The 142,501-nt window shown below is 42.1% G+C and overlaps 6 protein-coding genes, 1 long non-coding RNA gene and 1 other non-coding gene across 16 annotated transcripts in view; 3 read left to right on the forward strand and 5 right to left on the reverse strand.

Annotated features, from left to right (window-relative positions):
• The first annotated feature begins 419 nt into the window (after positions 1 to 419).
• On the forward strand, positions 420 to 5,096 carry TOMM40L (translocase of outer mitochondrial membrane 40 like). Of its 4 annotated transcripts, XM_057728740.1 has the most exons (10): positions 420 to 557; positions 777 to 1,027; positions 1,319 to 1,386; positions 1,674 to 1,766; positions 2,020 to 2,121; positions 2,265 to 2,370; positions 2,561 to 2,683; positions 2,797 to 2,873; positions 3,064 to 3,166; positions 3,305 to 5,096. In XM_057728740.1, exons 2-10 carry the CDS (start codon positions 913 to 915, stop codon positions 3,442 to 3,444), a joined length of 927 nt encoding a protein of 308 aa, XP_057584723.1. In that variant the 5' UTR covers positions 420 to 557; positions 777 to 912; the 3' UTR covers positions 3,445 to 5,096. The 4 variants fall into 4 exon arrangements, with proteins under 4 accessions (XP_057584723.1, XP_057584725.1, XP_057584724.1 ...); XM_057728742.1 differs by lacking the exon at positions 3,064 to 3,166; XM_057728741.1 differs by lacking the exon at positions 2,020 to 2,121.
• On the reverse strand, positions 4,033 to 8,998 carry NR1I3 (nuclear receptor subfamily 1 group I member 3). Of its 3 annotated transcripts, none has more exons than XM_057728738.1 (9): positions 8,957 to 8,998; positions 8,520 to 8,659; positions 7,784 to 7,914; positions 6,426 to 6,595; positions 6,049 to 6,188; positions 5,672 to 5,817; positions 5,460 to 5,576; positions 5,161 to 5,266; positions 4,033 to 4,294 (listed from the first exon to the last, which is right to left on the reverse strand). In XM_057728738.1, exons 2-9 carry the CDS (start codon positions 8,624 to 8,626, stop codon positions 4,165 to 4,167), a joined length of 1,047 nt encoding a protein of 348 aa, XP_057584721.1. In that variant the 5' UTR covers positions 8,627 to 8,659; positions 8,957 to 8,998; the 3' UTR covers positions 4,033 to 4,164. The 3 variants fall into 3 exon arrangements, with proteins under 3 accessions (XP_057584721.1, XP_057584720.1, XP_057584722.1); XM_057728737.1 differs by having other exon boundaries at positions 8,815 to 8,998; XM_057728739.1 differs by lacking the exon at positions 5,460 to 5,576 and having other exon boundaries at positions 8,815 to 8,998.
• Positions 8,999 to 22,132: 13,134 nt separating this feature from the next.
• On the forward strand, positions 22,133 to 44,154 carry PCP4L1 (Purkinje cell protein 4 like 1). Its single transcript, XM_057725474.1, has 4 exons — positions 22,133 to 22,350; positions 34,129 to 34,241; positions 42,417 to 42,471; positions 43,086 to 44,154. Exons 2-4 carry the CDS (start codon positions 34,212 to 34,214, stop codon positions 43,226 to 43,228), a joined length of 228 nt encoding a protein of 75 aa, XP_057581457.1. The 5' UTR covers positions 22,133 to 22,350; positions 34,129 to 34,211; the 3' UTR covers positions 43,229 to 44,154.
• A 20,100-nt stretch (positions 44,155 to 64,254) lies between these two features.
• On the reverse strand, positions 64,255 to 68,892 carry MPZ (myelin protein zero). The gene is given in 6 exon segments (XM_057728504.1): positions 64,255 to 65,123; positions 65,225 to 65,285; positions 65,446 to 65,581; positions 65,823 to 66,036; positions 66,279 to 66,445; positions 68,816 to 68,892. Coding segments are annotated over 6 exon segments (939 nt in total). The 5' UTR covers positions 68,883 to 68,892; the 3' UTR covers positions 64,255 to 64,829.
• A 3,162-nt stretch (positions 68,893 to 72,054) lies between these two features.
• SDHC (succinate dehydrogenase complex subunit C) lies at positions 72,055 to 101,797 on the forward strand. The gene is made up of 6 exons (XM_057726570.1): positions 72,055 to 72,119; positions 78,066 to 78,122; positions 80,431 to 80,532; positions 88,931 to 88,992; positions 96,710 to 96,873; positions 100,933 to 101,797. Exons 1-6 carry the CDS (start codon positions 72,100 to 72,102, stop codon positions 101,035 to 101,037), a joined length of 510 nt encoding a protein of 169 aa, XP_057582553.1. The 5' UTR covers positions 72,055 to 72,099; the 3' UTR covers positions 101,038 to 101,797.
• Positions 101,798 to 103,333: 1,536 nt separating this feature from the next.
• Positions 103,334 to 120,021, reverse strand: CFAP126 (cilia and flagella associated protein 126). Of its 4 annotated transcripts, none has more exons than XM_057726566.1 (7): positions 119,899 to 120,021; positions 119,218 to 119,364; positions 117,717 to 117,890; positions 105,048 to 105,110; positions 104,765 to 104,929; positions 104,097 to 104,273; positions 103,334 to 103,707 (listed from the first exon to the last, which is right to left on the reverse strand). In XM_057726566.1, the coding sequence occupies exons 3-7, from the start codon at positions 117,825 to 117,827 to the stop codon at positions 103,438 to 103,440; spliced, it is 786 nt and encodes a 261-aa protein (XP_057582549.1). In that variant the 5' UTR covers positions 117,828 to 117,890; positions 119,218 to 119,364; positions 119,899 to 120,021; the 3' UTR covers positions 103,334 to 103,437. The 4 variants fall into 4 exon arrangements, with proteins under 4 accessions (XP_057582549.1, XP_057582550.1, XP_057582552.1 ...); XM_057726567.1 differs by having other exon boundaries at positions 104,765 to 104,845; positions 119,899 to 120,018; XM_057726569.1 differs by lacking the exons at positions 117,717 to 117,890; positions 119,218 to 119,364; positions 119,899 to 120,021 and adding an exon at positions 106,365 to 106,535 and having other exon boundaries at positions 104,765 to 104,845.
• A 95-nt stretch (positions 120,022 to 120,116) lies between these two features.
• The window catches only part of LOC130848286 (uncharacterized), a 38,197-nt gene continuing 15,812 nt past the window's right edge, over positions 120,117 to 142,501 (reverse strand). Inside the window, exons 3-4 of the long non-coding RNA XR_009052594.1 lie at positions 133,866 to 133,943; positions 120,117 to 120,400 (exon numbers count right to left, since the gene is read on the reverse strand). This is a non-coding gene — a long non-coding RNA (uncharacterized LOC130848286). The remainder of the gene's footprint in view (positions 120,401 to 133,865; positions 133,944 to 142,501) is intronic.
• TRNAV-CAC (transfer RNA valine (anticodon CAC)) lies at positions 129,285 to 129,357 on the reverse strand. The gene has a single exon. It is a non-coding gene; the product is annotated as a tRNA-Val (tRNA).

Genomic DNA, 142,501 nt, shown 5'->3' on the forward strand with positions numbered 1-142,501 from the left:
GGCGCCTAAGAGCGACACGAAGCAGTGTTCGAAAGAAGTCTTCACAGTCATTCCCTCGGCCACCCTTCACAAAACGCATCTGCAGGCTATACGGTGGAGGGAACTTCAGAGGCTCAAGCTCCAAGACGCTCCCTCTAGTGTTTTGCACGCTCAGAGGTTTTCCCGACCTTGGAGAGGCAGGGCGATCTAAGGCCATCTACTTGAGTAAGTCTGAGGAGCTACCAATCAAGTCCCGCCTGTCTCTGCAGTGCCAGGGTCGCAGCCTTCTGGATGTGAGGTCTGCCACTCCTTTGCGTCCTGCTCTCGCGTTGGCCCAAGCTCTGCAGCCAAGCAGCTTTTTGTGTTTTTTTTTTTTTATTTTAACCGATTGGGCGGAGCCCAATCAAGGGAGGGTTGGGTCTCTGAAATCTTTTTATCGCCCGGTTTCAAGATGGCGTTCATGACCACGCTGGGAATGCAGCGTGAAGCCGCAGTTCTGCCATCACTCAAGATGGCTGCCCCCATCAAGATGACCGGGGTGTGCCGGGGGGAAAGGGGCAGCATGATGGTATGAGACGGTAAGGGTTATTGATCCATTGCGAGCCTTGCCTTGGGGCCTAGGAATGAAGAGTAGAAAGGCTGGGAAGCTGGGTGAGGTCTGTGGTGGAGGCTAGGATTAGACAGTGGGGGAGGGTACGCGGTGACAGGTGGGGGTGAGGGATTAAAGATGGGATGGGAGTGTGCCTGGGGTTCAAGCTCCCCACCGTTGCCCTCTCCCCCGACTTCTTCTGTTCCAGGTCTAGCGTCGGACCATGTGGAAGTTTCTGGGACTGGGGAGCCGGATAACGGGGGGTGGGGCCCGTGGGGGGTAGAGGGAGCAGGAGCGTCCTTTCCCCGGCGAACCCCGGCCCCTCCTCTGACCTCTGGACTGAAATGGGGAACACGTTGGGCCTGGCACCGATGGGGGCTTTGCCCCGCCGGAGCCCCCGTCGAGAAGAACCTCTCCCCAACCCTGGGAGCTTCGATGAGCTGCACAGGCTATGCAAAGGTTAGAACTTGATATTTGCGTGTCTCAGGTTGAAGGGGCAGAGAAGGGGCGGGTCTTGAATGCTTGGTGTCCAGTGATGGGAACAGAAAAGGGGAGATCACAGCTGGGGCAGGCAGCCTCAGGGAGGGTCAGGTGCCTAGTGGAGTGGAGCCCTTCCTGTTGCAGGACTTGAAGGGAGGTCAACTCCTCCAGAGCACCTTCCATGGGACTGAAATGGTAGACTACTTCATGGGGTAGGGGTTCCTTGTCTGTGCTTATTCCTTCCCTTCCCCTCCCCTCCACCCCCTTCAGATGTATTCCCAGCACAGATGGAGGGAGTGAAGCTCGTTGTCAACAAGGTTCTGAGCAGCCATTTCCAGGTGCTCCCACTTCTCTGGCCCCTCCTTACTGTTCCTCCCTGCCTGTTCCTGGATCCTCTTCTCCTTTCCTTTGTACTCCAGCCTTAGCCAGGCTATATGGGACAAAAGAGGGAGGATCTGGGGGCTGTTTTTACTTCCTTTGCCTGTGGAACTTGTTGCTTTTAATCTGTTGACCCTCTCTATACGTTGGAATGTGGACCTGCTGGATGGGGAGAAAATGGAGGGTGGGTTGGGGGACTGAAACAGAGCCGGAATGCTGCCTCTTGCGTTGGCTTCTCTCTCCTCAGGTGGCTCACACTGTGCACATGAGTGCTCTGGGCTTGCCCGGCTATCACCTCCATGCGGCCTATGCAGGGGACTGGCAACTGAGCCCCACTGAGGTGAGGGCTCCACACACCTGGGTCATCTCCCTAAAAGCCCAGCTGGGACCCAGGTGTAGAGGGGGAGGAAATACGTCTGTTATGGGGAAGAATGGGCAGGGCATCTCCGCTGTGTTCCTCCTGAATTGGAGAGGGTGGGGAGACATTTCTTTGTGGCTCCACGAGGGGGCGCAGAGTGCGTTAAAGAAGCCCTGCCTTTGGATGTAGGCTGAGGGGCGTCCCCGCTCAGTCTTACTCAGACACCCTTCAACAGGTGTTCCCCACTGTGGTAGGGGATATGGACAGCAGCGGCAGCCTCAACGCCCAGGTCCTGCTCCTCTTGGCCGAGCGGCTCCGAGCCAAGGCTGTCTTCCAGGTGACCCATGGTTCCTGCCTTCATCTACTGGAGCATCTCCTCTCTCTCCTCCATGTGTCCTGCTCTGGGGGTGCAGGGGGAGGAGCAGAGACCACAGTGATCATAGAGAGGGGGAGACTTTACTTCTTGCTCTCCCCACCCAGACGCAGCAGGCCAGGTTCCTGACGTGGCAGTTTGATGGCGAGTATCGGGGAGATGACTACACAGCCACCCTGACCCTGGGAAATCCTGACCTGATCGGGGAGTCAGGTGAGGAATTGGTACGGCGTGCTTTTTGCCTTGGCTGCCCATGTGCTGGTGTTGGCTACGCCTCTTCATTGTCTGTACAGTTAAGGGACTAGAAAAGAAACTTCTTGGGCAGGCTGGGGTGGGGGGCTGCTGGGGGTGAGGGAGCAGGCCTGTCTCTGTGAGTGACACCATGTCTCCCACTCCCCCACAGTGATCATGGTCGCTCACTTCCTGCAGAGCCTCACTCATCGGCTGGTGCTGGGAGGAGAGCTGGTTTATCACCGGCGGCCAGGAGAAGAGGGGGCCATCTTGACACTGGCTGGGAAGTACTCGGGTACGGGGTGAGGAGGAATAGTGATGGGGAGGGAAATTCTGGACTTGGCTGGGGTCCTGGCCTGTGCTCTATTATAGTAATGCTCCTTTTCTCTTGTACTCTGTTTTCGACAGCTGTACACTGGGTAGCTACATTGAATGTGGGATCAGGTGGGGCCCATGCAAGTTATTACCACAAGGCAAATGAACAGGTGAGTCTACCGATCCCATCCCCCACCGCAGCAAGTCCCTCTGGACCTCCGCAGGCCCCGCTGACCCCATAGTATTCCTGTCCGTGCTGCATATACATTTCGTGTGTGCCTTCATCCTGCTGATCCCCTGTCAGGACTCCTAGTCTTCACTGAGACAGATCCCTCTCCCACCCTTGCCCGTGGTTCTCAGGTTCAGGTTGGAGTGGAGTTTGAGGCAAACACAAGGCTACAGGACACAACCTTCTCCTTTGGTTACCACCTGACTCTGCCCCAGGCCAACATGGTGTTTAGAGGTGAGGGTTATTCAGATCACATTGCAGGTGCTGAGGGATTGTGTGGGGGGGACAGTGGGAGGGAAGCTCCGCCTTACTCTGCTGTCGCTTTCTCCAAGCTTTGTTAAATAACCTAGTGTATATACTCTTCCCCAACAGGCGTGGTGGATAGTAACTGGTGTGTGGGTGCTGTGCTGGAGAAGAAGATGCCCCCCCTGCCCGTCACCCTCGCCCTTGGCGCCTTCCTTAATCACTGGCGCAACAGATTCCACTGTGGCTTCAGCATCACTGTAGGCTGAGGTTGTCCCAGAGCCAGCCCCACGACAGCTGGGACCTGAGTCAGGTGCCCTGGAGCCAGAGATGAGGCCCCTCTCCAGAGCCCAGCTTGCTGGGTGACCTCTCGGTCCCAGGAGCAGAGTGGGGACAGGACCATGCCCTCCTCAGAACCAGAGCTGCCACAGAGGCGGCTGCTGAGGCAGTGGTTTGAGGCTCCCACCTCTGCCATCAGCCCCAGTATCATCTTCCCATGCTCTTGTGGCTCTGGACTAAGGAAGAAGGATTAAGGGATGTGTCTGGCTGAATTTTCTCCCCTCACTCCCACCTCCGTTTCCCTGTGGATTAAAGCTCCTAGCCTCTTCCTCTTCCGAGCAGAAAAATCTGCATGGGATTAACTCCCCACCCTGTTTTCCATCCCAGAGTTTCCCAAGGCTGGGAAAGAAGGGCTGAAGGGCTAAACCTTTGACCTCAGAAAGTGGGGCCCACCTATTCCCAGAAGGAGCTTCTTTACCTCTTAGCCCTGAGGCTTCCTCCTTCCCCATCTTCTTTGCTTCCAGAGAACAACTTTGTCCCCACGGCCACCCCTCATTCTCCCCATTACCGCATGAAGAGGCAGTTATTACTTTAATCTTTCATTGCAACCAGTGGGCTCCCTTTTTACTGGCTCCAACCTCTGGTCCCAGAATTCTCCCCTTTCCAGTCCAGCGTGTCCAGGTGGGCTGGGGAAGGAGGTGAACCAGGCCTCAGCTACAGATCTCCTGGAGCAGCGGCATCATGGTGGACAGTCCCCGGATGTTCTGGATTTGGTACCAAAATGCATTGGTGATGCTTCGGAGGTCAGCCAACAGGCCCAGCAGCTTCGCATAGAGAAACCTTTGGAAGAAGCAGTTGGGTCACCAGGGAAAGAGGAGGGAAATGAGGCAGCTGAGAGCCTTGTCCTGACCCCCTGAACTGCCTCTCAGTGAAGCTAGGTCTGAACACGAGGGAAAATGTGCTCTGGTGTGACAAATATATCAAAAGTTCCAAAGGTCCCCAAAGGGGCCTCTAGCTGACACTGACTTCTCTCACCATGCCGTTTTTCTTGAACCCAGAGCTCAGAGAGCCAAGTGTGAAGAAAGCTCCAGACCTGGCCAGATCTTCAATTGTGTGGAATCTGAGGATCTGGCCTTCTAGAGCAGGCTCTAGAAGGTGGGCGTGTTCTGCGGTCTAAGGTACCCCTCTTCTGGCCAAACTGGCACATTGAGGAATATGCAAAACAGAAGTGGAGTAAACCACAGAGCCTGGATAGATCATGGACTGTTGAACCAGAGACTGTCTTTGGCCATGAAACTGAATGACCATAACTTCAAGGGGAATGAAAATGAAAGGAATTGGACCAATGGAGAGGAGGGGAAGGGTCAAGGAAAGAGAGTGAACAAGACTCTTGAAAGGCTGCTTTAGTCTGGAGAAGTTGGATTGGTGAGGCGATGGATGTCATCAATCTCAGGAATGCTATCATACGAGCCTGTGAGCTACTACTTTGCATCCCTACTGAATAAAAAGATCTGGAAAAAGTGAGATGAAACAGCAGTAGGAGCAATTTGGATGCTGAAACTCTATGAGATGGGAGGGAAGGACTAGACCCCCAGGGGCCCTGGTTTCCCAGGGAAAAGGATAGTGAAAGCACTCATTCTGAGTTCAGTGTCTCCCTAACCCCTTCTTGCTGTGGCACAGCCTCCATGAGCCCAGTCCCACTGTACCGGTCCCGGGGACTTGGCTGCTGGTCTTTGATGTAGCTCTGCAGAGTCAGTGCCATCTCTTCTTGCAACTGATCAACCTCCTCCCTCTGGGTTATCCCAGGCCGGTCTGTAAGATAGGGAGTGGGGAAGGACAAGGTGGGAGGTTGTGGGTGGTCTGCACGGTGCCCTGGGGGGGGCCAAGACTGGGATAGACCCATTCCACAGGTTTGAAGACTGAAAGGCCTGGACGGATGGATTCAGGGAGCTGGGAGTTTGGGCAGAGGTGGAACAAAAGCTTCTGGGCTCTGGGGAATGCTCACCGGGAGAGAAGAGGGCCAGGGCAGCCATGAGCACGTACTCAGGCTCCTGGAGCTGCAGTCGGCGCAGCGTCCTATGGAAGCCAAAGAGCAACTCCAAAAACTCTTCCTGGAACCCCACTGTGGGAGATACTAGGCTTAGGAGCCTTCAGGTCACCTCGCCACATACTATACCAAAGGGGTGCATGCCCTCTACTGTTTTAGCACCATCTCACCATTCACTCCATCTTCTATTGTATAGCGAAGAGGCCCACAAAGGAAGTTTTGTGTTTGGAGACAGAAAGTAGTATTGAGTGCAATATGACAGATTTCTACAGCTGCTCCCTTTAGGAGGGAGATCTGGTCCTCCATGGGCAGGGACCTGTGGGCAGCAAGAAAACACTTTAGACTCTAACCTGAACTTCAGAGAGGGAGAGGAACTCCCAGTTCTGATTGAGATACTTAAAAACAAAGCTGGAAATTCAGGACGGTACTTGAAAGGGCTGAGAAATGGGTTAGTTTGGTCAGTGACTTTTTTTTTTTTTTTTTGGTGGGGTGGGATTATAATTTACCAGAATGTTTTGCTCCTGAAATACAAAAGGAGGTCACATACCGGAAGAGGGGCAGGTCCTTGGTGAACTTGATGATTTGCTGTACCATGAAAGTGTTGATGTCTGCGAAATGCATGAGCAGAGGCAGTGCAGGGACCAGAGTGGGCAAGCACTGGTGATGGGTGAACAGATGAGCTGGAGGCTGCAGAGATCAGAGCCTGAGTGAGAGGCCCCAGTCCTAGGGACCTCCTTCAGGTCTCTTTAGCTTTGTCTTGGAAGCGTTCCGGGCTGAGGAGTCTGCCTCAGCTGGGGTTCTGGAGAAGTCCTGTCCTCTATATTGGTGCATGGCACACAGCTCCCCGTCCCGCACCCCGCCCCAGGCCAGCCTCCTTGGGCACCCTTTTGATCACATTCCAGCTGGAATCCTGTAAGTGCTCACCCTGAACTGCACGAACTGGTCAAACATGGTGCCCATGTGGCGAGTGTGGGCCCCCAGGAGTGTCTGGACTAGCTCTTTCTGCTCCTTACTCAGCTGCATCGATGCTTGCTGTGCCCGTCGCTGGGCCTGTCTTGCTCGCCGCAATGCCAGGGCTTCTGCTGGTAGGATCACTGTGCCCGGGGAAGGGATGTGACAAAGCTATTGAGACCAGCAGAGAACATCTCCCTCTGTCAGTCCCTGGTCTGGGACCCTTGGACACTGCATAATGAAGGACTCGGGGAGGGAGGAGAGTTCCTGAGGCCTCCTTGGGGTTGGCTGAAGTCCCCGGAGGCTCCAGGTGTTAGGGGATTCCTATACACTTTCCCTGACCTGTGAGGCACTGCAGCAGAAAACAGTGTACTGGGCGGGGGGGAAGGATGGACAATAAAGTGGGAATAGCAAGAGATTAGTAGGAGATGGTTGGCTTCTGGGGGAACAGAAGGCTCACATGAGGGCTCATGATACCTAAAACATCACCTTATATTTGCATAGCTTTATAATTTCAAAGGTTCTGAGGTTGTCTCACTGAATGAAAGAATCCTATGGGTAGAGCGGGAAGGCGTCATTATCCATATTTTTCAGAAACATAAACAGGCTGATATTTCAGTGACAAGTCCAAGGTCACAAAATACCCATGTGATGTAGATTGAATTCAAAATTTTTTTTGACTTTTACAGTTTCATTTCCACTGCTCCATATTAAAAAGCAGTGTGATGTCATGGAGAACGCAAGGGTCTGGTGAATACTGACTACAACTTTTCAGCTGAGTGGACTTGGGCAAGTTAATTTCTGTTACTTTAAGGTGATTACAAGTTACATTATCTTTTGGGGGGCAGAGCCTAATTATCTGGCACAGAGAAAAAAACATTAAATAATTCAACAATTATCAAGTACCTACTAAGTGACAGTCACTATACTTGAGAGAGAGAAGTGAAAAAACAAGCCGTATGGATATCTAGGGGGAGAGCATTCTGGGTGGAGGCAATGGCAAGTGCAAGTATAAGTTACAACAGTCCTGAGGAGAGTGTGCTTGCTGTGTTTGAGAATGGCATTGATGTCAGTGGGGCTGGGGTGGGTTGAACAGGGGAAGAGTAGGAATTAAAATCTGAGAGGTGGTGTAGAGGAGCTGGACCATGAGATCATGGATCATAAGAGAGATGAGGAGCCCTTGGAGGTTTTGAGCAGAAGAGTGACCTCATCTCACTTGTTTCAAGAAGCTTGCTCTGCCTGCTGTGTATAGAAGATGCTGTGGGAACGAGGGCAAAGCATAGTCAGTGAAGGGATATAGTGGATTCTTGGGTTGGTAGGGGCCAACTCACTGTCCTTCTTCATGCCAGCATCTAGGCACTTCTGCAACCTGCAGGCTGGGCAGTGGCGTCTCTGGGTCTTGTTGACCTTACAGCTTCCAGCAAAGGGGCACGTGAGACCAGTGCTTTTGCTGACTGTTCGCCTGTGAGGACAGAGCCGTGGTGAGGGTCAGGGATGGCAGCGAGCAGGTGGGTATGTGAGGGGCTGAAATGAAATGGTTGAAAAGAGTCTATGGTGGGAATTCCCTGGTTGTCCAGTGGTTAGGATTCCTTGCTTTCACTGTCAAGGGCCTGGGTTCAATCCCTGGTTTGAGAACTAAGATCCCGCAAGCTGTGTGGCACGGCCAAAATTAAAAAAAAAAAAAAAAAAAAGAATCTATGGTGACATAGGATAATCTGAGCTGTGCCTAGAGGTCCCTAGGGGTAGAGAAGATACAACACATCTCCAGCATTTTCATGGGGGCACAGACTCAGTCAGGAAAGCTGCACTAGTTTGCTTTGCAGATAGTGAGTACCCTTGACTAAGGGGTTGTGTCCATAGGACAAGCACTCTGCCTTCTCTCTGATATGTTGCCACATGTTTATACAGTGTTGAGGCTGGCAATTTGTCATGTGCTATAGCCATGGGGTAGTTAGGCTCCAGGATGCAGGAGTGATGTAGCTGGACAAGCTCGGGCATATGCCGGGGCTTAAAGGCTGCCTGGCAGGCAGTTTGGGAGGTTGTTTCTGTGAGGGAGGAGGTTGTCACCTAAAGAAACCCTTGCAGCCCTCACAGGTCAGGGCGTGGAAGTGATAGCCTGTGGCTCGGTCCCCGCACACCACACAGTTCCTCGGCTGGTCTTCCCCACTGGCCATGGTTTCAGGTTCCGGGGTGGCTGTCACAGGCCCCTGCATGTCAGAGGGGTTAGCAGTCAGCTCTGGACCACCCTTGACCTTCTTATCCCCCTTCTGCAGAGCCTCTTCCCAAACCTGCCTTGGGCCTGACCCCCTGCATTATCTGCACTTTATTGCTTCTAGGCTCTGGCCCCCAAAAGTTTTCCTACCTGTTCCTCTTAGGCAGCACGTAACCTGCAGCCCACAGGATCCGGTGCTGGATTCTTCTCCCCAGACTTCAGTTCTACCCTGCTTTCCCCTTGATCTCAAGAGCTGCTAGTGTTTAGAGTTAGGGATTATGGCTCTCCGTACCTGGAAAACAAGGAACTTCTGTTGTGTGTGGCCTCCAGTTGTTCTCAGTGACTACCTAATGGGGCACAGACTCTGGACCCAGGGCAAAGGCTTGGGTGGCAGGTGTTCCCAGCATGCCTATGGTGCTGGGTGCTGGCACATGGGGAGGGACCCTGGTAGGTGGGGACCTCATGGCTCAGAAACTGCTCCTTATCAGATCCATGGAGATTTTCCCTACTGCTAAGCTTCAGGCCAGATCTGCAGTCTCCTCTCTACATGGATTCTGGACAAGCTGAGAGACGGAGAGAGAGCAAGTTTTTTCACATGCAGTATTTCAACAGTAAAAGAATAGGCATAACAATTGTACAAAGCTACCAAAAGGAAAGTTCTTCAAAAGAGACTGGGGTCTAATTAAGAGCTTATGTAAAGAACTAAAAGAGGTCCCACTTCCCAACTAGGGAGGGTTGAAAATTAAATCCGAGTGGCCTCTAAAACATTAGAGGTATTTGGGATTGATCTGGGGGCTCTTACACCAGAGCTGGTTTCACGGAAGTGTGCCCTGTGCAATCACACAGGCTCCATGCTCAGAGGGATCTTGGGCTTGGTTTAATGCTCTGATGTTGCTGCTGTCTTAAAATTCTTAATGATGTTTGAACAAGGGGCTCTGCGTTTTCATTTTTCAGTGGGCCCTGCAAATTATGTACCTGGTCCCAAATGGAGCCAAGGTGAGGGACTTCTAATTAATAAGTTTAAGAATCAGAAGTAGGGGACTTCCCTGGTGGCACAGTGGTTAAGAATCTGCCCGCCAATGCAGGGGACATGAGTTCGATCCCTGGTCCGGGAAGATTCCACATGCAATGGAGCAACTAAGCCTGTGCACCACAACTACTGAGCCTGCTCTCTAGAGCCCGTGAGCCACAACTAATGAGCCCACATGCCAAAACATGAGAAGCCTGCACACTGCGACGAAGAGTAGCCCCTGCTTCCCACAACTAGAGAAAGCCTGCACGCAGTAACCAAGACCCAACACAGCCAATAAATAAATAAATTTATTTTTTAAAAATGTCTACAAACAATAAATGCTGGAGAGGGTGTGGAGAAAAGGGAACCCTCCTACACTGTTGGTGGGAATGTAAATTTGTGCAGCCACTGTGGAGAACAGTATGGAGGTTCCTTAAAAAAACTGAAAATAGAGCTACCATATGATCCAGCAATGCTACTCCTGGACATCTATCCAGAAAAAAACATGGTTTGAAAGGATACATGCACCTCAATGTTCATTGCAGCACTGTTTACAATAGCCAAGACATGTAAGCAACCTAAATGTCCATCGACAGATGAGTGGGTAAAGGAGATGTGGTATATATATACAATGGAATATTACTCAGCCATTAAAAGGAATAAAATAATACTATTTGCAGCAACTTGGGTGGACCTGGAGATTATCGTCCAAAGTGAAGTAAGCCAGACAGAGAAAGACAAACATCATATGATATCGCTTATATACAGAATCCAAAAAAAAAAAAAGATACAAATGAACTTATTTACAGAACAGAAGCAGACTCACAGACATAGAAAATAAACATATGGCTACCAAATGGGAAAGGTGAGGGGAGTTTGGGATTGACATGTACCCACTACTATATTTAAAATAAATAACCAACAAGGACCTACTGTACAGCACAGGGAACTCTGCTCACTATTCTGTAATAACCTAAATGGGAAAAGAATTTGAAGAAGAATTGATATATGTATATGTATAACTGAATCACTTTGCTGTACACCTGAAACTAACACAACATTGTAAATCAACTGTAGTCCAACGTAAAGTAAAAATAGAAAAAAATAAAAAAGGTGGGAATTTTGAAAAGAAAAAGTGTGTATATGTGTATACACATGCACACACACTCTCCCAACATTTATGAACAGAAAAAGTAATTTCAAAAGCTGTTTGAATGTTTTGGGGATGGGTAACATGTTGGATACATCTATGTTGGATATATCTGATCCCACAAACACTGGAATAAGGTCCAAATCTCAGTCTTTCACTTTGAAAGATCTTTCTCACTGCACATCTCCCTGGGTGTTTGCTGTCTCTGCACTTATATCATCTTCTCCCACTAGGATACAGCATTTTTTCTTTTCTTTTTTCTCCTGTCATATCGTCTGCTTCTTCAGTTAAGGGTTAAATTATAATTAACATTGCTCTAATGATGTGTTAAAAACCCAACTGCAGGCTAGAACCATAAAAATACAGTTAGAGAGAGAGATACAGAGAGAAGAGACTGGGTTAAAAAGAGCCTTGTTTAGGTCGCCTTCATCTCAAGTAGGTGCAACATCCAACTATGTATCTTACTGCATTTTGAAGTAAGCTGAGTTCCAGAGAGCACAGGTGCTTGGATCTGGTCCTTGGGAGTTGGTGGGTAATTTATGTGTATGCATCTGTTGGTATCTTTGCTTGAGTGGGACTCTGTGAGAATTCATACTAATTCATTCAATCAACAAATACTGACTGAGAACCTACTATGTATTAGACACTAGGGATAAAAAATGATGAAAAAGATGCTCTCCTGCACTCATGGAGTTTAAAGGTGCTAGTGGGGAGACAGATGTTTAAATAGACACAAAGAAATGTGATCAGGGACTTCCCTGGTGGTCCAGTGGTTAAGACTCTGTGCTTTCGGACTTCCTAGGTGGCGCAGTGGTTAAGAATCTGCCTGCCAAGGCAGGGGACATGGGTTCAAGCCCTACTCTGGGAAGATTCCACATGCCACAGAGCAACTAAGCCCGTGTGCCACAACTATTGAGCCTGTGCTCTAGAGCCCGTGAGCCACAACTATTGAGCCCATGTGCCACAACTATTGAAGCCCACGCGCCTAGAGCCTGTGCTCCGAAACAAGAGAAGCCACTACAATGAGGAGCCGCTACAATGAGGAGCCTGTGCACGACGAAGAAGAGTAGCCCTTGCTTGCCGCAACTAGAGAAAGTCCATGTCCAGCAACGGAGACCCAACGCAGCCAATAAATAAATTAATTAATTAAAAAAAGAAAAAAAGACTCTGTGCTTCCACTGCGGGGGGTGCGGGTTCGATCCCTGGTTGGGGAACTAAGATTCTGCATGCTGGGTGGCGGGGACAAAAGGGGAAAAAAAGAAATATAATCAAAAGGCACAGAGCATTATGGGACCACAGAAAAGGGCATCTAATCCTGCTTTGGCAAAGAAGTGTTGAGGAGGAGGCAGGAAAGGCTTCCCGGAGGAGTGACAACTGAGTTGAGTTTTGAAGGATAATGAGAAATTAGCCAGATTAAAAATAAAAGGTAGTTCAGGTAGAGGGTACAGCCTGAGAAGTTCAAGAAGCCAGATACAAAAAAGTACATATGGTAGTACCACAAACAGGCCTTTCTTGCTGGAGCATAACATTTCAGGCTGGAGTGGAAAGACAGAAGTCTAAAGGGATGCGGTGTGAAGCTGTGATGCAGGCAGGGCCAGTTCAAGGGAGAACTCGTGTGCCAGAGAAAGCAGCTTAAGTCCATCAGGAAGCTTTTAAAGGGTAAGATGGGAAATGACATGGTCAGATCTATTCTAGATATCTAACTACTGGTTGTTTGGAAGATGGATTTAAGGGGGCAGGACTGGAGGCAAAGAAACAGGTTAGAAACTCTTGCCATAGAGTAGGTAAAGGATTAAGCCTGAGCTAGGATAGTGGTAGTATATAGTGGAGGAGAGGGTTTTGAAAAATACATGGGAGGTAAAATAATTGGAACTTGGTAATTATTAGAATGTCAGTGTTGAGAAAGAGGAAGAGGAGTTAAAGACGATTCCAGCTTCCCAGCACGGGTGATTGAGTGGATGGTGGTACCATCAACTGAGAGGGAGACTACAGGAGGAGAATAGGGCCCTCTGTACTTGGGCCCTATCCACTTTCACAGTTGCCAATTTACTCTAGAATAAGTTATTAAGTACCCACTCTGTAGTGAGGCACTATGGGGAGGGATGAAAAATAGGGTTCCTATTATCAAGGAATTTACCACTAACTATGGAGACTGCGTAAGTAAATGGAACCCCTAGACCTTACAAGAAAATATGTAACCAAACTCTAAATTGTGTGGTAAAGATCATGTATCATATTATAGGCATTAATTGCTTCATTACTTGTACTGTGTAAGAATCCTTACCAGTGTTAACCCTAAAAGATGGGTAATATCCCCACTTTACAGATGAGAAAACTGAGGCCAGAGTGTTTAAATAACTTGTACAAGTTATTTGAAGTTACATATAAAGTTATTATTATACCCAATAGTTTATTAGAGGACTTCACCTGGATGTCACATAGTTATCTCAGATTCAGTATGTCTAAAATGGAGCTTTATGATACCTAAAGCACAAGCAATATAATAGAAAAAATAAGTGATACTACATCAAACTAAAAAGCTTCTGCACAGCAAAAAAAAAAAAAAAGATAAAATGAAAAGGCCACTTACAGAGTGGGAGAAAATATTTGCAAATCACACATCTGCTAAGGGGTTAATATCCAAAATAAATAAGGAACTCATACAACCCAATAGCAAAAAAAAAAAAAAAAAAAAAAACCCCAAATAATCCAATTTTAAAATGGGCAAAGGACCTGAATAGACATTTTTGCAAAGGAGATATTCAAATGGCCAACAGGTACATGAAAATGTGCTCAACATCACTAATTTTTATGGAAATGCAAATCAAAACCACAATGAGATATCACCTCACACCTGTTAGAATGACTATCATCAAAAAGACAAGATATACAAAAATTGTGAATCATTATGTTATACACTTGAAACTTTCATAATATTATTCATCAGCTATACCTCAGTAAAACAAACAAAAAAGACCAGAAATGACAATTGTTGGTGAGAATGTAGAGAAAAGGGAAACCTTGTGCACTGTTGGTAGGAATGTAAAATGGTATAGCTACTGTGGCAAAGAGTGTAGTGGTTCCTCAAAAAATTAAAAATAGAACTACCATATGATCCAGCAATTCCACTTCTGGGTGTATATCTGAAGGAAACAAAATCACTGTCCCAAAGAGAGAGCTATCTGCATCTCCATGGTCATTGCACCATTATTTATAATAGCCAAGATATGGAAACAACCCAAGTGGCCATCAATAGATAAATAAAGAAGATGTTATATACATATATACATATATATATATATATATGTATATATATATATGAGGGTGAGTCAAAAATTATCTGCACTCTGGCTGTAGAATTTACTTTAATTAACTTTTAGAAAAGACAAACACATCTTTTTTTTTTTTTACATAATCTCCTTGCTTTTCAATACACTTCATCCATCTGTCAACAAGCTGTCATATTCCCTCATTAAAAAATGTTTTAGGCTGAGCTGTGAGCCATGAATGCACCGCTGTCTTTACTTCATCCGAAGTGAATCTTTGTCCTCATAGGGCTGCTTTCAGGGGACCAAACAGGTGAAAGTCCAATGGAGCAAGATCAGAACTATAGGGAGGATACTTAAATACCTCAAAATGAAGCTTGTGCAGTGTTGACGGTGTGGGCAGAAGTGTGCGGACGTGTGTTGTCATGCAAGATCACAATGCCCTTAGATAGCAGTCCTCTGCGTTCAATCTGAAGTTTAGGCTTCAGCTCTTCAATAAGCATCTCTATCCATTCATACATACTTTTTTGCGACAAAACACTTTCTCCATACTGCACACACGTCTTCGATAAATAATGGCACCAGGTACACCCTCAGACCACAAAAAACGAATCACTGTATGCTGCTCTTCTTTTGTGCAAATCACAAGTGGGGCATCCATTTTTGCTTGCAGCACAGTTACAAATGAACTGATGTAACACATTCACACCTGCACAGCTGTGACTGGGGAGACAGTAGCCTTCAAAAGAAAGCGCTGATAAGACAGTGCGACCAAAGGAAGCAACGGACAAAGGATTCATCTCCAAAATATACAAGCAGCTCATGCAGCTTAATACCAAAAAAGCAAATAACCCAATCTACAAATGGGCGGAAGACCTAAATAGATATTTCTCCACAGAAGACATACAGATGGCCAAAAAACACATGAAAAGATGCTCAACATCACTAATCATCAGAGAAATGCAAGTCAAAGCCACAATGAAGTATCACCTCACATCAGTCAGAATGGCCATCATCAAAAAATCTAGAAACAATAAATGTTGGAGAGGGTGTGGAGAAAAGGGAACTCTCCTGCACTGTTGCTGGGAATGTAAGCTGGTACAGCCACTATGGAAAAGTTTGGAGATTCCTTAAAAAATTGAAAATGGAAACACCATATGACCCAGTAATCCCACTACTGGGCATATACCTAGAGAAAACCGGAATCCAAAAAGAAACATGTACCATAATGTTCATTGCAGCACTGTTTACAATAACCAGGACATGGAAGCAACCTAAATGCCCATCAACAGGTGAATGGATAAAGAAGATGTGGCATATATATACAATGGAATATTAGCCATAAAAAGGAGTGAAATGGAGCTATATGTAATGAGGTGGATAGACCTAGAGTCTGTCATACAGAGTGAAGTAAGCCAGAAAGAGAAAAACAACTACTGTATGCTAACTCATATATACGGAATCTAAAAAAAAAAAAAAATGGTACCGATGAATCCAGTGACAGGGCAAGAATAAGGATGCAGATGCAGAGAATGGACTGGTGGGCACAGGGCTGTGGGGGTGGCAGGAGAAGGGTAAGCTGGAACGAAGTGAAAGAGTGGCATAGACATATGTACTACCAACTGTAAAATAGATAGCTAGTGGGAAGTTGCTGTATAACAAAGGGAGATCAACTCGATGATGGGTGATGCCTTAGAGGGCCAGGACAGGGAGAGCGGGAGGGAGTCACAGGAGGGAGGGGATATGGGGATATATGTATAAATACAGCTGATTGACTTTGGTGTACCTCAAAAGCTGGTACAAGAGTGTAAAGCAATTATATTCCAATAAAGAGCTTAAAAATAAATAAATAAATAAACAAACAATAAACAAACAAACAAACAAACAAATAAATACAGTGCGGCCAACAGAAATTTTAATATAACCGAAGTGAGTGGGGATAATTTTTGATTCACCCTCGTGTGTGTATGTGTATGTGTGTATGCGTGTCTATAATATATAATATCTATTTAAGGTATAATATCTAATTCAACCATAAAAAAGAAGGAAATTCTATCATTTGTGACAACATGGATGGACCTTGAGGGAATTATGCTAAGGAAATAAGAGAAAGACAAATACTATATGATCTCACTTATATGTAGAATCTAAGAAAACCCAAACTCATAGAAATAGAGATTTATGGTTGGCAGAGGTGGGGGGAGGGAGGCTTTGGTTGAAGCTGATCAAAAGGTACAAACTCCTAGTTATAACTTAAATGAATTCTGAGTTGTAATACACAACATGATAACTATAGTTAACAACACTGTTGTATATTTGAAGGTTGCTAAGAGAGCAGATCTTAAAAGTTCTCATTACAAGGAAAAAAAATTGTAACTGTGAGGCGAATCATTTCACAATATATACATATCAAGTCATTATGTTGTACACCTTAAACTTATACAAGTTATATGTCAATCGTAACTCAATAAAACTGATAAAAATAAAAATAAAATGGAAGTCATTGTCAACCCTCTGCAAACTAACTTCTCCTATATTACCTAACTTGATGACTATCCCAACATGAGAAAGTAGAAAGAACATGGTGTTTGGAGTCATACAGACTTAGGTTCAAATTTTGACTTGGCTCTTTCTAGCTGAATTAGGTTCTTTTTGTTCGTTTTGGGGTTTTTTGTTTTTGTTTTGCTCTTTTTCTAAGTATTTGACATCACTGAGACCCAGCTCCATGGAAGTCAGATATCATCAGGCTGAGCCATTCCCAGACTGGGGAAGGGAGGCTGACTTCTTTCTGGATCAGTACTGAATGTTTAGGGAGGAATTCAGGCTAGAGGAGAGATGCTCTGGCCCAGGACTGCCCCTTCACCTGAGGCCCAGAGATTGCCCTGAGAATTCTTGTTCTTTGAGACGTCCACCTTTCAGTTTTTTGAGATGGGGTTGCCTTAGGAACACACCTCTCTTGCTCTTCTACATACAGAAATGCTCCCACAGTTTCAGGGTCTCTCCCACTGAGACTGGGGATGTGCTGCAGGATGTCCCTGGCATCCATGGTGAACAGGTTTTCAGGGTTTACTGATGTCCTTACCCTCTTCCAACATGCCTGTTCCAAGCCAGGGTCTGAAAAGCATCTGTGATGGTTGTATCCTTGTAGGTTAAACTCTCTGAACTTTGGTTTCCTTATCTGGAAAAGGGGGTTAATGATACCCACTAGCTGGGTTTGTTGTGAAGATTAAATAAAGTAATGTATATAAACTTCCTTACACAGTGCTTGGAACATGGAAGGAAGTCACTACATATTCATTCTCTCACCCTCTTCCTTTCCTTCCTCCTCATTGCCACCCTCTTCCTGATGTCAAGCCAGAAGCCGGGGAGTCACCTAGCCCCTTTTCTCTCCCTCCGTAAAAATGATCAGATGCCCTGCCCTGTCATTCCTGTCTCCTGGCCTCTACACGCTCACTATCTTTTGGCTGAGTTCAGGCCTTCATCATTATCCACTTATCACTGCAACAGTGAAATTAAATTATTAAATTATTCCCCCTAAGACCAGCTTCATCTCTTCCCAACCTATCCTCCTCGCTGTTGCTGTTTTCTAAAATGCAAATTTGATCATGTCTGTCCCCTGCTTAAAATTCTTCATTTGCTGCTCATCACCTTCCGGATAAAATCCAATCTCCTTAGCATGTCACAAAAAGTCCTCTGTGATCTGGCCCCTATTTATCACTCTGCCCTCATCTATCCCAACCCACTTCCCTCCCCGGACCTAACATATCATACTTTGGCTCTAGATGTGCTTAAGCATTTAGAGTTCCCTGAACAAGCTATGCTCACACACCTCTGAACATCTGCCTTTGTTATTCTGTCTGGTTGGAATTACCACACGCACCCCCCACTTCCAAACCGCCACACATCCCTCCACCCAGTCCTTCTGACTCTTTTAGCCCTTTGGGCCTGAGCACAGGGGATCACCTCTGGGAGCCTGTGGGTTAGAGCTACACATCTGCACACACATTTGTCACAGCACTTATCACATTGCAGAGCAACAGTCTCTTTCTGGCTCTGTCAATCAACCGTGGGTTGTTGAAGTCAAGAGTTACATCTAGCATTTTTGGATCCTTAGGATCTCGTACACTCCAAGCACATATAATAAATGTTTATGGAGTGAATAAACGGGCTAGGATATGAATGAAGGTCTGATTCCAAACTTGTGTTCATTCTACATGGCATCATGTTATTATTTGTGAATGCATGCAGTTGTTAAACAAATACTTAATGGGTATCTATTTTTCCAGGCATTTTATAGTAATGTACATTCCATGTCATCTGGGTACATTCCTGTTTCCCTCTTACCTGCTGTCTTTCACGGCTGATTATCCTTTGCTGTTCTGACAGGATACTCATTAGTCTTTTAGTCTGATTCCTGACTCCTTTCTGACTTCTGAACCATTGCTGCCTGCTGTTCTTACCTGCCATGTCTGCAGTTGACACGTGGTCAACCTCGCTCAGGTGTCCACTGAGCCAGGTTTCCAGTCTGGGCCTGCTTTCTCCTGTTTGGCCTCCCAGGTTTTGGCACAAACACTTCTTTGAACAGGAAGGGTTCAGGCTACCTCTTTTCCTTTGTACCTTGTGATCCGGTCTTGATCTTCTTTCTCTAAATTCACCAAATATCTCCTGTGACCTGTTGAATTCAATGGGATTTCCCTTATGTTTCTCCCAGTCAACCTCCCCATTGCTTTTGACTCCCTGACAACCACATTATCTTCTTTGAAATACCTTTTCTCCCTAACCTCTATGATGTTATGCATTCCTGATTCTCAGCCTGCACTTCTAATAGCTCTTTTTTCTTTCTCCTCTATTGGATTCTCATTTCTCCTAAGGCTATGGGTTACAGAAAACTATCGGTTCTTCTCTAAGGCTCAGTTTCAACCTCCCCATCCTTCTTCTTCTATGTTCTTCCCTAGTAATTCATCTAGTCACAAGGCTCTGGTAAAATGTAAAAATAGCTCACATTTTAACATCACAGTTGACAGAGCACCTTTGCATGCCTGATTTCATTTAGCCTCACTCTAGTATGTGAATGTCTTCACAAATCAACTCCAGTTCTATGTGTGGGAACTTGCTATTCTTAGTAGTTCCTTCTAATGCCTATTCAGATTATTATTCTCTTTCTATTCCTTTTTCTGGACTCTCACTGTGCTTGCCCAGACTTCTACACCCAGAGTAACATTGCACCTTCGTGTTCACATGACCATCTCTCCCCTTCTAGACTGTAGGTTCTATGTCACATAGGTCTTCTTTTCCCAACAGCTAGCATAGGTCCTGGCCATAATGTGTGTTTAATAGTCAGTGAATAACTGAATAACTCCCAATTTTCTGGTCCTGAATTCCAAGAGTCACTTTGAATCCTCTCCTAAATCTTGTTATTGATTCCTTATGACTTATGTTTCTTTATGTTGTCCTTTTCTTCTGTTACTGTCACTAAAGTCACCCAGACTCTTTTTTTTTTTAACCCAGACTCTTGTACTTTGTACAACTATGACATCCCCATATTTGTCTGCCTGCTCTTGGTCTTTCTCTTGTCAAATCAGTCCTGTTTCCCTTGCAAGAATAATCTAAAAACGCCATTTGTACAGGGTCAGGTTTAAATTCCTTATTCTGACATTCAAGGCCCTCACATGTCTCCCCATCGTAAACCTCAGCAACTTCCCCATAGTAAACCTCAGTCTTCTTTCATCATTTTTTCTTGTTATCACCCAGATGTCAGATTGACACGTTTTCCTCCTTCCCCTACTTTCTTCCACCATTTGTCTAAATTTTACCCTGCCTTTCTCCAACCGAAATCCAATTTTCTCCAGGAAGCTTTTGACTCTTCAGTCCTAGACAAGTGTTTCTTCTTAGGTCTGTTACTACATACTGTTACATGACTTACTGCTGTAGCATGCTGGGCATTTCATCATCTATGGCAGGGATCAGCAACTTATGGCCTATAAGCCGAATCTGCCCTGCTGCCTGTTTTTGCACAGTCTGTGAGCTAAGAATGGTTTTTACATTAAAAATACAAAAGAAGAAAAAGAATATTTCATATCACACAAAAATTATATGTAATTCCCACATCAGGGACCACAAATAAAGTTTTATTAGAATATAGCCATACCTATTTTGTTTACATATTGTCTATGACTGCTTTCAAGGTATAACGGGAGACTTGGGTAGTTTGACTCTAGGGCTTGCAAAGCCTAAAGTATTTACTCTCTGGCTGTTGCAGAGAATGCTTGCTAACCTCGGATCTAGGATCTTGAATTCTCTGCATAACCCTTGCATTGCTGTTCAAGAACTTTGGAGAGGTCTGCTTCACTAAAGACAATCTTTTCAAGGCTAATCAGCTTTTTATTAGAAAAAGTGGGGGAAGCCAGAGAGTAGGCTGCATAGTGTGAGTAGGAGCTAGCCTACTTAGAATTCAGTAACTTAGGCAACCAGATTCCCATTGGAAAGTGAAAGTCAGAAGATCTCAGGTAGAGGAAAAGATGTGATCTTTTTTTCCATCTTCTTTGTTTCCAAAGTGGCAGAGAAAATGTAAATGCACAGTGTCCAGCTAGAGAAAGTGTATTTGAGGTCTTATCTGAATCTGCTTGTTGAGAAGGGCTCAGTGGTTGCTGGCTGACAGAAGCTCAGCTATTAATGACTCAGTTATTACAGGCCATGAAAGAAACTATCAAAAGGGTGTAACAGCTAAAGCTGAAAATGTTTGGCTTTGGCTGGCTGAAGCTTTAAGTAAGCTAAGAGGTTTACAATGCCTAGAAGTATCACAGGCAAGAGAATTTAAAGGATTTCTTTAAAGTGGAAATGAAAGCTAGATATTTAAGAATAGCAGTTGGAGTTATCAGAAAGTTTGTGACTTTTACCTAGGTGTTCTATTTCTTTTCATCTTGCTCTAATCATATTTTTTCTTGACTTTACAACACAGTGACTATTTAGTAAAGTTCCATCTTATTGAAAAATACTCTATTGAACTGTGAGCTTCATCTTTCACGTCTGCTCCCTACAACTGGGTAGAGTCCACTTGCTAGTTTTGGTACTGAAACCTGTGTCACCAAATGAGTTGCTACCTGAATTGCAGGAAGAAAAAAGCTACACTCTGGGAGGTAGGACTTGCATATTGAAATATATTTTAATGACAGCAATAGGTGCAGAGTCATAATAAGTCTCTGCCTCTCTCTCTCTCTCTCTCTCTCAATAGCTTCACAACCACAGTGGGGCACAGGGGAGGGCACATTGTCAGATTGAGATTGAATGACTAAACAGTTGTAAATTAACTTTTGGGGGGAGATCATTACCTATTCAAGTGGACACGAGCAGACCATCATTTTGTTGGAGAAGGGTTTTTTGCATTACGTGGGAGGTAGAATTGATGAATCCTCAAATGTCTTTCAACTCCTAACATCTCTGATCTTCCAGATCAAACAGGCACTTCAAAATATCCCTGTTCTTTGCCACAGAATTCCGTCCCCTTGCATCTCTCTGTCCCTTTTTCTCTCTCTGTCCCTCTCTGTCTCTGTCTCTCCCTCTCCCTCTTCTTCCCTTCCTCCTTTCCGCCCTTCTCTTATTCAGACTGCCATCCTATTACTAACCCGTAATCTGCAACATCTCTTGGCTTTTACCAATGAAGGATTCACTGCTTCCTGCTTCCCCTGTACTCTGTCGATTTCCTTCCAGCTCTTCTTTCTTCACTTTCTCAAACTCACAACACTCCTTCCTTCCCGCTCTCTCTCCTTCCTTCCTTAGTGTACTACACCTTCCTCTCCTTCCTTCTTTGCTCGTCCTGCTTCGTTTTCCATCTTCTCATCCCCCGACGGTCTCCCCCTCCTTACCGCTCTCTGTCTTACCCTAGTTTGGAAATGCAGCAGACCTCTGAGCCTGCCACCATTGGATGCAAGGGGCTGTCACTCTGCGGCAGGAAGAGCTCCTATTGGTCGGGCTAGAGGCGGGTGCGAAGCTGGCTATAAAAGGTGGGGCCGGCGGAGGCTCGCGAAGCGGCTCTGACAGGACAGGGTCGGAAGGGGACTCTTGGCTCGGAGCTGAGCGCCTGGAGCCGGGGTGCGGGCACTGGAGCAGCGGCTCTCCGCACTAACTCTCCCGCCTCGTCAGCTGGGCCCCGGCCTCAGAGCCCGGCAACTCGCGGCCGTCGCCGTGCAGCCCGAGGGCCCCGCGTCTCCGCTGCACGTGCCGCGCCCCGCGCGCCCCGTCTGGCCGCCGCGATGAGCGAGGTGAGCGGCGCTGCCGGGCCCCGCCGCGGCGGGCTGGGGCTGCGGAGTGGGGAGGCCGCTCCTGGGGGTCCCAGGGCGGCGTGGGAGGGTGCTGCAGCCCAGAACCGCGGAGAATCCTCCCGGGACACCCCCCTGCCTCTCTGCGAAAGCTCCCACCTCCGGGCGCTGGGGAGCGATTGGAAGCGGGAGCCTTTAAGTTCCCTGACTGTGGGTGGCGATTTTGGGGGACTGGAATCGAGTGTAGAATGGGGGTGGGGTGGGCGTGGAGCTGAGGTCTCAGATCATAAGTCTTATCCTCAGGATTCTGCCCTCTGCATCTGTCTTACTGCTCCGAGGTGTTACTCGGGCTTCCCTTCACTCCCCTGACTTCTGAGAAAAACATTCGCTTCTGTCCTCCCTCTCCTAGGGCTGTGTTGCTTTTACACTCCTTATGTAGCATTCAACGGAGAACTCCAGCCCTCGCCCCCTGGAATGGCCACTTTGCCCCTTTTAGGAAGGTGGTATCCTATCCTCCACTCATTCAATTAAGAACCAACCGTTGGAGGGACCATTCTGATATTCAGAAGCCCTGTATTGGGGGCCTGTCCGGCTCCTGGGGAAATGCCCCCCTTCAAGAGTAGACCTCCCTCCACAGTGAGTCGCCACAGGCTCCGTGGTCTTTCGAGCCAGACCCAGTCCATTAACTGTGATTTCCTCTATTCAGAAAACACTGGCCATCCGTGAGGATCAAAGCAGAGACTGGGAAAGACCTTTCCCATTGTTTGCATTTGTAGGCATCCAGAGACAAGGATCTTCCTTTCTGAGTGAAGTCAGTATGTGCAGTGACATCACAGGCTTGCTCTCTGCAACCCCTTTGCTAGTACCCTGGATCTTGTGTTAAATCCAACTTCTCAGCTATATGCCAGATCCCAGGTCTACTACTTACTAGCTGTGTGGCCTTAGGCAAGTTTACTAAACCTTTCTCTGCTTCAGTGTTTTATCTGCAAAAATGGGGGTAATACTGGTTGTGCTAATGATTAAATGAGATAATATATGACAAGTACTTAGAACAGTACCTGGCAGAGAATAGACACTCAATCTATGTTAGCTATTGTCATTATCTCCCTGTTTCTCTCTCTCTGTTTTTTAATTTTAGAGTATTTCAGAAAACTAGCATGAGAATTCTCAAGGATACAAGGTTAGTGAAGGGGTAGGACCCTGGAGCCCAGGTCTCAGTTTAGATCTTCATCTTTAGTAGGAGCTCTGCTGGCTCCTACCAAAAGCTGTCACCCAGGGAGCCAATTAGTGCCAACTACTATGTTTTGGTTGCCATGTCCACTAAGTTTATTCTGGAAAATTGAGCTAGTCTGGGGGCTGCAGATGAGCTAAAGTGGTTTCCTGTCCCTCAGATAGTTGTAACTGTGACCACAGCAGCCTTTCAGAAAGAAAAGGGAAAAAAAAGAAATTCAATCTTCTTTCCTTTTGCTTTCTTTCAGTCCTAATATGAGAAGAGAGGTTTTCTTTGCCCTCTTTTCACTGAGGTCTAGAGTTCAAAGCACCCTCTAGTGTTTCTAAATCTGAAAGTTGCGATGCAAGCCATCCCCTGGGGGTTTGTGATCTGAAGGCTATGCCAACATGAAGACGTGTGGTTAACCTGTGCTTTGTAGGACAGTACAGGGGCTGGGATTTAGGGTGGTGTTTGGTGCAGTGGCAAAGCTGTCTCAAAGCAGGGTCAAGGAGAATAATATGAGGGGAAAGTCAAGTCTTGACTAAGCAGCTGTACTTGGCTAGCCTCAATCAGGAACTCAGTAGAATGATGAGAGTGGGATCCTTGGATGGGACGTAACCATCAGTGTCTGCAGGGCTGCCCAGCCTCCCAGGCTGTCAGAGTGAACTGGTTCTAACTAGCAATTTAGCCGTGGAAGCTGCCTCCCAATACGGAGCTGAGCCTTGGCTTCGGGGATGAGTATTTATAAAATGCAGAAGCAGCTATCTGGGCTTACACAGAGTTCAGCTCTCTCTGAACCAGATCCCCAAAGGGTCTCTGCTTCCCTAGAGGCCATGACCCAGCCTGTTTTCTTCCTCTTGTAAAAGCTATGATGAAAAGCGGAAGTGTTGCCCAGAGCTCTGACGCTCTAGGGAGACCAAACGGCTTTATTTCTCTCAGCCCAGCCCCAGGGATCTCCTCTTTCAGGCTGGAGTCCTAGCCCAGGAAAGCCCTGTGCACTCTGAATCTTATGTAAGCTTCACTACCACTCCCCCCCAACCCCACCTGCTGATTTTCTTGCTTCAGAGAAACTGCATGAAATGAGAGGATTTGGGATCTCTTTAAGAGATTCTCATTTCAAATGAAGAACAAAAAGTGGGGAAGGGTCTCCAGATCTAGAGGAAAGTGTAGGGTCGTGGTGGTGCTGCTGGGGAGAGTCTCTGATCATACTTTACCTTCCTGGCTCTTTGCTGTCACTCAGTACTGCAGCAGAGCATTTCCCTGTAATTGTGTGTGTTCGTGCGCAGAGGAGCTGCAGGGGCTCATCTCCAGCTTGTCTGCATTCACAGCTGCAGGCAGAACTTGACTGCTGTGAATCACAGTCTGTCTCTTACAGTTTAATAACTTTTTGCTCGTTTCTGTGAAGAATGGGAATGGGAGATACATTCAGTCCCTGAGGGCTCTTTCCTATAATCCCTTGTCATATGGTGTAGCTGGCTGGTTAAAGCAAACTTGCAAGTTCGTCTGTGATCCTGTTGCACTTCTCAACTGTAAAAAGCCCAGCTGGAGGAATCCCTTGGTCCAGCAGCCATTCTATTGAAATGGGGGTTATAGATGACTGGTAACTAGTCCCATGGTATCTGCCCCATAGTGTCTGTCCCCAAGCTGGTGGGGGATGGAGCAAGGGACACATCACTTAGAAACCTCACTAGAACCAGTACTTCCTCCTTTATTATTCTGCTTTCTGTCCTCTTAGGTAATAGGGATGGGATGTGGACCACAGTCTCCTTCCTGTGCATATCTGTCTGAATCTACAGCCTTCTTCACAATGGAAGTTTGGTCAGGGTGACGTCATTTCTGTTATGTCCACGGTGAACCAGTTGTTAGGGAACCTGGTAGGGGGAAACTGAGGTTTCTCTTGATCTCTCTCTCATTGGTATTTTATTATAATGATGATTGTATTGGACATATAAAACAGAAAAGCTTGATATTGGAAAGCCTTCCACCTCTAGAAATATCTGTCTTCTGAAGTAAGAGAAACCAGAACTTGCTCATCCCTTTCTTAGTCACCCATCCAGGTTGTTGGCTTTAGCTGCTTGAGCAGGAGACTCTGGCTGGTCAAAGTGGGTGACTTTGTCATCCTGTGACCTGCGAATGTAGATGAGTCTTTTTCCTAAGCTGCAGCTGTGATCAGTTACATCTTAGAATGTCCAGTCTCTATAGGGTCAAGCACCTGTAAGTATTGTGGCTGGAGTTCAAATATTCAAACCTGATGCATTTTTCATGTCTGTCCGTGGAGAGTCTTAACTGATGAAAGTGATGGAGATAGGGTTGCAGAGGCAGGGGAGGAAGTAGGATCAGGTCAATAATTATCTTTTCAAGGTAGTGGTTCTGTGAATGCCTCCCCCTGTTTTCTTTCTATGTTTCTATAATTCCAAATTGTCTTTCATGAGTCAATATTATGATGGAAAAAAATAAGCTTAGTTTTGCAAAAATCCTTCCATTTAGAAGAAACACAGATATATTTTTTACCAAGAAAATCTCAAATAATATATCAAAACACTTTGGTGATATAATTTCAGATTTGTCAAGGAACCCTAAAAATCCTCTGGTCCAATCTTCTCATTTTACAGAGGAGGAAACTGAAGCCCAAACCTTATCTAAGTTTACACAGTGTTAGAACCAACACTGGGGCACAGAACTGATGCCTTCTTATCCCCAAAGAACTTTCCCTAAGACTCATTTAACATATGACTCCAGTGGTAGAATGATTTAATTTACATGCAACTTTGAAGGGATATATTACAAATACTTTCTATAGGAGATCTAAGCCATGTGATTTAATAAATCCTGAGCAAGAGGAGAGAGAGAGAGGAGAGACCAATATAGGATGATATGAATCCACAGGGTAAATTCTGGTAGAATACTAGATAGAGTAAGCACTGTTCTTCCTTACGCAGGATGCCTAGTCACCTTAAAAGTGGATGCAATGAATATGCTGAAGTGGAGTAGGTAAGTTAACAGGAGTGAAGGAAGGGGGAAGCACAGAGGCCCTCTTTTCGTGGATTATTAGTTTCTGGTGTCCATCACTGATTTCCATAACTGTTGAGCATCTAGGACCAGAAGGAGAGCTTTTCTTTCAGAACGGAAAGAAATGAGCAATTCTCTTAACTCTAAAGTTTTTGACTTGGAGGACCTAGTGCAGAAAAGCAGGTATCTAAGTAACATTGCTGTACCTGATGATCAAACAGGTGCTGAACATTTACTCTGCCTTCATTTGGCCACTTGACTTCCAAAGAGAGTACAAAGGCTTTGGAAGGAAAAATCTAGAAGAGAGAAAGAAGAACACATTAGGCTGGCAAAGTAAGTGGTGAATACTAAGTGCATGATTTTCTAAATCCATACTCCAGAACTGCTGCTCAAAATGGCTTGACTTGCCCCAGAATTATTTTACCTGCAAGAGTAAGCCAAGTCAGAAGCAGATCCAAAACCACTTTTTCTAAGAAATCTGCATCCCTGCAGGTGCCTAGACCTTATCACATTCTTCTCCCGGAAGTCGGATTATTGCTTAATTCCAGGCTGCCGCCCGAAGTCAGGCCCACCTAGGTTTCCCTACCCCCGTCCAGGGAAAAGAGGTGCGATTTACCGTTCTGTTGTTCTTGGTGCTGCCTCCCTCCCACACAAAGCCCTCCAGCTGAGTGTTTGCTTTGTAGGCTGTGGTGGGATTAATACGTTTATTTTGGGACATTAATGCTATGGGTGGGATGCACATTGAAGATTATAGTAATAAAGGATGCTTTGGCACTACTCTCTCTCCCCCACCCCCTACCCTCAGTATGGGGTGAAGGCACCGTTCCAAGCTGTGTGCAGGGCACCACAAATAACTACTCATTAAGCTGTGGCAGCCCATGCTGGGAGGAAATGGGCTGGGGCTGTTGACTCACTGCATACCATGAGCTGGCATGGCCAAGGAATTCTGCCTGACTCCAGTGGGGGGTACTGCTATTCCAGGAAACAGGGGCGGGGTGGCTGAGGGGGGAAGGACAGACCAGGGGGCTTGGGAGCTCAGACTGCTTAGGTTATATTCTCATCTTAGGAGGCACCTGAGCTATAAAGTATTTGGGTTATATTCCATACATTAGGAAAAGAATGCGTGTATGTAGAACCTGGAGTAAGGATTTCTGGTTCTTTTTCTGTTATTATCTTGAGGGTGACCTTGAGCAAGTCTTTCTGAAGCTGTTTGAGGACTGCAGCTGGTTGCTGCACTGAAAGAATTGAAACAGTTCCAACAGTGCTCCAACAACAGCAGTCTAGGGTCTTTCAGGGGCACCAGGAGATCCCAAAGCCCTCTTTAAGGATCTTTAGCAGTGAACTTAAATTTAACATTGGGGGAGAACATGTCAGCAGGGATAGGAGGGTCCCTGGGGGGCTGAAGCCTCTTTGTCAGTGCTTGAAAGCAGATGCACCAACTCCTGTCTCCCTTCAGTTTTTGTGTCTCTAAAGCAAGCAGGGAGCTTACAAAGCCTAAGATTTATGTCAATACCAAGGCAAGAAAGGGGTCTTTGGGGCGTACATTTCGGATTTTTAGGATTCACGCCTTTTTTAGATTTCCCTGTCCTGGACTGTAGGACAAGATTCTGAGTTTTTGTGCCTGTTCATCTGAACTAAAGGATTCTAACAGTTCTATAGTGTGCGTATAATTTGTTTTCCTTTGCCCAACACCCAAGCTATATCATTCAGAAGCAGGGTGTATGTGATCTAGATATGATGAGGTGCTCCTCTGTTGCTGCTGATAACAACCTGTGATACCTCTATAAAGACCCAGTGGGATGAGGAGTATGGGGAAATCGGGGTAGTTTACCTTTCCCATGGTTAGTCCTAACTTGCTGCTTGGAGCAGAGGGGGTGACACTATCTTGCCTCTTCTCCCGGCAATGGTTGCTGTGGCAACACCATTAAAGATGAAAGAGGCAAAGAAAGAAAGGAAGAAATGCAGCCCGAGAAGGGGGCAGGGCAAGTACGGCCCAGAGTTATAGGGTACGTATTCCCCAATAGTGGCAGCAGGGAAAAAGCGCCTAAGTTGCTACCACTTTGACAGTTTTTAGGTGCTTTGCCAAGACAATACTAACAAACTATCCTTCTGAGGCAAAGAATGGATTTATACAATTATCTTTATGATACAAAGGTAGATGAAAGAACTTGATAGAGGAGATATGGTTTATTTGCTCCTAAGCGCTAATCATCTTCTCCCTGTAGTCTACAATTCCCACCCCCCTCCCCCCCAAAAAAGGGTGTGTTTGTGTCTAAGCGTTCTTTGAAATGAAACATGAACATTGATGGAGGTGCTGTATTGGAAATTCCCTCTTGTACACCCCTGACCTGGGAGCAGTTCCAGGAGACTCCAGGGCTTTAGACATGGGCAGCTGCTGTACAGAATAAAATTTCTATCCAAGCAGACTATTGTCGGGCCCTTTACCAAAGGTTTAGAGCTATTGGCAGCATTTTGGGGGACAGACATTGGGAAGACAGGGAGATTGTGATTTCCAGGGTTGGTTTAGAGTAAAAAGAGATCAGTTATGAAACCCCTTTGGTAGCAGAATAAGCCTCAAGGGCCCTTAGAGACACCCCAGGTATTCCCGTCCTCCTTCAGTCCCACTTAGTGAAGATGTACTCTGTGGCAGCTCTACCCTTTGATTCCAGGCCTTGAACCATGCAACACCCCAATAACTTGACCTATTCTTATAGTCAACCCAGAGTTACATTACTTCAAAATAATAACTATTTATTTTGATATATACTAGGTATTTTGCATACATTTTTTCTAGTTCTTTTCACCTTTTAGGATAGATATGATTTCTCTTCTGCAGATGAGAAGTCTGAGCACAGCAAGGCTAACTGATTCACCCAACATCACACAGCTAGGAATAGCTGAGCTGGGATAGTCAGTGCAGATCCAGGATATGAACCCAGATCTGCCTAACTCTACCTAATATGACATGTTGCTCCCACCAGGAATTTGAAGCTTGAGAAAATTATAATTCATGTAAACAAATATTTATTGAGTACCTACTATATGCAAGACATAGGTTCAGTTACTACAAGTGATACAGAAATAAATGGACCTTGCTTTCAAGGAAATGGACTCTAGTGGGGCGGGAAAGGGGAGGTAAGACAAATACACAGTAACTATAATACAGGTAAACTATGAAATACACTTCTAGAGAGGTTCTTCCCCTTCATCCTCAGCTCTTTTTCAGGCACATCTGCTGAAGTAAGGAGAAGCAATGACCTGGCTTCACAGTCTCTGAACCAGCTACAGAATGAGGCCCTCAGCTATCTGAAGACAAATTAGATTTCAGAAATCTTGGTGAGCTGGCAAATAAAGCAGAGTGGGAGCTCCCTTCATTCATTCAACCAGTACTGAGGGTATACTGTGCTAGACCCTGGGACTACAGGAGTGAATAAGATAGACACTGCCTCTACCCTATAGGAACTCGCACAGAAATGGAGGAGACAGATGTTCAATATCTAATCACTAAATTATTATGTAATTACATTAGTAACAAGTAGTACTAAGGAGAAGTACATGGTGCTATGAAAACTTATAATGAGGACCCTAGCCTAGCCTGGGGAACTAAGAAGGGCTTCCTGGAAGAAGCAACCCTTGAAGAGAGCTCTGAAGGATAAATAGGAATTAACTAGGTAAAAGGGGAGCGAGGTCCTGAGGTGAGAAGGAACAGAGATGAGGTTACCAAGGTAATCAGAGGCTGCATAATGCAGGGCCTTTTAGACTGTGTTAAGAATTTTCTTCTTTATCCTAAGAGCCTCAGTCATCACTTGGGCTATTACGGTGGTCTACATAAGAAACAACTGTGTTAGGGTGGTAGCAGTGGGAGAAGTGAATGGATTAAGAGATATTTGGGAGCTAAAGTTAACAGGACTTAATATTGAATTGCATATGCAATGTGAAGGAAAGAAAGGTGTCAGGAACAATTTCTAGTTTTCTGGCTTGTACAACTGGATGAAATGGGGAACACTTGCAGAGGACTAGGTTGGGTAGGTAGGATTATAAATTTAGTTTGACACACAAAGAGTTTGAAGTTTCCATAAAATGTCGAGTGGAGATGTTTGAAAGCTCAGAGGAGAGGTCTAGAATAGAGACATGCAGTCTGTCCTCCGCATCCATGGGTTCAGCCAACAGCAGATCGAATTTCTGAATCTGAGAATGCGGAATCCATGGCTATTGGAGGGCAGACTGTACTGTGCCATTTTATATGAGGGACTTGAGCATCTGCGGATTTTGGTATTCTTGAGCATCCTGACACCAGTCCTTCTTGGATACCAAGGGGAGGCTGTATATTTGAGGCCTCAATGGCATTCTGTGCTATTCAGTATGGTAGCCACTAATCACATGTAGCTATTTCGTTTATTAATTGTTAATAAATTATTAACATATTAAATAAATTTTATTCCTCAGTTGCACTAGCCACATTTCAAAATACTCAATAACCCCATGTGCCTAGGGGATGCCATGTATTGGTCAGCATAGATATGAAACATTTCCATCACTGCAAAAAGTTCTATTGCAGAGGTCTGCAAACATGTTCTGTAATGGGCCAGGTAGCAAATATTTTTGGCTTTGTGGGCCATGTGGTCTCTGTTGCAATCACTCAGCTCTGCTCTTGTGGTGCCAAAGCAGCCACAGACAATGTGCAAACAATGGGCCTGGCTGTGGTCCAGTAAAACTTTATTTAGGAAAACAGGCTGCATACCAGATTTGGCAGTGAGCAGTAGTTTGCTGACCCCTGTTCTATTGGATGGCACTGGTATAAATGATAACCGAAGTCATAGGTACAGATAAGATCATCTAGGAAAAGAGAACACAAGAGAGCCTAGCCCTAAACCTTGAGAGCCCCCAATACTTAAGTGTTGGCAGAAGTGTCCAGAAAGATAGGAGGAAAACCAGGAAAAACTGTGATGTCCTAGGAGCCAAGGAAAAATATGTGTCAAGAAAGGTGAAATGATTAAGAGTATTGAATGCTTCAAGAGGTCAAGCCAAATGGAGCTGAAACTTTTGCATTTGATTTAGTATCATACAGAGCATCGGTTTTCTAAAGAGTCATTTCTGTGAAGTAGGAGTAAAAGCTAGGTTGAAATGGGTTGGAGAGTGTGTTGGAGGTGAGGAAATGGAGACAGTAAGTGTTCTGAGAAGTCCAGCTATGAAAAGAAGAGAGACATGAGAGACCCTGGCCTGCACCCCAACCTCAGTCATCTTTCTAGTCTACCTTTCTAAGTGCTCCTTCTCAGTCTTTGCTAGCTTCTTGACCTCTCCTTAACATTTTTCCCCCTTTAAAAAATTAAGGTATGACTTACATGCAGTAAAATGTGTTTTTATCAGGGCATAGTTCTGTGAATTTTGACAAACATATACAATCATGTAACCACCATCACAACCAAGATTACAGCAGTTCCATCATCCCCAAATTCCCCGATTTCCCTCTATAGTCACCCGTCCCCATGACCTCAGCCTCAGCAGCCACTGATCAGCCTGCTCTCCCTATAGTTTTGCCTTTACAAGAAATGTCATGTAATTGGAATCCTATAGTATATATATATCCTTTTGGGTCTGGCTTCTTTCACTTAGCATAATGCCTTTGAAGTTCATCCCTGTTGTATCTATTAGTAGTTCATGCCTTCTTTAATTACTGAGTAGTATTACACTGTATGGATGTATTACAATTTGTTTATCCATTCCTCACTCTGACATTTGGTTGTTTCCAGTTTTGAATGATTACAGGTAATGCTGTTATAAACATTCACTTACAAGTTTTGTAAGTTTTAACTTCACTTGAGAAGATACCTAGGAGTAGGATTGTTGGGTTGCATGATAAACGTATACTTAAGAAACTGCCATAGTAGCTATACCATATGGCATTCCCACCAGCAATGTTTGAGAGTTCCAGGTACTCTGTATCTTTGCCAATACATGGTATTGTCATAAACAAAACACAAAATAACAACAACAACAAAATCCTAATGGGTGTATAATGTTATCGAACTGTGGTTTTCATTTGACTTTCCCAAATAACTAATGATGTTATTCAAATTTTCATGTACTTATTTGCCATCCATATATCTTCTTTGGTGCAATGACCACATATCTTGCCCTTTTTACAATAATATTCATATTATTGAGATTTGAATGTTTTTTTAAAAATAAAATTTATTTATTTATTTATTGGCCTTTTGGCTGTGTTGGGCGTTTGTTGCTGTGCCAGGGCTTTCTCTAGTTGCGGAGAGCAGAGGCTACTCTTCCTTGCAGTGCACGGGCTTCTCAGTGCGGTGGCTTCTCTTGATGCGGAGCACAGGCTGTAGGCGCGGGCTCAGTAGTTGCGGCGCACAGACTTAGTTGCTCTGCAGCATGTGGGATCTTCCCGGACCAGGGATTAAACCCGTGTCCCCTGCATTTGCAGGCGGATTCTTAACCACTGTGCCACCAGGGAAGTCCTGAGATTTGAATGTTCTTTATATACACTGGATATAATTCCTTTATCTGATTTGTGATTTGCAAATATTTTCTTCTGGTCTGTAGTTCATCGCTTCATTCTCTTAGGAGTGTCTTTCAAAGAGCAGTTTTTAATTTTTTTTTTTTTTTTTTTGGTTGTGCCCTGTGTCATGCGGGATCCTAGTTCCCCAACTAGGGATCATCAAACTTGTGCTGCCTGTAGTGGAAACATGGAGTCTTAACCACTGGATCACTGGGGAAGTCTCAAATAAACACTTTTTTTTTTTGGCTGCGAAGCGCAGCTTGTGGAATCTTAGTTCCCTGAGCAGGGATCGAACCCGTACCCTTGGCAGTGAAAGTGCAGAGTCCTAACCACTGAACCGCCAGGGAATTCCTGGAAGCACAGAGTCTTAATCATTGGACTGCCAGGGAAGTTCCAGAGCAATTTTTAATCTTGAAGAAGTCCAACTTACAATTTTTTTCTTTCATGGATTGTGCTTTTGGTGTATCTAAGAAACCTTCACCTACCCCAAGGTTGCAAAGATTTTTTTTCCCTGTATTTTCTTTTAGACGTTTTACAGTTCTAGGTTTTATATCAATTTCAAGTTAATTTTTGTATAGGGTGCAAGATATAGACTGAGATTTTTTGTTTGTTTTTTTGCACATGGCTATCCAATCATTCTGGCACTATTTTGAAAGGACCACCCTGACCTTTTAATATTGGGGTTCCTCAAGATTTGGTCCTAGACCTGCTTCTTTTCACTCTAGTGGTGGCTGGAGAAGGAATTCAGATTAAGGAAGGCTTTTTTTGTTTGTTTGTTTTGGTCTTAAAGAAAGGAAAGGTTTAATTTATAAGCGAGTGAAGGGAATTGATTGTAAAGATTCCGGAGAAGGAGGAAAGGGGAATGGGATCTAAAGCTCAAATGGAAGGACAAGACATCATCTGAATGCTGATAAATGCCCTGGAAGGAGGCATGGGGTGGGGAAAGGGAGGGTGTTGCTGTGTCATATCCCTCTCTGCAGTCTCAAAGCCTGAAGACAAAAGACCCTTAAGCCAGCAGGCTGTTCCTTTTCCTCCTTCCCCACAGGAAGGGAGAGTCCACAACTTTGAACTGCAGAGGAAACAAAAATACCCTCAGGGGGAATTGGCAGCTACTGCCGAGATGATGGAATGGAACATTGGAGTGCGTCAGGCCCAGAGGTGAGAAGAAAGGAATACAGGAAGGTAGGCAGGGAAAGAAACTAGGGTCCTCCAGGGAAAGGCAAGAGTTGTTGGGCCTCATAGTTGCTAATTAGTGTTTGGTGTGTATCGAGAGTGAGAAACAGTTAGTCCTATGTGGGCAGTGAGGCTGAACTGAACCAAGCTTCAACTCACTAGAAACTTGGAAAAACAGGCTTGAATGTAAGCAAGGGAGTCATTTGAAATGGAAACTGGTAGGATGATCCTGCACATGGAATTCTCAGAATCTGAAAGGCTAGCATCTGGCCCTAGGAGTGAAGAACACACACAGGCCACGGCTAACCCCCAGGGGTCAGCCTGGTGTGTGCCAGGAGGCCCACTGAGCAAATGTCAAGGTGAAAGCCGGAATCAGCGTGGTTAGCTCAACTAGCAGAGCAGGAATCTGAGTTAGCAGGCATGGTCTAGAATCAGGTTCGCAAATTACAAGTAAGCTCTCCCCATATGGGGAAGACAGGACCCTGTAGCGTATATATCAAGAAAGTGTTGGGGACTGTGGATTGAGAGACTGGTCCTTGAACACAGCTGCCTCACTGTGGGAACGGAAGGAAATCATGACCTCTAGGACTTTCCCTCTTACCTAGAGATTGCTCTGCTCTGCGGGAGAACTTGTCTAGTTAAGTCGGTTTCACATGGGACATCCTTCTCATGTGGTATGTCTGTGCCACATGTATACACATGCTTATGCCTTTGCCTGGAGACTGGGATGCAACATAGCATAATGTTCAAGAGGGTAGACTCTGGAGTCAGACTGCCTTGGTTCAAATCCTGGCTTTGTCTTAGCTATATGACTTTAGGCAAGTTAATTAGCCTCTTCTGGACCTTAGTTTTCTTATCTGTAAAGTGAGACTAGTAACAATACTTATAGGGCTGCTGTAAGAATGCAGTGTGCTAAAGTACTTAGAAAAGGGACTGGCACAAAGGAAGTATTATATATATGATTGTTAATAAGGTGAGGTTAGGGTTAGAGTTAGGTGGGGTAGCATTCTAAAGTCCTTGATTTCTTGCAGTTCCCCTAGATGGGTCCTATAAGGAAAAGGAAGAATTTGCTAAACCATTTCATTGTTGTTATTTCTGTTCAGAAGAGCTCAGTATTGAAAGAAGTAGAAAAGCACCTGAGAGTTTGTAATCCATACCTGGCTAGAATGAGAGGCTGAGAGAGAGCAGTTGAGAAACGCTCACCTGTCACAGCTCTTGTGGGTGAGCATCAATCCTCTGGAGATGTGAGTTTTTGTTAAGAGACACTCTTATAGAGCATGCGGCTTCTAGTTCACCCGGAGTGGACTTCTGTGCCTCCTTGGTTTACCCAAAATATGGTTAATCTCATGGCTGTCAGCTGGATGTACCAGAGGACCTTGATTCACCTAAAACTGCTGAGTTTCTGTAAGACACACAGGAGGGTTGGGGCAGAGACCAGGGACGAATAAAGGGCTGAGTGCGATGTAGAGGGTGGGAGCTAGCAACTTGTGATCTAGGGGCCCCACCCCTACCCCAGCAAATCACTAACCACTAAATTCAGAAATCCCGAGTGTTCAGAGTGGTTATTTTGAGAACTGGCTGGTGAGGGTGCAGAGAGGAGGGGCAGGGTGACGCCCCAGCATATTACTTTTTAGCAGAAGGTGTGAGAGAGATTTCAAGGGGCATTGTGAGTAATAGGGGTTTTCTTCTCGTTTACAGAATGCTTTTCTGGTTTCCCTAGTGACCTCTCATAAATTTAAGCCAAATGGAGCTGTGAACCCCTGGGTGGCCAGATAGCAGCTGAGCCACGGCTGCATTCCAGGGTCAGTAATCTCAGGAGAGACTCGGGAAGGCGGCAGCTGGCAGGGTGGAGGGAAAGGGGTGGCCTGTGTGTTTCAGTCCTGACACACATTCCTGCTTAGAGGATTCTCAAGGTTAGCTGACATGGGAAGGAAAGTAGAGGAAGAGACAGCTACTTGAAGGGAGATATTTAGAACTGAGGTCCAGATTTTCCTCCAAAGGGGAGGGATGAGAGAAAAGAATTGGTGGATTAAGGGGACAGGCGTGGAGAGAGAGGCATTTGCTGGCAATAGAGAAAGTAGGATTTGAAGTCGGAGAGCATGGGACTATAGAACTTGCCTCTTGACCCATGACCCTCTTGTCTGGTCTGTTGACTGTTATCCAACTACTAAACATCCCATCTGTGTCATGCTTTTGCAGTGTGGACAGACCCCTTGTGATGACAGTGTGCCAGCATGGAAACTGTCACCTAGCTAACTACTGGGTCATTATATTAATCATGTGCATAAAAAAAAAAATTGGACTACAGGAAGACAGGAAGATCATGGGAAAAGGAAGAGTAATGAGTGACCAGTCTCCACAGAGTCTCAGGAACAACTCTTCCTTTCATGGAAAAAAAATTTTTTTTTTCTGATCAAAGGGGTACTAGGAGGAATTCCATAGGGTTTGGGGGACACTTTTGTGCATGTTCTTTCAGATTTTTAAGTAAAAATGTACACATACATTGACAAGCAATCTATATCTTTTATAAAAATTGGACCATACCAACTTATAATCTACTCTCCAAAACATTAGAGTAAAAATTAACACAACGCTGTAAATCAACTATACTTGAATAAAATAAAAAAATAATTAAAAACTAGGTAGTTATTTTATAACTGTCTGCTATCTCCACTACTTTTCAAGATGCTAGGAATACACAACTAAATCACAAAGTTGTGAAAGCAGTATAAATGTGACCAATATAACCTTCGAAAATCACATGTGATCAATAAAGCCATCTTAGTTTGGCCCCAAATTTTAATATCCAAAAGGATGAGATTGTCCATCTACCTAACAATTTTTAAATTTGTAATTTACCTTTTTTCAAAATGGAGTATAATTGCTCTACAATGTTGTGTTAGTTTCTGCTGTACAGTGAAGTGAATCAGCTATATGTATACCTATATCCCCTCCCTCTTGGACATCCCTCCCACCTCCACCGCCATCCCACCCATCTAGGTTATCACAGAGCACAGAGCAGAGCTTCCTGTGGCTTTAGAGCAGGTTCCTGCTAGCTAACTATTGCAGATGTAATTTACTTTTAAAGACACTTTCGCTATCAAATATAGTTCCGCATCAGCTTTTTTTATCATAATAATTTTTGTTTTACTTTAAATTATTATTTTCTTCTTATTTACCCCAGCTTTTTATTAGAAAAATTTATCAGAGTTGAAAGAATTGTTCAATGCACATCCATATCCTTTCCACCTAGATTCAGTAATTGTTCATATATTAGCATATTTGTGTCAGCATGTGGCAGTATTCGATCTTGTGGACATACTGCAATGGTTAAGAGTGTGGAGTCAGTCTGCCTGGGTCCCAGAGTCAGTTCCACTGTTTTCTAGTGTGGCTTGACCTTAGGCAAGATCTTTAACATCTCTAAGCCTGTTTCCTCAATTATAAAATAGGATGACATCTCAGAGATCTCAGAGAATTGAATGCGATAGGGTTTGGCACATAATAAATGCTCAGGAAGTATTATTTAGGTACTTGTCTTATCTCCTCACTCAGCCTGGAAGATAGGGACAGTATCTCGACTGGTTTTACTTTAAATCTATGTCCGTTAACTTCAAGTGGGCCCTTAGGGCTGCCTGGTAATCCTGCCACATCTCACCGGTCACTCACTCTCTTACTTTCTTAGATGACTATTTCACTCAGTCACCTCTCTCCTCAGATCTTTAATACTTTTTGCCCCTTCACTCCTAGCTGACAACTGTTCTTCTTGTTTCACTGAGAAAATAGAAATGATCAGAAGAGAACTTTCATACATTCCCGTTATTCTTGCCACCTTACCTGCATCTACACCTGTATTCTGTGCCTTCATTCCTATATTCTGGATGAACTATCCATAGTTCTAAGGCCAACCTCTCTACTTGTGCACTAGATTCATTTCCTTTTGCCTATTCAAGATCGCTGTAGGGATTTACCTGGCAGTCCAGTGGTTAAGACTCTGCATTTCCACTGCAGGGGGTGCAGGTTTGATCCCTGGTCCCTGGTCAGGGAACAAAGATCCCGCATGCTGCGTGATGTGGCCAAAATTAAAAAAAAAAAAAAATCACTCTAGTAATTCTGCCCTATATCTTCTGCATCATCAATTTTTCCTCCTCTGCTAAATCATTTCTGTGACCCCACATCCTTTCCCAGATACTGTCCAATTTCTCTGGGGCTCTTTAAAGCAAAGTTCTTCGAAAGAACTATCTTTATTCACACATCCATCAAAAAACCCAACTTATTCTACCTTGAAAATTATCTCAAGTCCTATCACCTCCATCACTACCACCCTAATCCAAACCCCACGATCTGGCTTGAACCACTATAAGACCCTCGTAATTGTTTCCCCCCTTTCTTTCTTGCCTCTCTCTAGTCTATTCTCCACCCGGCAGTCAGTGATCCTTTAAAAACATGTTGGACTGTGTTTTCTTCTGCCTCAAACCTCGCAATGTCTTCCCATCAACTCAGAAAAAAAAATCCAGTCTTTGCCCTGATCCAAAGACATTCATATTCTGGCACCTACCCAACTTCATTTCTTATACTTTCTCCCTTACTCACTCAGCTCCAGCCATGCTGGTTTTCTTACTCTTCCCTGAACACACCAGGCACAAAATCTGCCTCAGTGACTTTCCACTTGATGTTTCATCTGCCTTGAAGGCTCTTGCAGACATTTACTATGTCATTCCAACCTCTACTCAAATGTTACTCATCAGAGAGGCCTTCCTAGACTACTCTGTTTTATTTTCCTTCTTGGCACTTGTCACTAACTGGCATAATTGTTTAATGAGTTCAGGGACTTAATTTTGTTCACTGCTGTATCCCTAATGTTTACAACAATACTTGGCATATACTGGGCACTGATATATTTGTTGAATGAATGAATCTTGTGTTTTTTCTACACTCCTTTAATGCATAGGACAGCGCTAAACACAAGTAAGTGCTGGATAAGTATTTATCAAAATAAGGTGAAAACAGCATAATCTACATAATATAAACTGTATTCTATCAGCTTCTTAAAGCAGAACCCTTATATCTGGCAGTCATTCAACAAAGGTTTGTCTCTGTAAAATGAGGGATAATATTTTATACTCCATTGAGCTGTTCCAAGGGTGATATGAGAAAAACCTGTGAAAGCACCAATTCCTGTATTTTGGTAAATATCAAGTACTCAAAATTGTGAAATAAATAAACAGACTCTAAGGGGATCCAGAAGCTACAGGAGTGACACTCTCAAGATGAATTGTACCTTGAGACTGAGGAATGACCAGATGAAGTAGCTCTGTTGTTAAGATTCTGAGGAAGGGGAATTACTATTATGTTAAATCTAACTCTTCATCTGAACAGAGAGGCTGGAAAAAAAGCACACATATCAATTGATTAATCTCACTTCAAATTCATGGGCTTGGCCTTGTGAATGCTTCCCAGCAATCCTATTACTGTTTCTTAGTCCAGTCACTCTCCTGCTCTCCTAGATGAGTATCTCATCCCTTCTTTCCCACTCCCCTTCTTTCAATACCTCTTCTCGCCTCTTGGTTGATAACTTTGTTACCTATTTTACTTAAAAAACAGAAGTAATTAGAAGAGACCTTGCAAATGTTCCCACCTGCCTGTATCTGGGCCCATGTGCTCTGCTTTCCCTCCAGTTACTGTGGATGGTCTGTTCTTAGCTCCTATTCAAGGCCACCCCTTTGCTTATGCACTAAATCTCTTCCCCTTTCGCCTACTCCGGCAATGAACCTCTTTCTCTCCTACGGTTTTTCCTTCTCTACTGAATTATTTCCATAAAGCACAAATATTCTGTAATTTCTGCCATCTTAAATAAAATCTTCTTATGACCCCACATCCCCCTCAAGCCACCCCATTCTCATTTCTTTGGAGCTCCTTCTATATTTGCTGCTTCAATGCCCTGCCTCCTTTTCTCTTTGGAACCTACTACAATCAGATTTTTTTTCCCCTCCCTTCTTCCACCTCTCTTGTCAATGTCACCAGTGATCTCCCCTGTAGCAAAACCCGAAGGTCAGTTCTCAATCCTTATCTTACTAGGCCTACCTGCAGAATTTGACACAATGAATGACTGTCTCCTTGAAATAGTTTCTTCATATGGCTTCTAGAGTACTATAATCTCTTGGCTTTTCTCCTGGCTTCTCCTCAGTGTTTCTTATTGATCTTTCCTCATTTGTACACCCTCTAATCAATGGAATGCCCCAGGATTTGATCCTTTTCTCTTCTTTATCTGAACTTCCTCCCTTGGTGATCTTACCCAGTCTTATGGTTTAGATGCCAACCACATCTTAATAACTGCCTAATTTACATCTGTAGGCAAAAGCCTTCTCTTTAATAACTCATCTTGAATATCCAACAGCTTATAAAAACATCTGCTCCTGGATAATTAGGTAGGCACCTCAAACTTGTCCAAAAACAAGCTCCTGATCCTTTGCCTATTACCTGCTTCTCCTGCTGTCTTCTTCATTTTGGGAAATGACAATTTCATTTTTTTTCTTTTCATTTCCTCAGCCCCAGAACTTTGGAGTTATCCTTGAGTCCTGTCTCACAATGCCACTTAAGCAATAGCTGTTGCTTGAAAATACAGTTGTTCCTACATGTCTAAGGGTTCTGCATCCGTGGATTCAACCAACTGAGGATTGAAAATATTATTTTTTAAATTCCAGAAATTTTCAAAAAGCAAAACTTGAATTTGCTGCAAGCCAGCAGCTATTTACATAGCATTTACATTGTGTTTACAAGTATTTACATAGTTTTTACCGTTGTATTAGGTATTATAAGTAATCTAAAGATGATTTAAAGTATGTGGGAGGATGTGCGTAGGTTATATGCAAATACTTGCCAATATACAAATAAATGCCATTTTATGTAAGGTACTTGATTGTCTGTGGATTTCAGTATCCTCGGAGGTTCTGGAACAAATCCCCTGCAGATAATGAGGGACAACTGTATACCCAGAATCGAACCACTTCTCACCACCCCCACTGCCACCTTGTTGATCCAAGCAACCATTATCTCCTGTCTAGTTTTCTGCAATAATCGCCTAACAGATTTTTCTGCTTCCTCCCTAATGCCCCCTATGTGCACATTGGAGGAATCTAATGGCTTCTCATCTCCCTTATGGTAAAAGTCAAACTCCTTAAAAAGACTCTCAAAGTCCGACACAGTCTGTCCTCACTCCCAGTTATCTCTGATCTCATCTCCATCCGTCTTTCCTCCCTCCTCCTCCTCTCCCTTCCAGCTACACTGGTCTCTTGCTATTCCGCAAACAGGCTAGTCACACTTCCACCCCAGGGCCCTTGAAAGCTCTTGCCCACCATTCACAGGCCTTACTCCCTTACCTCCTTCAGCTCTTGGCTCAAATGCCACCTGTCACCTTTTCCTGACCACTTTGTGTAAAACCATGTTTTTCCACTCTCACCCGGCCCTACCTCCCTTCCCTGTCTTTTCTCTACAGCACTTATCACCACTTAACATAATAATAATTTTGTTTTTTCATTTGTCTATCTGTATCCTAGAATGTAAATTCCACGAGGGCATGTTTCTTCTGTTTTGTCCTCTACAGTTTCCCCAGCAATAAATACTTGTTGAATAAATTTTGGTGGCTTTTCTCCCTCTTTCTGATCTCAAGACCCACTTCTTCAAAAGACTAAGGGATGCACCTTGGGGCTTCCTAGGTGGCACAGTGGTTAAGAATCCGCCTGCCAATGCAGGGGACACGGGTTCGATCCCTGCTCCAGAAAGATCCCACATGCCGCGGAGCAACTAAGCCTGTGTGCCACAACTATTGAGCCTGCGCTTTAGAGCCTGTGAGCCACAACTATTGAGCCCATGTGCTGCAACTACTGAAGCCCACGCGCCTAGAGCCTGTGCTCCGTAACAAGAGAAGCCACGGCAATGAGGAGCCCACACACCACAACGAAGAGTAGCCCCCACTCATCGCAACTGAAGAAAGCCCGTGCACAGCAAAAAAAAGACCCAACACAACCAATAAATAGATAAAAAAAAAAAAAGACTAAGGGATGTACCTGGTAATAGGAGGAACTGAAAATGATGATGGTGAGTCTAAGGGCTGGCACCTTAATACTTCCATGAATATCTAATATTCTGATTTTTTTCTTCCAGCTTAACACTAAAACATCCCCAGCAACCAACCAGGCACCTGGCCCAGAGGAAAAGGGTGAGTGGGGTGGGCCAGGCAGTTTATAGAGCAGGTAAATTTAGGGACATGAAGACAAGTAGGGCTGCAGGTCTGGAAGCTCCTAAAGTCAGACGTAACAGGAATAAGAAAGCGATAAGCAAAACAAAGTACTAGGTTAGGACTACTGTATCTATAGGCTTCCTTCCACTTTTTCCTAAGAAGTAAACCTACTGACATTTACTCTTTAATTTTAGATGGCTCTGGAATGCTTGGAAATAGATACAGTGATAGGAAGAAACTCATCAGATAATCCCAGCCTCTGTCTAAATCAGAACTTGAGGGAAAGCTGGGGAAAGTGAGTGTGCTCTGGGACGCTGAATTGTAGGATTTAGGAATAAGTGGTGATAGAAGACATTTGTCATCTTGGTTCAAGAGTTGCAAAGCTCCTGAGTACCCACTATAGCCAATTCTCAGCCTAGGTACTCTGACTCAAGCTTCAGGGAGAATTATCAGGCATTCTTGGTCCTAGCAAAGATTGGGGGACCTCACAGAGTCCAGTAGAAAGTGGACTTTAACCACTGTATTTGGGGCCTGGAGAAAGGGGCTGGGGCAATTCAGGTTTACTCATGAATGAATCTCTCAACTATCCGCAGGGAAAGCTGGCAATGCCAAGAAGGCTGAGGAGGAGGAGGAGATCGACATCGATCTGACGGCACCAGAAACAGAGAAGGCTGCCCTTGCTATTCAGGGCAAGTTCCGGCGATTCCAGAAAAGGAAAAAGGATCCCAGTTCCTGAACAACCAGCCTTACCCTTCACCTTGCTCCCTTCTCTCCCCTTTTCCACAGCTCTGACTCCTGCGTGTCTTTGTCTCTGTGTCCCTCTAGCTTCTCACTGAAGCAAGTTCAACCCTTATACATTATTTTCTCTGGCTCCCTCAAGCCATTGCAGCTGTAGAGGCACAAGGAACACGAGGAAGATGAAGAATTCAATAGGCAGCCACTTGCCTAAGGGTGGAACATTTTCTTCTTGGGATATGGCTCCTTGATCAGTACCTATGCCTGTGCTATGAGGTTGAAGAACAAGAGGCTTTGAGGTTGAGAGAGGGACCCCGACAATGTGGGAGGGAGGGGAAACCCTTCAGAATAGGGTGCCCGAGGGTGGGGCATATACACTGTTCCTCTGGTTACAACATTCACATTTCAGGTAGCATTTTTACCCTTCACATCCTACAAGGTAAGCCAGGGGACTGGAGCCTCCCTTTCCCCTAGGCAGACCTAAATCAAGCTGCTCCCATGTTAGTGCATGCTGAGTAGATTAGTCCCAAGGAAGGGAGACTAGCACTGGTAGAGACAAGGAAGAGTTTCCTTCATCATCTAATCTAGACCCATAAGGGGCAGAAGTGGAAGAGGTTCAGGGGGCCACAGGCAGAGAAATGGGAAGATTTGGGAAGGAAAGCAAAATGAAGGCGGAGAAGATCTCTAAAGACACAAGTTACTGCTGGTGAAAGTGTACTATGTGAAGGATTCTTGGGGCTTTGCTAACCTGCCTACCTCTAACCCTCATGTCTAGCTACCCCCAGAGGCCACACAAACCCAGTGACCCCTGTAGCCCCCCTGCCCCACTCTGGAGTCAGAGCAGAATTGGAACAGCCAATCTATGTGATTTTAGCATGTTTAGTAATTATGAAAACAATAAAAAACCCTCAAGTTGGGGCCATTCGACCTCTGCTTCTGTTTTTTCTTGGAAGGAATATGAATATAAGCCTGAGCTGGCCTCAGGGAGGGTGGTAGAGCAACAGCACAGATTCCATGGTGGCTCAGGAAACTGGCACCAGCTGAGAATTTGCAGACTGAAGCCCCCTCCTACCTTCCTTCCCTGACCTTGTCCTCACCTTCATTCATCGCCCACATTGTCTTTATCTGCTGCTGTTGCCACCCCCGGTGCGCACCTGCAAGGGTGCCCGTCTCCTTCCCTTTCCCTTTCCAGCTCAGTGCACGCGTGGTGAATCTGCCTCTGGAAACAAACCTGATCTTCCCTGCTCCCTATCCCCGAGGGACCTTTGCTAATTGTCCCTCCTGCTTTATCTTCCTCCCACATCCCTCCTCCCCTCCCACTGTTTTATCAAATTTAGGAGAAGAAGTAGATGACTCTGGGTCATTAGAGAGCATGACTGTCACACTGAAGATTTTAAACCATGAATAAAATAATGGCTTACATTGCTGAGAGATGATCTCTATACATTGAAACAAGAAGCCTAATACTTGGAGATGGAACAAAGAATGCTTTATCTCCCCCACTCTCCTCACTTCTTAGTATTGATTTAAGAATACAGAAGTTGACTAAATGTTCATCAACAGATGAATGGATAAAGAAATGCGGCACATATATACAATGGAGTATTACTCAGCAATAAAAAGGAACAAAATTGAGTTATTTGTGGTGAGGTGGATGGACTTAGCATCTGTCATACAGAGAGAAGTAAATCAGAAAGAGAAAAACAAATAGTGGGCTTCCCTGGTGGCGCAGTGGTTAAGAATTCACCTGCCAATGCAGCAGACACGGATTTGAGCCCTGGGCCAGGAAGATCCCACAAGCTGCAGAGCAGCTAAGCCCGTGAGCCACAACTACGGAGCCTGAGCTCTAGAGCCTGTGAGCCACAACTACTGAGCCCATGTGCCACAACTACTAAAGCCTGCACGCCTAGTCCCAGTGCTCCGCAACAAGAGAAGCCACTGCATGAGGAGCCCATGCACTGCAACGAAGAGTAGCCCCCGCTCACCACAATTAGAGAAAGCCTGCCTGCAGCAACGAAGACCCAATGAAGCCATAAATAAATAAATAAATAATAAAATAAATCTTAAAAAAATAAACAAATAGTGTATGCTAACACATATATATGGAATCTAAAAAAAAAAGGTACTGTTGAACCTATTGGCAGGGCAGGCATAAAGACGCAGACGTAGAGAATGGACTTGACAGGGGAAGGGGAGGCTGGGATGTAGCGAGAGAGTAGCATTGACATATGAATACCACCCAATGGATGTGGTATATCTAAATAGATGGCTAGTGGGAAGCTGCTGCATCGCACAAGGAGATCAAATTGATGATTTGTGATGACCTAGAGGGGTGGGATGGGGAGGGTGGGAGGGAGGCTCAAGAGGGAGGGGATAGGGGGGTATAGGTATAAATACAGCTGATTCACTTTGTTGTACAATAGAAACTAACACAACATTGTAAAGCAATTATACTCCAGTAAAGATCTGAAAAAAAAAAAAAAAATACAGAAGTTGAAACCATGCAGCAGCTCTGAATAGGAAGCAAGGAACAATATCCCTGGAAAGCCACCTATATACCAAAGCTTATCCACGCCTAACAAGCCACAGCTATAGAATATCAGGAGGATTAAACAGTACTTCATGGGAAGACCCTTTTCTCCAAATCTGTTCTGAGTGCAGTATAGTAATGATGGTGGCTTTTAGTCCTGGACTCAGGGCAAATAAAAGGATAACCACATTGCCATACCTGGTGTGTGTCCAGGATGACCTGGTAAAACAGGAGGATTCCCTGTTCTCTTGTTCCAGGGACACAAGATGGGGGTCGACAGTACCGCACCTTGGTCTGCCCCTATGAGCACTGAAGTAACAGTGCTCCTGTTCCTGGTGATATGAGCTTCTGAGAACTGGCTGGTGCTAGGGCAATAGTGGCATTCTCTGCCACCAGCCCTCTCCTGCAGGCTCTGCTGCTTGGAGGATATCTGCTGATTTGCTTTTTGCCACACTGATCTGGAGCATGGTGCTGAAATGATTTTTTTCCCTTCACCACTACTTGCTCCAGAGTATACACTTGTTCTCATGCATATTTTAAAGAAAGGGCGTGATAGCAAAAACATAGTCTGTTGCTTTGGGAAAGATAGTTCAAACGGGAAAGAAAGGTTTAAGCATCTTTTGCGGAAACAGTGGTAGTTCTCACTAAAGTTCTGAGAGCTGGTTTCTCTCTACTCAAGCTAGTTACTTCTATCATGGGGCACTCAAATTGAGCTTCTTCTCTCTGGCGTATCTGTAACTCCTCCTTGGGGTCCTCGAATTCTGTCTCTCTGCCCATTGTCTCTAATTCCTACTGCTGGAGATCCGATCCTTGAGTGCTGATTACTGAGAAATTATTCCTTAGTGCTTTGTTTTGTGGAGCAAAACCTGCAAGTCTTTGAGGGATTGGTGAATGCTCTTATAATAAGTGGTTTAGCAGAAGACACATACCTTAGAAACAGTCAAGGAAGAAAGCAAATGAAGTTGTCACATCCATATCACTGATAACTCTTTTGGTGCTTTTTCATCCGTGTAGGGGTGGCAGAGTCCTGACAGAAATGGAAGAGGTATGGAGATCTGAGTAGGGGATACTTTGAAATATGTTCCCAAAGCCCAAATTTGGAGGTGAAAGTCTTGGGATAAATTCAGGCAGTTAAAGGGACAAGAATCCTGCTTCCCTGGACGACCTACTTTCAGGGACTTGGTGTCATTCCTGGGTAGGACTCTTGACCTCTGCTTGAACTTTCCCCAATATAGAGCCAGCTTTTTCCACTTTAATCTCCTCCATCTCTTACTCTTGTACTTAACCCCTGTCCTAATGTCCTTTTGGGGAGCTTCCCTTCTTGTCCACCTCTGCCTCTCTCTACCTACCTTTGCTGTGTTTCCTTTATTTCTGGGGTTGTTTTCAGTGGGAGTGGCTCCTGACAGCTTCCTTGTCCCTGCTGTACTCATCCCTGAGAACCAGTCCTCGCTGGAATCACTCTCCAGCGAGCTGCTGTCTTCCAGCTTTAATCCTCTGTTGTCTGTGCCTCTGAAAACTGAGTGTCTGGGGGTCAGATGGTTTGTTAAGATGGACACCACTGGGCTTCCTAGGTGGCACAGTGGTTAAGAATCCGCCTGCCAATGCAGGGGACACAGGTTCGATCCCTGCTCCAGGAAGATCCCACATGCCACGGAGCAACTACGCCCGTGTGCCAAAAAAACAAACAAAAAAAAAGATGGACTGTGGGAAGACATTCTGGAACCTTTTTGAAACATTGAAAATGTTGAAGTATGTGGGCCGAGCGATGGGATTCAGAATGTCCTGCTTGAGCAGTGGAGGAGCTGAGGGTGCGGGGCGTGGAGACTAATATCACCCTGTTTGGCCCTGGAGGATGACTGGTTAGCCAGAGACGGGTAAGATTCCTCAAGGGAGGAACAACCTAAGACAGGCACAGTCGCAGAGGGGCCAACACGGGTGGGGCACAGACCCTTAATCCTTTTGAGAGAGGTCTCCTGCCCCCAGGGCTGTTTTGCTCTCCACGCCCAGCTCAAATCAGGACCCAGGAGGCAAACCAAGATCATTGCCTCCAGTCATGTGAGGCCTTTGATTGTTTATGGGATTAACCTGGGAGTGTTAGCCCACGAACTCAATAAAAGCAACCTGGGATGAGTCAGCAGGGCTCTTGATCCGAGAGGTCTTGAGTCCCCCGGTCCCATCTTTCTCTTCAGTCTGTGTCTGTGTGTTCTTCAAGCTTGCGGCACCTGTCACTCACCTCGAGTCGCCGAGTTGATCCCGGCAAGTGGCGCCCAACGTGGGGCACGAAAGGCGTGAGTGACGAAGGTTCACGGAAAGTGAAATTGATGAAAGTAAAGAATTGGGAAGTGCCGTGAAGCCCCCAAGAGGAGAGTAAAAGGCCTCTGAAAAAATCCTGCCAGTAAGTAAATCTCTTGGGTAGTTTGTGTTCGGGGTAAAATATGGGAAATAAAAGTTTAGATTAATATCGACCAGATGTATGCCTGTTACGGCAGCTCCTAAGGGCTGGTGGAGTAAAAAGCAAGTGAAGGTCTTGTAAAAAGCAAATGAAGGTCGATTGTTAAAAATTCTGTAAATAGTTGAGAATATTGTATATAGTTTCCTTCTTTAGGCTAACACTGGGTTTATGTACTTAGGGATAAGGTTGGGAACGAACTTAAAAAACTGCATTCTAAAGGGACTCCCGTACCAGGTTGTTTGGTCAAATGTGGTCTCTGATTAAGTCAGTATTAAAGCCTCTATTAGCGCCTCTATGGGCTCCTGAAGGCTCAAAAGATAGCTTTGATGAAAAAGCCGGTCCGTCAGAGGACCGATGGGCACGTGCGGTGCCAAACAAAACTGAAAAACAAAAGGGAATACAAATGGCTGAGGGATTAAGACCCTCGGCTCCCTCACTTGTGGAGGAGGGCAAACTTCCTATACTGCCCCCTCCTCCACCCTCTTTAATGCCGCCTGGGGGAGCTTATGCCTTTCCTGTGTCTATAGGACACTCAGTTTTATCACCCTTACAGAAGGGCATTTTACAGGCTAGACAAGAGGGAGATCTGGAGGCTATGCAAATGGCATTTCCAGTGACTATTCCTGAAAGGGTGGCACCTGGAGTGGATCCTAATAATCCCAATGGAATTTATGAGGCAGTACATGAGACGATACCCTTCAAAATATTGAAAGAATTGAAACAATCAGTACAAAATTATGGAGTAAATTCTCCATTCACCATAGGTATCATACAGGGAGTAGCTGAAGGCTCTCGTTTGATTCCAGCTGATTGGGCGACATTGGCTCGTGCAGTACTAGCCCCGGGAGAATTTTTACAATTCAAAACCTGGTGGTGTGATCATGCTGAAACTATGGCAAACCACAGTCGAGCAAGGCAGATTCCTATCTCCTTGGATCAATTGATAGGTAGTGGAAATTGGGGCAGAGTTCAAGACCAGATTCTGATGGAAGATCAGGCCATAGAACAGGTGAGACGTTGTTGCTTAAGAGCCTGGGAGAAAATAGAAGCTAAAGGGCAAGCTCCTGTCTCTTTTCAAAAGATCATGCAGGGGGCAAAAGAGCCCTATACTGAATTTATTGCCAGATTACAGGAGACTATCAAGCGGCAGATCACTAATCCTGAGGCTGCTGATACTATTTTGCAATTATTGGCCTTTGAAAATGCGAATACAGATGGTAAGAAGGCCATTGGACCTATGAAAGGAAAAGGAACATTAAATGATTATATTAGAGTGTGTCAGGGAGTGGGAACTGAGAGCTTTAAAGCAACAATGATGGCACAAGCTATGGCTGGACTGAAAATAAATAACAAATTTCCAGGGAAATGCTTTAACTGTGGTAAACAAGGACATACAAAGAAACAATGTAGGAAGAGAGTGGATAGAAGGGCTGTTAATTTTCAAGATAATGTAATCAAAGGGCAAAAACAGCCTGGACTTTGTCCAAGATGTGGAAAAGGATTTCACTGGTCAAGCCAGTGTAAATCTAACTTCCATAAGGATGGAACCCCCTTGTCGGGAAACTATCAACGGGGCTCGCTCCTAGCCCCGCAACCAAAGGGAGCCTATCAGATCTAGAAACAGACAGAAATGGCCCAATACTCCGCAGTGCCATGGAATTATCACCAGCCACAGCAGGCAGCGCAGCCTTAGACCTTCCTTGTGCAGAATCTATTATTATACTGCCTGGAGAAACTCCAACATTGGTCAGGACAGGAATTACTGGACCTTTGCCAAAAGAAACCGTTGGCTTAATACTAGGAAGGTCTGGTTTAACATCAAAAGGAATTAGAATTCATACTGGAGTGATTGATAATGACTATACTGGAGAAATTAAAGTGATGATATCAACTTCGGTTCCATGGAAAGCCCATCCAGGTGATAGAATAGCACAGTTGCTTATTCTGCCATATTATAAGATTGGCAATAGTACAAAAGTAAGGAGAACGAAAGGCTTTGGAAGCACAGGAGAGGCTGGAGTTTTCCTCTCTGAAAAAATTTTAGAAACACGCCCGACGTGCTCAGTAACTATAAGTGGGAAAGCTTTTAGAGGATTAATAGACACAGGTGCTGATGTTTCAATTATAAGCAGTAATCATTGGCCTTCTCGCTGGCCTACTTGTCCTGCAGACATTACAGTGGTAGGTTTAGGTAGAGCTCATGGCTTGCAGCAAAGTGCTAAAATATTGCCTTGTATTGGCCCAGATGGGCAGCCAGCCCACTTACAACCCTATATAGCAGACCTTCCAATTAATTTATGGGGAAGGGATTTATTGCAACAATGGAAGGCTGAAATCCACATTCCAACGATAGATACTTATAGTATGCAAAGTCAAGAAATGCTAATAAATCAAGGATATCAGCCAGGGTTAGGTCTTGGTAAATATCATCAAGGGAAACTATTTCCCATTCCAGCTGAAGGTAATGCAACTAGAGAAGGTCTTGGATATCAGTCTTTTCACTAGTGGCCACTGTTCGTAAAAGCTTACTGCTTTCCCCAGCACCAATCCCATTGACCTGGAAAACTGATACACCTGTATGGGTTGAGCAGTGGCCTTTAACCATAGAAAAGTTAGAAGCTCTAACAGAATTAGTGACTGAACAGTTAGAAAAAGGACATATTGAAGAATCTTTTAGCCCATGGAACTCTCCAGTATTTCCAATAAAGAAAAAAACTGGTAAATGGCGTTTATTAACAGATCTCAGAGCAGTCAATGCAGTTATACAACCAATGGGGGCCTTACAACCAGGCCTCCCATCACCTAATATGATCCCTGCTAATTGGCCTTTAATAGATATTGATCTGAAAGACTGCTTTTTCACCATTCCATTACATCCCAAAGATAAAGAAAAATTTGCTTTTTCTGTGCCTGCACTAAATAATAAAGAACCTCGAAAAAGGTTTCAATGGAAGGTGTTACCTCAAGGCATGTTGAATAGCCCTACTATTTGTCAGAATTTTGTTGCTAAAGCCCTTGAACCATATACGACTAGAATTTCCTAATTGTTATCTTATCCATTACATGGATGATATCTTGTGTGCTGCTCCTAATCAAGATTTACTTACTTCTGTGTATATTAGCATGCAGCTTTGCCTTGATAGAGCAGGACTTAAAATAGCTCCAGAAAAGGTACAAATGCATAGCCCATATCAATATTTGGGCACAATAGTTGATAGAACAACTATTAGACCACAAAAGGTGGAACTGAGGTCAGATCAAATCCAAACTCTTAATGATTTGCAAAAACTCCTAGGAGATATTAATTGGCTTCGCCCATGCATAGGGATCCCCACCTATGCATTGTCTAACCTATTTGCTTTGTTAAAAGGGGATTCAAAATTAAATAGTCCAAGAACTTTAACATCAGCTGCTTTAGAGGAACTAAAACTTGTAGAAAATAAAATTCATTCTTCTCAATTACAGAGAGTAACTGTTAATCAGCCATTGCAATTAATTATATTACCTTCTCATTCACCTACGGGGATATTAATGCAAAATGAAGGAATTGTGGAATGGTTGTTTTTAGCAAATACTATGGTAAAATCCTTGTCACCTTATTTAGAATTATTAACTCAGTTGGTTCTGAAGGGAAGAACTCGAAGTAAGCATTTAATTGGAACTGACCCTTCACATATAATTATTAATTTAACTACTAAAGAAATTCAGGCTTGTTTCCAAAATTGTGTAAGTTGGCAAATTGCCTTTGCTGATTATATTGGAAAAATTGATAATCACTATCCGAAAAATCCCATTTTGCAGTTTCTTAAGAGAACTCAATGGATTCTACCTCGAATAACAAAATCTGATCCTATACCAGATGCTTCTATAATTTTTACTGATGGCTCTAGTAAGGGCCGAGCGGGATATACGGGATTTAAAACACGACAAATCCCTGTCCCTCACTTTTCAGCTCAGCAAGCAGAATTATATGCAGTTATCTGTGCTTTGCAAGACATACCTCAGGCCGTTAATATTTTATCTGATTCTGCCTATGTGGTTCAAGCCACTAATATGATAGAAACTGCTACTATCAAGCAGTCTATTCCACAGCCTCTTTATGATCTTTTTCTATTACTTCAACGAGTTGTCCATTCTAGAAACGCTCCTTTTTATATTACCCATATTCGGGCCCATACTACTTTGCCTGGTCCTCTGGCAACAGGTAACAGAGCTGCTGATAGACTTGTTGCACCCGTATTGGATGAAGCTCAACATTTCCACGAATTAACTCATGTAAATGCTAAAGGCTTAAAAATGAAGTTTGATATTACATGGAATCAAGCCAAAGATATATCAAGAACGAGTCCATCATGCCAAATTATTAATAATCCTCAGCAATCTGAACCTGGTGTAAACCCACGGGGCTTGCGCCCTAATTCTTTATGGCAAATGGATGTTACTCACATCTCATCCTTTGGTAAGCTCTCCTATGTGCATGTAACCATTGATACATTTTCTCAATTTATATGGGCTACTGCCCAGTCTGGTGAAACTGCAAAGCATGTGCAAAAGCATTTATATGCATGCTTCGCAGTCATGGGGTTGCCACAAGCCATTAAAACAGATAATGGCCCTGCTTATATTAGTAAAGCATTTCAACAATTTCTTGATATGTGGTCTATATCACATTCTACAGGACTTCCTTACAACCCCCAGGGACAAGCAATAGTTGAAAGAGCAAACCAACTACTTAAAAACATGCTCCAAAAACAAAAAGGGGGAATCACCCAAGGGCAACAAACAATTTTAAATAAAGCCTTATTTACTATTAATTTTTTGAATGTATCTGCACAGGCTACAGATACAGCAGCTGAGAGGCATTTTCAAGCCTTGTCTAAGAATGTGACTCATTTTAATGATGCACAGCCGCTGATATGGTGGCAGGACCCATTGACTAATATCTGGTCATCAGGAAGGTTAATCACATGGGGAAGAGGGTTTGCTTGTGTGTCACCAGGACAAGGCCTGGAACCTGTGTGGATTCCATCTCGGAGAATTAAGCCATATCATGAGCGTTCCAAAGAAACGCCATCTTGAATGGGATATAGAATCTCCGGAGATAAACTTTGTACATTTGTTTTCAGGTTTGAGCTCTGGAGACTAAGTTTACTAATTATGCCATCCCTGATAGACCTTTGTGTAAAATAAAACGGATATGGGCTGACAGACAAGATCAGATTCTTTGGGATGTTTGCCGTGAGACGGAGGGTGTGATACTACTTAATGGTTCCTATGGAACAGTATGAAACTGGTCCCCTAAGGGGTATGCAGTCTCTGGTTTACACCAAAACAGCTCCTCCTGCAATCCCTATAAAAGGTTGTGATGGCATATACCAATATTGCCATGCACTCGCCCTATCCCATCTTATGGTTTAGGATTGGATTAATACCTCCTTGGCCTCAATTAGAGAATGGCAGAGCTCAAACAGAAATATGGAAACTTCCCTTGAGTATAAGAACATTACAAATCTGGAATGGCCATGATGCCAGTGACACATCAGCTGGGATATGGAGCGGATGGTGTCACACTGGACATACAACAATTACAAACTAAAATAACTGGCATGCAATATGATTTTTGCAGTCTCTACACCAAATTTGCTACTTTACAAAGTATAGCTGATGGATTAAAAGCATTGCATCCATTGGATTGGATAAAAGGCATGAATAGCAGTCTCCTAAGCATTTTGATACTTTTTGTTGTCTTTTAATTATCCTATGTTTAGTTCTCAGGTGCACAGGAGGAACGCTCCAAGGTTTGACGGAGAAAGAAATAACTCGAATAGGCTTATCTTCTCCTACAGGCTTATCTTCTCCTACGAAAACAAAAAGGGGGAGATGTGGGAAGACATTCTGGAACCTTTTTGAAACATTGAAAATGTTGAAGTATGTGGGCCGAGCGATGGGATTCAGAATGTCCTGCTTGAGCAGTGGAGGAGCTGAGGGTGCGGGGCGTGGAGACTAATATCACCCTGTTTGGTCCTGAGGGATGGCTGGTTAGCCAAAGACGGGTAAGATTCCTCAGAGGCGGAACAACCTAAGACAGGCACAGTCGCAGAGGGGCCAACACGGGTGGGGCACAGACCCTTAATCCTTTTGAGAGAGGTCTCCTGCCCCCAGGGCTGTTTTGCTCTCCACGCCCAGCTCAAATCAGGACCCAGGAGGCAAACAAAGATCATTGCCCCCAGTCATGTGAGGCCTTTGATTGTTTATGGGATTAACCTGGGAGTGTTAGACCCTTAGGCTATGCCGAGAACTCAATAAAAGCAACGTGGGATCAATCAGCGAGGCTCTTGATCCGAGAGGTCTTGAGTCCCCCGGTCCCATCTTTCTCTTCAGTCTGTGTCTGTGTGTTCTTCAAGCTTGCGGCACCTGTCACTCACCTCGAGTTGCTGAGTTGATCCCGGCAATGGACACCACTGGTGCCTTCTGTTCTGGTTGTTTGGGTGGCAGCCCTGACTCCAGATCTGCAAAGGCAGAAACTCACAATCCACAGATGGTCATAAAGTCAGCCTGTTCACAAGGCTGCAGGAAATGCTTCTTCATTCCCTCCTTGACTACTTCCCTCCTCCAGCCATTGGGTTAGGGTGGCACTGACAGCCCTCCCCTTAGTGTAATACTACTGTTACTAATAATAGGCCTTTCTTATTACTTAATCACCTAGATCTTCAAGAATGAAGCAAGAAGGCCACGTCCCCTAGATCACCTGAGTATTCCTACCTGAACATAATGTTCTGTTGACATAGGTTTCATCATATTTAGGGTCTTCAGGGATGTTCATCTCCCAAGTTGGGGTAACTCCCTAGCCTTATGCTACCTGCAGGGCATGAATGGTGATGACAATAATAATATCTAGATTTGTAAAGTACTGCGTGCCAGACCTTGTTTCAAGCCCTTTTATGTATGTAAACTCATTTAATTCTTAGAACCCTATGACATATTTCTCTTTTACAAATGAAGAAACCGAGGCACAGAGAGATTAAATAACCTTCCCAAAACAAGTGAATAGGTGAGTTAGGGTCTGAACTCATTTAGTCTGCCGCCAGAAGCTGTGCTCTTTGTACCACCTTGATAAGGGACTGGATGAGTGACAAGCGGAGAGCCTGGTTGTCAAGGATGTTGTTCAGCCTAGTTTAGAGGGCAGATAGGGCAGAGCTTCCCTTAGCTGAGCCCAGGCATATCTACTTGGTCCCTCATAGTCCACACAGGTAAGATCTAGACCCTCTCAGGTCCCCACACTTCTAGGGGACTACCAGCTCTGGCTTTACCTGATTGTCCTGCCAGACTCCTCCCAGAACTCTATCATTGCCTTGATCTCATCCAGCTGCCTCCCCTGGTGCTACAAGGAACATAGGGCAGGCCCTTTGGAATTAAATGTGGTTTGAAGTGAAATGGCTAGAGCAATGGGGCTCAGAACTTGGGAGGTAGGGCTGATATGTATGCCCAGAAAAGGAGAAGGGTCAGCAGACTCACATTAGGGTATAAAAGTGAATAGATGTGGGCATCATGGAAAGAAAACAAACTCTTTTTTTTAAAAAAGATTTATTATTGATTGATTGATTTTTGGCCACATTGGGTCTTTGCTGCTGCACGCGGGCTTTCTCTAGTTGCAGAGAGTGGGGGCTACTCTTCATTGTGGTGGTTGGGCTTCTCATTGCTGTGGCTCCTCTTGTGGCAGAGCATAGGCTCTAGGCTCTCGGGCTTCAGTAATTGCAGCACACGGGTTCAGTAGCTGTGGCACACAGGCTTAGTTGCTTGGAGGCATGTGGGATCTTCCCGGCCCAGGGATCGAACCTGTATTCCCTGCATTGACAGGCAGATTCTTAACCACTGCACCACCAGGGAAGCCCCAAATTCCTCTCTGACTTCTTGGGAGGCCTCCAGGTCTCACTTATTCCCCAAGCCAGTTCTCAACAGGAGGATGTACTGCCCTCTGGGGGATGTTCTGGAAATCCATGGGGGTATTTTTTGGTAGTCATGATAATTAGAGGTGTGGGGTGGGGATGGGGGAGGGTTTCCTGGTACTGAGTGTTCAGGGGCGAAAGATGCTAGACACACTGCAATGATCAGGATAGTGCTGCACAAAATAAAATCATCCCACATCCCACATGTCTTTTAAAAATACCATTGGCTAGTAATGTGAAAAACCTGTTATAATCTGAGGGCACCTAGAACCCAACTTCATTTTACATATAAACACAAAGTATTTTTTTGCCCTATTTTAAACACCGCATTTCCCAGAAGTGCAACTAACGTGTAGATTGAAGGAACTTATAATTTGTTTTGTTCAGAACTTCACCATGAGCTGCTTACCATTTCAGAAATCCATGTTGTCAGTGACAATGCTGCTTATGGTATTTGAGTCACTGATACCTACTCCCCTATCAGTTTGCATTTGTTGCTGTTGTATTCACAGTGATTCTACATGTGGGTTCAAGTTATGTATACTATACATACACCAAGTTATATGCGTCCAGTGTAGTTATGCCTGAACATTACATATTAAAATAGTTATAATTTTATTATGAATTAATCTTTTATTTCACATTTATAATATGGTTAAAGTGTTATATTTACTTTTTGAAATTATGTTTATAGTTTATATTACATATGAATATCATTTCTGGGTAGTAAAAGGGACACTGGGTCTGAGGGGCTTGGGAACTACTGCCCTAAGCTTTTGGAAAGCCATACCCAGCACTAGCCTGAAGATTCAGGAATTCATCTTTCCCCTGCCTCCACTCCTTTTTTCTCTAAAAGAGGCCCCCAAACCTTACTGCCAAATTGTAAGTCTTTACCATGGACTGGACACTCAGAGAGGGACCACAGAATAAATAGTGCTGGCTCAGCTGGAAGCCACACTTAATGCCTAGAAAGGAAAGCCTTTGCAGGACAAAAGGATCATGTCTGTGTCGTGAAGATGTCTGAATTGTGAAGTAGACAGTAGTAGACAGTGTGAGCAAGTTAGGCTCTCCTGTCTGACTGCATGTTGGGGGAGAAGTTCCCCACTTGCTTCAACTGAAGAGAGGGGGAAAAGGGAGGAAGAGGATGCCTAGGAACTAACATGGAGGGGGCTTCTACTCTATGCCCAGTACTAAGCGACATGGTTTACATATATTCTCGATTTCTTCTCTTAAATGCACCATAGGGTAGATATCAACTTAAAAAAACTCAAGGTTCTGCAGTCAGGTGACTTGTCCCAAGCTACAGAGAGCTACAGCAGGAATTAAAGCAGGACTGGTGTGATCCTTGTTTTAGGTCTTGCCAAAAACAGGGGTGAGTTCCTTCTTTAACCATTCCTAATTTTTGGTTCTTTTAGAATAAGCAAAGACATTTAAGTGAATCAGAGATTCTGTTGAATCTCTAAACCAATAATAACACTCACACACACTAGAATCACCCTCTGTTTATGAGATTTCTCTCTCTCTCTCACTCTGTGTGTGTACACATCTGCTCAGTCCTAGACTCCCTGCTTAGCTGGGGAGGCCCACACATGTGGCTTCACACACACTGGGTGACTGCTTCCTAAAGAAGGTGTTCTGATCCCTTTTACTTCCTGTGTGTCACTAACCAGGAGGGAGGAGATCAGTGAAAACTCTGCTATCTCAGTGGTACCTGGCTCAATGGACAAGATACTCTCTGCACTTTAGCTGTCATTTCTCACAAGAACTTTGCAAACAGTGCATGTTCCATTTATTTCAATACATAAAACTGTCTTCTGGGAAGGAATATATAACACAGATTTTGGTATAACCCCCCATCCCCCAGCTTTATTGAGACATAATTGACACATAACATTGTGTAAGCCCCACCATTTCTTTTTTATGGTGAGAACATCTAAGATCTCTCTTAGCAGCATTCAAGTATATGACACAGTATTATTAGCTATTATCACCACGTTGTACATTAGATCCCTAAACTTGTTAATCTTACATTGTTATAACTTGATAGTCATGAACGTTAATTCCATTTTTCTAAGAGAAAAGTACACTAAATTACATGGTGAAGGGACTTCCCTGGTGGTGCATTGGTTAAGAATCTGCCCGCCAGTGCAGGGGATACGGGTTCAATCCCTGGTCCGGGGAGATCCCACATGCCTTGGAACAACTAAGCCCATGTGCCACAACTACCGAGCCTCTGCTCTAGAGAAGCCACAATGAAGAGTAGCCCCAGCTCGCCACAACTAGAGAAAAGCCCGGGCACAGAAATGAAGACCCAGCACAGCTAAGAAATAAATAAATAAATAAACAAACAAATACAAATAAATAAAATAAATTACATGGTGACTATTAGGAGGGCTTCAGGACTAGAAAGATAAATATAACTTAAAATCTTCTAGATGACTTCAAAGCTGAGTGTCTAATATGTCAACAGCAGAGACCAACACTGAGTCCCTGATACATACTATTCCCTGGGGGACCAGCCACATACTTAATGTCAACTTAATTACACTGATTTCTTGCATCATGGAGGGGGCACCGTTTTGTCTTCAGTGGAATAGACACATTTTGCACCTGAATTTGCCTTCTTTCCTCATAATGCTGCTGCCAGCACCAGCAATGGGGGATTCTCAGAATGCCTTATTCACAGTTATGGCATTCCCCATAGCATTATGTCTAATCCAGGAAATTATTTCTTAGCAAGGGAAGTGGAGTAATGGGCTTATGCTCACAGAATTAAGTGGTCTTACCATGTACCCCATCATCAGAAAGCAGATGCTTATTTGAAACGTGGAATGGTTTACTAAAGATTCACAGTAACAATTGGGAGACAATACCCTGAAAGAATGAAGTTCTGTCTTACGAGATGCAATATATGCTTTGAATTAGAGACCATTACATAGTGATGTCTCTGCCACGGCCAGAATATAAGGGTTCTGGAGTCAGGGGATGAAAGTGGGGGTGGCTCTTTCACTATTACACCTAACAACCCACTCACAGAATTTTTGTTTCTCCTGGCAAATTTAAGTTCTGCTGGTTTGGAGGACTTAGCCTCCAAAAGGAGAATGCTTCTATCATTACACAATGGTTCCATTGAATTAGAAGAGGGGACTGCCGCCTGGTCATTTGGGGCTCTTTATCACTGAACCAAGAGGCAAAAAAAAAAAAAAAGATTCCTTGGCCGACTGGTGTGTTTGATCATGATTACCTAGGGGAAGATGGGATGCTGCTACACAGTGAGAGGAGAGCTACTTCTGGAACCCAGGAGATTCTCTGGGGCACCACTTAGTACTTCCTTGCCTAATAGTAAAGGTTAACATAGCAACCAAGAAAAAAAAAAAAACGCAGGACAGACCTTGAGTCAGAAAATTTGGATCACTCTACCAGTTGAAGAACATTGACTATCTGACGTTCTGGCTGAAAACATGGGAAATATGGAATGAGTAGTAGAAGCAGTTCATTCTGAAACGAGGACTGTAGTAGCTTGGCATATTTTCTGTTTGCTTGTTTTAGATATGTGACTATTAACCATTTTATTCATCTCTCCCTTTCTTCCCATTTTTATGTTATTATACGAGTTGTTGGAAGTGAGCTTCATAATTTAGTCTTTAGATAACAAAAAATTCAGTGGGACTCTGACTGAGTTTGAGGAGTAGCTAATATAGCCAGAGATGGACACGATGACTGGTGGCCTGTTTCAGAAACTGAAAAGCTCTGTGTTGTAGTCTGACTATATCTCCCTTCTCCATCTTCACTCCCACACATAAATATTTGTCCAGTTTCTTAGGTGTTTAAAGGCAGAGAAGCAAATTCATGTTAAGAGTGGTCAGGCAGGTAAGGAAATGAGAATAGTGAGAATTCAGCCCTACTTAAAGGGAAAAAACAATATTCAGTTCAAGATGATTGTTGTTCTGTGATGATCAAATGTAGCTTTAATTTAAAGAAACAAACACTTATCATGTGTGACAAACAAAAGATGTCTTCCGGGTTGTTTCAATCTCTAATTTAAACTTAAGTCATGCATTTCTCAAATAGGTAGGAGAAAAACCATGATAGTGTGTTTCAAGGAAGCCAAGAGATAAATTGTTATCAGAAAGAGGAAGTGGCCAATAATGTTAAATGCTGCTGAAAGGATGAGGAGGACTGAAAAGTGACCGTTGAATTTGGCGAAATGGACATCATTAATACCATTGGACAGGAGCAGTTTCAGTAGAGTGATGGGCACAGTGGGGTGAAGGGAGAATGGGAGGTAGGAGATAGTGCCCTAGACGTGTTCAGGCAGTTTTGTTATAGAAGGAAGCAGAGAAATGGGACAGTAGCTGAAGATGGGAATAAGGGAGATATTAGATTGTTATGTGTAGGAAGATATTTCACTTGTGTTGTATTTTTCTCCACAATTACCAAGTGTCTTTTAGTTTCATTTATAATATATTCTGCTATTAAAGAGGTTCAAAATTTTACGTACTTCTTTTAAGATTTCTGGACTTATTGTCTTGTTTGAAGGCCTTTCCCATTTGAAGATTAAATGAATATGCTTATGTCCTTTAGATACTTGTGTTTTATTTCTTAACATTTAGATCTTATTTTTATATATTGTGCGAGATAAAGATCTTACTTTGTTTTCTTCTAGACATACGAGTCAATTGTATCAGTATCTTTTATTAAATAATCCATTCATTTGCCACTGAACTGGAATGTTATTTTTATAACATAATATGTACCCACATTTATTTGCATTTCTGGACTCCTTATTCTTAAATCTTTATCTTAAAGATAAAGACTCTTTAGTTTAGATATTCCCTACTTTATTGAGTTGAGACTAAGCTTCCTCTTCCACCCTGAACAAGCTATATAGACTCTACTAACTTTTATTTTCCAATATAGAAAATTGTGGTAAAATCTTCTTAACATAAAATTTACCTCGTAACCATTTTTAAGTATATAGTTAAGTGATATTAAGTATATTCGTAACGTTTTGCAACCATCACCATTATCCATCTCCATAATTCTTCATTTTGTAAAACTGTGACTCTATCCCAAATAAACAATAACTGCCCGTTCTCCCATTCCCCCAGCCCCTGGCAACCACTATTCTACTTTCTGTCTCTATATTGTGACTGCTCTAAGTACTTATATAGTGGACTTGTTACCATGTAGAGCTAAATCGGACTCCACGTTAGATCTGTTTCTTTGATTTTAACCTTTGCTCTTCATTGCTTTAATCATACACAATGGCCTGCCTCAGGGAACCCTACCCACCTGTGAAATTAACACATCCCTTCCCCAAGGCTAGTCATTCTAGGAGATGTTTTACAAGACTGATAACCCTTTTTACTTTACTTCCCAGCCCCTGCCTCTCTGATTCTATAAAACAAACTGGCATCCAGAGCCCAATAAGATGGTTTTTTAGGAGACATTAGTCTGCCATCTTCTCAGTTTGCTGGCTTTCTGAATAAAGTCATATTCCTTGCCTCAACACCTCATCTCCGATTCATTGAGCTGTCATGAGGTGAGCAGAAGGAACTTGGACTTGGTAACAGAATCACAGTATTTGTCTTTCTGTGGCTGGTTTATTTCACTTAGCATAATGTCTTCATGTTCATACATGTTGTAGCATATGTGAGAATTTTCTTTTTACAGCTGAATAATATCCCATTGTATGTGTAGCTAGATCACATTTTCCTTATTCAGTCATCAGCCATCCATGGACCTTTGGGCTGCTTCCACATTTCAGCTATTGTGAATAATGCTGCTATAAACATGGGTGTACTAATATAGCTTCAAGACCCTGCTTTTAATTTTTTTGGACATATACCCAGACATGAAACTGCTGAATAATATAGTAATTTTATGTTTAATTTTTTTTGAGGCATTTCCATACTTTCCACAGGGGCTGTACCATTTTACATCCCCACCAACAATGCACAAGAGGTCTAACTTCTCCACACCTTTGTCAACACTTTGCTTTGTTTTGTTTTTGATAGTAGCTATCTTAATGGGTATGAGGTAGTATCTTATTGCAGTTTTGATTTATATTTACCTAATGAAATTGTCAACTACAATTGGCATTTGCCATTGGCATTCACCATCTTCCTCTACAAAGATTAAATCATGTGTTGCTGCAGCTGCTAGCTGTCAACACCCCCCAGAAAGGTTTTCAGTGTGGAGAGCTGAAATGAGGCACTCTGTGCTCTGTGCAAACCTGGCAGAACAGGTCTTTAGATAGATGTTTTCAGGAGCCAACTTTATGGGCCCAATTCTTGTATCTCCTCATATTTAGAAAAACACTAAAATCCTTCACGGTGACGACTGCTCCTTGTGACTAGCAGTAACTTTCTGTAAACAATATGTGCTTGATTGCAAGCTTTTTCCTTTCACCAAACCACATATATACTGAGCTTCCCCCACTGCCTCTTTGAAACAGTTTCTCAGAGCTATCTGGGATGCTGTCTCCCAGGGTTCCAGTCCTCATTTTGCCCCAAATAAAACTAAACTTGCAACTCTCACATTGTGCAATCTTTTTTTAAGTCGTCAGAATCTATTAGCTTTTATATGAAAATGAATTTGGGTTAATTTTTCTTTCTTCCTATTTTTTTTTTTTTTTTGATGTGGACAATTTCTAAAGTTTTTATTGAATTTGTTACAATATTGCTTCTGTTTTCTGTTTTGTTTTGTTTTTTGGACTTGAGGTATGTGGGATCTCAGCTCCCTGACCAGGGATTGAACCCACACCCCCTGCATTGGAAGGTGAAGTCTTAACCACTGGACTGCCAGGGAAGTCCCTCATATTTCTTTTAAGAGAAGTGGAAGACAGCCCTTGAAATAAATGGAAGCACTCTGGGTTTTGGCAAAGCTGCTGTTAAAAAATCTTATCTTTAACCTGTTAACAAGGTGAGGAAATGACTTGTGAGAATCTTGGGTTTTTTGCCATCAGTAACCCCCAATGGAAAAAGATACATATATATTTTCCCATAATTATTCATAAGGATTCCAGGATATTAATTATGTACCTAAATTAGCATACCAAACAAACTAGCTAATGAGCTATTAAGAGTATACCTAAAATGCACCAACAAAACAAAGTTGTGTGTGCATGAGTTTGTAGGAGTGAATGAGATTAGTGCTAGTTTGTAAAGTGTAATCATTTAGTCAAGACTGAGAAATATCTTTAAAGGACTGATCCTTCAAATATTAGTTGCATGTCAATTTATAGTTTACAAAGGTTTCCATACACAGGATGGAATCATGTGATTCTTACAAAAATCCTGGGAATGCAGCAGGGCAGTTATCATTATCTCAGTTGTTTACAAATGCAGAAACAGGCTCACCTAAGTCAAGTAAGCCTGGGTCACACAGCTTGTGAGCGGCTGAGATATTTTAAGAATACAGATCTTAGTGAAGAGGGGATCTGTTATAACCCATGTAAACGCAGAGCCGGACGCACAGTTTAGCACATAGTACAAGCTCACCAGATATTCATGGAATGTGTGAATGTCTCTTAGGAGCCTATTTCAGAGTTCTTTCCACTATACTACGTAACCCCATGCCATGAAATCAAATTCTTCACAACTGAAACCAGTTGGGGAGGTGAGGGATTGGGGAAGCTGGGAGGTTGGGATGGGATAAGGGACAGGGATTATTTCCAGGAGAATGAGGAAATTGGGAATGGAGGCAGCAGCTTCTGGAAATGTCAGTGTTTATTAAACATTTAAGGACATTTGGGGGTTTGAGAAGAAATATACAGAATGTAGAAAAATCCTAAGAATCCCCTGTGGCTGGGAGTGCAGCCTCTTCCCTTTCCCCCCTGTTTCCCATCTGTTTTTCCTGCTTTTTCTTTGGTTATTTAAAAGCTATTTCTTAAGGCACATTTGCCCCCTCCTCAACCCCCTCACCTATGAGAATCCTTTGTCTCTCTCCTTTCCCGTGACCTTGAATCCCAGAACAGTGCTCCAAAGTGGTCAGGGGGCACTATTCCTGTAGCTGAGGTTTGATGATCAGGGGCCCCTCTGCTTGGGCTGGCTCTCTGTTAAGTATTTAACGCGGGGGGGGGGGGGCGGGGGGGAATTGCCACAGCCACATGACGTCATTGGTACTCAGTCATGGGGGGACGGTAGAGCATAGGCACAGATAAACAAACAAACAAACAAGAATGGATTAAAAAATAAAAAATAACTAACAATCTAAATAAACCCTGAAGGAGAGTCTGATCTGGGTGACCTGGGTGTTAGCTGGGAGGGCAGAGTCTGGAGCTGGGCCACCTGATGGAGGGGAGGAAGGGTAAGAGAGAAAAGAGCCAGAGGGACAGGCTAGGTGGTGCAGGGAATGGGAATATCAGGTGGCCTGGAGTTGAGGCAGGGGCTAGCAAGGTCCCTTTCTTCTCGGTGCCAGAGGAACAGGCACCAAACACACAGTCCTTGGGGCAGGTGAAGGGTAGGATGGGGCCCTGGGCTTCCAGAAAGCCAGGGGGTGAAGGTGGGGGGAATATGAAGTGCCTGGGGAATGAACTTTGGAATGAAACTTACATCTCAAATGGAGGTGAGGGCAGGGCAGGGCTGGGGAGCTAAGGAGGAAAGCACCTAGACGGGGGATAGAGGAGCCTAGGTCCCCCTGCTCTGGCAGGGCCTTGGGGGGGGGGTGATCACTTTTCTGAGTCCAGGCCCATCATGTTCTTGAGGGCATTCTTGAGGCTGGTTCTGCTGGGGGACTTGACAGCAGGCCGGAGCTCCGAGCTCTGCTCGTCCTTTCGTAGCTCCATCTCGATGACCACCACCTGAGAGCCTTTGGGAGGCTCCGCCCCTGGCCCCCTACCCCCCGCCCGGCCCGCTAACCGCTATTTCTTATCCTTGCGAGACTCCCCCAACCCTTTAGCCTTCTTCTCACTGGCAGCTTTGGTGCTTCTGCTGTGGTCCAGCATGGCGTACAGCACTGGCGTCTGCGGGGAGGGAGAGACACATCAGTCACCGGCCTGGGAGGGCTTGACTGATCCCACCCCGCCCCGGACTGTCTTCCGGAGGCTCCCCAAGGCCCGCTAACCTGCCGGGCGCGCTTCGACGAGTCCTTCGCAGCCTTGTGCAATTTCCCCTTCTCCATGGCACTGCAGGGAAAAGGGGGGTGCTTTGGATCTGGCCCGGCGGGAGCCCCTCGCAGAGGGGTCAAAGCTGCCTCTTCCCTTTGGCCCTCCCACCCATTGGGGTAGTGTCCACCCAGATGCGGAGCAGCGAGTTGGGGAAGGGGAGTCAGGCTCCGCCCTTTACCTCAGTCTCCTCTGCAGGGCCGCCTGCCTTCGTAGCCAGCAGTACCGAATCAGGTAGAAAAGCAGCAGCACCAATAGCACCACCCCCAAGACACCCCCGATCACGGCTCCCAGCACTACCCCGTACCTAGTAGGCACTAAAAGGGAAGGAAAAGAAGTGGGGGAATGAGCAGGGACAGATATCTTTGGTTCCTAGCCCCACACCTCTTCCCTACGGTCGGCGATGTAAGACATCCCAACCAAGGCTGCCTTCTGCCCACTCTCCCAGAGCCTAAGGGGCATCAGCCCTGGCATTTTGCCCCTTCCCCCAGCCTCTCAAGGAGGCCTGGTCTCCTCTTTGAACTCCCTCCCATACCCACATCCCACCTCCGCTCACACCTTTTTCAAAGACATAGAGCGTGACCTGAGAGGTCTTGCCCACTATGTCTGGTGGGTTTTTGACGTCACAGGTGAAAGTGCCGTTGTCACTATAGTCCAGGTTGTGTATGACAATGGAGCCATCCTTCCAGAGAGGGTCCCCTACCCACTGGATGCGCTCTTTGAAGGTCCCCACCTCATCGATGTAGGGTTGTCCCTTGGCATAGTGGAAGATCTATGAGGAATGATGGGAAGCATGTAGCTCTAGCCTCAGGGTGAGGACTTCCGGGCTGGAGAGGATAGTGCTGGGGAGGGGGTTCAGCCCCAGTCAGGGTTACAAAGATTGCCACTTACCTTGACAAAGTTGGGGTTATGGCGCATAAAGGATTTCCCCTTCCTTAGCCCAAGTGCTCTTTCCTGTGGTTCTCTGAAGCACCCTTTCTGTTATGCAACCTCAGGATTCCCCCAGGCACTCACCGAGATGGCGTCACGGCCGCCTTCAGGCTGGTAGCGCCAGGTGAAGGAGATGTCATCTGAGACCCACTCACTGGACCAGAAAGAGCAGTGCAGGGTCACCCGGGAGCCCACAGCACCGTGGACCTCCTTGTCCGTGTAAACCACAATGGCCTGGGCTGGGGAGAGCACTGCAAACATAGAGAGGGAATCAGATGCACACGTGGGCCCAAAAAGGGAAACAGAGGGAGTGAGAGCAATAGGAAGTCAAGCGTGGGTCAGGGGCCATAGCAAAGACTGGGGCAGAAATGACGAATTCTGAGGTCCAGGTATCTCTGGATTAATTGAATAGATGAGTGGAAATACAGTGTTGGTTCAAGAGCTTCAGCATGTTTGATAGAGGAAATGAAATCAGCAGTACCAGAATTCCCCTGTGGACTTCCAGAGGTTGGACTCTGTCTCCAAGTCTTACTTTCCCTTTGGATCAATATCTAATTCTTAAGCTATTACTTAGATGCAGGCTTTACAATTTTTAAAACTTGTTATAAATTATACAGGTAACACATAGTGCATTCTTCTTACAACTATTCAAGCAATAGAGATAAAGAAAGCTAAAATCTCTCTTGCCATTCCCTCAGCCAATTCCTTTCCTGTAGTCCCCTCCCAGATATAGCCAATGTTATCAGTTTAGTGTGTAACCATTTCCTATGTGTCAAACTGAATATGAGCTCAAGATACACACGTACTTATAAGAAATAGTTTCGTTCCATGGAGCTTTCTTTTCTTCTCTTCTTTTTTTTTTTTAACATACATTGTGTTTTAGTCTACCTTTTTTTTTTTTTTTTGCTTGAGAATATATGTATAAAAAAGAATATAAGTATCTGTTGGGTGTGTTCCACGTTGATGCATACAGATCAATATTATTTTTAACAGCCGCATAGTTTTTCACAAACTCAAATTTCTTGCAGAAAAAATGAAGTTAACTAGAGAATGTAAGTCTTCTTCTCCAGCCCAACTGCCCTCATTGCTGAATCCCTGGCTGCCATACAGTTGCTCTTGACTGGGGTGTCAGGGAGGGAAGGACCTCATACCCCTCTCAGGGTAAGCTGCATTCGGAGCAGGAGCCTGGAGCCCAAAGCTCAAATGACTTTGCATGTGAACCCCCTGTGGTTCTGGTTTGACCCTCCTCACCCTCCTCCTGGCCATTCTGGCCCAGCGCCACTCCCAAGACTCACCCACACAAGAAGGCCATTCCAGGGAGACAATGTGTGTGGGCTGGCCCTGGCTGGGGGCAACTGTAGACCCTTTTGTTCTATGGGAGGGGGAGGAAGGAACCAAAGAAATAGGGACCCATTGTCTGACCACTGACCAATGTGGGGGGCTCATGCCTCCCCTCCCCTCCCCCTCCCGGGCTCCATAGTTCCAAATCTCCCACCTCAGCATGCAATACCCGTGACTCAACTCCTGAGACTCAGCCTTAGCGCCTTCTTGGGAATCCCAAATGTAACAAGGAAGGTTATTCAGTGGATCTAACTTCTATTCCTCCTGTTCAAATATCAGCCACTGTCCTTCAGCTCTGTTCAATGGTATTATGCGTGGGACAGGTGCTGGGACAGAACTCTCTCTCACTCTTTTACTCCAAGATTCCCTCACCCCATCTCCCCCACCACGCCCTTCTCCAACTCCCTATCCTTATCATTTTCTCAGGGTACCTCTGAATAGTCCAGTACAGCCCAGAAGAGTGTAGGTTCTGGGTTTAGGACTCAGGGAGCCGGTAGCAGAGACTCTCCCAGGCATTCTAACCAGCCCTATCCACCCCCCCACCCCGCCGCCCTTTGCCCTACTTCTCACGCATTGTGCTAGCCTTCAGGGCAGTATGGAGAAGGGAAGGATCCATTCAGATAACCTTGCTTTGAACTCCTCTTCCTCACCCAGCATCTGCCATGGGGCAAGGAAGGGGCTGGCCAGCTTAGGTGGAAGATAGCTTTAGATGGGACAAGACCCTAGAATCTTGTAGAACCTCCCTTCTATTCCGTTCACCCACATAATGGACAACAGATCCACAGTGAGAAACTGAGGTACCAAGAGACAAAGGGTCTGAGGAGTTGGGACCACAAACCTTGAGCTCCTTTCTTAGATCACATTCCCTGACTTTTCTCTTCAGGGAAACTAAGGTTACGGTACCTCCTGCACTACTAGGGAATGAGTAGGGACCAGAACGCAGATGTCTGAACCTGGTCCTCACCAAGCTCTAATATTGCTTCCTTCCAGGCCCTCACCATGGATTTGGGGGCATGTTACTGGTTTCGAACCCAGGTCTAGTCAGGTCCACCTCAGGGAAGCTCTCTAAACTCTCCTTTACCTTTTCCCTTCACAGAAAACCTTTACCTTTACAGTTGCCTTCCAAACTATACATATAGTTTTCTCTGCTGAGACTATCACCTTCTTGCTCTTGCTCACTCTTCCTTTGCCTGCAGCGGGGAGCACAGCTAAGGCAGTGGGAAGGTTGCTGAGAGACAGCCTGAGCCCCAGGGCCCCCAGACTGGGGTGGCTCAACTTACCCAAAGAGGAGAAGAGTAGCGCAGCCAGGATAGGACTGGGGCTGGAAGAGGGAGCCCCAGGAGCCATAGCTGGGCAGGGCTAGGGCCTGGAGCGTCTGCGGGGTTGCGAGAGTGGGGGCCAAGGAACTGAGCGGGGGATTCCTGGAACCTGCTTAAAATCCCCCGGGGCCCCCGTATAAGGGGGCTGTCCTAAGCCAGTAACCAATTGCAGCCTGGCATGTGCAGTTGAGAGGTGGTGGGGAGGGGCACAGAGTGCAGGGAGCAGAAGGGGCATTGTGTCCCCTGGGTGGAGGGGTTGGGGGACACATACCACCCCATACACTGAGGGCTTTGTGTCTGCTGGCCTCCCCCTGCCCCAGGCTGGAATGTCGGGAGGGGGTGAGGGAGAGGAACAGAAAAAGGGACACAACACATTTCTCTGAGGGACAGATGGGCAGGGGAACCTGAATCCTAAGGGTATTAAAAGGGCTTCCTCCCTAGCCTCCTCGCCTGCTAGAGGCAGGTTTCCCCCAGAGAACTTTGAAAACAGGATATCCCTATTATCTTGACTACTATGGGCTGCACTGCAGGCTTCTTGAGATGACCAAGCCCTTTGGGCGTCTTTTTTTTTTTTTTTTCTCCATCTCTCTGCGTCTTGGGTGATTCTTTCCAGATAAAAACTTTTTTCCATGGCAAAATATCCAGGGAAGAATCCCCTGATCTTTCCCTTTTACAGGAAGTCCTTCACTGCCTCATGCTGCAGTTTAAGTCCATTTCAGTTAAGAGCAAGGCAACAAAATTACATTGAGTGCCTGCTACATATACAACTATGTGAGTATGTGGGTATGTGAGTAATAGAAAGAGGAATAAAAATCAAGATCCTCCTTCAAGGAGTTCAAAATTTAGTTTGGGGAGGCAGAGAGTCAGAGGACAAACCTGTTAACAACCAAGTATAATAAACCATGATGCTTAGTATAGTAGAGTGATGAACAAAGTGCTGAGAGTATAAAGGAGGGCACATAGAGCTACATTAGGAAGATGAAGCTATGTAACAGAGATTAAATACAAAACTATCAAGAACTTTCACTTAATAAATAAAGTTCAGAGGTAGAGGGAGTCATGTCTAGAAGGCAATACTAGGTGTGAACCAAGCTTTAAGGATGCGTGACATTTTGAAAAGGAGAAATTGGCGTGAGGGTATCACGCAGATAGAACAGCAAAAGCAAAGACAAAGAGATAAGAAAGTGTGTGTGTGTGTGTGTTTGTGTGTGTGTGTGTGATTGGTAGGTTTGTGAAGTTTTGGGAATGTTCAGGGCAGATCTGTTGTCCTCCAATTTGACTCAGTTTGGGGCATCTTGAACAGGCATCATAGGAGAGGAGTCTGTATAGGAAGCCAGTTTGTGGAGGGCCTTAAATGACAGACTAAAGGGGGTGGATTTAATTTGGTACATCATAAGCATTTGCTGATGGTTTGGGGATGGTATTTAGGGTTAGGAATGGGAGTGTCTACATGGTCAGAGCTGAGTTTTAAGACAAATATGTTAAGTGAAACTATTTAAAGAGGTAAGTGAAAGAGGCATTCATTGGATTTGTTAATGTGAAGCTTCCAAGGGCCAAAGTAGGGTCAATGACTGGAAGATCAAGAGCAGAAAACTGCATTTTAACATAACAACTTCCTGATGACTAAATTGTTCACTAAATGAAACTTGTTTTTTGAGGTACCCATTATCTAATGTGTTAGAGCACAGTCCTGAAGATCAGCTGTCAGCAGTGTTACAGAGGAGATTCCTGCACTGGATAGAAAATCTAGTTGGAGAGCTTCTAAGGTCCCTTCCAATCCAGAAGTCTATTCAAGTGCTTTCTTTGCCAGCAGTATAGAAATGTAAAATAGTATTTTCATTTGATGCAGAAATAAGTGAATCTGTGCTTTTAAATCCTGAAAGGAGAAGTACGAGTGCTAAATATAAATAAGATCTGAATATTAATGTAATGGATATGTTTTTAATGTAGAATAGGAGATGCTCTGGGCTGTCTCCTTCACTTCTCCTCACCCTCCCTCCTCAAAAGAAGCTCGAAAACTTTTGCACTCTTCCATTCCTTTCCACTTGCTTGTATTTTCCCTTATGTCATAAGTGCTCTGGAAGTGATTCCTGTGCTTGGGTTCCTCAAAACTGTTTTTATGTATATAAATCAAAGTGAGTTCTCCCCCACCTCCATTCTGGGTTCTTCTGGCAGTGGGTGTCACCCACACAGCCCTGAAACAAGGAACAAGGGAGCATTGTCTTTGGTTACTGGGCATCTAGCTTATGCATCAGTTCAAGCCCAGGAATTGTGAGACATAAAGCTAATCGAGGTGGTTAGAGGATGCTCCTCATCCTGAGAGTGGTTCTCTGCGAGGTTCTCTCCCCTACGGATCTCAACTTGTGCACTATCTCTGTACTGGTGAAGAAGGTTTGCATAAGAATGGGAAGGATCCCAAAGTATCTTTAAAAACATTTTTTAAATTGAAGTATAGTTGATTTACAAAGTTGTGCTAATTTCTGGTGTACAGCAAAGCAATTCAGTCATACACATATATATTCTTTTTCATATTCGTTTCCACCATGGTTTGTTACAGGATATTGAATATAGTTCCCTGTGCTATACAGTAGGACCTTGTTGGCTATTTTCTATACAGTAGTTTTTATCTCCTAATCCCAAATGTGTAATTTATCCCTCCTCCTTTGGTAACTATGCTTGTTTTTCTATGTCTGTTTCTATTCTGTAAATAAACTCAGTTGTACCATATTTTAGAGTCCACATATAACTGATATCATGATATCTGACTCTTCCTGACTTCACTTAGTATGATAATCTTTTGGTTCATCCATGTTGCTGCAAGCCCAAAGTATCTTTTTCCCTGGGTGTCTCAGTCACCCTATAAGACGTTTTTGGTCCCACCTAGGAGGGGAAAAGCCTGAAACTAGACTGAGAAGTCCTTGGTGAAGAATCTGGGCAAGTCCTCTGTTTTGTGATGCTAAACAAAGTGTGTAGGCAGGTAAAACGTAGACAGCAGAATTTCAGCCAGCGGCAATTCTGCGGAAAACTTCTCACTTTCTAGTAGAAGTCAGCTGAGAGAGGCGGGGTTGGAGACCAACAGCGCATTTAAAAAAAAAAAAAAAATCTGTAAATAGTCTGAACTACGCTGAGTCCAGAGGTTCCCAATCCTCAGAAAGAGCCGGTGTCGTCACGTGACAGAAGCCCCACCCCCTCGCCCAGAGTTGGCGGGGCCTTTGGCGTCACTTCCGTCCAGGCCGGAATCCAAGATGGCTGCGCTCTTGTTGAGGTGACTTTAGTGTGGGTCTGGGAGTCGGTGCCGGCGGCCCTGGGGAGAGCTGTACTGGCCCCTCACGTCTTGCTGACAGCTGTTTACCGCGTGCCTGGGCAGGGAAAGGACCCGTGGGTGGAGAGCGTGCGCTTGGGAGTCCTGGTGACCCTTGCCCTCCCCTAGCGGCTCCTCTGCACCCTTGTAGGCTTAGGGGTCGCCGGCCGATTATCTTTTCCTTACTCCTTGCGGATGCTTCGCGGGGCTCTCGCCCCTTCTGCATTTCCACTTTTAATAGTTCTTGCGCAGGTTGCGCTCCGGGCCGCAGCCAGAGCCGAGCTCTAAGAAAATGAATAGCTCTAACTTGTCTTATTTAGGACTTGGGCCTCGAGGAGGGGGATCTTGGTGTACCTTACCTTTACATTTCACTCCTGCAGACACCAGCTGCTGGCAGCGAGTGGGCACTGCCCGCTTTCCTACGGGCCCCTGCCAGAGCGTGCAGGAGTTCTGGGCCCCTGCTGGTGTGACGGTCAGCAGTAGCGCCTGTGGTGGTCGCTCGGCTGCCCCACAGCAGCCAGGAAATTCAATTTTAGTTTGTTTTTTCACGTGGTGGGTGAGGGGAGTAGACGTCCCAGTTTTTCTCTGTAGTATCAACTCATTGTCCAGAGAAATACCGTAGGTTGTCTTCCATTCTGAACTGTCCACTGTCTTCAAGGCGTCATTCTCTGCTCAGAGCCTTTCTAGCCATAGCGACTTTAGTGACTTTAGACGCTCTTGGTACAAATCCCAGCATAGTTTCATGCCAGCACTATTTTTGGAAACTATTTGTTATGGAAAGTTAGCTTTAATGCTGTTGAGATTTAATTCCTGACTTCCCCAAATGTCTTCTTATTTCTCTTTCCACTTCAGTCACCCAGTATAAAAATAGACGGACTTTATTTAGTTTTTCTCTGTGACAAAATGATTCCCTTTGGAGCTGAGATCAGGAATGGTTTATCTTAATCCTTCGTTTTTTTACCTGCCTCTTATCTCCAGTTGTCTTTTTTCTAAAGTGTGCCAGGGCTAGTCTTGCCAGATTGCCTGCTTTATTACAGGTAGTTTGACCATAATTGAATACTTTTGAATTCTTTGATATAGCACATTTAGAGATGTCACAGGCTTTTTAGTGGAATTAACATTTAGCTTATAATGATTATATTGGGTGTAAACAGTTCATTTTAGGAGTTTCATGATTAGTGCTCAGAAACCAAGGATCACTGTACTCATTGAGTATGTCCAGACTATCATTTTGAGCTGTGTAGGACTGTCATCACTAAGATTCATTAGTGGTAGTGCAAAACTCTTATGGAAAGGGCACCTTAAATTCTACAAGCTGGTTTCTAGTTCTAGTAGTGTCACTAATTCCATTTATTTTGGACAAGTCAAGGTCATTGATTGCATGATTGTGGTTTCTTCATTTGTGAATGAAAATAGTAATAACTTGAGCTCACTTACGAGAAATATTGGCTAAACATTTTTAATGCTTGGTTAACTAAAAATTATTAGTTATCACAGTATTGTATGTCATGGCTTTTGAATAGTGCTCTATATTTTGTATATTCTCTAAACAGTTCGTGGACTAGCTAGGGATGAATAACCAGCTAAGTAGCACAAACTCCATTGGCACTCAGTCAAGGAATGACTTGCCAAAGCCAAGACTGAGACAGAGAACTAAGCTAAGAACAGCTAGGCTTCTATCTAGTAATGTTCATGCAGCTTAAGCACAAAGCCACCAAGAGTCATTAACCCTCTGGACATTGCTCATCGTATTAAATGCTACATGTGAAGCACCTCTAAAAACAAGGTTTACTTTATTTAAAGTCTAAATTCTTAAGACTGCTTTTTAAAATAAGCATGCTAATTCACAAACCATTTTTTGAGCCTCTTCTGTGTGTCATATTATCATAGGTGCTATAGATGCAAAGTATTCCAGTTCTATTCTTGAGGAGCTCAGAGTTTAGTAAAGGAGATGAGTAAATTAATAAATAAGCAACATAATGTTGATTTAGAGATACGAACAAGTGATGTGGGAGAATGGCAGGTGCAGCAAGTAAGGCTAGAGGAGTGGTGAAGTTGCCATTTGGGAGTTGGGTCTTGAGCCAACCATGCGTTTATCAGGCTGTGAAGGAGGTCCACTCAGAATAGTCTGAGCAAAGGCATGTGGTCAAAAGAAACTCTGCTGTGTCTGGGGGGTAATATAACATTCAGTGTGGTAGAAGTATAGAGGGCTGAAGGGAACTTGTAGAAGAATAGCTCTGGAGAATTGAATTGGGTCGTGTTGAGAACAGCCTTATTTGACTGCAGTATGAACCTTATAAGCAGTGGGGAACTGTTAAAGACTTTTAGGCAGATGATTGAGGAAATCAGCTTTATTTTTTCAGTACTTAACTCTGGTAGTGTCGAATGATAGGGAAGAGATTGGTGCTAGGAGATAAGTTCAGGAGCGTCTGTTACAGTCCTCCTAGTGAGAAATGAAGAGAATACAGACTAAAACAATGGACTGAAGTTTCCTAGATAGTATTGGTAGGATTAGGTGATGCCTTGCATATATATGGGGGTGGGGGTGTGTAAGAGAAAAGAATCAAGAATGACTTACATTGTGTCTTTGCAGTTAGTTGAGTCCTCATACAATTAAGCAGAACTTTTGTATATAAATGATTGTTCTTCATTGTGTCCTTCAAGGTTATATACATATTTTAATGTTGCTGTTACCTCAGTTGCTGTTACTGAAAAATAAAGCTGATTTCCTCAATCATCTGCAGTTCCCTACAGCTTCCACAAGTTCCCTTCAGCCCTCTATACTTCTACCACACTGAATGTTATGTTAGGAAACTAAATTTTGACATGCCATCAGATCACGTTTAGAGGGCATACAAGAGAAACTCATTATATTATAGTCACATCTTGTTTTGGGCCAAAAAAGGGGTTTTATTCAATTTGAGCATATAGACTTGGCTTTGAATAACTTCTGTTTTTTAACAAAAGTCAAATCTGTTTTCAGCAAATGAATATTTTTACACTGCAATGAGTTTAAAAAAGAATGTGATGTGAATTCTAAAGACCTTTGGGAGACCAATGAAATATTAACAAATTACGTATACATGGTATATTGCAGTTTGGAGAGTGCTTTCCTATACATTTTCTCATGTAATCCTCCCAGCAACCAATAATGTAGGTATTAGCAATTCTGTTTTATAAATGAAAAAGCTGAAGCTCAGTGACTCACTAAGTTACACAACTTATGTGGATCTAGACCTCCAGTCTGGCTTTTTTACTTTGTCCAGTGTTATTTTTACATTAGTATTGTTGCCTCAATGCAGAGAAGTGTTTCAAAAACAACTTGAGCCATGATTACATTTTGGAGGAGACATATAATACATTTAGAAAGGGATAGCACTCACTAGAAATTACAAGTTCTGGCTTGTTAATTAAAAATAAAACAAAGAAAGTACCATTACTTTCTAACTATAATATATAAAGCACTATTCCTGAGTGAAAAAAAATCTTTTCAGGGTTCCTGGTTTCACATGAAAGGCAAGGATAGATTAGATATCCACTCTTGTCATATTTCAAGTAAGGTTATGCAGCTGTGCAACTAGTTTCTGTTAGGGCCTTGTGGAAAGTTTACATTGGTATTTGTCTGGGAAACAATAGCACTAGACAGAGAGTGCTGTAGATTCCAACCCACATCTGCAAACTCTTGCTGGGTAGCGAGTGACTGGACCTAGCCTGGTGTGAGGAATGCATGCCCTGCAACTTCAGAGTCACAATTACTTCAATTGATTTAAAGAGATTTGTTCCCACTTGTTTCTTTCTGGGAGCCTTGGGTACACAATGTCTGTATTCACCTCTTGCCTCCAAAGCTGGAAAAGGGAAAAGCTGAAGGAAGTGTTTGGTTGGATTATTTTTCCTTCAAATGGTGGGTCTTCCAAGTGTTCTAGTGTAAAGCATAAGGTTCTTGAAATGTTTATGCATCTAATAACAATGGTATGAGGGACATCATTAGCTTTTTTAGATCATTGGATTTTTTAAATATAAATTTATTTATTTATTTATTTATTTATTGGCTGTGTTTGGTCTTTGTTGCTGCTCTTGGGCTTTCTCTAGTTGTGGTGAGCCGGGGTTACTCTTCATTGTGGTGCGTGGACTTCTCAGTTCAGTGGCTTCTCTTGTTGCGGAGCACGGGCTCTAGGCATGCGGGCTTCAGCAGTTGTGGCTCGTGGGCTTTAGAGCACAGGCTCAGTAGTTGTGGCACACGGGCTTAGTTGCTCTGCAGTACTTGGGGTCTCCCTGGACCCAGGGCTTGAACCTGCGTCCCTGCATTGGCAGGTGGATTCTTAACCACTGCGCCAACAGGGAAGTCCTCAATGTCTTTTTTTTTTTTTTTTTTTTTTTTGGCGCACGGGCTTAGTTGCTCCGTGGCATGTGGGATCTTCCTGGAGCAGGGATTGAGCTCATGTCCTCTGCATTGGCAGGCAGATTCCCAACCACTGCGCCACCTAGGAAGCCCCCTCAATGTCTTTTTAATTTTGGTCCCAGAGCTTCACTCTAATAAACTTAAATACCTTTGGAAGGATTCAATATAGCATGAGTTAAAGGGGTGTAATGATCATGTGTTTTTCAAAATACCATGTAAACACTGGATCAGTTAAATTCTCTTTAGATAGAATGTCTGGGCACATTTTAGTCTTAGACTTGAAAAGCAGGTTTCAGTATTCATATATACATATCAAAAATAGCAACTTTTTAGTAGAAAACTTGTGTATCTTCAAGTACCTTTTCATGTGGATAGTAAAGAAATCTGTATTCTCATATATTTTTCACTATTATATGACAGCCTTTTTCACTTAAAGTTCATTCAGGTTGTCTGGAACTTGTTAGTAGTTACTAAAATGACAGCTTAATACTTAGGACCCTCTTTCCTAAAATCCCTTGTTCTTTTTTTTTTTAAATTCATTAATTAATTTGTTTTATTTATTGGCTGCGTTGGGTCTTCGTTGCTGCACACGGGCCTTCTCCAGTTGCTGAGAGTGGGGGCTACTCTTCATTGTGGTGCGCTGGCTCCTCATTATAGTGGCTTCTCCTGTTGCAGAGCATGGGCTCTAGGCACGTGGACTTCAGTAGTTGCAGCACATGGGCTCAATAGTTGTGGCTCACGGGCTCTAGAGCCCAGGCTCAATAGTTGTGGCGCACGGGCTTAGTTGCTCTTGTGGCATGTGGAATCTTCCCAGAGCAGGGCTCAAACCCATGTCCCCTGTATTGGCAGGCAGATTCTTAATCACTGTGCCACCTAGGAAGTCCTCCCTTGCTCTTTAAACCTTTAAAATTCGTCCATTTGCATCAGGTGTCTGCTTTGGCTAAGCTGTATAGTACTAGGTGTTGCCAGTGGCTTATTCTGTTCCCCCCCTCCCCTTTTTTAATTTTTAATTTTAATTTTATTTTTGGCCATGCCTTCCTGTGTGTGGGATCTTAGTTCTCCTACCAGGGATTGAACCCTTGCCTCCTGCAGTGGAAGCACTATGGAGTCCTAACCATTGGACAGCTAGGGAAGTCCCTCCCCCTCCCTTTTTTTGAAACCCCTGCCTTTTAACCATCACCTCCTTTAAGATCTAGCTTGAAAAAATTTGTTTTGTATATTTCTTTGTTGTATGTTACCAACTCTGATTATTCTTTTACCTTGTATTATTTTTGTTCAGCTAAAATCTTATTTTACATTTGTAAGTAATATTTGTGAGTATTCTCAAGTTATATAAGTTGTAGCTTTCCAACTAGAAAAAAATCTCAAAGATCCTGATACTGTCATTGTTTTCATCTTATTCCTAATTTCCCCCTCCACCCCTAAGTCTAATACAGTACAAAAATAGAGAAGTTGATATGCTGAAGTAGGTCTCTAAATGTGTATTGACTGTTGATTCTCTTATCTTTCAGAAATGTTGGCCGTCATTGCCTCCGTGCCCACCTTAGTCCTCAGCTCTGTATCAGAAAGTAAGTTTCTAAATATATGGAGATTATTATTATTTAACCTTTTTTTTAATCAGGGAAAAGCAGTAGGTTGTTGACTAAGATTTTGGGGATAGTACGAAAGCAGGCAATTGTAGATGGGTGGCTGAAAATTTAGTGATTGTGGTCCCTGTTTTTCTCATCTGGTAGTAGAAGAAGAGAGGATAAGAATATATCTTTGACCTTTTCTTAATTTTCCTCACTTTCAGCTTTTCTGCTATATTTAACTTTATTGATTTGCTCCATTTCTTGATTCCTTCCTTGATATCTAATTTTCTACTTTCTGTCTAGTCTTTCTTCCTTTGATGCTTTCTTTTTCTTGTAACCTTTAATTTTGGGCAGCTCCCAGGATTTAGTTTTTAAATCTGTTTCTTCCTGTTAAATTCATTCCTATTCTACTGACTCAACAACTGCCTCTGTGTGGGGTTTTTTTTTTAAACTTTTAATTTTAGAAATATTTTGTACTTTCAGGGAGTTCCCTAGTGGTCTACTGGTTAGGATTTAGCACTTTCACTGCTACGGCCTGAGCTCAATCACTGGTTGGGAAACAGATCTCACAAGCCGTGTGGCGCTGCCAAAAAAAAAAAAAAAAAAAAAAAAGAAAGAAAGAGAAAAAGAAAGGGATAGAAGAAATATTTTGATAATTCGTACTTTCAGAAGAGTTGTACGAGGAAGTTCTGTATACCTTTCACCCACATTCATCAGTTGTTAACATTTGGCTGTGTTTACCTATCACTCTATAAATCTTAGGTTGTGCCATATGAAATTGTTATTTTTGTAGGTCAAAACTGGCCTAGTATTGACAATTTAGTGTGGTTCAGCACAATTTAATTGTGATTATTTTCTCTGAATTCTTTGAGATTAAGTTGCAGACATCATGACCTTTCACTTCTAAACACTTCTTGTAAGGAAATTCCCTTCAGTCCAGTTTTTAGGACTCCAAGCTTCCACTGCAGGAGGCACGGGTTCTATTCCTGGTCAGAAAACTAAGATCCCACATGCTGCACAGTGAGGCCGCCCCCCCCAAAAAAAATACTTCCAAGAACAAGAACATTATAAGACACAGTATGATTACACGAATGCAGTTATCAAATTTGGGGAATTTAACATTGATGTACTCTTAACTGATATACAGTTGATTTTCAGATTTTCCATTTCTCCCAAATAATGTATTTTATAGAAATACAGTCTGCCTGCCCCCCATCCAGGATCTAATTAGGCTCATATATTATATTTAGTTGTCATATTTCTGTAGTATCCTTTAATCTGGAACTATTTCTTAGCCTTCATTTCCATTGACATTTTTGAAGAATACAGTTCAGTTATTCTGTAGAGTATCTCTCAAGTTAGGTTTGTCTGATTGTTTTCTAATGATTAGATTCAGATTATCCATTTTTGGCAGGAGTAATACATAAATGATGTTATATCCTCAATACATCACATCAGGGGTATATGATGTCATTTGTCCCATTATCAGTGATTTTAACTTTGATCATTTGAATACAGAAATGTCTGCTAAGTTTTTTCCCAGTATGGAGTTACTGTTTTTAACTTTTGTAATTAATAGGTAATCTATGGGGAAATGTTTTCTTGAGGGGGATGGATCACCTTTAATATAGACACATAGTAAGTTAAATTGTTGAACATAGCTGTTTAACAATTGGCTTCAGGGTTATCCGTGGCGGTCCAATGGTTAAGACTCTGCACTTCCACTGCAGAGGGTACAGGTTCGATCCCTGGTAGGGGAACTAAGATCCTACATGCCACCCAGTGCAGCCAAAAAAAAAAAAAAGGAAAAAGAAAATAACAATTGGCTTCAGTCTAGCCTAGTGACTAGGAAAACCAAGAAGCTATTCAGAGTTACTGAGCTGAATCCAGTTCTTGATTTTTGAGAGCCTAGAAAGGAGTCCTGAAGAACCAGATGAGAGCAGCTGGTAACGTATGAGACATCACCTGTGGCCTGGGAAAAGGATAATCCATTTACGTAAATAATTTTAAAATATTGTATTTGCCCTGCTGCCCAACAAGAAGGAAGTTTAGCTTCCATTACTGGGCCTGTATGTTGGGGGATTGGAAAGAAGAGTTATCCTCTCATGTGACCTCATTGGGTGATTGAGGTTATTAATAACTGAGTCAAACTTGGCAGAAGGATAAAGTGGGTGGACAAACATGTTTTCCTAATACATGGGTTTATCTAGCCCAGCTTACCTTTTTTTATTTTAACTTTTTGTTATGCAAAAATTTAAACCAAGTTTACTTTTAATCATTTTAAAACCTTTTGGTTTTATTTTAGTGCCGTCCCTTTGGGAACCACAACCAAAGAAGAGATGGAGAGGTTCTGGAATAAGAACACTAGTTCAAACCGTCCTTTGTCTCCCCATATCACTATCTACAGGTAAGGGCTCTGGAAGCACGGAATTTAGTAGTAGTGGATAAAAGCTCTGAAGGTTGGCCTGTAGCCTCTCTGATTATTTGCCTTAGGCCTTTTTTATTGTGAGATGACTAAATTCTCTCTTCTGGCCTTAGAAGGGTAATCTAGCCTACAAAACTACTATTTGGAAAATTCTGGTAAGTCAAAATTTAATTCCTATTAATTAAAAAAAATTTATTTTGAAACAATTTCAAATTTACATAAATGTTGCAGAAATAGTGTGCTGTGTTCCTATATACCTTTATTCAGATTCCCAATATGTTAACCTGTCTGAATGATTTAAGAACAAATGCAGCGATGATGATACCCAATTATTCCAGTATTATTAGTTTTCTCTTGCTGCTGTCACAAGTTATCATAGACTTGGTGGCTTAAAACAACACATTTATTATCTTACAGTCTTGTAGGTCAAAGTCTGGCTCAGGTCCTACAGGGCTAACATGAAGGCGTTGGTAGGGCTGCATTCATTTCTGGAGGCTCTAGGGGAGAATCTGTTTCCTTGCTTTTTCCAGCTCCTGAAGGCTGTTCTGAATTGCTTGCTTGGCTTGTGGCCTTCCTCCATCTTCAAAACCAGCAATGGTGGGTCAGGTTCTCCCATCCCACCACTCTGAACCTGCTTCATTGTCACATTTCTTCTCTGACTCCCTCCTTCTGCCAGCCCCTTCCACTTTTAAGGACATTTTGTATTACATTGGGCTCATCCAGATAATCCAGGATAGTCTCCTTATCTCAAGGTGAGCTTATAGCAACCTTAATTTTACGTGCAACCTTAATTCCCTTTTGCCATTTAAGGTAAATACTCACAGGTTTCAGGGATTAGAATGAGGACATCTTTCTGCTTACCGCAATCCCTTAATACTTGAGTTTGTATCTCTTAAATTCAAGGAAACTCCATACTACAGCCATCACAGTCAGAAAATTAACATTGATGCAGTGTTACCATCTAATCCTCAGATCCTGTTCAGATTTTGCCAGTTGTCCCAATAATGTCCCTTATAGATCCAAGATCCAACTCAGGATCATGTGTTACATTTAGCTGTCTCTTTAATCTCCATCAGCATGGAACAGCTTTTTTAGCCTTACCTTTTATGATCTTGACATTCTTAGGATGTTTCCCAGTTTGGGGTTTATCGGATGTTTTCTTGTGTTTTATGCATTTTTGGCAGGAATACCTCTGAAGTGATGCCCTGTTCTTCTTAGTGCATCCTGTCAGAGGGTGACTCATGGTGATGATTTATCCCTTTGGTGGTGATGTAACTTTTTATCACTGATTAAGATGTGTCTGCTAGGTTTCGCTAATATAGAGTTAGTGAATAAAGATGTTGTATTTATTAATTAATGCTTATTTTGTGGGGAGATACTCTGAGACTGTAATATTCTATTTCTTGTCAAATGTTTACCTGCTAGCATTGTTGATGGTAGTTGCCTGAATCAATTATTACTGTGATGGTTCCCAAATTGTGATTTTTCTAATTCCATCATACCTTGTTTATTACTATAGGGTAAAGCTCGATTTCTTTCTTCTTTTCTTCCTCCCTCCCTCCCTCCTTCCTTCCCTCCCTACCTCCTTCCCTCCCTTCCTTCCTCTCTCTCACTCTCTCCACCTCCCACGATCTTTCTTTGTTTCTTCCTTTCTTTCTCCAGGATTTCTAACAGGAAAATCTCTACTCTTACGACACCAGCTAAAGGAAGGACACTAATGTTTCCTCTCTACTCTCAATACTTCTGATACCAAATATGTACGGGTTTTCCCACATGAACCAGTTTTTCAACTCTATAGACACCAACTGGGTGTCCAACAGTTTGGTTATGACACTAACTACTTGGAGTCAGCACAGACCTCACAGGTTAGGGGCTCAGTCCTACAAGTCTGCCTCCCATTTCAGATGCCAATTGCAAGTCCCAGGTTGTCACCTGTACTTCTAACTAATCAACTATAAATCAAGAGTTCTCACAACCCATTCCCTGGATTCAGTAATTTGTTAGTATGGCTCAAAGAACTTGGAACATTTACTTAAGTTTACTAATTTATTATAAAGGATATTACAAATGATACAGATGAATAGCCAGGTGTCCTTTTAAGTACCTCTATGTCTGAGAGGATCTTGAGCACAGGACCTTCTGTCCCCATGGAGTTGCGGTGCACTACCCTCCTGACATGTGGATGTATTTACCAACCTGAAAACTTCCCAGACCCTGTACTTTGGGGATTTTTATGGAGGCTTTATCGCATAGGCATGATCAGTTATTAACCTAATCTCTAGCCCTTCCCTCCCCGGAAGGAGGTGGGGGTGGGGCTGAAAGTTCCAAGCTGCTAGTCATGGTTTGGTCTTTCTGGTGACCAGCCCCCATCCAGAGTCACCTCATTAGAGCAAAGGTCGCTCTTACCACCCAGGAAATTCCAAGGGATTTAGGAACTGTGTGTCAAAGAGGAACCAGAGTCAAAGACCAAATAAAAAGATACTCCTAGCACCCCTATCACTCAGGAGATTAATAAGGGTTTTAGGAGCTCTGTGTCAGAAACTAGGAACAGATATGTAATATATATATATACACACACACACACACATATTTTTCCTGTTATTTCACAATTCCTGTTTTGCCCAAAGAGTTACATTGTTACTCTGATTTATTTTGATGTTCAGGTTGTCCCAGACTTAGCTAATGGGAGTTCTTCAAGATGGCTCCTGTGAAATCAAGGTCTGGGTGCTAGATGTGCTCATTGCCACCAGGATATCATTCCTTCTAGGCTGTTTCAGTTGCTAGAGCTATGAGATATATGTATGAAAACACACACGTATGTGTATATGTGAGTATATATGTACACATGCATACATATGTCTATTTCTGTTAATTTGATGGCTGTTACACTGGTGTCTTTTCAAAAAACCCCTGTAGATCTCCTCCTTTCTAGCTAAGCCAGCAAAGGATCTTGAGCTCAACTACCGTCTTTGCTTGGCTTCTTGCCAGGGAGGCTGGTCATTTTTTAACCACCTCCACAAATACCACAACCCTTCAGATTTTTTCCAAGCCAGATTCCAGAAATAATTCTGATTGTAGAAATTGGACATTCTACTAAAATAGAAGAAGATAATAAGTGATCTCAATCCTTGCTACTTTATGGTAAAACTTTTTTTAAGAGGTGAAAGACTTGGGAGAGGATTATAATGATGAAGAACTTCTCAAATTATTTTGAGTCTATATTTAAAACCCTGGCCTTTTTTCACAGGTCATATAACAAATAGTAATAAGCTGATGAGATGAGACTTAAGCTACCTTGTTTGCTCTTCTGGTTGTGGAACTCTAGACATATTTATGGGAAAAAAAGAAATAGCAGGGAACATGGGGCTGTTTTCAAGGTGAAATGTCTGGGAAAGATGTCTAAGAAATCTGGAATCATATTTTCTGTTACTAACTTTTGTAGATTTTTTGGTGGTAGCATGGAAGTATATGGTTAAGTTAGCACTTTCTGAAGTACTCTTTTTTTTTAATATATATATATTTATTTATTTATTGGCTGTGTTGGGTCTTCGTTGCTGCGCATGGGCTTTCTCTAGTTGGTGGCAAGCGGGGGCTACTCTTCATTGTGCTGCATGGGCTCCTCATTGCAGTGGCTTCTCTTGTTGCAGAGCATGGGCTCTAGGTGCGCAGGCTTCAGTAGTTGCAGAGCATGGGCTCAATAGTTGTGGCTCACGGGCTCTAGAGCACAGGCTCAATAGTTGCGGCGCACGGGCTTAGTTGCTCTGGAGCAGGACTCGAACCCGTGTCCCCTGCATTGGCAGGCGAATTTTTAACCACTGCACCACCTAAGAAGTCCCCTGAAGTACTCTTTATCTCTTAATAAATTGTCAGTTTATCAAAACAAAAGTGTATATAGGGATTACGTTATTAGGAAAACAAGTCATTCTAAAGGACATTAGAACAATATTTTAAAAACTTAGAGTTGGAAGGGTTCTTAAATTTTAATTTAATCTTCAACCTCACTGGTTTTAAGAGTGCTGTTTGGGGCTTTGGATATTCCATTAAGCTTCTGTGGATAGTTGTGTGGGGCTGGCAAACATGCAGATTGCACTGCAGGCCCTTAGTCCTGGATAACCAAAGCAATTTGACTGTAAGGATTTTGCATTTGAAGAAAGGGTACTGCTAAAAAAAGAAAAGTTTAAGAGCCACTACTGTTAAAAGCCATTATTGTACCTAATAAGTGAATTTCCTCTGCAATATTTTCATAAATGGATGTCTACCTATGCTTGCATGCCTCCAGAGACAAGGAACTCAACTATCACCCTTTAGCAGTTTGGGAATTTCTCTTATTATCAGAAAACTGTTATGTAGTGAACTTACTACAACTTATATCTTATGTACAGTGGCTCTAGTTCTGCCTTGAACCATATAAAGTAGATCTAAGCCCATTTTTTTCTGACAACCTTTATTGATGTTGAACATCTTTTCATGTGTTTATTGGCCACTTGTGTATCTTTTTTTTTTTGTACTTAAATGTAGTTTAATGTGCTTTTTATTATGTTTAAAAATATTGTTCTAAGGGATCTTCCTGGAGCAGGGATCAAACCCGTGTCCCCTGCCTTGGCAGGCGGATTCTCAACCACTGCGCCACCTAGGAAGCCCCCACTTGTGTATATTATTTGGAGAAATATATATTCAAGTCGTATGCTCATTTTTAAGTTGGGTTGTCTTTCTACTTTTTTTTTTAACTCTTTTTTTAGTTGTGATAAAATATACGTAACATAATGTAGCCTTTTTAAAAAATTTTTAAAATTTTTGGCTGCATTGGGTTTTTGTTGCTGCACGTGGACTTTCTCTGGTTGTGGCCAGTGGGGGCCACTCTTCACTGCGATGCCTGGGCTTCTCATTGCGGTGGCTTCTCCTGTTGTGGAGCACAGGCTCTAGGCACATGGGCTCAGTAATTGTGTTGCACGAGCTTAATTGCCCCACGGCATGTGGGATCTTCCTGGACTAGGGATCGAACCCATGTCCCCAGCATTGGCAGGTGGATTCTTAACCACTGCACCACTAGGGAAGTCCCAGTTTAGCCACTTTTAAGTGTATAGTTCAGTGACATTAAGTACATTCACATTGTTGTGCAGTCATCACTACTATTCATCTCCAGAATCCCTTCATCTTCCCAAACCAAAACCATATAATAATTTCCATTCCCTTCTGCCCCGAGGCCACCCCTGGCCACCACCATTCAAGTTTTTGTCTCTATAAATTTGACTACTCAGGGTACCTCATAAAGTAGAATCTTATAATGTTTGTGCTTTTGTATCTGGCTTATTTTATCTGGCATAATGTCTTCAGGGTTCATCCATGTTAAGGAATGTATCAGAATTCCATTCCTTTTTGAAGCTGAGTGATACGCCATTGTACGTGTATACCACATTTTGCTTTTCCATTCATTCGTCCATGGATTTTTGGGTTGTTTCCATCTTTTGGCTAATGTGAATAATGGTGTGAACATGGGTGTACAGATATCTCTTTGAATCTCTGCTTTCATTTCTTTCGGGTATATCCGAGAAGTGGAATTGCTGGATCATATGGTAATTCTATATTTAATTTTTTGAGGAAGCAACATACTGTTTTATACAGGGGCTGTGCCATTTACATTTCCACCAGCAGTGCACAAGGGTTCCAATTTCTCTGCATCCTCGCCAACATTTGTGATTTGCTGTTTTTGTGATTTGTTTTTTTAATAACAGCCATCCTAATGGATGTGAAGAGGTATTTCATTGTGATTTTGATTTGCATTTCTTTAATGATTAGTGATGTTGAGCATCTTTTCATATACTCACTCGCCATTTCTATATCTTCTTTGTTTTTTACTTTTTTGATGGCATTGTTTGCAGCGTGATTGATAGATCACTTGCTGAATTTCATATATCCTATGTCACTAGCTTTTCCTTGATTAACATTCTTCTAAGAGTCAAAAAAGGAAAAAAAAATTAACACACTTCAAATCAGTAGGTGTTTGTTAATTGCTTACAGTGTGCTTGGTACTCTTTTAGGAGTTGGAAATACAAAGATGAATAAGATATAATCTGTGTTCAAGAGGATCTCAGTATTTCTTGAAAAAAAATTTTTCCTAAGGGAAATCATACTGGCTCCTAGTGATCATCTTTTCTGTAAGTGAATTAAAACAATCTTGATTTTCTATGCTAGACTCTTACCTAATGTTTGAAAGGAAATAGTGGGGATGACCTGTCTGCTCCATGATATCTGAGGCCTCAACTAGAAAACGCAAAGGCTGGAAACGAAATAATTTGAAGATCCATTTACTCACATGCCTTGGGTTGATTCTGGCTCTTTTCTCTCCATATGGGTCTTTCTACACGATCTCTCTGCTTAGGCTATTTTGGGCTTCCTTATAACCTGAGAGAGGGATGGACAAAGGGATGGAGGGATGGAAGGAGGGCAGATAATTTGAAAGTTGTGCAGTGTTAGTTCTGCCGCCTTCTATATCTTGAGGCAGTCAGTCATGAAGTCCTGCCCAGAGTCAAGGGGCTAAATATAAATACTTGCCTGATTAGAAGTGACAAGATTCTGGAAGACTGTGAGGGACTGGAAATAATATCATGGTTATTTGGAAAATAAAATCTCCCTTACCTACTCAGTACTAGGCTAACCAGGCTATGATTTTAACTGGTTTTTAAAGTTAGAGTAACCTTTGACTTCATATCCCTCCCATTTTCTATTTCAGTATTTCTAAAAGATTACTAGAACAGTGCATATGTTTCATGTGTTGGCTCTTGGGAATTAATTCATCTGGCCAGGAGCCCTAAGTGCACTTGGAATGCTAAGCAATATTTTATAATTTCCTCACTTTTTTTTTTCAGTTCTCTCAAATCAATATTTGTTCTGTATTTTTCAGTCTGATAATCATTCTCTTTGACAAATAAAATAGTTGAGCAATCTGCTTTGCACTCTGTCATCCATTAACATAAAATTGTCAACCCGTTAGGAGGCTTTCTTTCCCTGAATACAATTTTAAAAGCCCCTTTTTGTTGTCCTTGACATTTTTGCAAGCCTCAGCTCATTCTGGGTTTTAGTCTCCTGATTCTTCTAATCAAATTATGCCATTGTTCTCTGCTTGTCCTTTGTTATGAGGCTCTTCTTCTGCCTTTTATATTTATCTTGTTAGTCTGAGTTAATCAGAGGGGTGTCTAGCCAGTTTTTTTGGTTTCTTTAGACATTACTCCTTTCTCACTGTGACCATTTTTATTACATAGGATTTCTTTTTGAGGTCTTTTCAACCTACTTGAGTTGCTTCCGTTTAGAGTGTGGAGTATGTGGTCTGATTATGCTCAGCATTCTCTATCTAAACTGACTTTCCAGGATGAATGTTAACTTAATCCAAAGATGCCTGTTCTTTGCATTTCACTAACCATTTCTCTCTTGAGCATGAGCACTAGGTCCAGAATATAGCAGTGTTGGTTGCCCTTGATGGAAATGTTTTGGCAGATAGACAAAGCAGAACATGATCTAAAAAGGGGTTAGAGGGACTTCCCTGGTGGTCCGGTGGTTGAGAATCCGGCTTCCAATGCAGGGGACGTGGGTTCTATCCCTGGTAGGGGAACTAAGATCCCACATACTATGAGACAACTAAGCCCACGTGCTGCAACTACTGACCCCACGAGCCACAACAAAGCCTTCGCACCGCAACAAAAGACCCCACATGCCACAAGGAAGATCCTGCATGCCACAGCTAAGACCTGACGCAACTAAATAAATAAATAAATATTTTTAAAAAATAAATAAAAAGGGGTTTGATGACAAAGTATTTCACAACTACTGTGGATTAAGAAACATACTAAATCCAGCAAAATTGGATTTTAAGTTTGGGATAGGTAATTTATTAGGGAATGAATGATATGCTCAATTTGGATATTGTGGGGTATATAGTAAGAAAGTTCATGGATAAGTGTATGTTATATGAAACAGTGGATAAATAAAACTCAGGTGTTTTTTCACTTTTGTCTTATGACTGGAGGAATGGAAGGACCCAGGTGGTTGTATTCTAGTGTTTATTTTGTAACTGTATGCAACTTTGATGTTTTTGACCCATATTGTTTCTTCTTATGAAAGGGATATTTTGAGTTTTAATTGATTCCTCCTCTCAGCTTTGTTAGTGATGCAGTCTGGAAAAGGGAAGGATGCTTCTTAAATAAATCAGTGTTCTTATTTTCAAATTAGAGAGTGGAAACACAGGAATGTGAAAGCTGTTTGTTTTTGTTTTGTGATAAGTAGTTGCCTGTTTCCAAAGTGGTTTATATTCTCTTTGCCAAGATGGACTCTCTATTATGGTGTCATCTATTCCTTTTTTAAATTGCCTTTGTGTGTTTCTTTTCAGCTGGTCTCTTCCCATGGCGATGTCCGTTTGCCACCGTGGCACTGGTATTGCCTTGAGTGCAGGTATGTATCTGTGTTTTTATGTGCATATCAACACACAGACACACACACACATACTTCTTTGAAAAACTTTGCTGTTTCTGTGACTCTTGGCAGTGCCTCCTTTGCAACTCAGCAACTTGATTTAGAGAAAATGATAAGTCCATTTAAGCTTATGGTTCATTCATTTCTTTAACAATTAATTATGAGTTCCCATAATGCTCAGGTTCTTTTCTTAGCCAGCTTTTTTCATTTTCTTATTCTTTTTCTTATTTTTTCTTAGCCAATTTTTAAATCATCCCTAGCATGTCCTGATAGTATATTTACTGACATTAGAGGGAACAGATACAGAAATATAATGGAGATAGGCTGGCTGACTGAATATTGACCACACATGGTCCAAGATTAATCTTCAACCTTATTCTTTCAGAAACTCAGTTTTAGCACCCATTTTTCATCACCTAGAATTGATCAGGTGCAGAAACATTAACTCATTCTTTAATCTCAGAAAATCTTGGTTACCAACCAGAATGTCTATTTATTTATTTATGTAATATGAGATGCAGCTGCAGAGTGAGTCATATGCTGGTCTTAGTGTATCCTTTTCAGGTAGTAAGGTTTATTACAGGTAGGATGTACAGATTATAATCAGGTTTCTGAAATCTGATGGATTTTTCACAGTAGGGAAGTACTTTATAAGAGGGTCAGTCATATATATATATGTAAAATATTTAATCTTATATAAAATATAAATTATTATATTTATATATTTATATTTAAAAAATATATTTTTTGAGGATCAACTATATTTTAAAGTTTTTTCTGGCTAGTGCTCGAGACATGGACATATTTTTGTTTTTCATCATATCCTTTCGGGCCCCTCCTAAGTTTCTCTGGAGTATGTTTTTACTGAAGGGGTCATCAGCAGGACTGGTTCAAGTACAGGAATCCTGTATCTAGGGAGCTGCTGCTGAGACATTGGCAAAATTATCTAAAGCTAAGTCTCTGCTATTCACAATTAGATTAGTTTTGTTAGTAATCAAGTAAGGATAGGAATTCCCACCTAAGATCCGACGTTATCAGTCCTGTGTTACCATTCCTTTGGTTGGTAAAGAGGAAATGGAATCCAGGTATAAGGATGATTGGTATTGCCTGAGAATCTGTATAGTTTCTGGTTTTTAACCTGCTTGCACTGAAATAATAAGATATATTTCAAGATTAGGCTATTCTAACTATAAATTCATAGTTATTTCTGCTTACTTAGACTCCTATAATTTTTAGATTGTTGCTTTTTGCTTAGTTTGGTGGTACTGATAAGCAGATTTAGTCCTAAAAATCACTGGAAGGACAAGAGCAGTTTATTTATTAGGCTGTAGTTTTCATTATTATCTCAAATATAAAGTGGTATATTTATTGCCACTGAATGAAAAAAAAAGGATGTTGACTCTTTCACAGACAAAAAAGTATTAGTTTGCTAAATATGGCTAAAGTTGAGTGTATATTTTTTTCACAACTGAATGTAATAATTTTTTTTTTCTATCTTTACCCCTTTGAATGACCTTGTATTTATTAGCATGTATCCTGTTCTTCCCGAACCTTCTCTCCTAATTCTGTAATAGAACATAGTAGCTATTTTCTGTAGGGTAGTAGTTACCATGTTTCCCTTAAATGGGGAAGGTACCTACTTCAAAACTGGAAGGTTACAGAGTTTTGCTAGGTGGATGATTTAGGCAACTTTGTTGCCTTTCTAAACCTCAGTTTATTCCTTGTTTTAAAATGGGCATATTAATAATGCCTATTCCAGAGTTGATGGCATTTCAAGAAACTACATTCTGGATGTCAGCTTATGAAAATAGGAATGAGAAGCGTGATAAATTTAATAGCAACAGTCTCTTAGAAGATGACGTGTACTGGACCAAATGGCAAGAAGAATTAGATCATTTCACCTGAAATGAAGTCAGTCCGAGCAGCTGTGATCTTTGCAATCTGTGGCTCTCCTCCAGTCTATTTTTCACACAACAGCAAGAACAATAAAAAATCTTTTGAAAATAAGTTGAATCAGGTCACGCTTAGAATCTTCCTATTACTGTATTTGCCTTTGCACTTAGATTAAAATTCAGCTCTCTACCATGGCCTAAAATGCTCTCCCTGATTTGGGCCTTGCCTAACTCATCCTGCCATTCCTCCTCTTGCTTACTCTGCTGGTCTTTGAATTCCTTGAAACAGGTAAAACTCTTTATCACCCCAGAGTCATTGCATGTTTCATTCCCTTGATCTGAAATATTCACCTCTACATCTTGCTACACAGTGTATAGTTAGTTCCTTAGATCTCAACAAAATTGTCAACTCAAAGTGTACTACCACTGTATCTAAAGTAGTAGCTCCTGTTTGTTTCTGGTTCTATTGTTAATTTTCTTGTTAATTTTCTATTTCACAGCACTATTCCTTAATAGTTCTTATGGCACTGATTGTTTCTTTCATAACTTTTATTATATAACTTGTAATTATTTTATTTGCATACTTTTTATAAATCTGTCTCTTTCATTAGAATGTAAACTCTTCATAGAGTAGGAGCAGCTATCTTATTTACCATTCATATCCTCTAGCACTCAGTAGGTGCTTAGTAAAACTTTATTTACTAAATGAATACAACCATGTAAATCACTTTGCTTGTAGTGGTCATTTCAGATATGTTCATTCCTCCTAACTTCTAATTAATCTCCTGTTACGCATTAGGATTTGGATAGTGATAATAATGGCCTCTACCCTCAAGGGTAAAAGAGTCTAAGGAGTAAGAGATAAATATTTATAATGCACTGTGATAACTTTTTAATAGAGATATGAGATTCCAGAGGAGAGACCAACTCTGCAGGAGTTGCAGAACTTGAAAGAAGGATGAGTAGGAGAATTCATGAAAAGGAGGTGGAGGAGGACTTTCCAACAGACCAAACTACCTTATGCAAAGGCACAGGGTTTGGAAAGCATCCAGAGTCCTGGATAATGATAACTAGGTCTGCTTGTTTAAGAGTTGTGTTATGGGAGAAGCAGCAAAAGATAAGGCTTGAAAGTGCACCGAACAGTAAAGGACTTTGACTGCTGTGCTAAGAAGTTGGAACTTGATCCTGTAGACCATAGGAAGTCATAAAGGTTCATGTTCTCATTTGTTTCAGTAACAAAACAAACTGGCCTAGACAAATCCATGATTAGGTATTTATTCAGACTGTAGAGATTTTGTGGCCAATATATAAATTCTAAAAAGCATGTTGAGCTAAAAAAGCATGACACTAATTTGACTTTAAATAGAATTTATTGAGGAAGAACTTTACTAGCAATCCTTTAAAAGGTGGATAGAGAAGGCTAGTAACACTCTTCCATTGCCTAGGTTCTGTAGGGATTAAAATACTCATGATTTTTCATAGTGACAGATGGTATAAAAATCTAGGCGAAATTAGGTAAATTCCTTGAGAATAGCAGGTAACTGAAGCTGCAATATGAATGACTGGGAAAGGGTAATCAACATGCAACATACAACACTGAAAAGAATGAGATTCAAGAAAGAAAATATGAGTGCCAAACAACAGATATTTTAGAGGAATGCAACTATTCATAAATTCTACAATTAACTCGAATGGGTAGAAGAATGGTCCTGAATGTTTTGGATAGTCTTTAAAAACAGATCAGATTGGAGAATCCGAACTTCAGTGAGAGGTCACTTGACTGTATAGGCAAACCTACTGCTCAGGCAGTTGCTTTTTTTCTAGAAAAGCCAGAGGACTTACAGATTTGTAAAGTAACTAATAGAACTCTGAAATGACTGGTTTTTGGTCTGGGCTTTTCATGAGATGAGACCTGAGTTATTGATTCTCAAATGTGATGTGTTATACCCTGGTCATTTCTGACTGAGACAGTGTAAAGAAAAAGAAAAGAGCACAAACTTTGGAGTTAGATCTGAGTTCAATTCCAGCTGTGTCACTAACTAGCTACTGTATCATCACTTCCTTTTCTAGTTATAATAATGCCTAGTTAGGACTGTGAGAATTAAACATGTAAGGTTCCACCTGTAAATCAGGGTTCCCATGACCCCTTCCTCAGGTTTGATAATTTGCTAGAAGAGCTCACCGTAACTCAGGAAGCCACTTTATTTAGACATACTGTTTTTTTGTTTTTTCTTTTTTTGGCCATGTGGCTTGTGGGATCTTAGTTCCCTGATCAGGGATTGAACCTGTGCCCCCTGCCTTGGAAGTGTGGAGTCCTAACCACTGGACCACCAGGAAAGTCCCAAGACATACTGGTTTTTAAAATAAAGGATCAACTGCTTTGTTCTAAAAACCAAACGGAGGAGATACATAGGGCAGGGTATGGGGGAGCTGAAAGGGGAGTGTGTGTGGAGCTTCCATGCCCTCTGGGCACACCACCCTCCCAGCACATCTTAGTGCTTAGTGACCTGGAAGCTGTCCAGATCCTGTAGTTTAGGGGTTTTATGGTGGCCTCACTGCCTGAGCAGGATGGATTCAATCTCTGGCCATTGGTGATTAGCTCAATCAGCAGCCACTCCCAGATATGGTGAGGGGGTCCAGGGTGGGGGCCAGGGTGTGGACAGGGAAGGGAGGCAGGTATAGGACTAAAAGTCCCAATCCTCAGATCATGCCTTAGTTTTTCTGGCAGCTAGCCTCCATCCTGAAGCTGTCTAGAACCACCCCCCCCCCCCCCCCCCCATCCCCAGCTACCAGTTATCTTATTAGCATACAAAAAAACTCTCACTCCAGAGATTCCAAGGGTTTTAGGAGTTGTGTGCCAGGAACTGGGAGAAAAAGATCAAATATGTATTTCTTATTGTATCACATCTTCAAACAAGAAATATCAATCAGTTAATTCAATCAGAAGTGACTTTGGCCAAAGCTTTCCTCGTTACAAATGAAAAGTATATGAGAAGAAGTTAAATATGAAATTTCCTAAATCTTCCTCTGATGTCTAGTGTACTGGGAAGCAGAAAATAGCATCTCCTCTTAGAACCTGAGTGCCCAAGGAGGGACTCCTCTAACAGCTAAACAGTTTAAATTGGGAAAATAAAGCCACTGAAGCTGTCCCATCTAATCACTAAGAAAAGTCAAATGGTGCTTTCACTTGGCTGCCAAGATCAACTTTAGCCTGCTCCTCTGCAGTTAAGTGCTACATACAGAACTGCAGATTGTCAGGGAGTCCTATTGCCACTTCCAGAAGCCATCATAAGCTCTTTCAGACACTTCTTCCCAGCAAGCCCCTGCAGATGTCTGCAAAAGAAAATGAAAACATCTAAAAGGGCCTTGCTGGACCTGTCCAAATGATAATTAAAACTCAGGTTGGCAGCACCTGGTTGCTGTTTTATCTAAAGTGTTGTCAAACTAACCTCATCATATATTCTGCCTGTCTTCTTCCCTGCAGCGTTGCAGAGAGGTGGAGGTGAGGACGGAGAGGTGTATTCACGCATTGAGGGAAAACAAAGCATTTCTGAGAAGCATTTTTTTTTCTGGTGACTGTTTTTCTAGGTTACCCCCTCTTGGCAATTCAAGGACTAAGACGTGGAGTAGGAAGGGCTAAGAATATGATTTTTAGCTGCAAAGGATCAAACATTTTCTGAGAGGTAAAAGATTAAATAGTCCAACTATTAATGTAAATAATAATCACTACCAGGCCTGTATTAGGAGATATATATATATATACACACACACACATATATTTACTTTATATTTAATATATCCTGTATTAGTATATATATATAAATATACATATATTTAATTCTCACAATCCTAACTAGGCATTATTATAAGCAGAAAAGGAAGTAATGATATAGTAGCTAGTTAATGACAGAATTGAATGTCTTAACCAAAGTTTGTGCTCTTTTTACTCTCTATACTGCCTCTGACTGGAATGACTGGGATTCCTAACATATGACATGTCACATTTGAGAATCAATAATGTCCCATCTCACAAAAAACCCAAGAGAATAAAACAGTAATCTCAGAGTTCCATAAGTCCCGTGGCTTTTCTAGAAATGAAGCTGACTGCCTGAGCAGTAGGTTTGCCGAATCTCTCACTGAAGTTCTGATTCTCTAATCCAACTTGTATGAAAGTCACTGTGGAACAGGAAATGAGGATGGTAATGTCCAATCTAACTTCTGAGGTTTGAGATGTGCAGTATCCAACAACATATTAGTAACTGTGGTTATTTAAGAATTAAATAATTTTTCTTTCCATTTGCATGGATAATTTTTTTTCAAATCACTACTTGTTAGGACATAAATATTTAAGTTTGAGGGACTTCCTAGGTGGCACAGTGGTTAAGAATCCACCTGCCAATGCAGGGCACACAGGTTCCATCCCTGCTCCGGGAAGATCCCACATGCCACGCATGGAGCAACTAAGCCCATGCACCACAACTACTGAGCCTGTATTCTAGAGCCCGTGAGCCACAACTATTGAGCCTGTGCTCTAAAGCCCGTGAGCCACAACTGTTGAGCCTGCATGCTGCAACTACTGAGGCCCACGTGCCTAGAGCCCTGCTCCACAACAAGAGAAGCCTCCGCCTACCACAACTAGAAAAAGCCCGCATACATCAACGAAGACCCAACACAGCCAATAAATAATTTATATTAAAAAAAATTTAAGTTGTTTGAATCTAAGTACTTAATAAACAGAACTGTTGGGTTTTTCCTTCTGGCTTAGAGGTACCATGAAAAAAATTCCTGAAAACACTGAGGTACCATGGAACTGAGATAGTTTGAGAAAGTTTAGGAGGAAAATATGACCCAAGAGCATTCAAGGATCTTTGACAGTGGATAGAAGGGAAGCTAGATGATCACAGGAGCCCCCAGTATCCTTTGAATTTCAGTGCAAAACTGAAGTTCCGAAACAGCCATACACATGCCTCAGATACCAGGGCAGACGCAGCTCTGACCTGTGCACCAAATGTGACAACAGTCTAATAACTGAGTCCCAGGAAGGGCCACTCAGTAACACTAACCTCTAGAAGACCAGACTCTGATGTGGCTGCCTCATCCTAGGGTATGAACTGCATGGCTTCCTTCAGCCTTTGCTTCTATGAGTGCCACAAAATTCTGACACATCTGAGGTTTTGTCAAAGAACTGGAAGCTATGGTAGTTATTCTCAGCACCAGCGTTCTTCCAGACTGATGGAAAAATGGACGGTGCCCAAAAGTTTTTAATTTTGATGAAGTCCAATTTATTATTTTGTTGCTTTTGGTTTGGTGTCATATCTAAGAAACTACTGCTAATCCAGGGTCATAAAGATTTACTCCTGTGTTTTCTTGGTTTTATGGTTTTAGTTCTTTATTTAGGTGTCTGATCCATTTTGAGTTAACATTTCTGTGTGGTAGAGATTTGGATGATTTAAAGATTTTCTCTGTCTTTTCCTTGAACTGAATGTACTGTTTATATTTTTTCTTACTGAGATGATATAGATGCCATCAGAGGTGACTTCTAAAATGGCGGTAAAGTTTTTATAGAGAGCAATATTGAAAGAAGGAGTAATATGCTAAAATATATGGCAAATTTAAGAGATTAGGGTCAGATTCTAAGTAGCCTATCTTCCACTACAAATGTGAACATTATTTTAAATCTTCCCCATTTTAAAATGGTTTAGAATTGTGTGAAGTCCTAGGGGCTGTCCTAGGATCCAGTGTTGTGTGTTACATTGGTTGTAGCTGGTGGGCAGCTGTGACGGGCTTACTTTGTTTCTCCTCAGGGGTTTCTCTTTTTGGTTTGTCGGCCCTCTTGGTCCCTGGGAGCTTTGAGTCTCATTTGGAACTTGTGAAGTCCCTGTGTTTGGGGCCAGCGCTGATCCACACAGCCAAGTTTGCCCTCGTCTTCCCTTTCATGTATCACACCTGGAATGGGATCCGACACTTGGTAAGTTAATTGTAGACTTCTACATTTTCTGGTGAAAGGAATGGAGAGGCTGGAAGGATTTTCTCTTTCCTGGTCTGGGTTTAGTGCTGTTCTTAAAGTTAGTTGTGCTGGACCTTCACTCAAGGGCCTCGTGGAGAAAGGTAAACTAGATGCCCTGTGCATTGCCAGGCAGCCCAGCCGGTGATGTAGCTGAGCACTGGATGTAGGCCTGGCAGATACCCGCAGGGTCTCAGTGAACTCTTTTAGTTTTAAGAGGGGTGTTTCTAAAAGAGACCCCTGAAGCCAGGCATAGAAGGCATATTTATCAGACAAACAGTTCATTGTTACCTGTTGTATCAGGCACTGTTGTAGGCATTGGGGATTCAATTATGAGCTAGATAACATAGTAACTGCTTTCAGTCCAACCTTCCTGTCAACACAGAGTAGCAAATCTTGCTGGAGTCAAATATACTGACTTTTATTATCTTGACATTGGATTGTGTTAACTGCTTTGTTTTTTGTTTGTTTTGAGCTATTAGAGAGAATGGGGCCAACTTTAACAAGAAACTGGGTGCCTAGGATCCCAATATTGAGTTTAGGAATCTTTTGATACCTGAAATCTGTCCATGTTGCCTCCAGCATGACCTTGGGATCAGTTCAAACTGGTGTCTCCTCTTTATTAAGGAATTAAAGCTTAATCAAGCCTGCCTCAGGTCAGAGGTCAATCTTTCCTACAGCATTTTAAGATTTATATTTTGTGGTCTCCCTACCCCTAGTCTTGCTTCCTTTCCCAGGAAGATAATTACAGCTTCATTCTTTCTGGTTTTCCATTATTTCTCAATTGAAGCCATCTGTCAGTGGGATGCTCCTGCCTTAATTTGACCTTTTGTAACTTTCACATCAGAGCCTAGAGACAAGCACTTTCTGAATTTTAGTCTGGCCCAGTAGACAGTGTAATGGAATCAAAAATGTGAGGGACTAAATGATCTATAATATTAAGTGTATCTATCCACTGTTCCCGGGGGCAGTGTTCGGTTTGATTCAAAATGACTTCACTTCCCTCAGGAAGAGGGAATGGAAAGGGAGGGCATTTCCATTAATGACTTCTTATTCCACAGAACAAAGCTCCCCAATGAAATCAGCTGATCAGCTTCCTCTGTTGGCATCCTGGCTCAGGCAGGGACTTGCCATATATTTGCTTTTGTCCCAGTATGGGGGGAGGGAAAGGGAAGAGCTTTTATAAAATGTCAGAACTCAGTTAGGCTTTTCTTAAGCCCTGAAATCTGCTTTTGTTTGTTCTAGCAAGTCCTGGCTCTGAGTGTGGGACAGGATTTTATCTGTTCTCTATGACAGTCCATAGCTCCTGCACTCTGAGCTTGATAATTGCCTTGCCAGAAGATCCAGTGGGGGAGTGGAGGGTAGAATTGATGTAAGAGAGTAGGAAGTGACAAGGTCTCTGGTCTGCTAGAGAAATCCACCCCCCATCCCCCCAATGACCACTACCCAGTAGGACTTGATTTTTTGGTAAAACACTGTGCCTTTATAAGCAAACAGCTTTTTGTGGCATCTCTTTGACACCTGATCTTATCCAGGTAGAAGCTCTTTGGCAGTTGAGGTAGGGGCATCTTCTCAGCTTGATTTTTTGGGGGGCTCTCTGATTTTCTCTGAAGCATTCCTAATTTAGTCAGTTTTACATTCAGAGTATGGGTGTATGTGTGTGTTGAGGCAGTCGTGTGTGGAAAGTGTGAAACCTGAAGACTCTACTTTTGCCCAATGGGATCTTTTAGAGTACAATATGTTAATGTCCCTTGGGCACAAGAGAGTCTAGATCAGTATTTTTTTTTTTAAAGAACTTTTATTGAGATATAATTGACATACAATGAACTGCATATATTTAAAGTGTACAACTTGATATTTTTTTTCTTATTAGTAATGCATGTATGGCAATCCCAATCTCCCAATTCATCCAATCCATCCCCCTCCCGTTCCCCCCCCCTTGGTTTCCATATGCTTGTTGTCTACATCTGTGTCTCTATTTCTGCCTCGCACACCGGTTGATTTGTACCATTTTTCTATATTCTGCATATATGTGTTAATATACGATACTTGTTTTTCTCTTTCTGACTCACTTCACTCTGTATGATAGTCTCTAGGTCCATCCATGTCTCTACAAACATCCCAATTTTGTTCCTTTTTACGGCTAAGTAATATTACATTGTATACATGTACCACATCTTTATCCATTCATCTGTTGACGGACATTTAGGTTGCTTCCATGTCCTGGCTATTGTAAACAGTGCTGCAATGAACATTGGGGTGCATGTGTCTTTTTGAATTATGGTGTTCTCTGGGTATATGCCCAGTAGTGGGATTGCTGGGTCATATGGTAGTTCTATTTTTAGTTTTTTAAGGAACCTCCAAACTGTATTCCATAGTGGCTGTACCAATTTACATTCCCACCAACAGTGCAAGAGGGTTCCCTTTTCTCCACACCCTCTCCAGCATTTAATGTTTGTAGATTTTCTGATAATGGCCATTCTAACTGGTGTGAGGTGATACCTCATTGTAGTTTTGACTTGCATTTCTCTAATAATTAGTGATGTTGAGCAGCTTTTCATGTTCCTCTTGGCCATCTGTATGTCTTCTTTGGAAAAATGCCTATTTAGGTCTTCTGCCCATTGTTTGATTGGGTTGTTTGGTGGGGTTTTGTTTTGTTTTGTTATTTAATTTTTTAGAACTTTTATTGAGATATAATTGACATACAATAAACTGCATGTATTTAAAGTGTACAATTTGATTTTTTTTTATTAGTAATGTATATATGGCAATCCCAATCTCCCAATTCATCCCTCCCCACCCCCTCTCCCTGCTTTCCCCACTTGGTGTCCATATGTTTGTTCTCTACATCTGTGTCTCTATTTCTGCCTTGCAAACTGGTTGTAGATCAGTATTTTTTTTTTTCACAATGCAAAATTTATTTTATTTTATTTTATTATTTAAATCCTGGGATGAGAGGGAACTCAACAACCTTTTAGATTAATCTTTGCTACCTAACTTACCAAGGGAGTCAAAAGACTTGATACAAGGTCATTTTAGATGTAAAACAAGAATAACATGGAAGCAAAATTATTACATACAAAACGTAAATCACAGCAAACAGTGGGGAGAGGGGTGGGCAAGATAGGTGATGGGGATTAAGAGGTATAAACTACTAGGTATAAAATAAATAAGATTAAGGATGTAATGTACAGTACAAGTATTTTTTAAATTGTGTTTTTTTGACTCAATGGGTAGAAAATCAGTTTAGTAGGTTGCTACCAACAAAAAAAGAAATTTAAATAGAATACAACACACATGATAATGATAAATATTGCTTATTGTTTCATGAACTTTTATATATTATACACACACAGACATACACAAACACACACACACACACTGGGTACTAATTAAAAAGATATTTCTTAGTTGGGGGTGGGGGGAAGGTCACAGTGAAAACAGAATTGAGAAATAGTGTTCTAGATCCCAAAGAGTACTTTTAAAAAATACTAGTCCTCTGACGGACAAATGTTCCTTCTCAGAGGGGATTCTGTGGTTGACTATATCTAGGAAATGACGTATATTATATCCGTGTTTTGGAGATTAACAGTGTGCATTAATAAATTGTTTGAGAAGTTTTGTAGTTAAACTTTTGCCAAATTCATTTGATCACAGAACTTTTTTTCCCCATGTAATGCCTTTTAGCATTCTGAGGAACTAGTTTCCAAAGAAACACACTTTGAGAAACATTGATCTGGTTTTGTTGTCACAGGGAAAGTTTTATCTATTCAGTCTGGAAGTTCTTACATGTAGGGGCTGAGGATGGATCCCTTTACTGTCATTGGGATAAGTGGGTGGTAGGTATTGTAGTGTGGATTTTGAGGAAGGTGAAAGTCAGGAATAAGGGGAGAAGTGCTTTGCTCTAGAATCATGCTAAGAGGAATTGCCTGTTCCTAGGTGGAGTTCCTTTCTGAGAAAGGAGCTGTGAGAGTGACCAGAACCCTGAATGCTGAAAAAAATTTTTTTTTCTTATTTCTACAGATGTGGGACCTAGGAAAAGGCCTGACGATTTCCCAGCTATACCAGTCTGGAGTGGTTGTCTTGGTTCTTACTGTGTTGTCCTCTGTAGGGCTGGCAGCCATGTGAAGAGCCGAAGTTCCCAACGGTCATCTTCCTGCAAATTCTTACATTGACCTATCTTCCTGTTACTTTTATCTTAAGCCAGGGCAAAGTTATTCTGATTTGTTTAGACCCTTTCGTGCTTGCAGATCCTCTTGGAGCTCAGCATTAGAGTACCTTATATAACTATATTAGTGGAAAACGATCCAGTTTCCCCCTCATTTCTAAAGATGGAATGACTGCAAAAACTGCCTTTTTCTGCCCCCAGCTTGCAGCCTACTCTGGGCCTGGGAGCCCTCATTCTCTCTCCATATTAGGCCTTGATTTGTGCTGAGGGTCAGCTTTTGGCTTCTTCTTCCTGAGACAGTGGAAACAATGCCAGCTCTGTGGCCTCTGCCATGAGGACTGGGAGTGGGGCTTTGGGTTCCACTGCCTGTGGGTTGCTGGCTTAAAGGACGGTTCTGTTCATTGGTCAGAGCCCAGGGTCTTTAACACCCACACAGTGTGACTGAAAGAAGAGGGGTGGGGGTGGAGGGGAATTAGCCCACCCTGGCTAGAGGGAGATAAAGAGAGTAAATTGGCTCTTGGAGCACATGCTTTGGGGAGAAGAAGATATATAGCTTTTGATGCAAGAGAAAATCCAGAAAATTACCATTGAACCTATTAAGGGTTATTTCTCTTCCTTGCATTTCCAGAAAAACCAAGCCTCTTGTTGTCATGTTTTCTAATCCAAATTCATGTGACAGCTTTTTCTGAAACTGAATTAAAATGATTATTTTGTCTTTGACTCTCCTTGATATCTTGAGAAACCAAGACAATGGTGGTTGGGGAGGAGCCAATTTCCTCCCCCTCCCTCTGGTCTCAGGCATTTACATCCCCCAATCTGACCTTTCTCAGGAGGGAAACAATTTGTCCTACAAGTGACCACTGGAAAAATTTTCAGGGAGTTAAATGCAAGTAGGCAGGGATTTAATATCTTGCCGAAATCTCAGAGAAGGAAGGAGCAAGAAAAAGGAAGTTAAGCATGTGGAGAGCTTTTGGGTTATTGCAGGCTCCAAAATCCCACTGAGAACTGATTGTAAGCCTCAAGGTACAGTTCAGCAAATTATGATCCAGTGGAACAATGAAGGGGACAGCCAAGGGACCACGAGCTAAGTATGTAAATTTGGGGAGAAAGGAGAGTAGAGATAAGAAAGGAGAGATTGGTGGAAACCTAGCAAACATTTATAGTTTAATGAGAAAACTTGCTACTTTTATAACCCATATAGGCTAGGCTTTTGGGTCCTGAATTCCCTTGACAGGAGTGCTGTTTTGATAGTCTTTGGGAACTCTGGGGTGATCTGTCTTGTCTGTCACTCTGAGTTTTTAGCCAACCAGTTAAAGCTGTGGGTTGGAGAGAAGTAACAATGACTGTAATTGGTGTCAGTTGAAGAGGAAGACCTTACTTAGCTGCCTGACAGTCTTCATCCCAGCTCCCAAGTAGTCTTTAAATGATGATCACTTCTCCCGTTTTGGCCCTGGGAAGTCTTTGTAGCCTTCCTCCAGTGTACACCATATGTCCTCTGTACTTGTCCTTGGAGTTAGGCACATGAGGGAGTAATTCGGCACTGGAACTGGGACAGGTTTGGCAAGGGGATTAAATTTAACCAGGAAGATGCAGAATGGAGATAATGATAAACAGAAATTGGAGGCTGAGAAATAGATAAGATACTTTTTTGGTGGCTTCTTATCATTCAGGTGATTGGGGTGGGGGGAGTGGCAGAGTGGTCATCATGTATGTTCTACCCTAAATTTCTGCTTACTGTCTCCCTTTATTTTTCTTCTCTGTCTTCTAATCACTTCTGTATCTTCAGTTTTCAAATTATACTTATGGTTTTGCTTGAATTTTGCTTTTATAACTCTTTGTAATTTGTTTTCCCTGTGTGTTCTGTCATCAGATAATGAAGCCTTAGACAAGGATTGTGTCTTCTACTCTGGCTTCCTGTACCTTTTCTTCCCCACCTTCTCCAAATGCACGTACATACACTCTAAATAGTTGTACTTCTGACTTTATAGTTCATGCTCAGAATGAAAAGTGAGCAGGTAGGGGTGAGAGACTGATTATTTGAGGTTTCTTTTTCTGTGATTCAGACCAACTTCCTCCAGGTCATTTCTGGAAATGACTCAATCCTTGTAAAAATGTGTTCTACCCAAGCTACTGTCATGTTCTTTTCCCTGCTCTTTTCCCTCCAACCCTCCTCCTAGTTATGGATTAAAAGAGGCGGCCATAGCAGGAGGGAGAAATCCAAATCAGTAAAAGATTCAACAAACAATGATGTTTATTTTCCAAATTTGCCTTTATTCCCATCCATAATTTCCCTGACTGGAGGGGTCTTGCTTCATCACTCAGTCTCTAGACAGGTTTTCTCAGTGTGGTCCCTTAGTCCCTTATGGAGTTTCAGGTTTGCATTTCTGGAGCTCAGCTAGATTAGGACCTGCACAGTGTTCTAGCATACATGGGCTTCTTTTTTTTTTTGGAGAGTTAGGTGGGCTTTGGGGACCTGGAGTGTGACCTGCAGAGGGGTGTGAGCTTTGGAGTTGATCTGGGGAATTGCGATTTGAGGCTGGAGAGTTTGGGATTACGGTTGGACTTGGTACTTGTTGTACAGTCTTTGTGATACACTTCCCAAGTTTCCTCAGGCTGTTTGCATCATGGGGCTGTCAGAGTGGAATAAAAGAGACAGTTATGTTTCAGCTTAGGCTTAGATCATTCCCAAACCATCTCAGAATTCTAAATCCCTTTCTCCCCATTCCATGGACAAAAGATCAGGTTTCAAATAAGAGGAGTTAAATTTGATGCCACTAACCTCCCCTTGAGATCAGATCATTTTGTACTGGTGGCGGTGGGGGGGGGGGCATGGTGTGTGGGTAAGATATCCTTAGCTTATCCCTTCAGGCCTCAGCAGTTGCTTGAGGACTAGACAGGGTAAAACAGAATTGGTTAAAGTTTCCTCCTGATGGGATTGTGATAGTATAACAATAGGCATTTTTGAGGTTGAAAAGAAGTGAAGACAATAGGATTGAGGTTAGATGAGAGGAATAGATACCTTGCCTAAGACTTCAGGATGCAGCCCATTGGAGGCCTTGAGTAAATCAGGATTTTTCTGTATCCATTTGGTGAGGGAGGCAGCACCAGCAGATGTACGGGAGGTCAGAGTCACCCGAGCAGGGGGTACCTTCAGAGGCATTTGCCAGGTGCCCATGAAGGAACCCCAAGGACTTGCCTAAAAGGAAAAATGGGATTCCTCAATAGGGCTTCTCACTCCCAGTAACAGACCTGTTGGCAGGGCCTCTGGTTGTCTTATTTTCATCCTTTATCTTTGGGATGCATCATCATGAAACGATACTGAAAGCATAATTTCCCACTCTTCCTTTTCCCCCTCTCTCATTTAGGTTACCCGAATCTTTTCATCCCCTTATCTCTGCCGGCTTAAATTACACATCCTTAAGATAAGTTTAGCAGAGTACCCACTGTGTAAGTATTATCACCTGAAGGTGTTCATTTTATACAGGTCACTCATCAATTTAAACATAATCCTCTTCTGTTGGATGAACTGGTTGGAAGTTTGGGGGCACTCGTGTTACAATGTAAATTAGATTGCACTTCAATTTTCCAAATATTGGCCACAGGAGATTACAAGCCTCCCCCCTGTTACTCAAGTTCTATACCTTAGTTCTTTACCTTTCTAGATAAGAATGGACATGAGTATCTCACCTTGGAACGGGGCACCGAAGGCAACAGATGACCACGATCATTGGCGATAATCTGAGTATAGCCCTCGTGGGAAGAAATCCTCTGGGGTCGAGGTGGGGAGAGAAGGGCTTGTGAATACGAAGTGGAAAAGTGGGGAGAATATATCTGAAGGGCTTGAATTAAAGGCTGAGGGAGAGGAGGATATGGGATTCAAAGAAGGCTGAAGTTAGGTGCCAGTGTATTACATACAGTATGATGTAAAGAACCAGAAACTGGCCTTGTGGGTGTTCTGAACATGTAATACCTCTTTTGTTGGCTTGGCGAGAGACCAGTTCTGCAGATACTTGGGTGAGAAAGCTTTTTCATACTGTGGAGAGAAAGATGAGCATCCCTATGAGAGTCAAAGGCCCCAAGCCCAGGAAATGATAGCTAGGCACAATTCTTTAGATTTGAAGACCAAAGGCATGAACAACTGTGCTAACTAAGCTTTAACTCAGTATAGAGAGAATGTAATTTGTTTCATCTGTGTGCCGTCCAGCGTGGAGCCACTAGCCACGTGTGGCTCTTGAGCACTGGAAATGTGACTAGTCCAAATTTACATGCTTTGTAAGTACAGTTGACCCTTGAACAATATGGGTTTGAACTGTGTGGGTTAACTTACAGATTTTTTTCAGTAAATATGTACATAGTACTACATGATCAATAGTTGGTTGAATCTGTGATGTGGAACCTGGATACGGAGGGCCAACTGTAAAATTATATACACATTTTCAACTGCATGGGGATCTGTGCCCTAATCCCTGCCTTGTTTAAGGGTCAACTATATAAAATATACTGGATTTTGAAGACTTAGTACAAAAAAAGAGAATGTGGAACATCTGTTTATAACTTAAAATATTGATTAAATGTTGGAAATAATATTTTGGACTTACTGGGCTAAAATTATTAAAATTATCTTCTTTTTAATTTTTTTCAGGTAGCTACTAGAAAATTTAAAGTTACATTTGTGACTCATATTATCTTTTTATTGCAGTGCTGGTCTAGACCAGGGGTCAGCAAACTCTGGCCCATGGGCCAGATCCATCCTCCTGTCTGTTTTGGGATGGCCTGAGAAAGCTAAGAATTATTTCTATAGAGGAACATTTCCAATTGATTTGATAAAAGGGAACATTAACTTTGTATCCCAATTAAACAAAATATTTTCTCATCTTTTAAGAATTTCATTCTTTTCATTAATATTACAAAAAATTGCACTCAGTTATTATACTTTGAATTTTGTCAAAAATTTTATGGAAAAGTGTTTTCTCTCATACCTATATAATATCTGTGATTTTGTCACTTGGCCCACAAAGCCTAAAATATTTACTCTCTGCTCCTTATCAGAAAAAATTTGCTGACCTCTGGGTTAGAACCTACAAACTTAACCCAAAGATACCTGTTACTTGTCCTTGGGCCCTCCCTCCCTCCCCTGAGGAGCTGAGGTGGTAAAAAAAAAAAACTACTCTCTCACCCTACTCTCAGCTATCTATACAGTAATCAGAATCCTATGGGAGGGGTCAGACCAAAGGTGGAATCCGGAAGGCAAAATTAAATGTTAAAGAAATGGAAAAAGAGTGCTTACCTGGTTGGCACTGTAGTTAGTGGCCATGATCCTGCCACTTCCTGCTGTTTACCTTTGTTGCCTGGCAACCGCAAAAGCGAACCTTCCGGGACTACCTCCCAATTAGCAAGGGCTGCCTTTCCCTTCTTGTTTATTCACTTTCTTAGCTGACACTGCCCCCAAACTTTTCCCCTGAAATGGGCATGATCTATTTAAATTCAAACATAAGGCTAAACAAACTTGTGAATTCTGGTCACAGAATGAAATGGGAATGCTATAAACTTTGAAACCATGAAAATATTAATAAAGTTAATGATATTAAGGTATGTGCGGGACTTCCCTGGTGGCGCAGTGGTTAAGAATCTGCCTGCCAATGCAGGGAGCATGGGTTTGATCCCTGGTCCGGGAAGGTCCCACATGCCGCAGAGCAACTAAGCCCCTGTGCCACTACTGAGCCTGCACTCTAGGGCCTGTATGCCACAACTACTGAGCCTGCGTGCTGCAACCACTGAAGTCTGGGCATCTGGAGCCCGTGCTCCGCAACAAGAGAAGCCGCCAAACTGAGAAGCCTGTGTTTCGCAACAAAGAGTAGCCCCCAACTCACCACAACTAGAGAAAAGCCCTGCACAGCAACAATGACCCCCCCCCCAAAATTTATATATATATGCATATGGGCTTACCACACCTGTTAAAATGATTTTCACATTGACTACAAAAACAAATTCCAACACTATGCTGTTATAAAATAAATATATCTAAATTGAAAAGATTCAGGAAGCTAAAAATAAATGACTAAAAAAGCAGAATTTTTTTCTTTAAGCAGGGGTTGCAATTGTAATTATCCAAGAAAGTAGAATTCTGACTAAAAAGGTTTAAAAGAGATAAAGAAATTTTTACCACAATTAAAAAAAGAGAAAGAATTACACTCAATATGAAGAGAAATAGAAGCACATTAGTAATAGGAGACTTTAACAAATCTCTGATAGAGAGAAAGTGAACAAGAAATTGGTACAGATACAGACAAACTAAACATAATAAATAAGATAGATTTAACATATATTAAACTCTGAACCTTGATAATAGAGAATATGGTTCCCCCCACCCCATCCCAGCCAAATGCATATAAAGGATTTACAAAAATCACAAAAATGTGGCACATTCACATCTTAGGCTACAGAAAAAATCCCAATAAATTCCAATTTAAATTTCCACATGGGAAATTAAAAAAATTGCTGTTAACCACTTCTGGGTCAAAGGAGAAATGCAAAACAAATTGAAAATATTAATAATGAAAACAAGACTCTATGGGAAATAGTTAAAACATCTATCAGAGAAAGATTTATAATATTAAATGAATAAAAGTTAAAAAGCATAGTTAGGGGCTTCCTAGGTGGCGCAGTGGTTGGGAATCTGCCTGCCAACACAGGGGACACGGGTTCGATCCCTGCTCCCACATGCTGTGGAGCAACTAAGCCTGTACGCCACAACTACTGAGCCTGCGCTTTAGAGCCCGTGAGTCACAACTATTGAGCCCATGTGCTGCAACTACTGAAGCTCACACACCTAGAGCCTGTGCTCCGCAACAAGAGAAGCCACGGCAATGAGGAGCCCGCGCACCACAAGGAAGAGTAGCCCCCACTCACTGCAACTGAAAAGAAAGCCCGTGCACAGCAAAAAAGACCCAACACAGCCAATAAAATAAATAAATTAACTAATTAATGAAAAAAAAGCATAGATAAATGAATAAACATGATACAAAAACTAGGGGGAAAAAAAACTCAAAGCAAACCAAATGTCAGCAAAAGGAAGAAATTAGTAAAAAGAAAGGCAGTGATTAATAGGTTTGAAAACAACAACGAAAAGAGGAACTAATAAATCCAAAACTGCTTCTTTGAAAAAATTAAATTGATAACTTCTTAGCTAAACTCAAAGTAGAGGGGGGAAGACAGCACAAATACATAAAGTTAGAGACACAGAAAAGAAAAATTTTAAAATATTCTATGTAAATATGTTTGAAAATCTACATTAAATGTATAATTTTGTGTAAAACCCCCATTTAACAGAATTGACCCCTGTGGAGACAAAGTAAAAACAGACCATTTAATATAAAATAGAGAAACTGATTAGAATTATCCCACAAAACAAAACAGACGCAGTTTCACAGAAGAGATTATCAAACTTTAGAAAATAAGTCCTTAACTTTGTAAGCAATTTTAGTGTTGACTTAAAAAACTGCACAATGTGAGAGTTGTGAGTTAAGTTTTATTTGGGGCAAAATGAGGACTGCAGCCCAGGAGACAGCATCCCAGATAGCTCTGAGAAACTGTTCCAAAGAGGCAGGGGGGGAGCTCAGTATATATGTGGTTTTGGTGAAAGGGAAAAACATGCAGTCAACACATATTGTTTACAGAAGGTTGCTGCTAGTCACAAGGAGCAGTCATCACCGTGAAGGATTTTAGTGTATTTCTAGATATGAGGAGATACAAGAATTGGGCCCATAAAGTTGGCTCCCGAAAATATCTAAAGATCTGTTCTGCCAGGTTTGCACAGAGCACAGAGTGCCTCATTTCAGTTCTCCACCCTGAAAACCTTTCTGGGGGGTGTGGACAGTCAGCAGCTGCAGCAGCACATGATTTATTCTTTGTAGAGGTAGATGGCAAATGCCAGTTGTAGTTGACAAGAGCATGGCAAAAGAAGGAAAATTTGCAAATTCATTTTATGAAGTGGGTATAACACTGATTCCCAAAACTGAGTTTTTGAACCATGACAAAGACTAACAAAAAACACTATAGATCAACTTATTAATGTTGATTAAAAAATCATATAAAATATTAGTAAGCAGAATCCAATAGTATGTTAAAAATTTTGTAGCATGACCAAGTGGCTAATACTCCATGGATGCAAAGATGGAGAATCAAAGGAAATCCATTAATATAATTTATCGTATTAATTGATCCAAGGTAAAAAAGTGTATGCTCATCTCCACAGATGCATTGATAAGTTTTAATACATAACAACAACAACAACAAGTTAAAAGACAACTGGGGGAAAAAGTTATAAATTTTATCACAGGCAGAGAGTTAGTATCTTTGATAAAAACAATAAGAGGCACTTCCCTGGTGGTCCAGCAGTTAAGACTCCGCGCTCCCAATGCAGGGGGCCCAAGTTCAATCCCTGGTCAGGGAAGTAGATCCCACCACAACTAAGAAGCCCAAATGCCATGATGAAGCTCCTGCGTGCTGCAACTAAGACCTGGCACAGCCATAATGAATGAATAAATAAAGAACAAACAAAAAACAACAACAAAACTTCTAAAAATACAGGATAAAAATAATAGCCCTATAGAAAACTGGTCCTAATGAGGCATATCACAGAGCAAGACATACAAATAGCTGTTAACCATATGAAAAATGTTCAGTATTGCTCATAATTTTAAAAATATGGAAATTAAAGCTACATGGAGATACCACATCTTACTCACAAGACTGCATAAATCCAAAACTTTGATAACGTACTCTGTTGGTCAGTCTATGAGGAAACAGGCATCCTAATATGTTGAGTATGGAACTGTAAAATTGTACAACCTCCACAATGGAGACTTTGGCAGTATCTAGCTAGCACAGTTATCAATGCCTTTTGATTAATCAATTCCATTTTTTTAGAAATCTATCTCAAAGATACTCTAGCAAAAATATGAAAAGTGTGAACTATTATATGCAGCATTATTTGTAATAACTACAGACTGGAAACAACCCACTGTCAATAGTATGGTACCTCCACACAATGGAGTACTATGCAACTGTGAAAAGCAGTGAGGAAGATGCCACTGTGGAATGATCTCCGAGAAATACTTTAAAGTGAACAAAGCAAGGTGTAGGACATGTGAATGGTGTGCTATTGTTTATATTAAAAAGGAGACATAAATATATGTGTTTCTAAAAGAAAAATAATGGAAAAACAAGTGATATGATTAGTGATTACCTTTCGGGAGAGAGGAGAAATAATGTGGAAAAGACAGGCAGAAGGTAAACTTCTTTGAATATGCCTTGTTTTGCAGAGTTGATTTTAGAACCATGTAAATATTTTACATGGTTATAAAATTAAGTTAAAAACAAAAGTAATCCCTAAAATAAAAAACAAATGAATTATTATTTTCACAGGTTTTTTTTTTTTTTAAAAAGAGATAGTTGGCTAAATACAACAGCTATGTAAATAATACCTCTACTTCCTCTAAAGGTCACAAATTTCATATCCAGTTTTCTTTCTTAAGACTAAGTCTCCCTCTAGTGGAGATTAGTTTTACAATTAGTCCCCCACCCCCTACACTACAAAGAAAGAAATCTTTTGCCCATTGTCTCCTGCCGCCAAATCCTTAAATTACATAAGTGTTAGAATCATGAGGAGGAGGATGTGATGGAAGATATTAAGCAATGGGATAGCAAAGAGTCAGGGACAGAGTCAAATTTTAAAAGGAAGTGGGGGGAGGAGAGACTTGAGGGACTCTAAGAGCCAAGAAAATGTGGTTATTCAACCCAGAATGGGGAAGGAACTTCAACTTCCTGTTGTTGAAGGATTGCCACCCCCTCTGCCCAGAAAGACATAATTAATATGTCCATGTTGCTGTGTACTTAGGGAACTAGCTCCCCGCAAGGCATTGCTTTAGGGAGAAACCTGGGTGAGAAATACTAATGAGTAGATGAAGAGTGATTCTCCTGAGCCAGATAAGGTGTGGTGGGGGTGAACTCCAGACATCTCTTCCACCCCTCAGGACTCTCCCAAAGTCCCACTGACCCTTGAGGTCAGATGCATGAAAACTTTGCCTGCTCAGAGACTGATCATGGGGAAAGGCACTGGCACAGTCTCTTGAGTTCCTGGCAGGGAGAGGAGAGTCAGAGACTATCGCACATTGACAGTGGCCTCTGGGGATATGATGGGAGGGTCCTTGTGTTCTGGGCTGTCCTAGGTCTCATCTGACCTCACATAGTGGAAACTACTCTGGAAAAGTCCTCTAGAGTAGAACCTCTCCTGACATCTACTCCAGTTTCTAAAAGTATATGCCATTCTTCCCCTCTCTCTGTTACACTGTGGTCTTAGCATCTGTAGAGAACGTTTGAGTGTTGCCACCTCAGCATGTATCTCCAATCTCCTTTACAGTTTTAAATAAGAATACAAAAAGAAACGAACGCTAAAAACAGTCTAGTTTCATAAGTTCATTTTCTGGTCCTAAAAAATCTAACTCCTTGGTGGGGAGGGATAAATTAGGAGTTTGGGATTAACACATACACACTACTATAAATAAAATAGATAATCAACAAGGACCTACTGTATAGCACAGGGAACTCTACTTAATATTCTGTAATAACCTATATTGGGAAAGAATCTGAAAAAGAATGGATTTATGTATAACTGAATTGCTTAGCTGTACACCTGAAACTAACACAACATTGTAAATCAACTATACTCCAATATAAAATAAAAATTTTTTAAAAATCCACTTCTAGGTATATACCCAAGAGAAATTAAAACATATGTCCACATAAAAAATTTATACATGAGTATTTAAAGCAGCAATACTTATAATAGCCAAAAAATAGAAACAACTCTAATGTCCAAAAACTGATGAGTAGATAAAATGTGGTATAATCACACAATGGAATATTATTCAGTAATGAAAAGAATGCATTCATGCTATTACTTCTCTCATCTCGTAAACAAAGGAATGAATTACCAGTACACGCTACAACACGGATGAACCTTGAAAACATTACACTACGTGAAGGAGGTCAGTCACAAAGGACCACATATTATACTATTCCATTTATGTGAAATTTCCAGAATAGGCAACTCTGTGTGGATAGAAAGTGGATTAGTGGTTGTGCAGGACTGAGGAGGGGCCTGGGAGTGATGGCAGATTGGTACAGGATTTCTTTCAGGGACAACAAAAATTTTCTAAGATTGTGGTGGTATTTGCACAACTGAATACACTAAAAAATGGGATTACTTAATCAAAAGTCAATGAAGTGTACCCCTGAAATGAGTGAATTGTATGCTCTATGAATTATATCTTAATGAATCTGTTACTAAAAAAAAAATAAATGAGTAAACACCCCCCGACACCCCGCCGCCCAATCTAACTCCTTAATTCTGTTCTGGGGGCCTGCTTTTCTACATGTGTAGCCTAAGAATACTGTCCAGGAAATTACTCATCTGAATGATTATTTCAGCCAATTCCCACACCTTTCTTTGTTCTGCCTTCACTTCCTCCCTTTAAAAGGTGAGTTGAAATCACAGTGGGAAAAAAATTGGCCTAACTAGGCGTGGTGACCCTTCCTGTGTGCAAAATATAAGAAACATGTTACTAAATGCCAAAGTTCTTAATATAACAAAAAGTAAAGTGAACCTTATACAATGAATTATTATCAGCATGAAATTCCGACATATGCTACAACACTGGATGAACCTTGAAGATATTATGCTAAATGAAATAAGCCTGTCACAAAAAGACAAATATTGAATGATCCCATTTATATGAGGTACCTGTACTTAGAGTGATCAAACATCATAGGCAGAAAGTAGAATTCTACTGGCGGGGGGGGGGGGGGGGGGGGGGGGGGAGGGTAGGGGAATGGGGAGTTATTGTTTAATAGGTACAGAGTTTCAGTTTTGCAAGATGAAAAGAATTCTGGAAATGGATAAGGGAGATGGTCATACAATAATATGAATGTACTTAATACGACTGAACTATACACTTGAAAAGGGTTAAAATGGTAAATTTTATGTTATGTATTTTACCACAAGAAAAAAAAATTTTTTAAGTAGTATGTAATGTGAACTTTACTGAAGACTGCCAAGAAGTAATGAAACTAGGTAGCGATGAATGATGCTAGGATAAGATCTCATGTCTCATTTTAACAAGAACTAGGAGGAACACCCCTCTCCAGAGCTCTGTGTCCCTCCTTTTTACATGCATAAATCATTCAATCATCATTCATACCTCTTCTCTGAGAACATATTGCCTCAGACCACTCTCAAATTTTACCTTCTCCTTCTTCTTTTGTCAGAAATCAGGCACACTTAGAACCCCTCGAATAATCAGCCTTGCTTTTATGTTCACTTAACAACTCCTGATGGATTCTAGCTTCCAAAGTTGTTGTTTGGAACAATATTGTTGCATGTTGGAACAACATTCTGAAGAGAATGTCCCTTACCACTTTATAATTCTCACTGTTAATTAATAAGTTGGCACTGATGCTGGTTTGTATAAAAAAAAGAAAGAAAGAAAGGCACAGTATTGGAGTTTTTACTCTCATAATTATCAAAAATTTTTGAGCAATTAAAATAAAGCCAAAGTTTTTAAACTTACTTTTGCAATAGCCCCATGTAAAATGAGAATAATGTTAGTACTTTTTATACATGAGAAAACTGAAACATAGGAAAGTTAAATAATTTGTCCAAGATGCACAGCCAGTAAGTTGCAAAACCAGTTTTCAAACTCCCAAACTGACCTGTACCTGAAAGTCCAGACCCTAAAATCTGAAATCTCGAGTCCTCATTTAATCTGATTGGATAAGTGAAAAAAAACAAGTTTCTCCTCTATGGGAAGTCTCAGATATTTAACTTCCAAATGTACATTAAAACTCTTTAAGAGTGGAAAGGGGATATAATATAGAGCATTTCCTCAACCTATTTGACCACTGGACTTATTTTTCATGGAGCATCTCAAGGAATTTTCTTAGCTGAAATTTTGCAAAACTTTGCATGTAATATAGAATATTGCTTTTGTCTTTTTCAACTACTTTGAGACTATTCGAATTACTTTCTCATTCAGAACATTTTAAAAATTGAGATATTGAGAAACAATGATTAGCCTAAGGCCATAACCAGTTAATACTGCAGCTGGAATTAGACTAGGTTTTCTGGCCACAATTTCAGGGATTAAAAAAAAATTTTTTTTTAATTATAGAAGGAATATATTCACATTGTAGAAAATCAAACAAATCAAACAGAGATATGCAAAGGACCACTGCCTGCCCCCAACACAGCACTCCAACCTCATCTTCCTTGGGGAAAAAACTATTCTAGTTAAAGTACATTTGGCTGCAAGTAACAGAAAATTTAAAATAAGAGTAGCTTAAAAATATAAAGTGTATTTGGTTCCCACGTACATGTCCAGAGGTATGCAGTCCTGGGTTGTTAGAGCAGCTGTGCTGCTTGAGGACATCAGGGTCTTAGATTCCTTCCAGCTCACTCTTTCTCCATTCATCCTGAGGGTGGAACCCTGACCCTCACAATCCAAGATGGCAGCAGTTCCAAAGGGCACACAGCAGCCATCTTTTAAGGAACAATGCTCACAGCTGTCACACAAAGATATTTCCATTTTCATCTCATTGGTCTGAACTTAGTCACTGGTGATACCTAGCTGTAAATATAGGCTAGGAAATACATAGTTTTTATCCTGAGAGGCTATATGCCCAACTAAAAACTATATTACCAAAAGTGGGAGAAATTATGTCAGGGAACTGTTTCTGGCACTAAATAATCTTCAGCATTTGTTATCTATCCTTTGGGACTTTTTTGTGTTTTGGTTTTGTTTGTACTCTACACATTACTCTGCAACTTGCCTTTTTCATTTTAATATATCATTGAGGTATCAGAGTCCTTAGTTGAAAGAAACACAAATCAACTCTGGCTAATTCAGTGGGAAAGTAACTTACTAAAGGATATTGGGTAGTTCATATGATTTCTAGGGAGAATGAAGAATTAGAGTTGGATTTTAAATTATTCCTGATAGTCCCGACAAATTAGTACCCTGAACTGCCACTGCCACTGGGCACAACCACTGTGGCTTGCAAATCTGACTCACTGCACTCTCCTGCCTGGCTCCATGGGCACACGACCTATGTAGTCCCATAGGGCCCTGCACTGAGAAAGGCTGTACCCTTGGTTTGTCTGCTGTTCCCATCTGAAAATTCTTAATAATTTTTGAACAAGGGGCCTCACATTTTTATTTTGCACTGGCCCCCGCAAACTATGTAGCCTGTCCCTGGACATTGGGTGCTACTATTAGAGTCACTGTGACTGCCACCTCCAGAAACTGGCTGAAGCTGCCCTGCTGCCACACCCCTCACCAGGCTGCATTCACTGCCTGCCCTGCATCTTCCCCTCACCTGTTTCCAATTCAACAAGTGGGACTGGTGGTCTAATCTGCAGATTTTCTAGCTGCAATGGAGGCTAGAAAAGTGAATAGCTGGCATTCATGGTGGGAGGAAAGCTGTATCTTAAAAGGCAGAAAGCAGTGGTGGTTAGGTGGGGATCCCCCAAACATAGGAAGTAGGTTCAGAGGCTCAATAGTCAAAAGGAATCACAATAAAGTAGAACCCACAAAGTATATATAGATTTATCTCATTCTCTTGAACAGTTCCCTAATGTTCTATAGTGGAGACATTTATTCAATCATTCCCCTGTTGATGGACATTCAAGATATTTCCACTTTTTTGCTACCACAATATTGTAATAAACATCTTTATACATTTGGCCTTCTGTACTGACAGCTTTATTTCAGTAGGCTAGATTCTTTAGAGTTGCTGGACAAAAGTGAACATGTATTTTTATTTTTAGTATATATTGCCAGGTTACTTAAAAATATAGTAATTTATATTACCACCAGCAAGATGCAAAAGTACTGTTCTCTCCCCTCCTTTTAGTCCCTGAATATTATTCCTCTTTTTCTTTTTATCAATCCTGATGAGTGAAAATGACATATTATTCTTTTAATATTTGGTTTCTTGACTACAAGCACCTTTTCGTGTGTGTATTGGCTACACTGAATTTCTTTTTTATGAATTGCCTTTCCTTTCCTCACTTTTCTTTTGGTTTGTTCCTTTATCTTAACAATTTGTAGTCACTCGTTGTGTATTAGAGACACTTTTTCAGTCATGCGCTGGAATTATTTCTCAGAGCATGTTTCTTTGTTTTTTAACTTTAGGGTGTCTTTTGTTTTAATTTTCTTCAAAAGATTGTTAACTATGTCTTTTCCTATATGGCTTCTCCATTTGTTTTGTTATTCTTGCTTGAGAAGTTTTCATTGTACATTTACGTGTTGGTTACAATAAGCACATATTTCTTTTGTAATAAAAATATTTTTTTAAAAAGGAAAAAAATGTTTAAAACCTTGAGAGACTAGCCTGAAGACGTTTATTCTTAGGTCCAATTCTATTACCAACTAGATATGGCCTTGGACAAGACACCAAGGCGCTATTTCATTGTCTTAATTTTACAAGTGAAAGATAACAGCATCTACCCTGCCACTTCACAGGGTTGTTGTAAAGATAAATCAGATTTTTTTAAAAGTATAAATATGGGTTATAAAAGTATAAGGTATTATTATTATATGTTTTCCTTCTTTACTTGAAAGGTAATGTGATGAATAAAGAGATCACTAGATTAGGAAGTCATGTTCCATCTTATGCCAATTACTAACCAGTGTGCCTTTGAAAAACCTGGTTAGCTTCTATGAGATTCTGTTTCCTCATCCTTAAAATGAAAGAGTTGGTCTCTAAGTTCCTTTCCAGCTTTAAGGATCTAAAGATATTATAGTGAAATCCCTAACAAGAAAGTTATGTGATTTTTTTCTTTTCTTTTCTTTTTTTTTGGTATTAAAGGGTATTCTTAGGTGTTTAAGTGTGTATCTTGAAGATACATAAATGGAGACTGGATTGGAAGGTGACTACTGTGGATGCGCTGAAACTCATTAGGAGCCTCCTGTAGTTACGTAGGTGACGGGGAGCGGTAGATTAAACCAGGGCAGCAGCAAAGGAAACGTGGAGCAAGTGAGCTCAGCTTAAGAGTCTCAGCTGATCATGTGGCCCATCTGGGGTGTTTGTAAGGTCACAGCAAGCACTCAGATAATGGACGGATACAGGTCTAAAACCAAAATTAATCTTCCTATTTCCCATTCCAATTCAAATTTGTTCTCCAATGTTATGTCTTAAGATTCTAGTGCAGACCAATATTTTGACATACGCAATGACTCACAATTTACTCATTACATTCAGAAATGCATGGGAAAAAGATGTAACCTATTTTATAATTGATCTTCCCTGTTCATAAGCCTCTATCCTAAAAGAGGTGGAGAAATGGGGGAAAATTTAACTGCTCAGTTAAAGATTTCTAAGTTTTTTCTTATTTAAGTAGTGGTGGTGATTGTGTTTCCAAAGATGACAATATCTCCCACCCCATAAGCTCTTTTGAAATGTGACCTGGACAATTACCCTTCAAGAGATAGAGTTTATTTCCCCTCTCTCTGAATCTGTGTTGACCCTATGACCTGTTTTGACCTATAGAATGGAATGGAACTGCTGATATGTAACTTACAGGGTGGAGTCTTAACAGATCTGTAGCTTCTGCCTGTCCTGGCTGGAAGTTCCGTCTTGTTAGTCCATGCCACGTAAGAAGACCAGTTACTTTGTCAGAGATAAAGGCCATGGAGAGATGCCTGAGGCTACCTTCATCATTCCAGTTCCAGTCAAATTCCCATCTGAGCCCGAGCTAACCAACAGAACCATGAGAAATAATAAATTGTTATTTTAAGGCCCTAAATTTTGAGGTGGTTATACAGAAATAGATAACAAAACATGGTGTTTGGGGGTTAATTCAGTCCCTATAGGAATACGCTTGGTCTTTCATCCTTTCTCTTAATTTTTCAAGGGGTTGCAGCAAGATATTCCACACCACAGGTTCTTCTTAAATGTGGTGCTGACACTGCTCCCACTGAGGAGTCTATATTCTCTCCTCTTGAATCTGGGTGGGCCTATGACTAAGGTGGAAGTGATGCAAAGGCAAAGGGGACAGCTTCTGCTTGGTCTTCCTGGGATGCCATCTTTTGGAATCCAGCCACCTTGGATCTGAGGAAGCAGAGAGACCTCATGGAGAGGCCACTAATAGGTGCTGCTGCTGACAGCCTCAGCTGAGATCCCAGCCAAAAGCCAGCATAACATTCAGACATTTGAATGAGCAATTCCAGATGATTCCAGCCCCCAGCCATCAAGTCACCTCTGGCCTCCAAGTCTTCCCAGCTGAAGTCCCAGAGATTTTAGGCAGAGACAAACTGTCCCCACAATACCCCTTCCAAATTCTAGACTCTGGAGTCATTTGTTACATGGCAATAAACAACCGAACACTCTCTTATCCTCTTCAAGGTGGCATCTAGGTAAAGGTGGACCTACCATGATCTAGAGGTAACAGAAAAGGGAGACAACCTCAGGTCCCTGTGGCTGGCATCTGGGGCCTTACTGCTCTCAGATATGTTGGGCTGGCCTTGTCCCTGGGTACCATGTGCTAAGTTGCAACTATTTCAGTTGGGCCTTTTGCCATCCTGACATTAATTGCTCAAGTCCACTGACCCACCCCATTCACTTGCTTCTAGCTGCAAAGTTTCTGCCCAGTAAGCTGTTTTGTCTCATTTCCAGACTTCTACAAAAGACATTTGTTCTTGTCTAGGTGTCTTCCTTTGGAAGGAGATGGGAATTAAATCTATTCAGAATCCATCCCTGCCCCCCCCAACCCCCCCAACTCCCAGTGTGACTGGATTAGACCAGATGGTGGTCAAGTTCTCACCTCCTACTCTTGGGGGGGGTTTGTTTGTCATATATATATATATATATATATATATATATATATAATTAACATATATATGTTTTTAATCCACTCCTCAGGAGTGGGAGGCTAAGATTCCCTTCCAGCACTAGCCCCACCTTCAGGGTTTCATTAGAATCTTTGGGAGTGTTCTGCAAGGGGTATAGGCAAGAGCTGTGTTTAAGGTAGCAAGAAGTACTGCTGGCACCCCAACCTCAGCCTCCTGTGATTTCCCCACTACCTTATCTTGTCAGAAACCAGGCCTTCCACCTCTTCCATGGTAGAGCTGGGGCTCACATTCCTTGGTTTGACTTGCACCTCACAGCTGCCCCCTCCAAGGACTCCAAGACAAAGTACACTCTTTGTAGGCATGGTCTCAAGAGGTGCTCTAATTTAAAAAGGGATTTGTGGACAATCAGTATAAATGACCTGGGTTTGGGTCTAGCTCCAGCACTAGAATGGGAACTCAGGCATGTCTCTCTACAACTTTATTTCCTCATCTGTAACATTTTGATGGTTATCTCACAAGATTGTTAAAATGATAAAATGACTAATTTACTGTGATACAAAGTAAATGTAAAACAAACATTAGTCATTATGATTAGAAAGTGTATATTAGTACGTTAAAGACTCCGAAAGCTATTCAGAGAACTGCTGAACTCTGTTGAACCAGAATTTTCCTGGTTAATACGTCCACAAGAACGTTTTTAAATAGCACGCCTATATTTGGCATTAGGTAGCGAGGCAGGAGCTGGAGTAAACGGGGCCCGGCTAGAACACGCACAGACTGTGAAGTGTTCAGATATATGGGATCGCCACTCCCCTGGGAGCAAGGACAAGGCCCGGTCATTTCCAGCTCCTGGGGCCCAGCTGCCAACAGGAGGCTGCCTGCACTTCCCTCCCACCGATGTGTGGCCTGTACCGTGTCATGTTGCTCCCACTGTCGGGAACCGATCAGCACTTCCCAGCCTTCCGGTCCTGACTCAGGCCTCACTTGCGGGAAGGCTCCCGACTGCGGCGGGCCGGGCAGGGCCGAGGGCGGGGCGGGCCGGGCCGCGGGGCCTTCCGCGGGAGTTGCTGCGGGAGAGGCGTGGCCGGCTGCGGGCGAGGCGTGGCCGGCCGCGGGCGGAGTCGGGAGCGGGCGCGACGGCGGCAGGGGGCGGGGCCGTCCGGGGCGGGGCCTACCCGCCTTCTCAGACTTCCGGGAGGCCGTGGCGCGCCCGTTCTCCAGGCCTCAGGCTTGCGGCCTTGAGTTAGGATTCTCGGGTGGTACCGTTAAGCCGACAAAGTTGGCCTTTGTTCAGGGTTCGTACCCCAGAGACGCGCTGTCAGGGGCGCGGGTTCCAGGTCTGCCCGAGGTCTGCCCGGTGATCCTTGGGCGTCTCGGTTGATTCGAGCGCTGCCCAGCCGTTGGCCCTCGGAGTCTGCGGAAAAAGAGGGAGGCGGAGTTAGGTGCAGCCTGGACGCCCTAAGGAGTAAGAAGGCGAAATCACAGGACAAATTAAATTTTGGAGAAATATGCGGTTTTATCGTTTGGTTAATGTGTCCATATCTTCTTTGTCTTTGTAATGAAAGTGTACAATCTCGCCTTTACCTAACTAGACTGCTCTTTTCTCATATTATGCGGTGTGGTTTTTTTGGTTTTTTGTTTTGTTTTAACCATGCTTGAATTCGTCTGCCCACTACAGAAAATGTCCACTGACATTTTCACTTAAAGTTAGGTCAGGGACTTCCCTGGTGGTTCAGTGGGATTCAGAGCACCCAAGGCAGGGGGTTCCGGTTCAATCACTGGTCAGGTAACTAGAGCCCACATGTGGCAACTGAGAGTTGAATGGCCACAGCTAAGAAGTCCATATGCTGCAACTAAAGATCCTGCAGGCCGCAGCTAAGACCATGCACAGCCTAAGTAAATAAATATTAAGAAAAAAAGAAAAGAAAGCAAGAAAAGTAAGGTCACATACACTTCTCGTTTCTTTCTTTTTTTTTTTTTTAATATTTATGCGTTTATTTTATTTGGTTGTGCCAGGTGGGCTCCATGCGAGCTCTTAGTTGCGGCACGCCTGTGGGGCTCTAATTCCCTGACAGGGATCGAACCCAGGCCCCCTTCATTGCGAGTGGAGTCTTAACCACTGTGCCACCAGGGAAGGTCCCTTCTATTTAGTCTTTATGGTTGTTTTTTTTTTTATCTTAAAAACATTTGGTAGTTTTTGAATAGGTAATATATCAAAGTAATAAAAATAAATTCACACACTGAGAAAGTTGTTAATACAGGGAACAAACAGGTGGTTGCCAGAGGGGAGGGGTTGGGGGGGTAGGAGAGAAGTAGGTGAGGAAGGTTAAGTGGTACAAACTTCCAGCTACAAAGTTAATGAGTTAGGGGCATGAAATATACAGTGTGGGGAATATAGTCAGTAATAATGTAATATCTTCGGCGATAGATGGTAATCATTTTGAAATGTACAGAAATACCAAATCACTGTATTGTGTATCAGGAACTAACATAGTGTTGTATAGATCAAGTATACCTCAAAAACAAACAAACAAACTAATAGAAAAAGAGATCAGATTTGTGGTTACCAGAGGCAAGATCTGGGGAGATGCAGAATTGGATGTGGTGGTCAAAATGTACAAGCTTCCACTTTTAAGTTAAATAAGTACTAGGGATGTAATGTACAATATGATAAATATAATTAACAGTGCCGTACGTTATATTTCAAAGTTATTTAAGAGAGTAAATCCTGAGTTCTCATCACAAGGGAAAAAGAATTTTTATGTTATTTTGTAGCTATATGGGGTAATGGATATTCACTAAACTAATTATGGTAATCATTTCATGATGTATATGTCAACTTAATATGTTGTACACTGTAAACATAGTGCTGTATGTCAATTATATCTCAATAAAACTGGAAGGGGGATAAGTTGTTAAAATAAAAAACAAGCAAAGGGAGTTCCTAGGTGGTGCAGTTGTTAAGAATCTGCCTGCCAATGCAGGGGACACAGGTTTGAGCCCTGGTCTGGGAGGATCCCACATGCCACGGAGCAACTAAGCCTGTGTGCCACAACTACTGAGCCTGCACTCTAGAGCCTGTGAGCCACAACTATTGAGCCCATGTGCCACATCTACTGAAGCCCGTGCCTAGAGCCCTGCTCACAAGAGAAACCACCGCAATGAGAAGCCCACGTACCACAAAGAAGAGTAGCCCTGCTCGTTGCAACTAGAGAACGCCTGCACAGCAACAAAGACTCAATGCACCCAATAAATAAATAAATTTATAAAAAACAAAAACAAATGAAGACTGGCTTTGAAAATTCCCTTAGCAGACAAAATCAGTTTAGTTATACAAGCAAAGCTTAATTTAGCTTATTTTGCCAAACAAGGGAGACTAACTTGAGCTTGACCACTTCTTGCTTATGCCTCTGGAAATCATAGGCACAACTTAAACTCTTCACCAAAACTGATATGAGGTAACCACTAACCAATTCCCTATCATTTAAGAAAATTCTAATATTGTAAACAATCACCGTGAAGAATAAGCAGTCACTGCCTCCTCACTAATACAAACTGCTTTATAACAATACAGTTGGCCCTTCATATTTGTGGCTTCCACATTCTTGGACTCAACAAACCAAGAATCAAAAATATTTGGAAAAAAAAATTCCAGAAAGTTCTGGAAAGCAAAATTTGAATTTCTTGCAAGCCAGCAACTATTTACATGGTACTTGTATTTACAGCTATTTATACAGCATTTACATTGTATCTGGTATCATAAGTAATCTAGAGATGATTTAACATAAAGGGAAGGATGTGGGTAGATTAGAGGGAAATACTACACCATTTTATATAAGGGACTTTAGTGTTCAAGGATTTTGGTGTATGAGTAGGGGTCGTGGAACCAACCCCCCACAGATATAGGGGATGATGACTCTCAACTCCTGAGTTTTCCTCTGTGTTTTGCTTTGAGTGCTCCTGGTTCAGGAACTTTTTTTTTGTTGTGTGCACAATAAACTTTTACTACTTAGGTGACTCATTGGTTTTACTTCTGCTGTTTCTGAACTTCTGACAAAGTATTGGGTTGGCCAAGAAGTTCCTTCAGTTCTTAAGTTAAAAAAAAAAAAAAAAGACATTTTTCATTTTCACCAAGAACTTTATTGAACAACATATTCACTGTTTTGTTCCACTACTTTCTGCTATTTTTCAAGCAATTTCATAATTCTGTCTTCCCAAAACTTTTTATCATTTTGAGCAAAGAACTGTTCCAGCTGCCTTTTACAGTCTTCCAGGGAATGGAATTTTTTTCCCATTAAGAGAATTTTGTAAAAACCGAAACAAATGGAAATCAAAAGGTGCCAATGTCTGGTGAATACGGTGGATGAATCAGAACTTCCCAGCCAAGCTGTAACAGTTTTTGCCTTGTCATCAAAAGAAACATATGGTCTTGCAGTATCCTGTGGAAGATTATGTGTTTTCTGTTGACTAATTCTGGACACTTTTTGTCTGGTGCGGCTTTCAGTTGGTCTAATTGGAAACAGTATTTGTTGGAATTAATTCGTTTGGTTTTCTGGAAGGCACTCATAATAGAGGACTCTCTTCCAATTCCACCATATACACAACATCACCTTCTTTGGATGTTGGTGTGGATAGTGGTGGTTCATTTCACTTGCCCCATGATCTCTTCGGTTCCACGTTATTTTTTAAAATTATTTTTTAATTAGTTATTTTTGGCTGTGCCGGGTCTTAGTTGCAGCATGTGGGATCTAGTTCCCTGACCAGGGATCAAACCTGGGCCCCCTGCATTGGGAGCTCCAAGTCTTAACCACTGGACCATCAGGGAAGTCCCATGTTCTACATTATTGTAGGGTATCCACTTTTCATTGCCCATCACAATTTGTTTTAAAAATGAAATGTTTTCACTAGGTTTAAGTAGAGAATTGCATGCAGAAATACAGTCAAGAAGGGTTTTTTTGCTTAACTTACATGGACCCAAACATCAAAGTGATGAACATAACCAAGCTGGTGCAAATTATTTTCAACGCTTGATTTGGATATTTTGAGTATGTCAGCTGTCTCCCGTGTGGTATAATGTTGACTCTTCTCAATTTCTCGATGTGATCACTACTTCAACTGGTCTACCTGACCATGGAGGATTGTCCAGCGAGAAATCTCCGGAATGAAACTTGGCAAACCGCTTTTGACACGTTTGATCAGTCGCAGCACCTTCTCCAGACACTGCACAAATCTTTTTTTGCATTTCAGTTGCATTTTTACCTTTCTTGAAATAATAAAGCATAATATGCCAAAAATGTTGCTTTTATCCTTCCATCTTCAATATTAAAAAGGCTACACAAAAATTCACCACTTTTGATGTTTTTTAAAAAAATGCACCTGATATGACGGCTTTCACAATACAATCTAACAAAATTGTTTTGAATGAAGTTAAAGACAATGAAGCGCTACTAGAGCCATCTGACGGAAAAAACCGAACCAACGTTTCGGCCAACCCACCATATACAAAGAAATGTAAGTTTTCTTTCCAGCTCTGCCCTCAATTCCCCATTCCTTTTCCCAGAAGCAAGCATGGTTATCAGTTTCTTTCCTAGGTAACTAAATGTATACACATATTTATATGTGCATAAATATATTTCCTCCATTTTTCCTTACCCCAATACTACATATTATACACACTGCTCTGCACCTGCGTCCTTTTCAATTAATTTATCTTGGAGACTTTGAACAAGTCTAAAAGCGGGATAGTATGCAAGATGAAGAGTGATTAAAAACTGTCCTCCTGTGGTTGGGCTCTAAAGGATTTCCAGCTCTTTGTCAGTGTAGGCAGACCGTCCAACCGTGGGAATTGTGGATGCTTTCCTGGCCCTTGCCATGCACTGTTTCCAAACAAAGGGAAAAGTTTGTTCGGTACTCTTACTGAAGTTTGGCAGGATGGTGATACCGGAGATTCCTGAGTCAGCCAGAAGGACTCTGTTTCCCCAGCAGTGTGTGTAGTACTCACCCGAAGTCCCTAAGCCTGGTTAGAATTACTGGCCTGTGTAGAGGTCTCTTTGAAAGCCAAGGCTACTTTTATATCCATGGGAGATCCCTGCGGCCTCCCCAGACAGGAAGTAGTTGTGCTGACTACACGTTTCAGGCCCAAAGTGCATGGGACCCAACCATTTTTAAAATTTCTTGGGCAAGCTTCACTGATTCCACCCTGAAGTTTTTCAGAAGGCTTATCATACTTTCCTCAGGCCTGGGGTGTCAGCAGAGAAGGGAGTTCAGTGAGAAGACCACCTCAGGGAAATGCTGACTAAGCTCAGGACCAATGCTTACTGAAATTTATCTCACAATGTCCACGGAAAGCCATGGTCTTGTTTGCTCTTGTAAACAAGGCCTGTCTCCCTGCCCCTGGATTTCCCTTTTGCGTCCCACCAAAGACAACACCGGAAGATCCTGGCCGGTCTGGGTGGTGCAGGCCTATCACCTTACTATTTCTTTGTGCTTTCCATAAAGCCCTGACCAACCAGGATGAGCTCTTTTCAAGGTCCACAGAGCTCTGAGGAATTTGCCCATTCTCTTCCTCCCCAACTGCCCAGGTTACTGGCATCTGCTCAGAAAGGAGCTGGTGAAATGGGTAACCTAGGTCAGCTAGAGTAGTTGGTCTGGGACAAGGGTGAGGGAGAGGAATCAACCACTGTGGACCCAGGATAGAAAAGAAAGCAGGGCCACCAAGGAAGCTGTAGTTATTCCTTCCCTGTTGCTATATGGCTGTAGATTTTCTCTTCCATACCATCAACAGGCCCCAATGGAGGCTTCCTAGGTGGCGCAGTGGTTAAGAATCTGCCTGCCAATGCAGAGGTCACAGGTTCGATCCCAACTCCAGGAAGATCCCACATGCAGCGGAGCAACTAAGCCTGTGTGCCAAAAAAAAAAAAAGAATGGGCCCCAATGAAACCATAGGTTATGCTGGGTATTTGCATTTTTGCTCTCAGATTCATTCTCTAACCTGCTTCTGCCCTGTTCTGCATTGCAGGGAAATGCATTTCCCAGGCTCCCATCTCATGTGAAGTGAAAATGAAACTCCTTACAATGTCTCACAAGGCACTCTACCTCCCCCTAGCTCATTCTGATCCAGCTAGGATGGATTTCTTGCTATTTCTGGGATATAACAGCTAGCTCCTCCCCTAGGACCTTTGCATTTGCTGCCCCTCAGCCTAGAAGCTTTGTCCCCAGATATTTACATGGCTAGTTCCCTAACTTCTTTCAGGTTTTCACTCCAAGGTACTTTCTCAGAGGCCCTTCCTTGGCTACACTATCTCAAATTCCACACACACATCCCAGACATTTAATATCCTGCTGCCCTTTCGATTTCTCCTTAGTACCTATTATCATCAAACATTATATATTTTATCTTGTCATCAGTTGCCTCACCCACTAGAATGTAAACTCTATGTGGGCAGAGATTTGGTTGTGTCCCTTTTTGTACAGTACCTGGCACTTAGTAAGTACTCCATGTGTTTAATAAAGAATGTATGGACTTCCCTGGTGGTGTGTTGGTTAAGAATCCGCCTGCCAATGCAGGGGATGTGGGTTCGAGCCCTAGTCTGGGACGATCCCACGGCAACTAAGCCTGTGCGCCACAATTAATGAAGCCCATGCACCCTAGAGCCCAGGCTTTGCAACAGGAGAAGCCACCACAATGAGAAGCCCTCGCACCACAATGAAGAGTAGCCCCCACTTGCCATAACTGGAGAAAGCCTGTGTGCAGCAAGGAAGAGCCAACACAGCCGAAAATAAATAAATAAATAATAAATCTTAAAAAAAAAAGAAAAAGAATGTATGATGGCATTGTTTGCCATAACTTGGAATGGGTCACAACCAAGTATCTATCATGGGGGAAAGAAAAGTAAAATGGGTTGGTGCCCACTACAAAATTATTTACAACCGTTAGAAACAAAGGACTAAATGTGCACACAGCAACCTGGGTAGACCCCAAAGTCACAGTGCTGAGTGAAGAAATACACAAAATTAGGAAACGTGCACACAAAATAACTACACAGTACAAGAATGCATACAAATGCAAAGCACACATCAAACACATTAGAGAGGGGAGAAAGTAGGGAATAGGGATAAAATAAAGTAATAAATTAAGATAAAAATAAAGCAGGCGAAGAGTCTTGCACCCATCCATGCGGATCAAGGGCAATGAATTAAGATTAACAATGTACATGAGGTACACTCCAAAATTATTTAATGTGAATACATATTTTAGTTTCATACAAAAATTTAATAGGAAACTTAAAAATATATATTTGTATGAGTATCCAGAACAGACTTCAAATACGTTTGTTTTTTTTCTGAGAAATATTAAAACAATTTTTAACAGCTGTATTAGGGCATAATTGACATACAATAAAGTGGACATATTAAAAATGTACAAGTTAAGTTTTGGCAAATGTATAGATATGTGAAATCATCCTCACAACAGGTGGGGGGAGGGGCAGCTTGCCCATTAAGCATGGTACACATATGCCTGCAAAAGCGTTTCAACTTATTTTAAATTCAAAATGCTTTAATTTAAAAAAATTCATTTAAATTCAAAATTAAATAATGAAATTAAAAAAATGATTTTATATAATATTAATACCTTCATCTTTATACCAATGCAGCTGTAAAATATCTTATATTAATAAATTATATATTTGTCATATATAATAGTATTTTATATACAATTATGTTTTATGTTATATATAAATGAACTATATTCATAAATATAAATTTTAAATTAAAAAAAGGTTTTTAATATTTAAACATTTTTTATGAAGAGTCCCATGAAGGTCAAATGACAGTCCTAATGCAACCGTGTCACAAGATAGTGAACATATCCATTGTCCCCCCAATTTTCCCTTTCTAATCCTTATTGCCTGCCATTCTCCTTCCCCTTACCAAGCAATCACTGATCTGCTTTCTGCCATTATAGTTTTCATGTTCTACAATTTTTATATAAGTGGAGTCATGTAACACTTTTTTGATTGGGCTTCTTTCACCCAGCTTAATAGTAATAACTAATAATTATGTGGTTATCATAATAGTAATAATAATTATATTATATTATAATAATATAATATATTATAATATTATAAAATATAAATATAATAATAATAATTATTATTATATATATTTTGCTGAGTAGCATTCCATTCTATGGATGTAACCATAATTTATCCTATTGAGCGATGTCTGGCGATGTTTGGGTTGTTTCCAGCTTTGAGTTGCTACAAATAAAGCTACTATGAGTATTCATGTACAAGTCTTTCTGTGGGCATACACTTAATTTTCTCGTGGAAATACCTAGGATTAGAATGGGTGAGTACAATGGTAGTCGTTTAACTTTCAAAGAAACTGTTAAACTGTTTTCCAAAGTGGATGTAACATTTTACATTCCCCCCAGCAGTGTATGAGTGTCCCAGTTCCTCCGCATCCTGGACACCTGGTGTGGTAGGCATTCTAATACCTGTGTGGTGATATCTCATTGTGTTTTAAATTTGCATTTCCCAGATGATTAATGATGTGGAACATCTTCAGATGTGTTTTTTTGCTATCCGTCTATCTTCTTTGGAGAAGTGTCTGTGCACACTGCCCATGGTGGGGGTGTGTGTGAATATAACTTTTAATTAAAAGAAAAAATACATTGTTTCCGCCTGATTTAGAACCAAGGGCCTTAGGATTCCCTGTGCGGAAAGACTCAGAGGAGGGAGGGAGAAAGAATCTCCGAGACTGGAGCGTAGACCTGAATGCCTGGGGACAGCTTAAATCGAGATAAGAAACAGGGCAGGTTTGCTGGGGGTGACAGAGCAGAGGGAATTGTGCCACTGGCTCTGCAATGTTCCGTTCATTCCTCTGGACTGCAGGGTAAAGTTTCCCGCTATCAGCTTAAAGCGAGATAATGCCAGGCGCACTGTTGGGTCTCGCTAGAGGTTTGCAAATTCTCTGGAGGAGACAGCCCTTTGCAGCTCCAGCTGAGGAGGCCGGAGCCTGGGCCGAGTTTGAATAAGGGACCAGCCTGCATCTCAGGACACCGCTCTGAACCAGAACTTGGTTCTGGGGATCCAGATCGGAACCAATGACTTCATTCGAGTGGCCAAAAGTGCTTTACCTTTCCGGTGTCAGAAAAAAATGAGAGAAAAATTGGAGGAGGCCCAACGACTGCAGAGGCGCCTGTTGAGCAAGCTTGACAGCGGCGGTGGGAGCGAGTAAGCAACTGCCTCGGGGGTCAGCGCTCAACCAGCGAGAAAAATAAAAGCTTCACGGACTGTTTCCGCCCGGTTTCGAACCGGGGACCTTTCGCGTGTGAGGCGAACGTGATAACCACTACACTACGGAAACCAGCTGGCTCTAAGGGTTTCAAAAACTAGCTTTGAAAGGTAGCAGCTCGTCACTGCGTCCCCGATGGGCGAGAAAAGACCCGAGCGGGTGGACCACAGCGCGGCCTCCCCCACGCGCCTGGAGGCAGCCGGCCAGGCCCGGGTGCGCGCGCGGCACTGTGGCCACTGCGCGGGCGAAACTCGAGGCGCCTTGTCAGGAAGCTGCCCGCACCAGCGGAGCTCCAGCCCGCTCGTTGCTGCTGAGAGCCCGAGTCTGTGGGCCAAGGCTCCAGGCTTCCTCAAGTGCTCGTCGTGCGGTTTTCCCGATGCTGGAAGTCCCGGAGGAATATGTGAAGCAGATATACACCTTAAGTTTGCTCAGTACTTACTCTAGAAGGCAACTGTAATGGAAACAGTTTTCTCCTTCCTGCGTCTTTCTTCCCTTTGCTACTCACACCAGCGCTCCACTCCTGGTCACCAAGTGTGTGGAGGTTTTCCCCACACCAAGCAATTCTCTGACACCAGCTGGGTGTCCTACAATTTAGTTCAATTCGGACACTACTTGGAGACAGTGTCAAATCCACAGGTTAAAGGTTCAGTCCTACAAGAGTGCCCCCACCTCCTTCAGATGCCAGTCTCAAGCCCAAGTTATCACCTAAACTTCTTCTTTTCTTTTAATTAAAATTATAGTCGATTTACAATATTGTGTTAGTTTCAGATGTACAGCAAAGTGACTCTACATGTGACTATAAACATATATGTATATAACTGTATTCTTTTTTCCGATCCTTTTCCATTACAGTTCATTACAAGATATTGCATATAGTCTCTAGGCTACACGGTAAAGCCTTGTTGTTTATCTATTTTCTAAAGAGTCGTGTGTGTCTGTTAATCCCATACTCCCAATATATCCCTCCCTTCCTTCCCTTTTGGTAATGATAAGTTTTTCTATGTCTGTGAGTTTGTTTCTGTTTTGTAAATAAATTCATTTGTACTATTTTTTTAGATTCCACATACGAGATCACATAATATTTGTCTTTCTGATTTACTTCACTTAGTATGATAATCTGTAGGTCTATCCATGTTGCTGCAAATGGCATTATTTCTTTCGTTTACAGCTGAGTAATATTCCATAGTACTTACATACCATGTCTTCTTAAGCCAATCATCTGTCAGTGGACACTTGGGTTTTTTCCATGTCTTGGCTATTGCAAATAGTGCTGCTATGAACATGGAGGTGCATGTATCTTTTCGAATTAGAGTCTTCATCTTTTCCCAGTATATGCCCAGGAGTGAGTTTGCTGGATCATATGGTAACTCTATTTTTAGTTTTTTAAGGAATCTCAATGCTGTTTTCATAGTGGCTGCACCAATTTACATTTCCATCAATAGTGTAGGAGGGTTCCCTTTTCTCCACACCCTCTTCAGCATTTATTATTTATAGGCTTTTTGATGATGGCCATTCTGACTGGTGTGAGGTGATACCCCATTGTATTTTTGATTTACATTTCTCTAATAATTAGTGATGTTGACCATCTTTTCACATACCTATTGACCATCTGTAGGTCTTCTTTGGAGAAATGTCTATCTAGGTCTTCTGCCCATTTATTGATTGGGTGGTTTGATTTTTTTGTTATTGCGTTGTATGAGTTGCTTGTATATTTCCGAAATTAAGCCTTGTTGGTCACATTGTTTGCACATATTGTCTCCCAGTCCGTAGGTTCTTTTCATTTTATTTATGGTTTCCTTTGCTGTGCAAAAGTTTATAAGTTTGATTCGGTCCAATTTGTTGATTTTTGCTTTTATTTCTATTGCTTTGGGATTCTGACCTAAGAAAATATTGCTACAATTTATGTCAGAGACTGTTTTGCTATGTTCTGTTCTAGGAGTTTTGTGGTGTCATGTCTTCTGACCCACTAGTTATAGATTGGGGGTTCCAATGATCCCCTCATTAGGTTGGATTAATTTGCTAGAGCAGCTCACAGAACTCAGGGAAACACTTACTTGCATCAATTGCATCAGTTTATTAAAAGATATCATAAAGGATACAGATGGACAGCCAGATAAAGGAACATATAAGGCAAGGTCTGGGAGTTCCCTAGTGCAGGAGCTTCTGTCCCTATAGAGTTGGGGTGCATCATCCTCTGGGTGTGGCACCAACCTGGAAGCTCTCCAGATGCCATGCTCTGGGGGTTTTTATGGAGGCTTCATCATTTAGGCATGATCAGTCATTAATTCCATTTCACTTCTCTCCCCTCTCTGATGCATGGGGCTGAAAATTCCAAGCTTTTAATCATGGCTTGGTTTTTCTTGTGACCAGCCCCCATGTGGTAGTCTTGCAGGAGCCCACCCAGAGTCGCCTCCTTAGAACAAAAAATTCTCCTACTGCTGTTATCACGTAGGAAATTACAAGAGTTTTAGGAGTTCTGTGCCAGGAGTCAGGGGAAGATATATATATATATATATATATATATATATATATATATATATATATATATATATTTGTTTTTTGTTTTTTTTTTTCCCTTCTATTTTCTCTTCTCTCACAGCTCATCACCCCTGGTCTCTGGCCACAGACCCCTTCCAGCAAAATGATACACAAGTTCAAATGTACTGATACATTATTAGAATCCCAAGCAGTCATTAATAATCATTCCTGTCCATCATCATATTATATGAGAATGTTTCCCAGGGCAAGGTCACTCAGGTTTGCAGGCTTTCATTCCATCTTGTCAGGTTCCAAAAGCAGGTGTGGTCTCAGCAAACACAGGGCTTCACTCTTTCAGGCATCTGATGTAACTGAACTGAGGCTATATCATTTCATGCTCTGAGCCTCTTTCAAGGTATTAATCTAATATTGGATTTTTCCTTATTACATAACTTATTTATTCATTACTTTACTGCTTCATTGGGGTGCTCCATTTGGTATTTATAGGGGGAACTAGGCAGTCTCCCTTCTCAGGACAAACACACTTTGCAGTGGCTTTTATCCAGTCCATGAGGCTGGCTGTGATTGTTCAGTAGTGAACTGTGGGTCCTGTGCCAACATAAACATGCTCTTCCACTCTGCAGTATCAAAACCAGAGACACAGCCCCCAAATTAGCCCTTCTCTTCATCCATTTTAATAAAGTACTTCAGGAAGCTGACGATACTGATATGAGACAACCCCATTCACACTATACCCTCTAGTTTCAGTAATTTCTTGGTTTTTCCTTCCCCCACATTAACTACCTTCTTGCTAACCAGAGGCCTTAGAGGTACTTTATATTGTCCTGGCATAATTTTTCCCATTGTGGGCAGCTTTGAGGTCAGTGGCTGAAGTTCAGACCAACCCAACGGAGCTTGGATGAACATCAAGTTCTGACCCAGCACTTTATTTTAGCTATGACAGATAACAATGACCAAGGCATTGTATGTTTACTGTGCTTCTTATTATTACGTATTTCCTTGCTTATTCAATGAGTCAGCTCTTCAGGAGTCAGATTTATCCTCATCTTTCAATTCCTTTGGCAACTTTTACCTTTAGTAACTGACTGAAGCATGGCTGCAGTTTAATACCATGGGTGACTAGGTAGCCATCCAGGGATCAAAGATTCCTCACACACCACCCTCTCATCCTTTTTTTTCCCAAACCACATGTTTCCATGAGTCGGGGTGGTTCTAGCAAATCCCACTTCACTGACACCAACTATAATTTGGAAAAATCTCAGTTTTTTCCTTCCTGTTTTTCTTTCCTGTGAGTCTCCTTTATTACTCATACAAACACTTCATTTTGTCACCAGATGTGTGGAGGTTTTCCCCCACATCAAGTAATTCTCTGTGACACCAGCTGGGTGTACTGCAATTTAATTCCATTCAGATACTATGCAGTGTCAGACAGAGAATTGCTTGGTATGTGGGGGGGGACATCTCCACACATTTGGTGACCAGAGTGAAGTGCTGTATAAGAGGTAAAGGAGAGTCATAGGGAAGGAAACACACAGTGGGGAAGAACTGGGTTTTTCCCTGCATAGAAGAAAGAGAACTGAGGTTTTCCTTTTTGAGCACTTTCATACTCTCTCATATTTAATTACTTTTTATAACACTGCTATGAAGGAAGCATTAAAGATGTTTTAAAATGTGTAAAGATGAAGAGACTGAGCTAAGTAAATTTGACTTGCTTAAGATGGAAAGGCAATTAACATCAAAAAAGGTTCTGCTAGCCTGATATTCTCAGGCTATATCTGGTCTTATCAGAACTATACCTTATATCTGAGGAAGCAGGAAAGAGAGTGGTGACCTAAAGACTAGAAAGGCTGGAGTGAGAGAGTATGCCTGGAGTGGCTAAAGAAACCTCTGTGGATGGTAGATAGGACCTGAAAATACTTCGTGTAAGATGACAGCTGAGTTTAAATGACCTCATCTTCTCAATGGTATTGGGGGTGAAATTATCTGGGAAGGTAAGGAGCAGAGACAGTTTGGAGATACCATGTGAGAAAGACATCAGGGACTCAAGAGAAAGAATTACCAGAAGAGCAGTGGAGACTTACCTGTTGTTGGATGATACATGTGTCTAGGGGACAAGAATGGCACTCTGTTGGCTCCAGGAGTTCTAATCTGGCAAGAGCCTAGAGGAGAAAGTAGGTGTGGGGTAAATAAGCAAAGGATAGGGAGAGTTAAGTAGCTATGAATAGCAGTGTGAGAGCACCAGGCGAGTAGATGACTGTGGGCTGAGGATGTGTCAAATGTGAAGAGACATCAGAAATGGCTAATGGACTGAATTCTCAGTGGATAGTAGGGAGTCTTATCAGGTTAAGTTACTTTAACAGAAAATTCATAAATTGGCTTAAATAATAAAGAGGAAACACGGCCTCACAGTCCTGGGTAAATTGGACTTCAGGGAAGTCTTGATTCAAGACTCAAAAAATTCTCTGATTTCTCTTGATCCTTCTTCCTCAATGGGGGTTCCATTCCTAGGTAGACTATCTACTAATGTTCTCAAAATGCCACCATCAGCAACTTGGACTACAGGCCCCCCTGTCCATATCTAGCAGGAAAAAGTGCTTATTTCTCCCAGAATTCATTATTGAACAGTAATTGTACTGTAGATAAAGGGGGCGGGATGTGCTTCTTAGTTTGAGCCAATCAGGGCTACTCCTGAAATTAGAGGTAGGATTAATCCCACATAAACTCTATGGCTGACATATTCAATATTCTTAAGAAGGAAAAAGGAGATGAGAATGCTGACGTGGCAACCCTCAAATGTTTTCTACAGAGGATGAGGCCACAGTGTGACAGAGAATGAGGGGGTGAATGGTATATACTTTCAGAAATGAGTAGATGTTAGGAGAGGTTCTACCCTAAAGGAGTTTTCCAGAGTAGTTTCCACTATGTGAGGTCAGATGAGACCTAGGACAGCCCAGAACACAAGGACCCTCCCATCATATCCCCAGAGGCCACTGTCAATGTGCGATAGTCTCTGACTCTCCTCTCCCTACCAGGAACTCAAGAGACTGTGCCAGTATTTCCACATGATCAGTCTCCAAGGAGGCAAAGCTTTTACATGTCTGACCTCAAGGGTCAGTGGGACTCTGTGAGAATCCTGAGGAATGGAAGAGATGCCTGGAGTTCACCCTATCACACTTTATCTGGCTCAGGAGAATCACTCTTCATCTACTCATCACTATTTCTTACCCAGGTTTCTCCCTAAAGCAATGCCTTGCAGGGAGCTATTTCCTTGAGTACACAGCAATACTGACATATTAATTATGTCTTTCTGGGCAGAGGTGGTGGCAATCGTCCAACAACAGGAAGTTGAAATTCCTTCCCCATTCTGGGTTGAATAACCACATTTTCTTGGCTCTTAGAGTCTCTCATCTCTCACCCCCCTACTTCTTTTTAAAACTTGACTCTGTCCCTCTTTATTATCCCATTGCTTAGTATCTTCCATCACATCCTCCTCCTCATGACTCCAATACTTATGTAATTTAAGGATTTGACGGCAGGAGACAATGGGCAAAAGATTTCTTTGTGGCATGGATACTGTTGGTGGTGAGGAGGAGCCAAAGGATGTTATAAAACTAGTTTTCAATGAGGAGGTAGTCTCTGGGAAGAAAACTCTGTCTTAAATTTATAACCTGGAGAGGAAGTAGAGAAGTTAACTCCAGTTTTGAAATGAATTTTTATGGCTTCCAGATTTCACTCCCTCAAGCATGATACTATACAGCCTCTCAAAGAGGCACAGTTGTTTTGATTAATTACATGGAAAACGAAGCACAGTCAATAAACTATTAGAACAAGAGAGTTCAACAAGGTTGTTGGCTACAAAATCAACATATAAAAATCAATACTTTTCCACCACATCAGCAGTAATCACCTAGAAGACATAAGAGGATATTTATAACCTATCATTCACAATAGAATAAAAGCATAAAGTACCTAGCAACAAACCATAAAACAAATGCACATAATCTTTGTATGGAGAAATATTTAAAATTATTGAAAGACAAAAGGAGAACTGTTAAATGAAAATATCTACATTAGTCACAAATGAGGTAACTTAATATTGTAAAGATGACCGTTTTCCCCAAATCCTTTTACAAAATCCATGCAACATCAATATACCAACAGGGTGGCTTTTATAACTTGATAACTAAGTTTTAAATTTACATTAGTGTGTAAATTCATGGATTAAGGGAATTTTGAAAAAGGAGAATGAGTGAAGACTTACTATACTTGATATCAAAAGATAATGGTAATAAAAACTCTATAGTACTGACACAAAAATAGACAAGCAGACTGATGGAACAGAATAGAGAATCCAGAAACAGACCTGAGTGTAAATGGGAATTTGGTATATGATAGAGAAGGCATTATGAAATATGAGTTGCTTAGTAGATAATCTTGGGTAAAGTGACTTACTGTATGTCGTAAAAATAAATTTGGATTCTAACTCACACAATTACAAATTTCCAATAGACTAAATATCAAAAAGTGAAAGATTAAACTATAGATCTAATAGAAGATCATGCAGAACAATGCTTTTGTTACCCTGGGCAGGGAAAGAATTTTTTAAATATAAGATCCTAAAAGTGCAAAGCATAGCAGGAAAAAACAGATAAGTCTGAGCAAATTAATGTGAAAGACTTTGACAAGACATTTCATGGACAAAGTTAACAGTAACAGATAGGGCCAAGATATTTACAACATCTAAAACAAACAAGGGATTAATATTTAGATTTAGAATATACAGACCTTTTAAAAAAATTGAGATATAATTGACATATGAGGAACTTCTGAAATTAGCAATAATAACCAAAAAAAAAAAAAAAAAGCCAACTGGAAACCCAATGGGAAAAAATGGGCAAAGAACGTGATTAATCAATTCATGGAAAGAGAAAGTTAGGTGGGTAAAAATATGAAGAGATGGTGAACCTTATTAGCAATTAGAGAAATGAAACTAAAACAGTGAGATACCACCTTACATCTTTGGGAAATATTAGAAAGTTAGTTAATAAGTCATGACTAAAACAGAGAAATGGGACTACTCATGTTTTGTGGGTAGGAGTTCGAACAGGCCAGCATATTGGAAAGCAAACAGTAAGTCCTTACGTAACTGTGTACTTTCTGATCCAGCAGTCGTCCTGGCTATAAACCACAGAAACGAACATGTAGGTCTGTTAGGAAACTTGTATCAGGATATTCGGGACAGGATTGCATGTAATAGTGAGAACTGGAGCAATCCAGATGTCTATTGCTAAACCATAGATTAATTTATGCTTGATTTGCTTATGCTTACACAACATAGATCTTGTCAAGAAAGTGATAGCACCACTGACTTTCATAAGAATTCCTTATTCACTCTGGAAAGAATGGTAACTAGAGATGGGCTCCTCTGCACTCTTCTTGACTGGTTTCCCTACACTGATATCCTCTATTCCCTTGCTCTCCCCATCTTTGTGGTTTATATCTTTTTAAAAACGGGTACTGTTGTTTTAGTAAGGTGTGAAGAGGGAGTGAAATTAGATATATTATTCAATCTCCCATCTTCATGTGGAATTTTCCCTTGCTGCTTGTCTTGGTCCCTTCAGGCTGCTGTTAACAAAATCACAGCTGGGGTGGCTTGTAAACAGCAGGCATGTGTTGCTCACAGTTCTGGAGGCTAAATGATGAAACCATATAGATGTATGTTCTAACATGAATCATTACACTGAACCCAACTGTCATTCTTTCAACATATCTTTGCAAAAAGCCTTTGACACAGGGGAAGAAAACTGAATATTAGATTTATCTAGTGCAGAAGAAAATACAAATATTCCCTCAAAAGGAGAATTATCTCATAGATGCTCCTGTAAGTTACAGAGTATGCTCGTAACTGTAATTGCTTCTGGGGATAACTATGTGGCTGGAAGAAAAGTTGTTAGACTTACATTTTACTCTTTGCCCTTTTAAATTTTGTAACGTGTGCATATATTATTTATTTAAATAATGAATAAAATGCCTCTGCTTCAGAGTTTATTGTAGTAGAAAATGGCAGGCCATCTTACTACAACAACTGAAAAAAATAGAATACTTAAAATTATATATGATATAATATATTTGCAGTTCTATATATGAGGGTGAGTCAAAAATTATCCACACGCTGGCTGTAGAGTTTAATTTAATTAACTTTTAGAAAAGACAAATACATCATTTTTCGACATAATCTGCTTGCTTTTCAACACACTTCACTTTGTCCATCTGTTAACAAGCTTTCATATTCCCTCATTAAAAAATGTTTTAGGCTGGGACTTCCTACATGGCACAGTGGTTGAGAGTCCGCCTGCCAATGCAGGGAACATGAGTTCGAGCCCTGCTCCAGGAAGATCCCACGCATGTGCCACAACCTTTGAGCCTGTGCTCTAGAGCCCATGAGCCACAACTACTGAGGCCCATGCACTTAGAGCCCATACTGCACAACAACAGAAGCCACCCCAATGAGGAGCCTGCTCACCACAATGAAGAGTAGCCCCTACTCACAGCAACTAGAGAAAGCCTGTGTGCAGCAATGAAGACCAAACACAGCCAATAAATAAAATAAATAAATGAATTTATTAAAAAAAAAGTTTTAGGCTGAGCTGTGAACCACGAATGCACCTCTGTCTTCACTGCGTCATCAGAAGTGAATCTTTGTCCTGTAGGGCTGCTTTCAGGGGACCAAACAGGTGAAAGTCTGATGGAGCAAGATCAGGACTATAGGGAGGATGCTTTAATACTTCAAAATGAAGTTTTTGCAGAGTGTTGACAGTGTGGGCAGAAGTGTGTGGATGTGCATTGTCATGCTACATCACAATGCCCTTGGATAGCAGTCCTTTGCATTCAATCTGAAGTTTAGGCTTCAGCTCTTCAATAAGCATCTCTATCCATTCATACACACTTCTTTGTGACAACACACTTTCCCCATACTGCACACACGTCTTCGATAAATAATGGCACCAGGTACACCCTCAGACTACAAAAAACGAATCACTGCACGCTGCTCTTCTTTTGTGCAAATCACAAGTGGGGCATCCATTTTTGCTCGCACCACAGTTACAAATGAACTGATGTAACACATTCACACCTGCACAGCAATGACTCGGAGACAGTAGCCTTGAACAGAAAGCGCAGATAAGACAGTGTGGCCAACAGAAGTTTTAATATAACCGGAGTGTGGATAATTTTTGACTCACCCTCGTATAATACACAGACTACTTTAAAATAAATATAATATATAAACCATATATAGTGTATTATTATAAACTGTAAATGTAACACTTTAAAAGGTTAGAGAGCTGTGAAGCAAAGAGGACTAGATGAACTAAAATCAAAGACAGGAATAGTCTCAGGTAAGCAGAGATTGCTAGTTGTTCTCTTCCCTCTGGGAAGTTGCTGAGACTGGGACCGAGGTGAGAATTAGATATCATCTAGGCAGAGGAACCCTACTGCGGTAAAGAAAAACCAGTGCAACTTTTGATGCTTGTGCTGGTTGGTGGATAGATTAAAATGTAATGAAACATCAGACAAATGGCTATTTCCCCCACACAACATTTGTCGAAAACTGGGTTAGCATGGGAGGCTGAGTGCCGAGATGAAAAGGTGGAGTGGGATCTCCTGCAATGTCTCAGTGCTTGGGAGACAGGGTACCAGAGGGAGTGGTCTGCAATAAATACATATATATAAGATTTCACTCTGGAGACCACTGATATCAGAGTTGGACTAAATCTGACTACAATTGTCCCTACCCATGACCCAGATTAATTCCCAATTGGATTGAGGTTATCAACTCTTATCCTCTCTGCCTGACAGAAAAAAAAAAAGGGAAAAACACTTTGGGAGAAAACATCTACTTTAGTCTCTACAGTTATTTTATATACAATGTCCAGCATACAATAAAAATTAGGAGACATGAAGAAAAAGGAAAATCAGGAGAGAAAGTAAACAATAGAAGCAGAAATAAAGGATAAGTGAATTGCTTAAGGTTATTGAAAAGAACTTTAAAATAATTATGGTTATTATTTAAAGAAAATAGAGGGAAAGATGAAAAATAGATGAAAAGATGGAGGATTTCAATAGAGATGTAAGAATCCATACAGAGATGCAAATAAACTTCTAGACCTGAACTCTCTGGGTGGCTTTAACATCAAATTGGACACAACACAACAGAAGATGGGATTATTGAACTCAAAGACAGGTCAGTAGAAAATATCCAAATTGAAGAACACACATGCAGAACATGGAAAAGAAGAGACTGTACCAGAGACACTTAATTGGTTCCAGAAGGAGAGAAAAAAGATAATGGACAGAAGTGATATTTGAAGAGATAGTAACTGAGATTTCCAAAATTGATGCATGACTCTCTCTCCAGATTCAAGGAATTCAGCAAATCCCAAGCAGGACAAATACAAAGAAAATCACATCTTGATTTTTTCTTTAGTTAAATTATTAAATTTCTAAAAAATCAAAGTTAAATTACTAAAAATAAAAGTTAAAGATAACAATCATAAAAGTAGATAGGAAAAAAAAAGATTACTTTTAAAAGGGTACCATATGAATGAGGTCTGGTTTTTCCAACAGAAATCATCGAAGACATGTAATAGCATGTTTAAAATGCTAAAAAATAGAAGAAACACCTACCATACTAGAATTACATAATCAGTGAAAATATCCTTAATATGCAAGCAAACTAAAGACATTTTCAGACAAATAAAAGCTGTACAATATATATCTCCAGCTGGCTGAGGGGAGTTTTTCAGGATGAAGAAAAATGTCTCCACATAGAAATATGCATGTATAAGAAAAAGTGAAGAGCACTGGCAAACTAATGCATGTAAATATGAAACAATATTGCCTGTTTTAAGTAACAATGATAACCGTGTTTTGCGGGGGTTATAACCTATGATGAAGTAAAATATATGACAACAGTAACACAAATGGCAGGCAGGTAAATAGAACTGCACTGTTGAAAGACTCCTGTGCTGCTCATGAAGTTGTAAATATACTAATTTAAGTTAGGCTACAAGATATCAAGGATGCCGACTGTAATCTCTAGGATAACCACTAAAAGAATAATACAAAAAGATATAACTGCAAAGTTAATAAAGGAAATACAGTTGAATAACAAAATATACAGTTAACACAAGAGAAGACAGGAAAGAATAATAGGGAAAGAAAGAACATATGGAGCAAGTAGAAAACAAAAAGTAAGCTAAACAACTATGTGAGTAATCACGTTAAATGTAAATAGACTATATACTCCAGAAATTGTTAGACTGGAGAAAAAAACAAACCTAAGACCCAACTCTGTATTGTTTACAATACACTAAATACACTTTAAGTATTAAGACACGATTGGTTGAAAGTAAAAGGACAGAAAATAATATACCATGCAGACACTAACCAAAAGAAGGCTGGTGTGCCAATATCATCTAAAACTGAGGAAAATACTCAAAAGCACACTATTGGGAGAGTGGGTAAATAAATTGTGATATTTTTATATAATGGAAGCAAAATAACTATATACTAATATCTTCAACAATATGAATGTATTTAATAATCATTATGTGAGTGAAAGAAGCTATACACAAAAGAGAACTTACCCTGTGTTTTCATGTATGTGAAGTTTCAAGAACTAATTGTGATAAATGTCAGAATAGTGGCTCCCTCTGGTGGGGAGTACGGATTGAGAAGAAGTAGGAGAGAACCACCTAGGCTGCTGGAAATGTTCTATAACTTAACTTGGCTGGTGATTGCACAGGTGTATGCATATGTAAAAACTCATCAAGCTGTAAGTTTAATGTTAGTGCACTTTAAATCTCAAGAAAAAGGAAAAAATGAACAAAATACAATTCCTTAAAAATTATGAATGCGGGACTTCCCTGATGGTCCGGTGAGTAAGGCTCCATGCTCCCAACTCAGGGGGCCTGGTTTCGATCCCTGGTTGGAGAACCAGATCCCACATGCATGCCGAAACTAAGACTTCACATGCTGCAACTGAGAGTCCGAATGCCACAAGTAAGATGCCCGCATTTGACAGCTAAAGATCCCGCATCCTGCAACTAAGACCCAGCGCAGCCAAAATAAATATTTTTTAAAAAATTACAAATGTAATTTCTTTTCATTTAGTAATTCCTCTGTGAATTTATTCTCCCGATGTAGCTGCACATTTTCAAAATGATACATGTACAGGTTATTCAAGCAGCATTCTTTGTAATAGTAAAAGATTGGAAACAACCTAAATGTCCATTAATAGAAGACTGGTGATATAAATTATGAACATCTACATGGTGGAATACTATACAGCCACAAAAAAAGGAATGAACAAGATCATTTAAAAGAATAAGGCAGGTGTAGAAAGATATATATAGTATAATACCATTTGTATAAAGGGCAGTATAGACATTAAGTAAATAGGGGTGTTTAGGCATTTCCCATTCCTGGTTGGTTCTCATTAGCCCTCACTTCTTATCATGGCCCCTAAGCCTCTAGTGTGAAGCCACAAAATCTGCAGTGTGCACAACCATGACCTTTTAAGCCACTGCCTGGGGATGTCTGAACATGTAGCAGCCTTTCTGTAAGAGTGGGATGTTTGAAACAATTGTATCAGATAATGGTAAAGGATCTACTGTAAGCTTTTCTTAGCAGGCAGACAAGCTTATTCAAGCCATTT

This window comes from Hippopotamus amphibius, chromosome 3 (assembly GCF_030028045.1).
Source record: "Hippopotamus amphibius kiboko isolate mHipAmp2 chromosome 3, mHipAmp2.hap2, whole genome shotgun sequence".
Lineage (NCBI taxonomy): Eukaryota > Metazoa > Chordata > Mammalia > Artiodactyla > Hippopotamidae > Hippopotamus > Hippopotamus amphibius.

Excerpts from the sequence above, each read along its gene's own strand:
- SDHC (XM_057726570.1), top strand. The coding sequence starts at position 72,100 with ATGGCTGCGCTCTTGTTGAG. Across the intron at positions 78,123-80,430 it reads CCTCAGCTCTGTATCAGAAA|TGCCGTCCCTTTGGGAACCA; the intron begins GTAAGTTTCTAA and ends GTTTTATTTTAG. Across the intron at positions 96,874-100,932 it reads GGAATGGGATCCGACACTTG|ATGTGGGACCTAGGAAAAGG; the intron begins GTAAGTTAATTG and ends TTATTTCTACAG.
- PCP4L1 (XM_057725474.1), top strand. The coding sequence starts at position 34,212 with ATGGAACATTGGAGTGCGTCAGGCCCAGAG. Across the intron at positions 34,242-42,416 it reads GGAGTGCGTCAGGCCCAGAG|CTTAACACTAAAACATCCCC; the intron begins GTGAGAAGAAAG and ends TTTTTCTTCCAG. Across the intron at positions 42,472-43,085 it reads ACCTGGCCCAGAGGAAAAGG|GGAAAGCTGGCAATGCCAAG; the intron begins GTGAGTGGGGTG and ends AACTATCCGCAG.
- NR1I3 (XM_057728738.1), bottom strand. The coding sequence starts at position 8,626 with ATGGCCAGTGGGGAAGACCAGCCGAGGAACTGTGTGGTGTGCGGGGAC. Across the intron at positions 7,915-8,519 it reads GGCTGCAAGGGTTTCTTTAG|GCGAACAGTCAGCAAAAGCA; the intron begins GTGACAACCTCC and ends CTGTCCTCACAG. Across the intron at positions 5,818-6,048 it reads AAGGACCTGCCCCTCTTCCG|GTCCCTGCCCATGGAGGACC; the intron begins GTATGTGACCTC and ends TGCTGCCCACAG.
- CFAP126 (XM_057726566.1), bottom strand. The coding sequence starts at position 117,827 with ATGGCCTTTATCTCTGACAAAGTAACTGGTCTTCTTACGTGGCATGGA. Across the intron at positions 105,111-117,716 it reads ATCTGTTAAGACTCCACCCT|TATGAAAAAGCTTTCTCACC; the intron begins GTAAGTTACATA and ends TTCTCTCCACAG. Across the intron at positions 104,274-104,764 it reads CTTCGGTGCCCCGTTCCAAG|GCAAGTCCTTGGGGTTCCTT; the intron begins GTGAGATACTCA and ends TTTTCCTTTTAG.
- TOMM40L (XM_057728740.1), top strand. The coding sequence starts at position 913 with ATGGGGAACACGTTGGGCCTGGCACCGATGGGGGCTTTGCCCCGCCGG. Across the intron at positions 2,122-2,264 it reads GAGCCAAGGCTGTCTTCCAG|ACGCAGCAGGCCAGGTTCCT; the intron begins GTGACCCATGGT and ends CTCCCCACCCAG. Across the intron at positions 3,167-3,304 it reads GGCCAACATGGTGTTTAGAG|GCGTGGTGGATAGTAACTGG; the intron begins GTGAGGGTTATT and ends CTTCCCCAACAG.